This window comes from Danio rerio, chromosome 19 (genome assembly GCF_052040795.2).
Source record: "Danio rerio strain M-AB ecotype USA chromosome 19, GRCz13ab, whole genome shotgun sequence".
Lineage (NCBI taxonomy): Eukaryota > Metazoa > Chordata > Actinopteri > Cypriniformes > Danionidae > Danio > Danio rerio.
Window position 1 is genome coordinate 7,935,706 of NC_141039.2, and position 144,179 is coordinate 8,079,884.

The following is a 144,179-nucleotide window of genomic DNA, read 5'->3' on the forward strand; positions in this document are numbered from 1 at the left end:
AAAACAGTCAAATTAAGAAAATTATCAAAACTCCTTAATCTTTTTTGAGCAAGATGCTAATGGTTTAATCCGAATGATCTATGCTAAGCTAAGCTAACAGTGCTCCTGCCAGATGCAGAGATCATCTGACTGGATTCAAAAATGGTAAAATTAAATTTTAATTAAACTCTTGGGGAGTTTTTAAATCAGCCTATTTTCCAAAAAAAAAAAAAAAAAAAAAAGAATGAAGCGTTTCTTTAATTTCTATGTACAACCATCTTACACTGACTATTTGAGAATTTTTTTCGACCAAGTTAGAAATTAAATGACATCCATTTCCTTTGATTCACCGGTTTTAATTTTGTTGTGCTCAGACGTGCCTGAGGATTAAAACTGTTGTTTTTGTTGTTATTTATGACTGTAAATTGCATAATATCAACTTTGACATCAATGTTTATTTGCTTCATATCAGCTAAAATAACACCGACATTAAGAATACTTCTCATCAGAGACAAAGCAATGCAATGAAATCTCATTTCTAGCAGGCAACTTCTAGTTGAGCATGCTTCTGTTATGCGTTAATCCTGTATACAGCAGATTTATGACATCAGCGCATATATAGAGAGAATAGAGAGAATCATTCATAAAGAGCAAGAATAATAATAATATATATTCTCAGTGAAATAGTTCTTACGTATTGCATTTTAAAAAACATTCCCGAGTGCGAAGATAAAAAGCAGTCAAAGCATTTTTACTCGGATTCTGTTTTTTTTGTTTTGTTTTGTTAGTCGTTTCTTTAGATGAGTTTTATTTTAAGTAAAAAGAGTATTGATCGTAGACTTGACATGCAATATAATTATGTACAAAAGTGCACTGTAAAAAGCGTTGACTCAACTTAAAATTGTAAGGCTGCACAGCTTTTTGACTTGATTTAAGTTGAGTTGACTCAAAAAGCTCTGCGGCTTTACAATAAGTTGTTTACAATTTGAAGTTGTCAACTTTTATTTTAACAGTGTGTGTGTTTGTTCACACTGCCGCACCGACCCTGTTTGTGTTTATGTATGTGTGTAATATGAAACACAAGCAAACAATGAAGTTTCATTTGTTAACATTACTTAAATGAGTTGACCTGAACTAACAATAATAAAAACAAACCTTCTAAAGCATTTATCTTGGATCAACAATGAAAGTTATCTGCTCTGTCAAAAATATTGAGACAAAAATTCATGAAACAAATGTTTTATGCTACTTTAACTAATATTAATGAGTTAATCAGGTTTCAACTAATTTTGTTTAGTTATACAAAGTTTAACTCACAAATTTAAGTCAGTTTGACTGATGTAAGTCGGGATAACTAGAACATTTCTTTTGATTAAAAAAAAAATATTTAGATGGAATTTTTTAGTGTGTTAATATTATTTAAAAGGATTATGTGTAAGAATTTGTATTAAAGGGGTGGTCCACTACGATATCATGTTTTAAACTTTAGTTGATGTGTAATGTAGATGTGTAAATATAAACAACATCTCTAAATGTAATACGCGCAAAAGTTTTTTTTTAGAGTTAGCTTAGCAAAGCCTACAGCGAACGAAGTTTGGGGACTACAAAAAAATACATCTGGGTTAATAATGTCAAACCCTTCAGGTTAAGTGCATACACTCTGTGCAGTGAAGGGGTGTGGCCAGAAGCGCTGTAATGTTATAGCAGAGATGCTTCTTAGTAACATGGAGCTGATCCCCAAATCACAGCACGTTATGTTAGCTGACCAATCAGAGCCTCTTGAGGGTGGGCTTTCAAAGGAACTAGGAAATATGACAGTTGTTTTCATGTTAGCTGAGTAGCTGTATATAATCAAAGTAGGATATATGACATAATAACATGATTTTTTACAAATGAAGCATGAACACACATAGCTGTGCACTCCATAAACACAACTCCATAAATTTTTAAAGTCTTAAAAATACACTCTGGACCACCCCTTTAATAACTTTCTTATTGTATTTTTTCAACTAACTTGTGACAAAAAAGGATTGACATTTATATTTTTAACAAATATTTATGATGATTAACAAATACTGCATCAGCTGTATTATTTATCGTTAGTTAAAGCATGAACTAATGTCAACTAATGAAACCTTATTGTAAAATATTTATGTAAATCTTACATAAAATGTTGAGTTTAACATAAATATTCATCTAGGAATGATTTTATTCACAGTTATATCTGTTTTGCTTGTGTTTCATGAATAAGGTCTAATGCTTTTACACTAATATTGCTTCATAAGGCCCACTAACTGTGATTTTAGTCAACAAACCTTAATAATATAATCTCTGGATGCTACAAGAATCATTTCAAAGTCAAAAATCTGGGGCTTTATCGTGAAATATGCCTAATACGTATCAATGCGATATAAAACCTTCATACAATGCATTAAAATTACAATTCATCAATCATTCATTTAATCATCTGAATGCAGTTGTTTAATCAAAGCAAAAAGACTGAAATTATTTCGTAATTTCACAATTTTCTATTTTTTTTTTTTTTTTAGCAAACAGCTGTATTTACATTAGCTGCGATTTCACATTTGCAGAAATTCTGTCTTAATTGTGCTTTTTTTAGACACCCTGTCTTTTTTAACCATCTTCCCTCTTCAAAACATGAGGTAGCAATTTTTTCCGGCAGACCAAGCCACGCCCTATTATATAAAACTCCTCCCACCAGCTACAGCTCATTTTGATATTGCATTTTAAAATCCGTTTCATGCGTCATAAACCTACATTAACACATTTATCCATTATAAATGAATGCTATGAGAATGTTAGTGATAAAAATCTACATATGCTTATAATTAGGCTACAAAAGGTGTTGAATTTAAAAAGTGTTCAATTAAATATCACATGCATCCTTTGTTCTGTTTCCCGCCATATAATAGTTACCTTTTATCCCACACATCTGTTCTATTATTGTCTAATTTGTATTTAAGCCATGCGTTTCCACCGATTCCAGGTGGATTATTGTTTGTGTTCATGAATTGTTTTATCTTTACTCTGTGATATTACTATTATGTACCAAAATGCCATTTCTGATGTACCTTTCTGTTTTTAAAAGAGCTTTTCTTGGCCATTTTGTCCACCAAAGCATTTTTAGCCAGCTGAAAATGCCAAGTGCTCTTTCGAACAAGGCCAGCTGTTGGCACTTTGGTGCTTAAGCATTTAGCCAAATCCATGTTGATCGAAATTCAGCTCCAAGCATTATTATTCATATTAATATTGCTGTAGTCCAGAGGTGCCATCTGGTACAGAATTGGATACTCTAAAACCAGCAATATTTACTTCTACTCCATTGTTGTTCAATTATGTAATGTGTGATGTAATGTCCCGGCCCTCCTCCAATATGATTGGACAGCTGGGTAAAAACATTGACATGACATTGTTGAAAACGGCACTTAAATAGGGTAATGCCAGATGCAAATACGGTCTTATTTCTCTAAATACATGGTGCTCTATTTAAAAACAATTGAAAATGTAAGCTACATAATGGTGTGTTCACACCAGACACGGATAAATCATCAAGCGTAAGTGTTAAGTCTGTTAAGTCAATGCAAAAATGCGAAAAGACAACCTACGGCGCAATTTGTGCGAATGAGGCAGCACAAATGACGCTAGAGTTGTAAAATCTGAACTTCAGTAGATATTTGTGACACGTTAACCAATCAGGAGCTTGCTTTTGTAGGGGCGTGATTATGACTTAGAGCCTGTTGTTGATGTTCTGAGGAGAAATCCTCCTGCTGACACCTGACAACAATCAAACTGGGCTCGGCTCAGTCTGAAGCACCGCTGAAGCACATCTAGTGGACTCAGACACGGTGCCGAATGAATATATGCTGTTTATCAGCCTTCTCAAAGCACATAAAGCATAGCTACTATCTCAATAAAAACCATGTTAGCCATTTAGCAAGAAAGTTAATGTAGCCCTGCCCATGATGCAAATCTGTGTCTATTGTGAACTGAATTTGACACGCAAATAAAGCGAATGAACTCAAAATGTTTACGTGTGAATAGCTTGAGTCACTCGCGCATGCCGTTTCTGGGCACACAGCACAGGGCTTTTTCATTATTGGGCCCAACGACTCCCTGTTCATTATGTTCATTTGCCTTGGTAATGCAGATGTATTGTAAAACAGCAATATGAACGATGAATTGATAATTCTGTTTTTGGGACATTTGATATTCACCTTCCTAAATGAGCGAAAATAGAACTAGCATGCTTTGGCTTAGCCAGCAAAAAAAAAAAGTGTTAGCCAGGAAACGTTTTGTGATGTCACACTCTACCAGTACAGCACAGAACAGTCATCTAAGGGGGGGTCATACATCGGATGTGCCGGATGTACGCACACTGGCGGCGCAAGTCGGCATCTGTCCGCAGAGCCCAACCACAACCTAGGACACTGTTCATATTTCTGTCGCGCCAGAGAGCCATCTGAATAGTTTCATCTTAAATAACATTCGAATGAGCAGTGCATCCGATGTGTGACCCCCTTGACTGTGCCTAGATGCTCGGCAACTAACTGTTTGTAATCATGCCCTGCTGTATACCAGGATCATGTGGATATACAACTGGAACCATACCTGACTGTTCTTAGAACCATTCGACACAAAACTAGAAAAGCAGCTATACTCTACTCTCTAAATGCTTTGGTGGATACATGGCATCAGTGCAAATAACACTTTACTAATCTGAAGATTTGTTATGCTGCCATTTGGGCAAAGAAACAGTTCTACAAACTGAAAAGGCTCTTCATGGATCAATGGATAAATAAAGCTCTTATACAGGGTAGTAATAGGAACTCTGTTATAGATACTACCCACCAGCCCAGTCCACATTATCTACTACATTTCCCCTGAATGCATTTTCCTGCATTAAGAATAAGCCAGGGGACAACAACGTCATTTAAGTGCGACATTCAAAAACATCAACAGAATGGAGGTGTTACCCAAACTGTGTATTCACTGTGTGTAGTGTGTTCAAAGGACATGAAACGTAGATATATAGGTTTGCAACTGAAACACTAAAAGTGAGGACTAAATCACCTACTCTATTAAAGCTTGTAGTGCTACATATAATAAAGAACTTAAAAAAAGGCTAATACTGCTAGCGTTAGCTTTCTGAATGTGTATGTCTAGTAACACTTTATCTCATATGGCATGCGTTCAATCAATCAATCAATCAATCAATCAATATACACTACATCACTATTGAGCTAGATTAGATCCTGCTCTGTAGTATGAGCTAATTTAGTTCCCCAAATGGCGTTCCTAGAACTAAATTGTTCCCACTTCCAATACACACCAAAGAGCGGGTATTTCTGCCTATAGTTTGTAAATAGGTTCCTTGGTTGGGAAAGTCCTATAAAACTAAAATTATTTTCTTAACTGCTGAAGCACAAACACATCTGACAGTAGTTATAGGAACTATGAAAATATTCCTTCATTAGGTTTAATAGAATCCAATTTAAAACCTATAAACACAATGGAGAATATTCGTCTGGAGTTTACGGTACCAGGAAATAAATAAGTAGTTTTTTTTTTTACATTGTCGCAATTTTGAAATCAAAGGAATGTTTTGAGTGTAAAAATAATAATTATGTTTAATTAAACTAAAAATGTTGAAGCAATACAGTCATGTTTGGAAAGCAGTTTAGCTGGGTTAGCACTACACAATATTTATGCCAGTTTGTCACTGTCAGATGATCTGATTTTTAGCGCCTAATTTGTAATTATGAACAAGAAGCTTGCAAGCTGCCTCATTGTTTGTCTTATAATGATGTGCCTGATGTTATCGAAATAGGCAGAGCTATCTTAAATTTAATCAAAACAAGAGATTGCAATTGCAAATCTAATTGAATAAGGAGATCTGCAGTGATAATTGTGCACATCCCAGACAGTCCAGATGAGATAGAACAATAATTTCTTGCATCATGACAACCACTGTCATTTTCAATTTCCTTTAACACCCGACATGAAACGGATTGTTCCAAACTATTATTGTGTAATCTGAACCAGGATGTGTTCAATGCAGATTTAGGTTTACTGCCAGAAATGATTCAAACCTTACAAAATATAGATTTGTTTTTTTGTCTTCCTATCCTCAGTTCCCTCCTCTCATTTCACTAATCTGCTTCTTATTGCAAATCATTCATCGGGATTCTCAATATGCAAAATTCAGCAAGTCTCACAAAGCTCCAAGCTCCTAAAATAGGTTCAAAAGAGTAAGAATAAAAGATGAGAAGGAAAAGAGATCACCGGAAAGGCCCGAGTTGTGAGGAAACCCGAGCGGAGTCAGCATCTGAAACTGCTGAGACAAGCCGTTTCCTTCAGCCGGAGTTCCTCAGAGCCAAAAAACCCTCAGCCACAGCTGATCCTATTTACAGTGTAAAGCCAGCGTATCAGATACCTGTCATCCATGCGGACCTGATTCATCAAGGTGTTTAGTTAACCATTGGCAGGGATTATCATGACAGCCCTTCAAAAGCTGCCGGTGGCTGCAAACGGTCAAAAAGGAAAGAGGGATGCATTCAGAATGATCTTGAAATGAATCCAGCTTGATGATAAGTGACGGAGATGTTCTCGAAATGTTCATTTGGCATTTGGTAGATCAACTGTTTGAAAAAATATGCAAGGTATACCCCCATTTATGGTACAATCCACTTCAGATTCACTTGGATAGAGTTTGTAAAAGTTTTTAAAAAGTAAGTAAGTCTTCAAGTCTGTGTGTGTGTGTGTCTTAACATGCACTTTATGGTCACACTAATCTAGCTTTAAAACTAATCAAGAACTCATCGGTAATTCAAAGACATGCATAGTGCAGGACCGATCTTGTTCTTCATTTTTTTTCCTTTTTTTTGCGAGTGTTGTTTTCTTCTTTTGCATATCTTCTGGATCAGTGTTTTATCCTAATCAACAACCCATTAGTTTAGCATCAGATGAATTCAAGCAAGTGATGAAGTGTCAGTTTTGCAAATGCAAACGGTGAGATGTTGCAAATGAACAGTGGCTGCATTGGTATAAATGATGTGCGATTTCATTTTTCACTTCTCAGGTTGCGGTTCCGTTACTTGGATCCACGACTTTCTCGGAATGTGGCGAAGCATCTTTGCTCGTGTTTGCATCCAGATCCTTCACTCCCTCAGGTGTGGTTGCGCCAATCAAGTCGACCTCCGTTTTAGCCCCGGATTTGGGCTGGGTGGCAGGGCTGGCGCTCAGGATGGAATCAGGGGTGCGAGTGGAGCTGTGGTCGCCCTCAGAAATGGCCGGCGGGACGCCAGCGAGAGTGTCAGACTCGATGAGGAGCTTGTGAGAGGCGAAATTGTCGGGTACATCGGTGTCGCTGTCCAGAGGGAGCGCAGACGAGTTGAACTCCACACCTGAGTCGTTCATATCCAGGAAGTTTTTGTCAGATTGGAGGGCATGGTACTGACCTGGTTTCGACACCTCGAGGCCCTAAAAGCAAAGTTACTGTAAGTTTTATCCACAAAGTAGTATCATATATCCATACTAGTCATACACTGCTAAAAATGAGTAAACTAAATGAGAATTCTTTATTTATTTATTCAGTTTGACATATGTTGAATTGAATTTAATAACTCACACAACAATTCTTTAGACTTTTTAAAAATATTGTGTTCATGAAAACGTAAAAGCAAACCCATTTGGATTGGATTTATTGTTGTATTATTTATATACTTGTTATGGCTTGGCAGGCAAAAAGAGGAGGAAAGAAAGAGATGGATCTAATTTAAGCCGTTTACTATATTAAACCACAAATCAAAGAAGGTAATGGAACAAAAACAAACTCTGATGTGAGAGAGAACATTACAGCTTTCTGTTTGTGCCATTATTATGCTATTTTAGAGATCTCTGATTTTGTTTTGGTCTCCTACAAAAGGCTTACGTGCATTTATATATGCAAAAAATAATTTTCATTTCTCATAACATACATTTCACGTCACCTAATTTCTCAGTCTCAAACTGTTCTGGTCTGGTTCTCTCCAAACTCCTTCTTTCTACTACCTTATTTAGTGCATAATGGAAACCGTATCTGAATTTTCTAATTTCTTCTAACCCTTAGATCTTTAAAACTCAAACAAACAATTAACATTTCCGAACATCTCCACAACACACTACATGAAAGGTAATATTCGATAATAAGTAATAGTCATGCTTTTAACCCTGAACCAACAGAAGGCTTAAAAACAGGGCAAACAGAAACCAAACAAGACACAGGTGATCATAATAAGTAGCCATCTAATAAACAAAACAGAAACTAGAAATCCAACAAAAGTCCTTGATGTAAATGTAAACAGAAAACAACATTTTACAATACAGCTGGCACAATATTAAACAGTTTTATAAATGATCTTCTACAATTATTTTTACTTTCAATTTCAGTTTGTATTACATTATTTTTTGCTATTGGTTTTATTTTAATAATACTATATTTGGGTTTATTTACATTTAAGTTTTAGTTGATTTTAATTTTAGTGCTACTACTTCAGATGAAAAACACAAATGTTGCTTACTAACTGACTAAGTCTAACTGACTGAAATAAGTCGTCATCTAATATGTATGTTATATTTAAAAAAAAAAATTTATAACAACCTATTTTCGATAGTTTTCATTCAACCTATACACACAAGTTATAATTTGGAAAGAAATTATCATTAAGATGGGAATCAGCAGGTTCAATGTGTTGCTGTATTAAGACAAATTAAATATAAACAGACAACATGAGAAAACTGATGTTGGTGATAAAAGTTTGGTAAACAGGCTTTCTGCCATTTATTGGGAATGCAGGATAAAATCCTGGTGGTGAGAAGAACAATAATTCATTCTGTGTTATTCAGTGTTTTCATATATATATTTTTTTTACTGTAAGTTTATTTTATTGATTTTTTTTAATTTTAGGATGATCTGAATCTAATATTGATAGCACATACATTACATAGTACCTGAAGATAATGTTAGCAGCATACAGCATAGTAGCAAGAGCATGTTAGTAGCATATAAATTAATGTCAGTATACATGTTGCAGCCAAAAGCTGATAATGTTAATGTAGATAAATATAATGTTAGTAGAATGTAGCAAAGTAGCTAAAGATAGTGTTAGCAGCATATATAATAGTTGTAATGTTAGTAGCTAATAGCATAGAAGATAAAGGTGTTATTATCATAGCATAGTAACTTAAGATAATGTTAGTAGTTAATAGCAAAGTAGATAAAGATAATGTTATTATCATAGCATAGTAGATAGATAAAGATAATGTAAGTAGTAGTTTTGGCCATTTACATGCTGGTTTCCAGCCATTTTCAGCCTGGTTTTAGCTGGTCAAGCTGGAAAATGACCAGCTAAAACCAGCTTGAGCAGCTTAACCAGGCTGGGAGCCCAGTCAAAACCAGCTATGTCCAGCTTAAACCAGGAGGGTCAAGCTGGTTTTAGCTGGTCATTTCCCAGCCTGATCAGCTAAGACCAGACTGGAAATGGCTGGAAACCAGTATGGAAATGGCTGAAACCCCTCTGAAACCAGGCTGAACAACCAGCTAAAACTACCAGTCTAGGATAGTTTAGGCCAGACAAGTCCAAACTTGGTTATGGAGGGCCGGTGTCCTGCAAAGTTTAGTTCCAACCCCGATCAGACACACCTGGACAGCTAATCAAACTCTTACTAGGTTTTCTAGAAACATCCTTGTAGGTGTGTCGAGGCAAGTTCGAGGTGCCTCCAGGACAGAGTTTGGACATCCCTGGTTTAGGCTGTTTGTTTTTTTTCAGCAGGGATAGCATACTGGCTAAAGATAAAGATAGTAGCATATTGCATAGTAGACATAGACATGAATACAGAAATAGACATATACAAGAATGTAGACATAACATAGTAGATAAATATAATGTTAGTAGCATATAACACCCAAAGATAATGTTAGTAGATATAACATAGTAGCTAAAGATGATGTTAGCATATAACAAAGTAGCTATAGATAATGTTGTTAGTAGCATATGACATAGTAGACAATGTTAGCATATAGCATGATAAAGTCTAAAGATTATGTTAGTGGCAAACAAGTAAAGAAAAACCTTTCCTACTTTGATTTCAACTTCAGTGCTCTCTGTGTTGTTCTCCCATGTGGATTGCACAGTAGACTCCTCCGCAAATCTAGTATAAGCTTCATGAACCACCTGGAAAACACAAATACACAAGTCAGAAACAAACAGACCACTCATGTGGCTCCACGACAGTACAATAATCAGCAAAATGGCTTTTTCGCACAACAGTTTGCAGTTTAAACCAAAGTCCATTTAACACCAATCTGAATTTTTTTGGCATTAAAGCTATTCTTGAACCAGGAAACCTTTCGTCGTACGTCAGATAAAGTCAGATGTACGTTAAATGTGGAGAATGGTCTGTTATTTCCAGAAGTAAACTGCTACTGATGCTGAAGTGAACTCAAATAAATTGGTGCCTATTTTGACAATCCTCTCAATATGAGGAAAAAAGTGTCCCAGTTTACCTGCATTCCTTTAATAATGCATCTGTCACTCCTGTTTGCCTGCAGAAATTGCCTGTAGCAAGTAACATTCAGCGCTTTTGTTGTTATGACAGACGCAAAAAAAAAACCTGCTAGAAAAATAAATCAAAGGCACTAAAATATGAATGCAACAAATGAGGTGAATATTGCGTTTCCATTATGGCTTGTTGTCCCTCTCCTGAGCTGTTATCTGGCTACAGTGGCAGACATCTGCTGTTGGTGCTCACATCGCGCCGCTGATGCAAACGGATCGCATTTTACAGCCAAAATACTGCGATGTTGAAATGTTGTGCGAAGGCAGGGACAGGAGGTGGAAATGAACTTCAGACTAACCAGTCAAACCGAGTGTGAAAACAGCCAGAGAAATCAGCAGATCCAGAATAAATATTCTGCGCACACATGGCTTATACTGTATACTGTAACATTGTGAAAACAGATGATGCAAATGTATCTGAATCTGATTTCAATTAGATGGCATGTTGTTGCTTGTTTAAAGCACAACAACACTCTCTGGCCGTTCACAGTGTCAAACCATATATACAGTATGGGAATATATTAGTAAAAACCCTGAGACACACACTTACCCATAAGGCTTTGAGGGTAAACACGATGACAAACACATGGACAAGGTGAATTTCAATGGCTGGCAGATGATTAATAGCTGGAGTCTAAGTGGCTGTGTTCAGATTAGCATGCTAGCATAATAAACTTGACATTGCTGCTGTGTGCAGCATTTTGACATGGAGTGTAAAGCAGAAAGATTTTGAAATCGTACATTGAGAAAACGTTATGACTAAAGAATTTAATAACTATACAGTTTTAATAATAATAGCCTTAAAGGGATAGTTCACCCCAAAACATTTAAATTCTGTGACAATTCTGAAAGCTTACATTGAGAAGGGTTAGAAGGAAGTTTATTTAATAACTACAGTTTCAATAATATTAGCAGCTGGCAGATGATTAATTGCTGGCTAGTATGTGACATATTAAACTTATAGCATATTGTGTACTAAATAGTAGCATATAGCAAATAAAGATAATTTTAGTAGCATATAGCATAGTAGCCAAAAATAATATAGCATAGTAGATAAGATAATGTTTGTAGCATATAGCATAGCAGCCAAAGATAATGTAAGTAGCATATAACATGTTAGCAACATTTAGCATAGTAGATAAAGATAATTTTAGTAGCATATAGCATATTAGTAGCATATAGCATAGTAGCCGAAGATAATATTAGTAGAATATAGCATAGATATGATGTTAGTAGCATAGCAGATAAGATAAGCTGTTAGTAGCATAGCATAGTATAATGTTAGTAGCACATAACATAGTTGCCAAAAAAATAATGTTAGTCTATAGCAGAGTAGATAAAGATAATTCTATTAGCATAAAGCATAGTAGATAAGATAATGTTAGTAGCATATAGCATAGTAGAAAAAGGTGTTTAGTAGCATAGCATAGAAGAGAAAGATGATTTTAGTAGCATATAGCATGTTTGTAGCATATAGCATAGTAGATAAAGATCGTTTTAGTAGCATATAGCATAGTAGCTAAATAGCATAAAGCATGTTAGTAGCATATAGCATAGTAGATAAAGATAATGTTAGTAGTATATAGCAGCATACAGTAGCATGGTAGATAAGAACAATGTTAGTAACATATAAGATATTGTTAGTACAATATAGCATAGTAGTTAGTAGAATACAGCAAATGTTATGAATAATAGTTCACCAAAAAATGAAAATTCTGTCACTATTTACTCATCCTTTGTTTGTTTAAAACCTATTTGAGTTTCCTTCCTCTGGTAAACATAAAATCAGATATTTTGAAGAATGCTGTTAGCTGTCGGGTACTGACTTCCACAGGTTCATACTATAAAGACAGAAAAAAATATCATCAAAATATCTTCTTTTGTGTTCAAGAGAATAAAGAAACCCATAAAGGGTTAAAACCACATGAGAAAGAATAAATAACGAGGTCATTTTCATGTTTTGGTGAACTATCCCTTTAATTATAGTCATCTAATGAGGACTTTTCTGTCTTCAATCAAATGCATTTACACTGACAGATTAGCTTCACAGTACCAAAGTGTGTGAGGGGCCGCACAGGAGTCAGAGGACCATGATCAGGTTACACAACATACATCTCGAGTGTGTAAATTATTAATATGGTAAACCAACACCACAAAGGAACCCGTTTAGCTGCATTTAGAGGACAAGACCATTAATGATGAAACCCTTGAAAAAGTCTGGTGAGCAAGTTTATTTTACTTTATTTGTTTTTAAAGTTTAAATACTGTAAGAGAATAAAAAAGGATAGAAAATCAGCTTCCTTCCACAACAAAAATGATCCCACAGCGCCACCTAGAAGCCACACAGAGGAAAGCATTACAGAAAGACTTTTTTTTTAATGCTGTAGGGTTTATTAAAAGTGACTAACCTGTGCACATCATACATATCCTCCTGACACCCAAAGAAAAAAAATCTTTTTCTTTTTTAACCTTTGGGTTAAAAAAAATTCTACAATTTAGAGTTTTTATATTTTGTTTTTATTTTAAATTTTACAGCATGTCCACTGTAGTGGACCACAGGACCATTTTAGTTTGAAACGACCACCAATCAGACAACAAAACTGTATAGGATATGGCTGGAAAGGGATATTAATCCAATATTAATGTAACAAAAACAAAACAAAAACCTTTTTTTCCTTTTGTATTGAAATTCCTGAAAAAGTTTAGTCTGAAAGAACTAAAGAAGTGATGTTAATCCCGAACAAATTTAACATAAAAGCGATTTAAAACTGATTTTCATTCTCTAATTGAAAATCTTGTGGGAATTTTGAAAAATGTCTATGTATTTTTTAAATTGATTTTAAGAGATGCTTCCCTCAAAAATGAAATGTTACGAAGCGTTTACTCACTCTCAAGTGATTTCAAATCTCTGAGATTCTTTTTCTGTTGTTGTTTAAAGAATTTGTTTAGAGAATAATTGGTGGTTCATTCCACTGTGGTGACCACTGATAAAGCAGGGAATAAAACCAAAGGAATGTAAGTAAATAGAGAATGTGTGTCAAATATATTTATGTTCTAGATTTGTTTGCTGGTAATTATCTTGTAAATTATCGGTTATCTCATTAAATAATTCAATTTCGAGTAAACTATACACTCCAAAAAAAGGATTTACATATTTAAAATGTAAATAACATATTTAAAATGAGCTGAAACAACAAAATTCGTAAGGTATTCTGGGACATCTTAATTATTTGAAGTTCAACCCACTTAAATTTGTAAAAATGATTAGGTTACTTAATCGATTTGTGTCGGGACAACATGAAGGAATTATTATTAATTTTTTATTATTTACAGTGTACTTTTAACAAAGTTTTTGGATTGAAAACGTTAAACACGTTTTCATTTCTGACCTGACATCAGTTGTTTCAGATTAAGATGCAGCTAAAACGTGAATCAAAAGTATACACAGCTTAGCATGCTAGCATTCCATATTGAGCACAGCCTTGTATATACAGTATCACACACTTTATTTACAAAGCAAAACCGATTAAATGTTAAAGAAAATGTGACATAATTCAAACACTACACACTTTATGACTCCATTAATCGCTGCCAGCCATATGTACACATTCACACAGCGGCATATAAACAGAAGTCAGCACACATATACACACATACACATACAGTCATATTTACCTCACCATATACATACATTGCATATGTGCATGTGTGTGTTTAAGCACGGCAGAAGCTTTACCACACAGGTGTATATGTACCTTTATACCTATTCATATTAAGACTTCAAATCAGTGCAATACACCTGAAGTTACGCATCTCAGGAGATCTGAGAGGAAAACGGAAAGGAATAATGGACAGAAACACAGTCACTAAAAGAGTGACAGAAGGCCCCGAATCACAACACCGATACAGATTCATCAACTTAGCACTATATAGGAAAATACGACACCAGAACTCAAAGCTCTCTCACCCATAAGGGACTCCATCAGACGATCCTTTAGAGAGGAGAAATGCAACGCAGATGAAGTGTTAAGCTAACCACCACAAAAACCTCTTTCAGAAATAAATGTGAAAAACACACACATTCGGTCTCACTTTGCACTGCACAGACACACAGACAGATTATATTTGTATTGACTGATGGGTTATGAAAGGTAACTGGCAGGACTGGATTGCTTTGCTGCTGGAAATACATCTGAAAAGATTCTAAGAGCTGGAAGGTGTTCTTGAGGATGTGACAACACACATATTGTTAAAAAAAGAGGGAATGGGCAGACTACAAATGACCAAGAAGTAGTATAGGTAAACATAAAATTAACAGATAGCCTAAGGAACTTCATTATCAATGTACAGAAAATAGACAACAAACATTGACCACTCATATTTAATGAAACATTTAATGGTTTATTACCATTATATCCTGTTTCATCATGAGATTAACTACCATTCCAAAATATTAGGGTTGTTTTTATTTTATTAACACTTTTTATTATATTTTTTTCATTATTCTTATGGTGACCAAAACCTAGCAACCTAGCCTCATTCTGAAAACGTACCACAATATACATTTCTGGAGATCGCAAAATATATCCCAGGAGCAACGTTTTTTTGCTCTTTTTGTTTTAGCGAATGCACCAGAGGCCATGTGTATGCTTTTTCAGATCTCAAATTGCTCTTGTGAGTGCCGTTTGCGCCTGCACTTCTTGTGTAAATCCACCAGAGGCCACTGTCGACCGACTCATTGACTGACCGATCGACTGACCCACCCTCCTTCTTCCTTGAACCCAGGGCTTGTGCGTCTATAGAGGTGACCTAGGGTGGTGTCCACGAACTCCCCCCACCAAACCCCACCAGTCTTTACTTTCATGCGCAACACCCCAACCCCTAAAACATCCCCCCCAATCCCCATTCGGCATGATCATTGTTTATTAAGCTTAGAGTGTGGAGCGATAGAATGTCAGTCCACAAGATGATAAACATCCACTGAGGTAAATCAAGAGGTAGTGAAAACTAGCATATCTGTATCTAAGGTATTTGACAGATACGAGTGTATCTGACTCCGTTCATATATTGCTCCGGCGGCTGGCCGAGAGTATCAATACGCAACTATTGCTGTACCGGATGTGAGTTTGGCCGTTCATTAAAAAGGCCTATAGTGTATTCAAAAGCACAGATTGGCCCACCCACCCACTTCCCTACACTTAACCGACAGTGTTTTGAAAAACAATCCAGAAAAATAAGCGATTTTTAACATTGTTTTTTAGACCTTACCACATTCTCACCCTGTTATGTACTTATTTTATTTTATTTTAATTCATCTTACCCGCTTTCTGGAGACGTTCTCTACTAGACTCAAACCCCAAAAAAGTGGTCAACTACTCTCAGCGTCTCAAGTCCACCGATGTACATGGCAAGATAACTGGACAAAGTGGTAACAGCGGGAAAGCTGTCCACATGGAGGTAAGTGGTCAGCTGGTAGTGCGAAAAGGAACGGCGTGCAGGACCAGTGGGTTACACGTGGGGGCTCGTCCAGGATGAGAGTGAGGTTTGGGGGGTGAGTGTAACGGAAGCCAGCTAGTGAAGTGCAATGCAGGTAAACCTCACTCCTCTGACCTCAAAAGATGCTCTAGCGACAGACACACTTTAAAAATGAATTGCAGCCATACGTACTTCTGGATACATAATTTGTGATCTCCAGAAATGTTCAGAATGAGCCTATGTTGTTTACTTGACAGTAAATAAAGTAGAAATAGTATTATCATTATAGTCACAATTAAAAATAACCTGTTACAGAAAAATAAACAGAAAAGGCAAGTGTGTCTGTCGCTACACTCACCCCCCTAAACCTTACTCTCATCCTGGACGAGCCCCCACGTGTAACCCACCGGTCCTGCACCCAACCCGCTCTGAGCTGAGATAGAACCAGCGATTCTTTGCATAGGAGTTGGTTGCTCAAACAAAGAGTCTAAAGACCATGGACTCTAGCATCTTCAGGTCAGAGGAGTGATGTTTACCTGCATAGCACTTCGCTAGCTGGCCTCGATTACACAAGCACTGAGAATTTGTTTTTATTCCTGCTGTAGAGTAGCGTACAAATACTTTAATCTAGAGCATTTTTGTTAGAAATAGGTCAGAATAGAAATAGAATAGAAATAGGTCAGAATAACTAACAGAAAATAACAGCATTTATACAAATATGTTCCTATTTTATTTTATTTTTTTTAACTATTTACTGCAGCCTTTCTTAGTAATCTTTCTAATCCCGAACTTTTGAATGGTAGTCCATCTTACAGCCTTTAGTGCTCTTTTCAAATACAGTGCATCCTCATCTATGTGTGCTTTTATTGAATCTTAGCACTTTAAGTGAACACTAATTCACTTTTGCTTGTCTAGGGTGTCAGGGGTTGATTGGTTTACCTGTCTGAACGCGTCTCCGTCGCCTTTTCCGGCCTGCTGAGCGATTAGGGTGATCTTACGTGCTCTCTCTGCCCGGCGGTGAACCTTGATCAGGCAAGACAGCAAACACACCAGCAGCAGAAATGCCAGCAGAGCCAGCAAGGAGAGGATCGCCACATACAGCTGGGGAAGCTTATAGGCTGTAACAGAAGAAGGTCATAGACAGGGAACAATCTTTAATGTGGAGAGATTGCCCAAGAATGAAAATTCAGACATGATTTAGTTGTCTTAATGTCACTCAAAATCCATAGAAAAAGACTAATATTTGAAACACAAATGAATCTCTGTCACATCGTTCTTTGTAAGTTAATTCACCCAAAACAATTTAAAATGTTCAGAAAAAGATTAAAAATATATATGACTATATAATTCTGAAGAAACTATTCGTTTTGAATTTTTTTTCATATTTAATTTAGGTTTTTATCCTCATTTACTGGTCATATACTGAACACTGATCAGCAAACAATGTTTATAGATTTTATATTTGGTGACGGAGTGATGGAAAGAGAACTGAAAAATCATACTTATGATGTATATATTATTATGTATACTTATAAGTATAAATGTAGTATAAATAGTAAAAGTATCTGTTGTAAATACTACTTAAAGTATGAGTAAAAAGTAGCCCTTTTAAAAGTACTCAAGAGTATAGTGAGTATTATGCTGTAAAAACCTGATGTGTTTACATGTAATTTGTGGATGTGTTTAAACGCAACATTCTGTAGTGCATTTAGATATTGCCCAGCAGACACACAACATCATAAGACATTAATATTAGGTTAGATTTAGGTTTTGATGTCAGGTGACCAAAATTCAAGGTCTAGCCAGCGTCAGGAGCTGTAGCCCCCATATATTTCTACTCAGCCCCCCTAAAACTTTCACGATTAGCTTATAAACTGCACACTAAATTATTGCGCCAGTCCCATTTAATGTGATGTCAGAACTCAACGTTAAGCTGACGTCATTGTCCAACGTTCAACCTAAAATCAACAAAATATCAATGTCTAATATTAGGAAGTTACCAAACGTCGAGCCAACATCTTTAACCAACGTCATACTTATGTCAAATACTGACATAGTAGTATCGTCCACACAATGTCAAGCTAAAACATCATTAGACGTTGATATTAGGTTGATTTTAGGTTGTGTTGGGAAATAACCAAACTCCAACGTCGAGCTAACATCTTAAACCAACGTCATACTCATGTCAAATATTGACATTTATTCGTCAGGTATGGCCACCAAAATTCAATGTCTGATAAACATCATAGCGGTAACGTACCCACAACGTCAAGCTGTAACATCATTAGACGTTGATATCTGGTTGATTTTAGGTTGTGTTGGATAGTGACTAAGCTCTAACGTTGAGCCAACATCTTAATCCAACATCATATTGACGTCAAATACTGACATTTATTCGTCAGGTATGGCAACCAAAATCCAATGTCTGATAGACGTCATAGTGGTAACGTCCACACAACGTCAAGCTAAAACATAATTAGACGTTGTTATTAGGTTGATTTTAGGTTGTGTTGGAAAATTACCAAACTCCAATGTCGCGCCAACACCTTAAACCAACGTCATACTGATGTCAAATACTGACATTTATTCGTCAGGTATGGCAACCAAAATTCAACGTCTAATAGACGTCATATTGGTAACGTCCCCACAACGTCAAGCTGTAACATCATTAGACGTTGATATCTGGTTGATTATAGGTTGTGTTGGATAGTGACCAAACTCTAACGTCAAGCCAACATCTTAATCCAACATCATATTGACATCAAATACTGACATTTATTCGCCAGGTATGGCAACCAAAATCCAATGTCTGATAGACGTCATAGTGGTAACGTCCACACAACGTCAAGCTAAAACATAATTAGACGTTGATATTAGGTTGATTTTAGGTTGTGTTGAGAAATTACTAAACTCCAATGTCGCGCCAACACCTTAAACCAACGTCATACTGATGTCAAATACTGACATTTATTCTTCAGATATGGCAACCAAAATCCAACATCTGCTAGACTTCATAGTGGTAACGTCCACACAATGTTAAGCTAAAACATCATTAGACGTGGATTTCTGGTTGATTTTAGGTTGTGTTGGGAAGTGACCAAACTCCAACATCGAGCCAACATCTTAATCCAACATCATATTGATGTCAAATACTGACATTTATTCATCAGGTTTGGCAACTAAAATTCATTGTCTAATAGACGTCATAGTGGTAACGTCCCCACAACGTCAAGCTGTAACATCATTAGACGTTGATATTTGGTTAATTTTAGGTTGGACGTTGGACACTGCTGTCAGACCGATTTTCATTTCCAAACAAAATGCAACGTCCCCATGACATTAGGGTACAACATCAATCTGAAGTCATGTTGACGTTCTGTGCCTGCTGGGTTGACTTCTATAGTATGAAAAACAAATTCTATGTAAGTCAATTATTACAGGTTTCCAACAATTTTACAAACAAACAAAGTAAATCAAACAGGTTTGTGATGAGTGAAAAGAGAGTAAACAATGAGAGAATTTTCAGTTTTGGGTGAACTAACCCTTCTCTACTCTATAACTTCTCTACTCACGCTCCACATGAAGGTAGACGTCAGTTATGCGAAAGCCTGAAAAGTCCATCACTCGAAAGACACCATTGTCGCTGACTTTGACCTTCTTCAAGTAGAACATGGAGCCTTCCACAGACACCCGACCCTCCAGAGCGGAGTCCAGCGGCACCGTCAGCTCCCCTTGGTCCAGGATAAGACGCTCTTTGTGGCCAGAGTCTGGGATGTAGACCATTTTGACCTTGGTGTGGTCTAGATGAAGCTTGATATTTAGCGTTCCACCGTAATTCAAGTTCTGAAAGATCTGGTGGTCTGTCATACGAAAAAGAAGCAATAGTTAAAAATGCAAGCCATTATTGTTAAGTTTGCAGTGTAAGCTTTGCTAGTCTTTCAAATTTAGAGCAAGATTGTAATGCCATAAAAGCCCTAATGGGAGTGTAACATTCTCCAGCTGACAATGCAGAAATTGAGAATACAGATGCAGCAGATTGTTTCCATAATGTTGAAAGCAGTGCATAAAGCAGAGCAAACTAAGCTGCAAACAGGATAATAACAACACTACTACAATATGTGCCAAGACATGCTTTTTGTGTTTAAATAATGGCAGAAATACAAGTCTGGCTAACTGGCTATGCTGTAAGTTATGTTGCATGATTTATTTAAAAACTCTCCTCTCATCAATTTTGCATCAGAAAGGGAAACTCGTAGAAATGCAAGTGCAATATGATCAGCCCATCCATTTCTTTTCATTGCAAAAGTTTCACTGTAAGCAAACCTTTTAGCAAATAAATTAATTAATAAATAGGTATTTATTAGAGATGCCACGGTTCTCAATATAATATTGAACTGTACGGTACGACCTCCACGGTTCAATACGTGTCTGTGAATTGCGGTTTTCTCGGTTTTGTGTTTAAAAAATTTGTGTGCATTTTATATCTCCCCGAATTGACTGTGTGTGCCTCTCAATCCATGAGCTGAGATGAGGAAACTCCTCCCTGCGAGTAAATATCCAATCACTATGCTCTAAAGTTAGGGGGCGCTTGACCATCATTCCACACTTGAACATTGTGAGCGGCGATGAAGTGCGGCTGACAGGCAACAGTACAAGGAAAGACCAGTGAAGTGAGGCAACAGTACGAGAAAGCGCCAACGTCTTTCAAATCTGTGATGTGAGGACATTTCGATTTTGCCAGTAAGCATAATGACAATACAAGAAAAAACGGTGAACAAAAAATTAACGCAAGCATTGTTTTACACATATAACCATGACTGCACATCTGCAGCGCCGTCACCCAGCAATATCACTGTCTGAAGGCAGAATAACAGAGAAGGTAAAAGTCCTCAAAATAGCAACAATTCCTCGCTGAATCTACCCAACTGGTTCCGAGAGACACATCAAAATAACAAAGGCAGTGCGGGTGTTTATTGCTAAAGATTTGCAGCCGTTTTCGGTGATTGGAGATGCAGGCTTTTGTCATCTTATAAAAGCACTCGATCCGCGTTACAGACCACAGTCTCGCATTTTTTTCAGCACCGAGATAATTAGGATGGTTTATTTAAGTTTACTACACAAATAAATATGTTTATTTGAAATGGCCAATTTATCTTTATTAACTTCACATGTATGTTTATTTTCAAACTGTAGGATTTTATGTGTTCCCCAGTTTGTACATGGGCTACCAGAAGCTGTGAGATTTTAGTGTTAATTTTTTTATACAATACACTGGAAACTAGTGTACTTTTCTTGGCTTTTTAAGTAAAACAAAATGAGTATTGTAATCAGGCACGTGCACACATAGGGCTCAACCTGTGCAGTGCACATGCCCTTTTTAGTCTTGGATAGAAAGTGCCCTTCCAAAATTATCTGAAGTGCCCCCCAAACCGCCCCCACCCCCACCAGTTAGCGCGCGACTCCCCCCCACCACCACCAACCCCCCCACCGGTCGGAAATAAAAAAAAATTTGCATTTTTTCCTCCTTGCAGTTGGGATAGAATAACTCTCACATACATTATTATAAAAAATATATATTTTTTCCTGTGTTTGCTGACACCTGCTGGAAAGAAATAAAATTGTTTCCAGGGTGCTAGAACACTCGAGGCCTGAGTTACACATTTCCAAACTTCAGTTTATAAAAAAGCACCTTTTTTGTGTTTATTATAACACAGACAATATATACAACAATTGTTTTCAATTTCAACTGTAATGTATGAAATTTCAAAGGGTTTCCTTTCAAATGATACCAAACTTTTGTATTTACACCTCTGCATGTGGGGATGGGAAGCTTTATAAATCAGAAGGCCAAATTCAGGCGGAATTACCCCAAATAGCCCCAGAGCTTAACTGGTTAATAATAAAATGAGAACATGATATAAGAAACTGCCGTATTTTCATTTTGATATTAACAGACACCAGAAATGTTGAGGCAATATGTAGCTAAATATTTATAAGCCCGTCATCTTCACTGTATGCCTATTTCTTAACAAAATGGAGCCTATAAAATAACTGTCTCCTTTCATTTTCATTAAAGCTTGCTTCATGCTAAATCACCAACTTCCACCAACGTGAACCAAACAAGAGCTGACATGTTGAACAAACCAACCAAACTACCCTATAATGCTCATCGACAGACCTTCATGTCCTATTTTTAAACCTTTATTCTTTGTATTTCCTTCACTTTCTTTTGTACAGTCCTTGCCTTTTTATTCCTTCCATCATTTCAAACATTGAGACAAGCCTTTCTCTTTTATCAAAGGGTGTAAAACTAAACATAATACAATTTATAATTAAGATAAAAACCTAACGCGTTAAAAAATGACGTTTTTTTACCTTTCACGTTAAGGCAGGCCCTCATTCTGACTTTCCCGTCCATGTCCACGATGGTGTAGCTGCCCTCATCGGCTCCTGTGACTACATGCAGGCTGACCCTCTTCTCCCCCACAGTGAGCCGGTTCTCGTATTCCTCCGATTTGACACCGGTCTGGTTGATGAGAAGCACAGGGGGCTCTTCTGTGGTCTGCTCAAGTGTAACTCCAGGCCTGAACTGAAGGGTGTAGGGACCGATCGTAGGGCTGATCGGAATGTGATACGTCTCCCCGAATTTCACCACAGTCTCTAATGCGCAGTCTGGAAGAAAATACAGCGAAGATCAAAATTTTAAATCTATTTATTCATTTGATATGTAACGTAGCAAGTAATGTACTGGGAAACACACACACACACTCATACTCTATAGCCAATTTAGTTTTTTCAACTCAACTATAGCACATGTCTTTGGCCTGTGGGGAAACCAGAGCACCCGGAGGAAACCCACGCTAACCCGGGAACAACATGAAAACTCCACACAGACATGCCAACAGGCCCAGTCGGAACTTAAACCAGTGACCTTCTTGCTGTGAGGCAACAGTGCTAACCACTGAGCCACCATGCCACCCTTCTTTATATCTTATATTTTTAATATTGATGATATAACCTACCTCTGACAATAAGCGCGATTCGTTTGACATCGGCTGGCACTGCAGAGTTCTTCACCATGTAAGTGCCCTCGTCCTCCTCGCCCACATCCTCCAGGATCAGGTGGTTGAGGTGTTTGTTCAGTTTGACTCTTGTGTCCTGAATGACCCCGTTCTGCAGGTAAACCTTCTCTAGCACTGGCTGTGTTTTTGGCTTGAACACCACCACTGCTGTGTCTAAAGCCGACAAGGGAATATGCACGTCCTCTCCAAAGAAAGCAACGCGGTGTTCATCTTTAGCTACACAGTGATGAGGAAAAAAAAGATTTTAGATGCTGTGGACAAACAATTTAATTTACACTAGTAACACTTTACTATAAGTTTGTAATAGGTTATGTTAGTTAATTCATTTACTAACATGAACAAACAATGAACAATACATTTATTACAGTTAATGAAAATACAGTTGTTTATTGTTAGCTCATGTTAACTCACAGAGCATTAGTTATTATTAACAAGTATGGATGTGCATGTTAATAATGCATTAGTAAATGTTGAACTGATTAGGGAATGCTCTACAAGCATTGTACATAATTAGTTTATGTTAATAAATACATTAGCTAATAATAAATACTTTAACTAATAATGAACCTTGTGTGACCTTTGCATTTGACTACTGAAAATTGAGAAGATTTGAAACCTTACCTTTAATAGTTGATGACCAAACTGTAAAAAAAGGGGGGGGGAAAAAGAGTAAATACAAGTGAGACGGAAGCAATGTGCTGCAAAACAAATGCTTTCTCATTTGGAGTTTTTGTCTTGTTGCTTGTTCTAATATCTAAAAATTCTTAAATCAAGAAGCATCTTCTTGACAAGAAGAAATATTGTTTTGTTTTCAGAAATAATAAGTCAGAATTAAGTAGGTTTTTCATTAAAACTAACTAAATAATCCAATAGTATCTGGATGCGGCCTTTATGATGCAAGCTGAGACTGCATGACTCAGCGATGCAATGTCAAACACAATGCACTCAAATGGAGCTAGTGACGTCATCGTTTCGGGTAGGGTTAGGGGTGGGGTTAGGTGAGCCCATTAAAAAGCATTGGATGCAGCCCAGATTGCACTGCACCAGGTCTGCAGCCAGACCCCTTACAAATAATCTGCCATTGTGGTAAGCAAAATTATCTTGCTTTCACTTTGAAATAAGATTAATTTTACTGACCCCATTGACAGATTTTTTTGCTTGTTTTAAGGAAATCCTACTTAATTTTTTGACTTAGACAGTGAAGGAAAGTGCACTGAAAAAGCATACTTAAGTAAAAGTATAAATACTTGCCTAAAAATGTAGTGCAAGTGAAGAATGTGTAAAAAGTAGTCCTTTCAAAAGTACTCAAGAGTAGTGAGTAGCGAGTATTACACTGGGTAATGCTGATGCATTTACATGTAATTTGTGAATGTGTGTAAACGTAACATTCTGTAGTGCATTTAGTTAATGCCCAGCAGACACACAATGCCATAAGACGTTAATATTAGGTTAGGTTTAGGATGTAATGTCAGGTGATGAAAAAATTCAATGTCTAGCCAGCATCTAAGGACAAAGTTTTTTTGATGTCCAATAACAACATCAAATGACGTTAATATTTGGTTGATTTTAAGTTGTGTTAGAAAGTGACCAAAATCCAATGTCAAACCATCATCTTAAACCAACGTCATATTGATGTCAAATGCTGATATTTATTAGTCAGGTATGGCCAGATAAGTCCAACGTCTGATAGACGTCATAGTGGTAACGTCCACACAACGTCAAGCTGTAACATAATTAGACAGTGATATTTGGTTGCTTTTAGGTTGGGCAATGACGTCATCGGCCTAACGTTGAGTTCTAAAATCAACCCGATTTTCATTTCCAAACCAAATGCAATGTCCCCACGACATTGGAATACAATGTCAATCTGACGTCATGTTGACGTCTTGTGTCTGCTGGGTGTTTAAGGCCATTTCGGTCATCATACAGTAAACATCCGTCATCTTTTCATCAGTGACATGCTTCTAAACAGTCTCTGGGTCAATGTGTGTAAAGACTTTGGACATCTTCTTGTACACTTTTAATACTTTCAAACAGTTGCTGCAATTTTAAATCACCCATGTCTTGAGGTAGTTCATTATGAGGCGATTTACCTTCTATGTGCGATTTGATTGGACAGGAATCACAGGACTGATTTTTCTAATCCTCATAGACAGGAAATACTAAAGAAGTGACTGTAGGTTAAGGGAATTTAGTGGAGTAAAAGTACCGATACTGCACTAAAAATGTACTCAAGGGAAATCAAAAGTATACATTTGTAAAACTACTTAGTCAATTACAATTTCTGAGAAAAATTACTCGATTACAGTAATTAGAATATTTCTAATTTGTTATTTTACACCACTGGACTCAGACTTACTTTGCTTATAAAGCGCAATATAACAACAGTTGTTGACCATGGTGCTGTACACGACTTAAGTTAAAAATGATCAAATAAGATTAAAGGAATAAAAGAACATACAATACAACATGAAACAAAAAATAGCAAGCTTAGCTCCATCCAGTATTTAAAAGCCTTTTCTAAAAGGGGACGTTTCAATTTCCCCCTGAACACGGATTCAGTAGAAATTATTTTAATAGAGAGAGGTAGGCTGTTCCACAATTTGGGGCCCACAGTGGAAAAGACCAGCTCTACTTTTTTCTTTAACTTTGATCTGGGAACTTTTAATAATTTCTGACTTGATGACCTTAAACATCTAGCAGAAATGTTAACAGTCTTAAGAAAATGCCTGACTATTTACAACCTTAAAAACAAGGAGTACAATTTTTAACTCTATTCTTCAACATACCAGCAACCAGTGCAGTAAGAGTAAGATGGGGTAATGTGCTCAAACTTAAGAGTGCCAGTAAGAAGTCTACTGTAGCAGCTGTATTTTGGACCAATTGTTGGAGATTTATATAGAATTGACCAATATAAATATATATTATATTTTATATTCAATATAAATTTAATTTTACTGTTTTTGAAATCAAAACAATACTTTTTATTTATTTAGAAAATGCTTCTTGTTTTAGATATTAGGACTAGAAACAAGACAAACTCTAAGTAAGAAAAGTCCATTTTGGATTTCATTCATGCAGTCAACAATCAATATAAATCCATTAGGAAAACATTGAGTGTCTCTTGATCATTTTACTTTAATTGGGAGATTTATAATATCAGATAACATTAGGTTTTAGAAAACAAATGATAACAGAACACACTATTATGACACTCTAAACTGTTCAGAAAGACACAGGCCACATGAAAGCATCTTCTTGCTCAAGCGACAGATCAAATTTCTATTAGATCAAATTTAGCTTACCTATATGACGATGTATTTGCCCTTATAGCTTTAACTAACCGAATCACCTTTGAGTTGGAAATCAGCAGTTATGAAGGAGAATGACAAGGAGATGGGTCTCCTGCTCTCTCTCTCTCTCTCTCTCTCTCTCTCTCTCGAAATATATAAATAGTATTACATTTATGTAAACAAAATTTTAGATTAACAAATGAATGTAGAACTGATTCAGTCTTGAGGGGATGGTTCAAACAAATGTAAAAATGTACTCCGCCTTAAAGCAGTTTCTTTCTTCTGTTGAACAAAAAAATAAGATATTTTGAAGAATGTTGAAAATCAGCAGCATTTCACATCCATAGTAGGACGAAATTACTTTGGAGATCAATGGCTAAGCCTTCCTTAAGTATGGAAGCCCTGAACCGCAAGGTGTTAAAAAAAATAAAGCAATTTTGGTGGTGAGGAAAAAAAAGAAAGAAAGCTTAGGTCGTTTTAACGAGACATTATGACGTTATAACGAGATATTATATTGTTATAACGAGATATTTTGTTGTTATAATGACATTATAATGAGATATTATGTCGTTATAACGAGATATTATGTTGTTATAATGAGTTATTATGTCGTTATAACGAGATATGTCGTTATATCGAGGGATTATGTCATTATAACGAGATATTTGTTATAACGACATAATATCTCGTTATAACGAGATAATATCTCATTACAACGACATAATTTCTCGTTATAATCTCATTCAACCCAGATACTATGTCATTATAACGAGATAATATCTCGTTATAACGACATAATACCTCGTTATAATGACATAATTATGTCGAAATAACGACTTCATGAGGTCGTTAATTCGACATAATTAAGTCGTTATTTTGACATAATTATGTCTTTCTCATTAATCTCATAATATCTCGTTATAATGACATAATTTCTCCTTATAACAACATAATATCTCCTTATAACAACATAATATATCCTTATAACGACATAATATCTCCTTATAATGACATGAGTTTTCTTTTTCTTTTTTTCTCACCACCAAGATTGCTTTTTTTATTTACACCTTGTGGGTCAGGGCTTCCGTACTTAAGATATCTTCTTTTCTGATCAACAGAAAAAAGAAACTCAAACCAGTTTAGACCAATAAGGGGGTTAATAAATGCTGACAATGTTTGAATTTTGGGGTGAACAAAGCATAATTGACTAAAAAGACAAACACCGAAGAATATGTATGCTCTTAAAGCACCACAAACCTGAATATACAGGCTTTAAAAATACATGCCTTCTTTGCAGGCAACAAAAATACACCTTGAGTTAATAGTGAATGAGTTTTATCAGGGACGACAGCGTGCAGGTCTGCCTTCTCTGCAGCACTAACAATATGAAAGGACTAGGAATGCTGCCATGTCAAACTGCCAACTGTGCACTTTCAGCCCAACATCTTAAGATAAACGATGCTGCAAATGTTGCCCTCGTGAAAGAAAGCGATTAAGAAAACTATGCAAATAAAAAGCAAAGGCTTGTGTCTGCTGTCTCTACACTTATTTGTGTATGACTTCATCAGAAATGTTTTTCTAGCCAGATACCGTGAGAAAGTGTTTTTTTATTATTATTCTATATTATCACATAATAATATTCATACATTCATTTTTCTTCAGCTTAGTCCCATATTAATCAGGGGTCACCACAGCGGAATGAACCGTCATCTATTCAAGCATATGTTTTAAGCAGCGGATGCTGTTCCAGATGCAACCCAGTACTGGGAAATACCTATACACACTCATATTTCACATACACATGGTCAATTTAGTTTACCCAATTCACCTATAGCGCATGTCTTTAGACTGTTGGGGAGCAGCCGGAGCCCACGCGAACATGGGGAGAACATACAAACTCCACACAGAAATGCCAACTGGTCCAGCCGAGACTTGAACCAGCGACCTTCTTGCTGTGAGGCAACAGTGCTAACCACTGAGCCACTGTGCCACCCGCATAATATTAGAATTATGCAATTCTGAGTGTTCTTTGCACAGGTGAGTAGGCTTGACAAACCACCTGCAAAAAACACAATCTCACATCTTTCTGACACTTTCCCAGACACTTTCTTTCAATCACTGAGTGAGTGGGTTTGACAAACCAACCACAGAAACATTTTCTCTTTCTATATGCCCTGGACACTTGGCTTAAACTCCATCTTACAAGAGCTTGATAAGAAAAGCAATGTTTACATTGCTTTTAAATGTCCAACCTTAAAATACCTCTTTTGCACAAGATCTCGCACAATAAAATGATGTTATATGTAAAAGTACTTGTATAGTGCGTCGTAGGTTATGTGTATATTTAAGTACGTGTAGTATCCAACCCAGGCTAATTCTGAAAACTACATAAATTTCTGAAGAGCACCAAATACATCCCAGGAGGTATGTTTTTTGCAGTTTTTGTTTTCGCGAATCCACCAGAGCCCGCTGTGTATCTTAAATTTTCCTTATGAGTGCCATTAATGCCTGCTGTTCTCATATAAATCCACTGAAAGTCGACTGACCCACCCTCCTCCTTTCCTAAACCCAACCAATAGTGTTTTCAAAAACACAGATTGACCCGCCCAGCCACTTCCCTAAACCCAACCGACAGTTTTAAAAGCAATCCAGAAAAAGAAAAGCCCTCGCCTGATTTTTACCACGTTTTCAGATTTTACCACATCCTCACCCTGTTTCTACTTTTTAATTTCATTTTTTGGCTTCTGGTTTTGTTTTACGCGCTTTCTGGAACCATTCACCAGACTCGAACCCTGTCATCACAGTCAACTCCTCTCTGAGTCTCAAGTCCGCCAATGTACATGGCGAGCTACTGGACAAACCAGTAACAGCGGGGAAGCCATCCAAGGTTTTAAAGACGAAATGCAGCCATATGTACTTCTGGCTACATAATTTGCGATCTCCAGAAATGTATATAGGGCTACGTTTTCAGAATGAGCCTATGTTTGTAGTATGTACATTGTTAGTAGTTAGTATAGATTACTGCTCCAGTATATTAGTTGTGTATAAGTTAAAAATAGCTCTTATGTCTAGTGTTGTGTTCATATTTATGGTTATGTTTATTTATGTAGCACATAAACAAGAGACATGGCACTTTATTCCACTGTTTGTCCACACATGTAGTGGAATGACAATAAAGCTCAATTTGACATGAATATTTTACTTACTGTCATAAAAATTGCTCATTTGCACAAATCCATACAATTTCATTCTTATGAAAATGTATGATTTCTAATGGAGGTCAATTTTATTCATTCCCAACCCTACCTCTCATAGAGAGATTAGAAAATTGTACTAAAAAATTTACCAAAGAGGTCGTACAAATTAGCTACTATATCAAAAAGTTATGAATTGTTGCGAGATTGCATTGTTTTTTTCAGTGAATTACCTGAGCACATGAGGGTGCTAATGACTGCCAGATGTGTGATGCCCATTTTGGCTGGATATCTGCAAACAACAAAACAGTACAATCAAAATTCCAATATACAAAAATTAAAAAGATCACCTATAATATGGCACATCCTGTAAAACATTTGATTTACTAATATGCCAATTTATCATATATATTTATCTATAATGTTGGCCTCTGCATTATAGGAAACCAATTGGTTCAATTATATTCAGGAAAACTTTAATATAAATTAATGTTACAAGATGAATCTAAGACTTCATCAAATGGAGCTAATCCTGAAACATTAGTGCCAATTGAATCCACCCATGTACGTCAAAAGAGATCAGATATTGCTTTTAGGTCAAACATCCTGACAGTCTAATTTACAGAGCCGAAACTGTAGATCTGATTAAAGGAGGTGATTGCTTGTCTGCCTCTTTTACAGAAGCTATAGTGGCCGTGATATTCAGTTTCTGGCAGAGCTGCTTGGCCAGATTAAGGGCAGCTGACTCTGCCATTTCTGCCAAAAAACCAAGACTATTCAGAGCTCAAATCCATCTCTATACTGAAATCTGATATATAAGAATATATGCAAGCAACATATATGAGTTCATATTGGAATTTCACATAAAATAGATACCATAAATTTTGAAATGTTGCAAATATTTATACAGTATATATTATTTCAACCATTGAAATTAGAAATATGCACACAAATGTTCAAATATAGGCCTATTGGATTTAATTAGCCTATATACATCTATACACACTCATTCACACACATACACAACAGACAATTTAGCTTACCCAATTCACCTATACCATGTCTTTGGACTGGTGGGGGAAACTGGAGCACCCGGAGGAAATCCTCGCAAACATGGGGAGAACATGCAAACTCCACACAGAAATGCCAACTGACCCAGCCGAGGCTCGAACCAGTGACCTTCTTGCTGTGAGGTGATCGTGCTACCCACTGCGCCAAAGTGATGCCCATAATTAAAAATTTTTTAAAATTAGCTAATATAACTGAACATATAGCCTACATATGGCCTATTTGTTAATCAAACTGTCACATGTAAGAGGTAATTTGTGCAATATTCCAAGATGGTGTATATATGACATATTTTATAAATGTCAAATCAAAATATGAACTTGTAGGCTTCACTGTAAAAAATTGGTATGCATGTTATGCATATAGCATATGTTTTTTTGGTCATTGTAACTTGTTAATCATGCTCAAAATTAATTTTCTAAGTTATGAAAGCTATTTTAAGTCAGTTTAACATAATATAAGTTCAATGGACTCATAAGATTAATTTGATTCAACTTAAAAATTTAAGACAACCTGGATTTTTTACAGTGTATAAGTCAAATATGTATGTTGCATATATTGATTATATGGGTATCTGCATCTCCATGCCCTACTGTGGCTGCAATATTTCAACTGATTGACTTCATTGTTTAACAGTAAGCTAATAATGTTGACAAAACGATTAGCCAACACATTATCTGCAATAGTTCTCGTTTACCCGACATATCCCCATGCTCTACTTCCACTTAACAATCGATTCATAACACCGCATATTTAATAAGAAATCAGCTTGTTTTATAAAACCACTTCAAATGAAGCCACAGCCATTTCTCATGCTGAAATGGAGTGAAACTGGCATCAGCTCGCAAAAAAATGCTGAATGAATTACAAGCGGGGTAATGTGACGGTAATGAGTGGTCTTGTTTCAGTCTTTTAAATCGCTGACTCAGTCAGATGATTCAGAATAGCACTGAACCAATTTAACGACCAATTAAATCATCTTTCATAAAAAATTCCGTCAGTATAAAGGCGAAAGTCACCGTGGCGTTCAGAATATCCGTGTTTTTGTGTCGTGAGGGCGCGATTGTTTAGCCGCCTTTTCCTTCGCTATTAACCATATAGAGGCCCGCTGATGCGACAAGGGTGTGCCGCACTCCTCTGCTGGACCTGTCCCGTTAAAACGACCCATTTAGCAAAGTGAGGATTCCTATTCACACATATCACCATTCATTCGTGTTCTCTTACGCAACACATTAGCGTCAACAAGCACAAAAATGAGAACACGCCAGATAAAAACGTGCTGTCTCATTTAGTAAGACAATGAACAGACATCCTAATACCGTAATGAAAAACGACTGTCGGTTCTGTTACGTAAATCAAGCGGTGCGTCGTGAAACATTGCGTTTTTATTCCGCTTCAGCAGCGCTCGGCACACTGGCGTTAATAAAGTCAGCCCCTGAGAGCTGTATGTCATGGCCAGAGACAGTATTTGATGTCCCATTCAGGAGGAAGCTGCATCATTCGACAATGAACTATGAATCAATATTTTCTCGTGTTACCACTTCGATTTCCCTGACAGGGTATAGCCTACAACCAAGGTGCAGGATTCATTAACAATTTGATTTAAAACAAGCAAGTATTTCGAGCATTGGATATTTCGTGCCCATATAGCCTAATTTGTCAAATCTGCACGTGAATGTGAGATTGTAGGCTAATTGTTTGACATCTCTTTGCAGTAGCCTATTTAATAAATAAGACAATGCTGTTAAAATTTTTAAGATGTCCCGACGCGAACTGTTTCTTGCCTTGGAACGCCCCAAATCCTTTGTTAATAATCCTGTATTAGAATATAAAGTTAAAAGGAGCGCTCCTTCATCATTTAACCCTATTGATCCTCTTCACATAAGTGAAAGCATTCAGAAATCTTATAAAGAAGTGCTGAGATTAGCCTACCTTTGCATGTAAATCCAAAAAGAAGTAAAAAAGATGCTTTACAATAAAAGATGGTTTTAAAGGACGATCTTGCTCTTCCTTGCTATTTTCCAACCCTTCTTCATCGCCCCCAATCTGCCAAAGAAAGACACTTCTGTTTTACAAATCGGCGTTATCTGGAGGCTTCGGCTGATTCCGTTTTAAAGGCAATTTATGATCGGCTTTGTTCGGATGCTGTCGTCAATTCCCGGAAAATCTCACTCATCTGGGCTTCCAGCAAAACCCACACACGAAGTAACAGTAACGTATTGGTAATATTTGGTAATTTCGTGACTAACTAACAGACAATCAACGTAAAATAATTAAGAATCCAGACATGTACTCTATTTGTAGGCCTAATAACTAGGTTATTCCACGATTTACTGCCATAATTTATCAATTTAAAAATGTATTTACAGTTGAAGTTAGAATTATTAGCCCACCTTTGATTTTGATTTTCTTTTTAAATATTTTCCAAATGATGTTTAACAGAGCAGGGGAATTTTCACAGTATGTCTGATAATATTTTTTCTTCTGGAGAAAGTCTTATTTGTTTAATTTCAGCTAGAATAAAATAAGGTCAAAATTATTAGCCCCTTAAAGCTATATTTTTCCGATAGTCTACAACAAACCATTATTATACAATAACTTGCCTAATTACCCTAACCTGCCTAGTTAACCTAATTAACCTGGTTAAGCCATTATATGTCACTTTAAGCTGTATAGAAGTGTCTTGAAAAAAGTAAAATATTCTGTACTGTCATTATGACAAAGATAAAATAAATCAGTTATTAGAAATGAATTGTTAAAACTATTATGTTTAAAAATGTGTTGAAAAAATCTCTCTGAGTGACAGAAATTGGGGAAAAAATGAACAAGGGCCGAATAATTTAGAATGACTTCAACTGTATGTATATATATATATATATATATATATATATATATATGAGTTTTTAGTTAACGATGATCAGCTGAAGTGCACTGAAACAATGGTCAAACTGGCCATAAGCTTTTATTTGTAGGGATTTAGTCTCTGATTTGGTTAAGTTACACCAGTAATCATCAATATTCAGCTTTTCGTAATAGTGATTTACTCAGGAATTACTTAGAACAGTACAACATTTTCATTAAAATGGGAAATAAAAGGATTGACAAACTTGAAAAACTAGCTTGAAAAAAAAATTATAGAGTAATTCCATGCAAATGTCAACCTTGCCATGAAAAAAATTAAGTTTTCATCAAAATGTTAAAACTGTTTCTGTTTTTTTTGTGTTTAAGTTTATTCTTTATATCAGCATTATTTATTTTGTGTTGTGCAGTTTAATTCACTGAGTTTTTACAAGGTATGAGGTAAACTCGCTAACTTTTTGGGTCACATCCATAACGCATGATTATTTTCCTTATTTAAAACCTAAAAGTTGTTTACAGATTGATAGTTTTCTAATTGTATAACTCTGTGGTTAGCTGTTTTGGAAAATATTAACAGATGCTTTAATATTATGTTAACATAGACTTTCTCTGTGAATTTATATATTGAATTTTTACTGCAAATGTCACATCCACAACGCCAGAACTGCTCTATAATAGATACAAACATCAGACATTCAAAGCCAGAATAGGCATTTAGTTTGGCAGAGTCAGTGATCAATAATCAAAAGGAAGACACATGGGGCCTTTTTGGTTATAGTAAATGCTGTAGAAACAAAGACTGAGAGAAAAGGAGGGAGAAAATATCTATGTACAGATTAAGAATGGGCAAATTTATTATAACGTAGCATCAAACTTGATTCTGATCAACGTCAAACACTGAAAACAGAACAGACACTTTCAGAAAAAATTTAACTAAAAAACAGTACACAATTTAAAAAAATGGAAAATATAAGACCAGCTGAAGGCGGAGTAAAGAACAAACTGGAATGTATATAGAGGAAATGTGTGTAGCTTCCTAAGAAATAGAAGAGATTACAGCTGTAGTTGCATAACTCCAGGAGATGGCAGCAATGCAACGTCTAGGGTGTCCACACTGCATTCCATTCAAAAGAGCTCATTGCTATGTCCTCCTAATTCCCTTTAAAGAGTTGGGTTTACCATGTGGAGTAACAGATTTATAATGCAACACATTTTTATCTTCAACAAATGTAAGGATAAATCTTAAATCATTTTTTCTCCCAAAGTAAATAATGAGAAATTCTGCAAATAACCCTTACAAAAATTACATGCAGTGTTTCAGGTAAACCATCAAAAGTACAGCACAAAAAATATGTGGTAATTGTGAAGTACTTTGTTAGTTTTTGGGACATTCTACCACAGGATTCTGTGGTACAGTATGTAATACTTCTGTAGTATTCTTGTGGTATTACTTTCATACTGCTGAAGTATTTACCACAGGATTCAGTTGTACAGTTTGCAATATTCCTGTAGTATTCTTGTGGTAGTGTGTGTGTAACCCCGCCGGTCTTACACCACAGCGACCTTCCGCATGGGAGTCAGTTGCTCTAACAAGGAGCCTATAGACCATGGCCTCTATCTGTCGCTAGAGCATCTTTAGAGGTCAGAGGAGTAAGGTTTACCTGCACAGCAGTCACTAGCTGGCCTGTTACACTACACCCCACCTCCCCCCAAACCTCACTCCCATCCGGGTCACGGCACCAACATAACCCCGCCGGTCCTACACCATCCAACCCGCTCTGAGCTGTGATTGATTATTATTATTTTTATTTTTAAATAACATCGTATTAAAAAACACAAATAAAATTATTTTACATGTGCTCCAGTTATTGTTTTTTATTAATTTACTTGGTTAAAGGGCTTACTAAGGACTGCAGTAACCTGGGTTACATGTTGTATTACTTTTACATTTCTATAGTATTTACCAAAGGATTTTGTTGCAATACTCCAGTAGTATTCTTTTAGTAATGTGTGATATTACTTTCAAACTTCTGAAGTTTTTACCACAGGATTTTGTTGTAGAGTATGCAATACTCTTGTAGTATTCTTGTAGTAGTGTATAGTATTATTTTCATATTTCTGTAGTATTTGCCACAGGATTCTGTGCTGTACAGATTGTAATATTGCCCTGATGTTCTTATGGTGCTATTGTCATTTTTGTGCAAACAAGCTTGGTGAATGAAAGCTGTATTGCACTGCTGATTATAAGTAAGTAGGATAACTCACAACATGTTTAATGCTGTCAAAAATTAATTAATTTGCCTGATTTCAACCACCAAAATGCTTTTGCCGTTGCTATAACAGTTAAAATTACTTATTAACTTAAATAATTTGATTATTTACAGATAACCAACTTACTCTGACTGTTATTCTTTCTTGCTTGCTAAGATGAGGACTGGCAGGTTTTCATCTTCACATTTGTTGCCTGTATTTTCCCGCTGTTTTCAAGCAGTTCCAACTTTGTTCCAGAAATTGTTTTTTAGAAAAAGTTTAATATGTCCAGATGTTCCGGATGTAGTCAGAAATGTAGCCTATTTCACATTCCTACCATATGTTTACACTCCAGTCCAGCAGGTGGCAGGAATGTATTTTAAAGTTTGTCTGCTACCCTCCAGGAATAAACAAACACCAGAAGAAAACGACACAGCACAACAAATGAAGACGCCAAACTCCAGCTCAATGTAAAGTGTAAGTAAAGTGTAAGCCTTTCATATGCTCTCTCTGTGGGAAGAGATTTAGGATGAACAGCAACCTTCGCCATCACATGAGGACACACACCGGAGAAAAGCCGTACCCATGCATAAAGTGCGAGAAGAGTTTCAACAGCAAATATAAGCTTGTGTGTCACATCAGGACTCACACCGGAGAGACGCCGTTCGCCTGCCCGCAGTGTGAAAAGAGTTTCAGGCTGAAGCAAGGCCTCGCAAGACACATGAAGATTCACAGCCGAGGGAGGAGTTTCACCTGCCAACTGTGCGGAAAGGCTTTCACCGCCAGAAGCATTTATAAACATGTTGTGAGTGTGAACAGTGGAGAGAGCTCCTTCATGTGCTTTCAGTGTGGAAAGAGTTTAGCAAAACCTTTAGAATCACATCAGGATTGAAACTGAAGAGAAGCTTGTGTGTGGTTAACAGGGCTGAGCGATAAACGGAAGATTCTACAATATTCATTTGCTTGACAAAAAAAATGTATTTTCACATACCATTCATCCAGGGGTGCCCAAACTTGGTCCTGGAGGGCCGGTGTCCTCCAAATTTTAGCTTCAACTTTCCCTAACACAGCTGCATTGATGTTTCTAGAAAACCTAGTAGAAGCTTGATTAGCTAGCCCAGGTGTGTCTGATTGGGGTTATAAGTTACAACTAAACTTTGCAGGACACCGGCCCTCCAGGATTGAGTTTGGGCAGGGGTGCATTAACCAGTAAACAGGCCAAAGGCAGAACAAAACAGACCTACCTGTTTGATCCACGAACTGCATGAAACATTTATCAGCATGGCCGAAAAGAAAAGAGACTAGCTTAGAGGGCCGTTGTCCCTGCAGAGTTATGCTCCAACACCAATGGCCTGCTTCCACTGAGTGGTACGGTACGGGTCACCTTTATCAGGCTTGCGTTTCCACTGCCATTTGGTTGGGCGTGGGGTTCAGTCGACGTCATTTTTGCTCGAGGAAATGTCAAAGTAAAGCTGTACACGTTGTTCACATATCATATGAGAAGCCTTACTCACAAAACAGATGCTTTACACACATAAATACTTGTGTATATATGGTCATTACTTCTATGAACAGGATTTGATCATAACTGCACATCAATCATGACGGGTGTGAAATTGCCGCTTGTGTGACTTTTGTAAATCATATATAGTTGTTTGAAAACATTGACCGATACGTTTTTGAGTATTTTTAAAGAACTGTAAAATACAAGCCTACACCAAAAACGCAGAAACGGTTTAGCTTTTTTGGCGAATGCGTAATGTTTTTCATGCCAAGGTTGACATTTGCATGGAATTGCTCATATATTATTGCGGTGTAATGTCTCGGCTGTGTTTTTAAAAATGGTAGGTCCTTTGTTTTCATTCTTCTGGCTTGTTGGATGAGTGAGTGACGTATGTCTATAAACCAATAGCGTTCAGCTGCGTGTCTTGGAATGCCTTTTGGTACCCCTTTGTTGTGCTAAGTACCTTTCCGAAAAGGTACCCAAAAAGTGGTTTGGACCGGTTCGTTTTTAGCTACCTTTTGACTGTGAAAACGGCCATAAAAGCGTACCGTACTGTACCATAGCTGCATAGTGTCAGTACAGCTATAAACGAGAATGCTCCAATTACCATACCTGCCAACACTTTTGTTTTTCCCGTATTTCACAATCAGCTCCTGCCACCCTCCCGTTTTGTCATTTCTTTTGGGATACTACCATAATTTGAATGGCCAAACTGTCCATGTTTTGTCAAGTTGCCAGCACATCCCCTCGCCCTATTGACAAAATATTTAAACCTCGAAGCATTTTTTTAACTCAATTTGGCAACATGCATTAAAACCCAGTTGCACTGTTGAATTCCCCAGTTCTCCCAGAGTTTCAAAGACAACAACAAGAGTCTCAGTTTCTGGATTTTAAATTGTTTTTTGTGTCAGTTATGTTAGCCACAATGGATTACCATACAGCAACATATATTTACTTGCACTTTAGGCATCGTGTCACATTTGCCCCAAATAGATCTACAAAACAACATGTTAACTTCGAAATGGCATTTATGTGTGGCACTTTGATCTTTGCAGAACGGCTGAATAAACTCCACATCAAATAACCATTAAACATCTTAACTTTGGTATTTGTGACTGTGGGTATCCGTTTCATCAGTGTTTGAATTGTTGTGCTGTGTTTATCTGAGGACATCTTGAAGCTGTCGGAGAGAATCAGCTAATTTGGATTTAAAGGCACAGGCGCACAAAAGCTAAAACTTGACCAAAAAATGTACATATTTAACAGGGTATAATAAATGATGTGATGAGTATTTTGAGCTGAAACTTCACCGCCATTTAGGAGACACCAAATATTTTTTTTATCTTGTAAAAGGGTCATAATAGGAACCCATAAGCAAATGCAGGGCTCTAAATTGTGACCATTTTGGCAAAACATTGTTTTATTTTTCATAATGTAACAGTTGGACTCTTTGTAATAGAAACTTGTGTTATGTGGCAACAAGATCGTTAGAAATGTCATTTTATTGGACATTCATTTTGGAATGTGTGTGTTTATATAAATTAGTAACTGCAGCATGAGTTAGTTTGTTAGTCCTATTAGTGTTGTTGCTCATTCCTTTTTGGTGTGTTGTCCTACAATATTTTAAAGTTGGGATAAGGTTAGCCAGTGTAAAAAAGTTTTTAAAAAGTTAATTTCGAGCCCTGAAATAGTGGTTAATACAGCTGCAGCTAAAAGTTAACTAGCGTTATTTATTAAATTACTCATAAATTTTATTTTATTAATGTCTCTAACGCTAAATCCAACCCTCACGGTAATGTAAAAACAGTTATTTTATTAAGTATTATTCGTATTGTGGTGGTTCATTCTGCTGTGCCGACCCCAGATTAATAAAGCGACAAAGCCGAAAAGAAAAGGAATCAATGAATGTATTCATATTGGTTATCAAATAACCCTTTAAACTATATTTTATTAACACCTACCCCAACCCTAAAACACCCTCAGTCATGTAAAACATATCATTTATTGTTGTAGAGCGTCACAAAAAGTATGCTATTTGATGTGAGTATCTGCAGCTGTATTCCATCGAGACTTGACAGCAGATTCTGCCCGGCCTTGCTGATGAGGATGTGAAGTATTGTGAAGGAACTCCAGGAGATGGCAGTAATGTAACATCTAGTAAGCGAGCTCCTGTTAAATCCCAATGAGGATGATGAGGAAAAAAAACTGAGTCCTCTCATCATATTATACTCATCTAGGAGTGAAACATCTGGCTGAGAGCTGTCTATTGTCTGTCACACAGGCAGGAGCGCGCAGTATCGTTGCTTTCTGACACGCGCGATTCATTTGCGCGTCACATCCAATCTCAGTAGCAAATCTTCGCGGTGACGTGCATCGACGTTTATCGCCGATATTTAAAAAAAAAATAAAGATTTAAGAGACCCAACTGTCTTCAGCTGTTGTGAAGGTGAGTTCTGCACTTTAATTATCTGTGACTTAAGTGAATGCAGAGTAGTTGTGTAATGTTATTTATTAATATATGACAGCCCATTTTAAATGTTCTTGATTCAATGCAAAATGAAAAACGAAGCTCAAATTAAAAGCAAACAATACAAAACTAAGTAAAAATAGCGGGTGTAAAGCTATAATAACTTATGTGTTTACCGCCTTTCAAAAACATTAAAATAGTTTCAAATGTCTTAACAGGACTGGTGTGAAAAAGTATTTGCCCCTTACTTAAACACATTTTTACTCCTACAATTCTATGACTTTTCCAGAACTTTTAAGTACATTTTCATGGCATAATGTTTCATGTAATGTCTACATATACATGGTAAATAATAAGAAAACGATGACGTCCATATTTATTACAGCATATCACAGAACACTCAACAATCTCTTAAATTTGTTATTATATCTATGTAAAACAGATTTAGATAATGCTTACACAGCACAAACAATGTGAGAGGACAGAAAAGAAGTAAAGACAACTACCTATATTCAAGTTAGGGCTGCACAATATATAATTTCAGCATCAATATTGCAATGTGTGCATCCGCAATACTCACATTGCAGGATATGCAATGTTGGGATTATAGATTCATACATAGTTTAATCATTAATGGAGTAAATGTTTATCATCTGCATGCATTTTAAAGAGATAGTTCACCCAAAAATTACTTACCATTTTCATTACACCCGTTACACTTGTTTTAAACATTTCAGTTTTCTTTTTTTTAAATGAACACAAAAATAATATAATTTAATAACTCCTATAGTATTGAAACAAGTGAAGTGTGAGTAAATAATCCGTACATTTTAATCTTTGAGTGAACTGTCACTTTAAGGCCTGTGACTGTGTAAACATTTCAATATTTCAAATTTTAAAACATCAAGAAATTTATTGTAACTTTAATAAAGATTAAATAAAATACAATGTAGACTATGCAGTGTTGGTTATTCAATACCTCAATAGTGAATACCTGAAAACAATAATTCACTTTTATCTTTACTATATTTTATATGATCTATGTTATATATTATTCGAGATTCACTTCTCTACAAAATCCTACAATTTTTTTCTGCTTTTCCAAAACTTTTCCAGGCCTGGACAATGCCATGTCAAAATTTCATGACTTTTCCAGGTTTTTCATGACCATGCAGTTTTAAAATGAAGGATTTTATTATTATGGGAAAACAAAATACAAACAACATACCCCTTTGTAAAAAAAAAAAAAAAAAAGTGTTTGCCCCCTAAACCTAATAAGGTTAGGCCAGACTTAGCAGCTGCTACGCTGTGGAGGAATTTTGGCCTACTCATCTTTGCAGATTTCTTGTAACCATCTCTCAGGTGGAATTTCCTCCAACCTGGTGATGGCAAGCCACCTATTTTTGGTGGGGCACCATGGCCTTGGACTTGTAGGTGCTTATTCTCATGCTGGCCATGTCACACTCAGCAGCAAACTGTCCTAGTGCATGCTGAAGGTCTATACTGGTGGGCATTTTCAAGTATCTTGGGGTTTTGTTCACAAGAGAGGGAAGAAACGTGAGATTGACTGGCAGATCGGTGCAGCAGTAATACGATCACTATGCTGGTGCGTTGTGGTAAAGAAGCTGAGAGTCGAAAGGCAAAGCTCCTGATGTACCAGTCAATCTACAATCCTACTCTCACCTATGGTCATGAACTTTGGGTCATGACCGAAATGGCAAGATCTCATATACAAGCGGCCGAAATGATTTTCCGTCACAGAGTGGCAGGGCACACCGTAATAGATAGGGCGAGGAGCTCTGTCACCCAGGAGGAGCTTGGAGTAGAGCTGCTGCTACTCCACATTGAGAGAAGCCAGCTGAGGTGGCTTGAGTATCCATTTCAGGTGCCTTCTGAACACATACCTAGGGAGGTGTTCCAGGCTTGTCTCACCAGGAGGAGGCTTCAGGGAAGACCCAGGACATGCTAGAGGGACTACGTCTCTTGGTTGGCCTGGGAACACCTTGGAATCCCCCTGGAGGGGAGGCTGGGTTTCCCACATGAGACTGCTGCCCCCACGAACTGGCCCCGGATAAGCAGAATGAATTAAATGAATGAACCACATGTGTCAGATTGTTGTGGTGTTGTGTTAAAGCATTGACCTTGAAAGTTAGGAAATTGTAGGTTGTTCTCTACTATATATGCTTGCATATATCTCTGCGAGTAAACTTGTTGCATTTTTGCATGCCTTTTACTTTCTCACCACATGTTAAACACAAACATATCAGATTTAGTTGTTTAAGAATAGGGTGAAATACATTTCAAAAACAAGGTTGTGTTGGTGCCCAGTAAAAGTCTGTTCTGTCTGCTATTAAATGATTATCTAACCATTACTTTAGTTATCTAACCTTAATCATGCTTGCTCTTATCTGTTAAAGTTTACTTTAGATCAAATGGATATAAAAGAAGAAGACTGTGCACCCAGTCATCAGTCTGGGATGTATTTTACAGAACAACCGAGCCTAAAGATTGGAGAGTTGCCTTTCATCTGCAAACAGCGTGGAGAGATTTTCACAACTAACCAAAGCCTCGAATGTCACACAGTGATTCACACCGGAGAACAAACTTATATTTGTGCAGAGTGTGGAAAGAGTTTCACACTAAAGCGGTATCTTAAAAATCACATGAAGATTCACATTGGAGCTCATCCTTTCACTTGTCCAGAGTGTGATAAGTGTTTTACGGTGAAACAAAGCCTTGAAACTCACTTGAAAATTCACACTGGAGAAAAGCCATTCATCTGCCCTTACTGTGGTAAGAATTTCAGAATGAAGCATAGCCTGGACGGTCATGTGAGGATTCACACTGGAGAGAAACCTTACACATGCCAAGAATGTGGGAAGAGTTTCACAGAGAAACAAAACCTTGAAAAGCACTTGACGATACACATTGAAACAAAGCCTGGACATTCACATGAGAATTCACACTGGAGAAAAGCCTTACTCCTGCCCTGAGTGTGGAAAGAGTTTCAGAGTGAAAAAATGCCTTGAAAACCACATCAAAATTCACACCGGAGAGAAACCTTACATGTGCCAGGAGTGTGGAAAGAGTTTCACAGAGAAACAAAACCTAGAAAGGCACATGAGAATTCACACTGGAGAAAAGCCTTTCGCCTGCCCTGAGTGTGGAAGAAGTTTCAGAGTGAAACAAGATCTTAAAATTCATGTGAGAATTCACACTGGAGAAAAGCCTTTCTCCTGCCAACAGTGTGGAAAAAGTTTCTCAGAGAACAAGAAACTTGAAAGTCACATGAGAATTCACACTGGAGAAAAGCCTTTCGTCTGCTCTCATTGCGGAAAGAATTTCAGAGGGAAACAAAACCTTGAAAGCCACATAAGGCTTCATACCGGAAACAAGCCTTACACCTGCCCTCAGTGTGGAAAGAGTTATAACCAACAAAAAAGCCTTGAGATTCACATTAGGACTCACACCGGAGAGAAACCTTTCCCTTGTCATCAGTGTGGAAAGAGTTTCACACAACAAAGTACCCTTAAGGGTCACATTAGGATTCACACTGGAGAGAAACCCTTCACTTGCTCTCAGTGTGGAAAGAGTTTTATAGAGAAAACAAAACTGGAGAGGCACAAGAAAATTCACTCTGGAGAAAAGCCGTACATTTGCCAGCACTGTAAAAAGAGTTTTACATTGAAGCAAAGCCTGGACATTCACATGAGGATTCACACTGGAGAAAAGCTTTACACCTGCCAACAGTGTGGAAAGAGTTTTACAGAGAAACACAAACTTGAAAGGCACATGAAAATTCATACGGGAGAGAAGCCTTACAGATGCCAACAGTGTGGAAAGTGTTTCAGAGAAAAACAGTGTCTTGACGTTCACACTAGAATTCACACTGGACAAAACCCTTTCACTTGCTCTCAGTGTGGAAAGAGTTTCAGATTGAAACAGAAGCTCATATCCCACATGACAGTTCACACTGAAGTGAAGCCTGCACTTGGCATAGAAATAGTTTTAGAATGAAACAAGGCCTTTCAAAAGTTACACGAGAACACACTGGGGACATGAAAGAAAAGCTGAAACTTCACATTCCCTGTACTCGATGTGGAATATTTAAACAAATACCATGAAACACAGTTAAATTCAGAGTTGTTATGCTGTGTTTACATCAGACGCGGTATGCACGAATAAATTTCGATATTCGGGTGTAAATAGACGCGTGAACATTTTGAGTTTACTTGATTCATTCCCGCATCAAATTCGCTTCATTCGCACGTCAAATTCACTTCATAACCGATGCAGATTCGCTTCATGGGCTGGGCTTCTGTCTGCCTTGTGACTCTACATTTGTTGCTAAATGGCTAACATGGATTTCATTGAGAGAGTTGCTGTGTTTATGTGCTTTAGGAAGAATGAAAAACAGCGTTGATTTGTTTGGAGCTGTGCCTGAGTCCACTATATGCATTCTGAGGTGCACCCAGCTCTGTGAACTCATCAAAAAAACTATACCTTTCAGCAGTGCTTCTGAATGAGCCGATCCCATTTTGATGAACAGGTGTCGGCAGGAGGATTTTATCCCTGGACACCAACAACAGGCACTACATCATAATCATACCCCCACAAGAGCAAGCTCCTGATTGGTTAACGCGGTACGAATGTCTGCTGAAGTTCACATTTTTGAACTCGCCATTTGCACAAAACACGCGTTAACCGTGTCAATCGCGCAAGATGCTCAACTCACGCCATTCACGCTGCCTCAGTTGTGCGTATCACGCTGCCGTATATCTATTCACGACTTTGCATTGACTTAACATGTAAACCACTCACCCTTAATGCTTCTTCTGCGTCTGGTGTGAGCACAGCATTAGTGTATGTGCACAGAAAACACTTTCAGAATATTCTTCATTTAACATCACTTCATAGTTTCATCCTTATCCAGTGTATACTTTGTTACTCTTTAGATATTATAAGCCATTGCAATAAACAGTTAACATGACTGATTCAATTCAATTATTTGATTATTTATAAGTGACAGATAACTAACTAGCTCTGCCTTTCATTCTTCCTTTGTTGCTAAGATGCCTTGCAGGTTTTCATCTTCGCATTTGTTGCCTGTATTTTCTTGCTGTTTTCAAGCTGTTCCATATTTAGCTCCAGGAACTGTTTCTTAGAAAAAGATTCTTATGTTCAGGAGTTTCAGATGTAGTCAGCAATGTAGCCTATTTCACATCTCTACAATAATGCGCTCAACACTCCAGTCCAGTAGGTGGCAGGAATGTATTTTAAAGTTGAAGACGCTAAGCTCCAGCTTAATATAAGGTGCAAGATAAAAGCTATTAGTCTAATAAATATTATTTAATATAACGATGTAATATAAACAACCCCAAAGCAGAAAATGTTATGACAATGTGGAAAACGCAAAAAAAAGAAAGTAGTGATTTATAAGTTTACTTTGACTTCTATTTCATTGCAGACAATATGAACAGAAAATATTTCATGTTTCGTTTGGTCAACTTCATTTCATTTGTAAATATATCTTTCCTGTCATTCATACCTTCAATTCAACAAGAATCTTCATTTATCTATAAGCGATATGACCACATGGGCTCAGGACTACTTTGTCAAATCTTTGTCAAGTACCACAATATGTAGTTACATTCACAAATGCCAGTGAAAACTGTACTGTGCCAAAAGGAAGCCCTATGTTAACAGTGTCCAGAAGTGCTGTCAACTTCTCTGGGCTTGGAGGCATCTGGGATGGATCATCACACAGTGGAAACGTAAACTGTGGTCAGATGACTTGGTATTTCAGGTTTTTTTTTTTTTTGAGGAGAAATGGACACTGTGTACTCCGAACCAAAAAAGAAAAGGAGCATCCAAACCGTTACCAGTCCAAAAGCCAGGGTCTGCTATGATCAAGTGCTCTTGGCAAAGGTAACTTGCACTTCTTTGATGGCACCATGAATGCTGAAAATAGAAATATTGGAGCACAATATGCTGTCTTCTTTTGCAGGGACGCCCAGGCATAATTCAACAAGACAAGAATGCAAAACCACATTCTGCACATATTACAATGTCCTGGCTGAAGAGGATACAGGTACTTGACTGGCCTGCCTGCAGTGCCGACCTGTTTCTAATAGAAAATGTGTGGTGCGTTTTAAATTGCAAAATACGACAACGCAGACCCTGTACTTTTGGCCACCTTTAGACTTGTTTGCAGTCATCAAACATCATCATCTTGTGTCTTAAAACATCTTTTAAGTGTTGTGAAAAGGAATGGCAACATTACAAAGTGGTAAATGCTTTACTCCTCCAATTTTTTTTAAATGTGTTGCAAGAACCAAAATTGGAATGAGTTTAATTTGGAAAAAACGCAATAAAATCATGAGGAACAAATTAAATAATGTTTGTTGTATTGTCTGCAATAGAATACAAGTCAACGTGAATTTAGAAATCACTCATTTCTTTTTTAATTTTCACTTTTCATACTGTCCTAACTTTTCTGATCTGGGGTTAGAGTTTAAACACTTTTGTGGCAACAGTCTGCAAATTTAACCAGCTTCTGGTGGCCTTTGTATCTCCGCCCTCTTTTAAAAAGTGGACTGGGAGCACAATCTCATTTGAATTTAAAGCGAGAGTCACCAAAATGGTACAATTAGGATCAAAGACTAAAAGGAGTCGCTTCAAAGAGTTATAAAACATTGTTTGTGGTGTATTTTGAACTGAAACGTCACACACACACTCTAGGGACATCAGCGACTCATTTTTTTACATCTTGTAGAAATGAGCATAGTAGGCACCTTTTTAAAGCCTGATAAAACAGCATGGACATTCTCAACACTGACACAATTAGAATGTATTTAAATCTACTAATTACACACATTTACCACACATGTACTGTTACACCTACTGTAACTGTGGTATTGTATTTGAAATTTTTACATTTTATGATACACTGTATTCCATATTTTTAATAAACAATTATATAAAATAAGTATTTTTTATTTAGTTAATAAAAAGGACTGGACTTTAAGGGAGAATATAACATTGAAGTGAAAACAACAGATGGCAGTAATGCAACTTATGGATGTGCTACAGTTAACTCTAGAAGAAGAAGAAAACAGTCCAGTCCACTCGTCGATTAAAATATCTGGCTGAGGGTTGTCTATTGTCAGTCACACAGACGGGAGCGCGCAGTATCGTTGCTTTCTGACATGATTCATTTGCGCGTCACATCCAATCTCAGTAGCAAATCTTCGCGGTGACGTGCAGCAATGTTTATCACCGATATTTCAGAAAAATAAAGCTTTCGTCTTCAGCTATTGTGAAGGTGAGTTCTGCACTTTAATATTTCTTTAATAACCTGTTACTTATGTTAAGAAAATGTAGATTAGTTGCTTAATGTTATGTATTTATATGTGACAGAGCCCATTTTAACTTCATTTTTTTGTTCTTGATTTAAATGCAAAACGAAAAGTAACGCTTAGATTAAAAGCAAACAATACAAAACTATGGAAAGATAGAAGGTATAAACCTATAATAACTGATGTGTTTACCGCCTATCAAAAATGTAAGTGTCAAAGTAGTTTCCAAGTGTTAGCAGTGTACTGCACAATGCAAGAGGACACTACATACGCTCCCCGGCCACTTTATTAGGTACAGTTTACTGTTAGCCTACCGGGTTGGACCCACTTTTGCTTTCAGAACTGCCTTAATCCTTTGTGGCATAGATTTACTGAAAATATTCCTCAGAGATTTTGGTCCATATTAAACATCTAAAGTTACATTAAACATAAATTTTAGGGAAAATGATTACCGTTCTGTCCGTTGCCTTGTGTCCGTTATTTAAAGGGCACCTATGGTGAAGTATCTACTTTGGACAGCTGTTTGGACAGACATACAGTTGAAACCAGAATTTTACATACACTGTATAAAAAGGCACAATCATTAAAAAAAAGTCAAATGTTAATGTTTTCAGATGTAAGTTTTTCTCTTTTAGGTAAAGTTAGGATTATCACATTTGTTTCTGTTATGCTTAATAGCAGAATAATGAGAGAAATATTTTTTTTTAGAAATTGTTATCTTTTCTTGAAAGTCAAGTTTACATACAATAAGACTATTATGCCTCTGAAAATGCTGAGATAATGGTTTCAAGGTTTTGGAAGTTTTTGATTGGCTAATTGCCAACATTTGAGTTATTTGAAGGCACAACTGTAGAATAGTATTTAAGGAAAACCTCAAACACACTGCTTCCTTGTGTGACAACATGGGAAAATCAACAAGCCACAATCAACAAAAAAGCCAGATTACAATTTGCTAAATTACACTGGGAAAAGAATAATGTTTAGGGACATGTCCTGTGGGCTGATGAAAATATTATTGAACCTTTTTGGCCATAATGACCAGTTTTACATTTGGAGGACAAAGTGGAAAGCTTACAAGCCTAGGAACACCATCCCAACTGTGAAGTATGGGGGCGGCAGCATCATGTTGTGGGGCTGTTTTGCTGCAGGAGGGACTGGTCCACTTCACAGCACAGATTGCATCATGAAGAAAGAACATTATGTAGAAATACTGAAGCAACATCTCAAGACGCCAGCCAGGAAATTAAAACTTGGCCACAAATGGGTTTTCAAACAGACCATGACCCTAAGCAAACTGCCAAATTAGTTAAAATGTGCTTATTGACATATAATAACATGTATTCTGTCACATTTGCATGCAAAAACAGTGCAATGCTAAACGTGCGTGCTGTCTGTGTGTGTTTGCGCTGTGTGTGTGTGTGTGTGTGTGTGTGTGTATATCTGTGTGTGTGCTTGAACTTTGTAACAACATTGTGTGTGACTCATCAGTGTAACTCCACAACAAATGCATCAAATATTCATTAGGAAAGTTCTTACTGTAGTATTTTTCACAACATTACGTGAGATCTTCTTCCTTCATGTCTGTCTGTTGTCTGAAGAAGCCGAGGGAGGCACGCTGACAGGCACGTGGAAACGGTGGGCATGGAGGACTAGCCTTAAAGGCCCATGAAACCCCCTTGTTTCAGCGGGGTGTTTTCACACCTCTACTTTGGAAAAAGTCTGGAAAAAAAGTGTCCTAAAGTTTGGTGGTGGTGCTCACACGTTTACACTCGGTTTTAGTCCATAATATTGTAGTGATGTTAACGTAAGGTAAACTTTATTAACTTAGAAATCATTTGAGTAAGGTCCGTCTTTAAACACTGAAAGAGTACTGCTGACAATACGAACTAACTTTGCCTTTGAATAAACAAACAAAGACCACTGATCGCTCACTTACCAAATTTGTAGCGACAGGACAATCAACACAAACTGGATCCGCAACTTTATTAAAAGGAGACGAGCGGCAATTCCGGATTTCACCATTTCCATATGAGAAAAGCTCTCGGGTAAACAATGTTCCTTAGACACGTATTGCTATGGCGCGTCGCGTGCACTGTAATCCACACGTGAGTCCAGCTGCAATCTCATAGAGGAAAAATTAAAACAAAACCTTCACTGCAGCAAATTATAAAAGCAACACTGACAACCCATAACTCCAAACAATTCATGTTCTTCTGCTTGGCAACACAACACAGCGTCTCTCTGCCGTCTGAACACTGTAACTGTTAAAAACAGTCTTGCATATTAATGAAGTTGCACCGCATACATAATAGAGCACGCTAATTGGTTTGAACCAAGTCTTTCATAAGAATGAATGCAGCACACTCAGAGACGTAATAAGGAACTCCCAGGTACAGACGTCCAGTCTACACACCTGAATACACGCTAAGATCTCATGGCCGTGACGCAGCTTCAAAAATTAGTTTCAAACCGGAAGTATGAGTCTGCTCGAAATAACGCAAAAACAACTAATTTTCACGTTTTTAGTGTCCTAATAGTGTTTTTAGCAGTGTGGGACACAAATACGACTGTCAACAGCTCAAAAAATGTTTTGGTGTTTCGTGACCCTTTAAAGGCCCAGTTCACAAAAAACGCTACCTGATGCTAAGAGCTGTAAAATAGAAACTTTGGAAAGCTATAATAAATAATCTGATGGGTGTTTTGAGCTGAAACTTTACAAACACATTCTGGAGACACAAAACACTTGTATTAAATCTGGAAAAAGGGGTAACCTAGGCGGCCTTTAATTCAAATGATGAGCACGCACACACGACACGCAGACTTGTAAAGAAGAACATAGTTTGAGTTCTATTAAGTTCAACATCAAACCAATGTTATATTTCGACCAAATGCGTCGTGTAGCCTATATGTTTAAGACTTAACTTTATTTTTACATTAAATCAACATTTTATCCTGGATGTAATAACCTTCCGACCAAAATATGAATGTTGATTCAATGTCAGAATTTTATTGAGGACTGTTACTGACGCTTATAACTAATAACCAAATGATTTACTGAAATCATCTGAAAGTTCTTTACTGTTCCATGTTTTTGTCATTTGTAGATAATGACTCTCTATTTACAGTCATGCTAGTGTGAGCCAGTGCTTTCAACAGGCCGGGCCAAGTCAGTAGTCTAGGAGCTTGAGCAGTGAGGCCGAAATCATGTCCTGTTTCCACTGTCGGAGCAATAGCTTTCTGTGCTTTTCTTTTTCTGTTAAAAACAAACTTAACAGATTATATTTTTCAATGGTAGGGTGAAATACATTTAAAAAACAATGTTGTGTTGTTGCTCAGTAAAAGTCTGTTCTGTCTGCTATTAAGTCATTGTTAAACCATCACTTTAGTTATCTAACCTTAATCATGCTTTCTCTTATCTGTTAAAGTTTACTTTAGATCAAATGGATATAAAAGAAGAAGACTGCGTCTCTCAGTCTGGGACGCATATCACAGAACAATCGAGCCTAAAGATTAAAACGGGAGAGACGGCCTTCACCTGCAAACAGTGTGGAGAGATTTTCACAACAAACCAAAGTCTTGAAAGTCACAAAGTGATTCACACCGGAGAACAACATTATTTTTGTTCAGAGTGTGGAAAGAGTTTCACTCAAATGCGGTATCTTAAAAATCACATGAAGATTCACGCTGGAGATCACCCCTTCACTTGTCCGGAGTGTGATAAGTGTTTCACAATGAAACACAGCCTTGAAAGTCACTTAAAAATTCACACTGGGGAAAAGCCATTCACCTGCCCTGACTGCGGAAAAAAATTCAGATTAAAGCAAAGCCTGGAGGGCCACATGAGGATTCACACCGGAGAGAAACCTTACACATGTCAAAATTGTGGGAAGAGTTTCAGAGAGAAACAAATCCTCGACACGCACTTGACGATTCACACTGGAGAAAAGCCTTACTCCTGCCCTGAGTGTGGAAAGAGTTTCAGAGTAAAAAAGTGCCTTGAAAACCACATCAAAACTCATACTGGAGAGAAACCTTACACATGCCAAGAGTGTGGAAAGAGTTTTGCAATAAAACAAAACCTAGAAAGGCACATGAGAATTCACACTGGAGAAAAGCCTTACTCCTGCCCTGAGTGTGGAAGGAGTTTCAGAGTGAAACAAGATCTTAAAATTCATGTGAGAATTCACACTGGAGAAAAACCTTTCTCCTGCCAACAGTGTGGAAAAAGCTTCACCGAGAACAAGAAGCTTGAAAGTCACATGAGAATTCACACTGGAGAAAAGCCTTTCGTCTGCTCTCATTGCGGAAAGAATTTCAGAGGGAAACAAAACCTTGAGAGCCACATGAGACTTCACACCGGAAGCAAGCCTTACACCTGCCCTCAGTGTGGAAAGAGTTATAACCAACAAAAAAGCCTTGACATTCACATTAGGACTCACACCGGAGAGAAACCTTTTGCTTGCGATCAGTGTGGAAAGAGTTTTACTCATCAAAGTAACCTTAAGGGTCACATTAGGATTCACACCGGAGAGAAACCTTTTACTTGCCCTCAGTGCGGGAAGAGTTTTATAGAGAAAACAAAACTGGAGAGGCACAAGAAAATTCACTCTGGAGAAAAGCCTTACGATTGCCAGCACTGTAAAAAGAGTTTTACGTTAAAGCAAAGCCTGGACATTCACATGAAACTTCATACCAGAGAGAAACCGTACTCCTGCCAACAGTGTGGAAAGAGTTTCAGAGTGAAACAGAAGCTCGTATCCCACATGACAGTTCACACTGAAGAGAAGCCTGCACTTGGCGTGGAAGTAGTTTTAGAATGAAACAAGGCCTCAAAAGTTACACAAGAACATTCTGGGGAAGCTGAAACTTCACATTCCCTGTGCTCAATGTGGGATATGAATATAATTTGCATGTATTAAAACAATTCTATGGAACACGCTTCAATTCAGAGTTGTTAGTGTACAGTATGAGCACAGATAACACTTTCAGAATATTCTCCATTTAACATCACTTCAGTTTCATCCTTATACAGTGTATACGTTGTTTGTCTCTAGAAATTATAAGCCCTTGCAATAAACAGTTAGAATGACTGATATAATTAAATTATTTGATTATTTATAAGTGACAGATAACTAACTAACTCTGCTTTTTATTCTTCCTCTATTGCTAAGATAAGGACTTGCAGGTTTTCATCTTCGCATTTGTTGCCTGTATTTTCTTGCTGTTTTCAAGCTGTTCCATCTTAAGCTCCAGCAACTGTTCCTTAGAAATAAATTCTTATGTTCAGAAGTTCCAGATGTGGTCAGCAATGTAGCCTATTTTACATTCCTACAATAATGCGCTCCACACTCCAGTCCAGTAGGTGGCAGGAATGTATTTTAAAGTTCAATACGCTATGCTCCAGCTTTATATACGGAGCAAAATAAAAGCTGCTGGTTTAATAAATATTATTTAAGATAACGATGTAATATAAACAACCCCAAATCAGGGGTTCCCAGGAGGATAAAGGTACTTGAATGGCCTGTCTGCAGTCCCGACCTGTCTCCAATAGAAAATGTGTGGTGCATTTTTGAACCGCAAAATACGACAACGCAGACCCTGTACTGTTGGCCACCTCAAGACTTGTTTACAGTCATCTCACATCATCACAGACACCTAGTGTTTTTTTTTAGTCCCTAATTGTATTTTTAAGTGTTGTGAAAAGGAAGGACAACATTAAAAAGTGGTAAATGCTTTACTGTTCTAACTTTATAAAATGTGTTGCAAGAACCAAAATTGGAATAAGTGTTTACTTAGGAAAAAAACACAATAAAATCTTGAGGAACACATTAAATTATGTTTGTTGTATTTTCTGCAATAGAATACAAGTCAACGTGAATTTAGAAATCACTCATTTCTTTTTTTATTTTCACTTTCCATTCCGTTCTAACGTTTCTGATTTGGGGTTGTAGTTTAAAGGAGACCTATTATTGAAAAATCACAGTTTAAACACTGTTGTGGCATCAGTCTAGCTCCGCCCTCTTATGAAAAGTGGACAGGGAGCACAATCTCAATTGAATTTAAAGCGACAGTCACCAAAATGGCACCATCAGGATCAAAGACTAAAAGTGGTCGCTTTAAAGATTTATAAAACATTTTTTTGTGAGGTATTTTGAACTGAAACATCACACACACACTGTAGGGACATCAGAGACTCATTTTACATCTTGTAGAAATGGGCATAATTGGTTCCCTTTAAACCCTGATGAAGAAGCATGGACATTCTCAACACTGACACAGTTAGAAGGCATTTCAATCCACTAAGCACCAACATTTACTACACATTTACTGTTACGCCTACTGTAACTGTGGTATTGTTTTTAAAATGTAGACAATTTATGACCAATTGTATTCAATCATTTCTTTTATATATATATATATATATATATATATATATATATATATATATATATATATATATATATGTTTTATTTATATATTTTTTATTTTTTAGTTATTTAAAAAGGACTAGACTTGGAAGGGAGAATATAGAGTGGAGGAACTATGACGTCACTTTGTAGGCTAATCGGCTGCTAGCATAAAACTGGTTCCCTCGTGAAAATCCCTATAGGATTTTCCCATAGGGTTTTCGAAGATTGCGAATAATACGCTCTGTGTTCAAACACTGTTCATTACACTTACACGTTTTGTTCAGCCGGATAATTGTCACACGAAAATATAACATTGAGCACTTTTGGATCTTAAATGCAAACGCAAGACTTGAAAAGCTAACATTAGGCTATAAACGGACTACAGCGCCCTCGGGGCGCTCGTCAGTGACGTCAGCGCCACCCTACTACAGACGACTTATCAAGCTTATTTTTAGAAATAACGTCCATGACAAAGAGTTAATCTCTCAGTATATTATATTGTAATCCACGCTATATATTATAAACTAATAAATACGCAAACACACATAGACCTTTGTGCCTTTTGGATCGTTTTTACGTGGGAAATACATGCTTTGCTTTGCTTTGCGGTTGTTCTAAAAGTTTAAAAAATGTGTATAAATGTGCCTATATAGTATTATTATGAGACATATTTAAATAAGTGTATCGCTCGCGTGCACACAGCCCGCTTACCTTAACAGACGACGGCGTGAGGAGGAACAAGTCTATCAAATGCCTGCAGGTTTCATCATTATGGACACAGAACAACATTTAATATTCCTTTTGTGTCACGAAGTACAGCGAAAAACAGCCCAATACAGTCACATCTGCTATACGTTTTATGGAGTGTAAATATTGCAGTTATGGCAGAGTTAAATGTGTTGATGAAGAAAAAAAGACGAGAAATCACTTGATCACGTTAAAATGACAGTTAACATGCATGTATTTTTACACATTTATTCACACGTTTGCATTACTGAGAGCAGGAAAGAAACTGAGCAGTATCTTCATATTATCGTTTAATTAAAATGAATGATCAACAAATGAATCTTTTTTGACAGCCTTTACATGTGAAGGAATTATCTACACACAATCTGAATTCTCAATTAGAATAATACAACAAACTATAAAATACTATTCTGAAAATACTTAAATCACAGACAAATCCAAACGCCCAAGCGAGCTGCGCTCCAGACCAGATCAGCTCGATGACGTATAATGCCCCCGACGCCGCCTGTAGTCTCATTTAGCAACTTGATAGCAACCGTCTTTTTAAAGAAGCATAATCGATTTAAAAGTTGATGAGTGTGCTGTAACTGATGTGTTTTATGTCGTAGAACAAAACGTGAAAGTATATTGAGTTGGTGTTGGCCACGGACCTTATTTGAGCGATTTTACTGAAACCCCATTCAAAAAACCCATTGACTTTGGGACGAGGGAACCGGAAGTGCTAAAATGCTAACTCGCTTCCGGGTTTTTGCATACAAATTGACGTCATAGTTCCTCCACTCTATAATATAGAAAACGAAGACTAAGTGAAAACAGCAGATGGCAGTAATGCAACTTATGGATGCCAGCCACAGTTAACTCCAGAAGAAGAAAACAGTCCACCCGAGTCGTCGTAAGGAGTGAAATATCTGGCTGAGAGCTGTCTATTGTCAGTCACACAGACAGAAAGCTCGCAGTATTATTGCTTTTCTGACATGATTCATTTGCGCGTCACATCCAATCTTAGTAGCAAATCGCGGCGACGTGCAACGACGTTTATCGCCGACATTTTAGAAAAATAAAGCTTTAAGAGACCCAACCGTCTTCAGCTGTTGTGAAGGTGAGCTCTGCACTTTAATATGCTTTCAATATTGTGTGACTTTAATATGTTGGGTGAATGTAGATTAGTTGTGTATTTATATATGACAGAACCCATTTTACAATTTTCCTTGATTTAATGCAAAACGAAAAACAATGCTTAAATTAAAAGCAAATAATTCAAACTAAGGAAAAATAGATGGTTATAAAAAAGCAATAACTGATGTGTTTACGGCCTATCAAAATGTTAGTGTTGAAATAGTTTCAAAGTGTTTGCAGTGTACTGCACAATGCAAGAGGACACTGATACGCTCACCGGCCACTTTATTAGGTACACTTTACTAGTACTGGGTTGGAGACACTTTTGCCTTCAGAACTGCCTTAATCATTTGTGGCATAGATTCAACAAGGCATTGGAAATATTCATCAGAGATTTTGATCCATATTAAACAACTAAAGTTACATTTAGCATAAATTCTGGGGAAAACGACACATAATCGTTAAATATAACGTACTTACCTTAATTTACCGTTCCGTCCTGTTTAGTTTAAATGATGAGCATGCGTACAACGTACTCGTGCAGAAGAACCAAGTTCAAGTTTCAACATCGAACCAATGTTATGATTTCGACCAGATGCGTTGTGTAGCCTAGATGTTGAAGACTCAACTTCATTTCAACATTAAATAAATGTTTTATCCTCGATGTAATAACCTTCACACCGAAATAATGAATGTTTATTAAATTTCGAAATTTGATTGACGACTGTTACTGATGCTTATAGCAAATATTCAACAGTTTTCGTCTTGCCCAGTCTTTTTCTTATGGTGGAGTCATGAACACCTACATTAATCGAGGCAAGAGAGGGCTCTAGTTCTTTGAATGTTGTTGTGGGGTTGTTTGTGAACTTAGATAAGTTTTCGACTTTGCTCTTGGGATAATTTTGGTTGGCCAGCCATTTTTGAGAAGGTTATTTAGGCCCAATTCCAATTCTATTTTTGTACCCCTACCTTTTACCCTTGGCCCTTACAATCGACGGTTAAGGGAAAGGGTTTTAAAATTTACCCCTAAGAATTGGGACAGCACCTGCACACATCATCATTTGCCCTCGCGATCTCATGCTTCATGTGAGATCAGACGATCACAACTGCTGTAGTTATTCCAGTTGTTTTTATTTATATATATATTTTTTTATTTTTTTATTTTTTTGATATTTATTTTCAGAAAATCACTGAAGGCATATATTATGTTATCATAACGGTCTAATGTGGCAATAAGATCGTAACTATACTGTCTATTTACACAGAGGCCATATTCATTTATGTAAACACACCAAAAACAACATTAACATTACAGCAGACACTGAAAAAAGCTCATTCTCAGCCTCTAGACATTACTGACAGGGTATTCGAGTGTCTGAATGTTGTGTAACTGCTGTACAGAAGTTATTATTAGGGATTATAGATTGCGGAATTTAACATTTTTTTTTAAGGATTTTTTTTTTAAGTGTGACGTCAGCAAAGTTATGAACATTTTAAAACGTTTGTCGTAAAAATGTGTAATAATGACAAAAAATACTAATTTGTAAATCTCTTTACTTCCGGGTTCAGCAACGCTGTCGCTGTGGCTAGTGTATTCTGGAAAATTGTCTTACCCCTTGGTTTAGAGTGTGGTCCTGGAAAATTTTCGTTCAAAGGGCTATTCGCCCATTCCCCTTAAACCCACGACTTCAATGTAAAGAGAATTGGGACACCACTACTCCTTGGCGTGCACATGCAAAACGAGGGGTAAGGGGAAGGGGAAGGGCTAAGGGGTAGAATTGGGATTGGGCTTTACTGTTGCATGTTTTTGCCATTTGTAGATAATGACTCTCATTGGCCGCATTTTCCACTGTCAGGCCAGTGTGAGCCAGGGCAATAGCCTGGGAGCTTGAGCAGTGAGGCTAAAATCATGTCGCTTTTCCACTGACGGAGCCATAGCCCGCTGTGCCTTTTTTTTTTTCTCACCACATGTTAAACACAAACATAACAGATTTTATTTTTCAAAGATAGGGTAAAATACATTTTTTAAAAAAAAACAAGGCTGTGTTGTTGCAAAGTCAAAATCTGTTCTGTCTGCTATTAAATCATTGTTAAACCATTACTTTAGTTATCTAACCTTAATCATGCTTTCTTTTATCTGTTAAAGTTTACTTTAGATCAAATGGATATAAAAGAAGAAGAAGAAGACTGTGTCTCTCATGACTCTCAGTCTGGGCCATATTTCACCGAACAACCGAGCCTAAAGATTCAAACTGGAGATATTTTCACACCGATCCAAAGCCTTGAAAGTCACAAAGTGAATCACTCAGAAAAACAAACTTTTATTTGTGCAGAGTGTGGAAAGAGTTTTACACTCAAGCGGTATCTTAAAAATCACATGAAGATTCACACCGGAGCTCATCCTTTCACTTGTCCGGAGTGTGATAAGTGTTTCACAATGAAACACAGCCTTGAAACTCACTTGAAAATTCACACTGGGGAAAAGCCATTCACCTGCCCTGACTGCGGAAAAAAGTTCAGATTAAAGCAAAGCCTGGACGGTCACTTAAGGATTCACACTGGAGAGAAACCTTACACATGTCAAGTGTGTGGGAGGAGTTTCAGAGAGAAACAAATCCTCGATAAGCACTTGACGATTCACACTGGAGAAAAGCCTTACTCCTGCCCTGAGTGTGGAAAGAGTTTCAGGGTGAAAAATTGCCTTGAAAACCACATCAAAATTCACACCGGAGAGAAACCTTACACATGCCAAGAGTGTGGAAAGAGTTTCACAGAGAAACAAAACCTAGAAAGGCACATAAGAATTCACACTGGAGAAAAGCCTTTCGCCTGCCCTGAGTGTGGAAGAAGTTTCAGAGTGAAACAAGATCTTAAAATTCATTTAAGAATTCACACTGGAGAAAAGCCTTTCTCCTGCCAACAGTGTGGAAAAAGTTTCTCAGAGAACAAGAAACTTGAAAATCACATGAGAATTCACACTGGAGAAAAGCCTTTCGTCTGCTCTCATTGCGGAAAGAATTTCAGAGGGAAACAAAACCTTGAAAGTCACATGAGACTTCACACCGGAAACCAGCCTTACACCTGCCCTCAGTGTGGAAAGAGTTACAACCAACAAAAAAGCCTTCAGATTCACATTAGGACTCACACCGGAGAGAAACCTTTCGCTTGCGATCAGTGTGGAAAGAGTTTCACACAACAAAGTACTCTAAAGGGTCACATTAAGATTCACACCGGAGAGAAACCTTTCACTTGCCCTCAGTGCGGGAAGAGTTTTATAGAGAAAACAAAACTGGAGAGGCACAAGAAAATTCACTCTGGAGAAAAGGCTTACACTTGCCAGCACTGTAAAAAGAGTTTTACGTTGAAGCAAAGCCTGGACATTCACATGAGGATTCACACCGGAGAAAAGCTTTACACCTGCCAACAGTGTGGAAAGAGTTTTACAGAGAAACAGAAGCTCTTATCCCACATGACAGTTCACACTGAAGAGAAGCCTGCACTTGGCGTGGAAGTAGTTTTAGAATGAAACAAGGCCTCAAAAGTTACACAAGAACACACTGGATATCTGAAATAAAAACTGAAATGTCACGTTGCCTTTGCTTAATGTGGAATATGAATATAATTTGAATGTTGTTTAAAAAAAACACCATAAAACACTTTCAGAATATTCTCCATTTAACGTCACTTTTTAGTTTCCTTCTTGTCCAGTCCAGTGTTTCACTCTAATAATTATAAGCCATTGCAATAAACAGTTAGAATGACTGATTCAATTAAATTATTTGATTATTTATAAGTGACATATAACTAACTCTGCCTTTCATTCTTTCTCTATTGCTAAGATGAGGACTTGCAGGTTTTCATCTTCGCATTTATTGCCTGTATTTTCTTGCTGTTTTCAAGCTGTTCCATCTTTAGCTCCAGGAATTGACCCTTCGCTATAAGCCACACCCAAAAATTGGCACCCACCAATCGTGGCTTAGCAACCGTAGTTACGTGCAGGGGCTCTGGCAAGCTTTCGAGTGAGGGAAACAGGCCATAGTGTTTTGCATATGGATTGTGCAAATCTGACACCCGGTTTCCTAAAAGTTTGGACTGGGTGGTGGAATTTTTGCCCTTTTCAAAACCCAAAAAAATAAGGAAGGAAATGCCAGCGTGGATCATGCTCTGTGAGGGGCGCTGAAGGAGTGGAGTTAAGTTGGTTTTGTTTTCGATATTCCTGACACATTCAGTGAAAGACGATGATTGTATATTAAATTCACTTTAATGCGTGATAGGACTAAAAAGTGGCCATAAACAAATATTTTCTCAATTCAAATGAGTAGCGGCTTGGATCCAGAAAGAGTATTCTATTTGTTACCGATATGTCACGACTTAACAAGCGGATAAGCGATATCACCACATGGGCCAGGACTACTTTGTCAAGTACCACAATATGTAATAACATCCACACTGAAAACTGTACTGTGCTAACTTTTAAAAAAATGTGTTGCAAGAACCAAATTTGGAATATGTGTTTAATTTAGGAAATAAAACACAAATCTTGAGGAAAACATCAAATAATGTTCGTTGTATTGTCTGCAATAGAATACAAGTCAGCTTGAATTTAGAAATCACTACTTTCTTTTTAATTTGTGTTTTTCATACTGTCCTAACTTTTTCTGATTTGGAGTTTAAAGGAGACCTGTTATGTGAAAATCACAGTTTAAACACTTTTGTGGCAACAGTCTGCGAATTTAACCAGCTTCTGGTGGCCTTTTTAGCTCCGCCCTCTTTTGAAAAGTGGACAGGGAGCACAACCTCATTTGAATTCAAAGCGAGAGTCACCAAAATGGCACCATCAGGATCAAAGACTAAAAGGGGTCGCTTCAAAGAGTTATAAACATTGTTTGTGAGGTATTTTGACATCACACACACACTAGGGACATCAGAGACACATTTTACATCTTAAAGATATGATGGAAAATTGTTGGGCACGATGAATATTTTAATCCTCAAGTTTTATATGAGAATTGTGTCCTCAAACAGATGGAAAGGATTTTGAATGATCCAACTAATTTTTTGTTTTCATATTACAAACTGCTTCCCTCTGGTAGGAGATAGAGTCCCAAAGTGTAGGTTAAACCCTTATAAGAAATCCTTTGTACCTGTTTCAGTGGGTTTATTTAACAAGAGTCTATCTAAATAAGCATTATAAATTTTGCAACTGCTGTATTTTGTATTGTTTTTACTGCTTGTTTTTAGTGAATGTCTGCAGCAATATGGCAATGGCCATAACAAATTTCCTGTCAAGGACAATAAACTTTACTACTACTACTACTAGAAATGGGCATAATATTTTCCCTTTAAAGCCCGATGAAGCAGCATGGACATTCTCAACACTGACACAGAAGGTATTTCAATCCACTAAACACCAACATTTACTACATATTTACTGTTACACCTACTGTAACTGTGGTTTTGTATTTAAAATGTGGACAATCTATGTTGAATTGTATTCAATAATTTATTTATTAGATATTTAAGGAGGACTGCTGGACTTGAAGGGAGAATAAAATAACAGAGCACGAAGACTAAGTGAAAACAGCAGATGGCAGTAATGCAACTAATGGATGTCAGCTACAGTTAACTCCAGAAGAAGAAGAAAACAGTCCACTCGTCATAAGGACTGAAATATCTGGCTGAGAGCTTTCTATTGTGTGTCACACGGACAGAAAACTCGCAGTATTATTGCTTTTTCTGACATGATTCATTTGCGCATAACATCTAATCTCAGTAACGAATCTTTGCGGCGACGTGCAACGACGTTTATCGCCGATATTTCAGAAAAATAAAGCTTTAAGGGACCCAACCGTCTTCAGCTGTTGTGAGGGTGAGTTCTTCCTTTAATATCTCTTTAATAACCTGTGACTTATGTTAAGTGAGTGTAGATTAGTTGTTTAACGTTGTGTTTATATATGGAAAAAGCCCATTTTACAATTTTTGTTTTTGATTAAATTCTAAACCAAAAACGACGCTTAAATTAAACGCAAACAATATAAAACTAAGAAAGATAGAAGGTATAAAGTTACAATAACTGATGTGTTTACGGTCTATCAAAATGTTAGTGTTAAAATAGTTTAAAAGTGTTTGCAGTGTACTGCACAATGCGACACTGACATACCGTTCCCGGCCACTTTATTAGGTACACCTTACTACCGGGTTGGACCCACTTTTGCTTTCAGAACTCCCTTAATCCATCGTGGCATAGATTCAACAAGGTACCGGATATTTTCCTCAGAGATTGTGGTCCATATTAAACATCTAAAGTTACATTTAGCATAAAATCTAGGGAAAACGACAAATAAGACGTCGAATATAATGTACTTACCTCAGATTACAATTCTGTCCGTTGCCTTGTGTCCGTTATTTAATTCAAATGATGAGCACGCGCATGACACGCTGACTCGCGCAGTCCTCTTATCAAGTTTCAACATTAAACCAATGTTATGATTTCGACCGTATGTGTTGTGTAGCCTAGATGTTGAGTCTTCAATTTCTTTTCAGCATTAAATCAATGTTTTATCCTCAATGTAATAGTCTTTCGACGTACCGATCAAATAATGAATGCTGATTTACCGTTGAAATTTGATTGATGACTGATAATGACGCTTATAACCAATAATCGATAATGATTCAACGTCAGCTTGCTATCTGGGATGATAGCATCACGCTGCAGCTGCTACCGATTTGTCGGCTGCACATTCATGATGCAAATCTCCTGTTCCACCGCATCCCAAAGGTGCTTTATTGGATTGAGATCTGGTGACTGGCGGCTATTTGAGTACAGTGAACTCATTGTCCTGTTCAAGAAACCAGTCTGAGATGATTTACGCTTTATGGCACGGCATGCTATCCTGCTGGAAGTAGCCATTAGAAGATGGGTACACTGTGGTCATAAAGAGATGGACATGGTCAGCAACAATACTCAGGAAGGCTGTGGCGTTGACACAATGCTTAATTGGTCCTAATGGGCACAAAGTGTGCCAAGAAAATATCCCCCACACCATTACACCACCAGCCTAAGCCGTGGATAAAAGGCAGGATGGATCCATCTCCAAGCTTTCATGTTGTTGACGCCAGATTATGTCCCTACCATGTGAATGTTGCAGCAGAAATTGAGACTTATCAGACCAGACAACATTTTTCCAATCTTCTATTGTCCTATTGGTGAGCCTGTGCGAATTGTAGCCTCAGTTTCCTGTTCTTAGCTGACAGGAGAGGCACCTTTTTTGCTTGGTTGTCACACTTTTTAATGTTTCAGATCATCAAACAAATTCAAATTCAAAGATAACACTAGGAAACACATAATGCAGTTTTAAAATGTTGAAAAGGTTATTATTAAGGGGAAAACGAAAAACAAAATTTCATAGGCCTGTGTGAAAAACAATGTATAAACCTAAATAACTAGTTATTATTACTAGCCTTAGCAGCAGTTACTAGGGTTGTTGCGATACCAATAATTCCAATGACGATACTATACCAGCTGAAGTATTATAATACCAATACTGTATACCGATTTTAATACCGATACTGTAATTCATAGTTTAAGTCTATAAAAAAAATAAAGAAATATTGTATTTCATGTTATAATGGGCCTACCTGAATTGAATTCATAATTCCCTTATTGTTGAAAAAAGTATTTGCACATAACTTCACCTAAAATGCATTAGTTGTTTATTTTGTAGATAACTGACCAACAAAAAAATACATTAAAATAAAGATACAAATTATAGCGAACTAAATTTGTTACAAAAAGGGCAAATTAGGCTATATGAAGTGATCAAAAGAGTTTTGTTTCTTGTTGCTCTTTTGGGATTTTCCTCTTTTGTTTTTTTTTTTTTTTTTTCTTATCAGGTAAGAATTCATTGTAATTCAAAATTTTACTTTGTGAGTCGCTCTTTTTAAGAGATTGTTGCGGTTGTTATAGCTACTAAATCATATTGACAGGAACACATTTTAACTGATTCTGATTAGAACTGAAGCGTCAGAAAACATGCAATAGGCTCATGGTTTCTGCTACATTGATTCTTCCATGGCTGGATGCCACGCCAAAATTGATCCTGCCACGACTACATTACAGCTCTCTTTCCAAACATTCAGTTGTGTTTTTTTTTTTTAATAGAGGGTGGTAATCGCACCAACACGTATTAAAACATTTTATAACAGTGCAAACTTTTCTGTAACCGTACTAGTGCTGTGCGTTGTTTGTTGAACCCTTTAAGTTACGTGCTGACTGATTGACTCGCTGGCTGACTGACAGGTGCGTGATGCGTGAGGCCAGCAAACACGTTGTATAGCTGTTTCACTTTACATTAGGACGCATTAATACCGCTCTGTAGGTCTATAAGAGACATTCATAAATATTCCTAGCAAATCTAATAAATGTTGGAGACATACTTGTTACATAAACGCACTAAATCGCACTTTAGCAGTGTTTATTTGAGAGCGCACAAGAAGATCTGCACTATAGCAGCGTATATTTGAGGGGGCATGCAAGAAGTTTTGTGCACAAGCAGAGGAAATCGGCGCGCAAGCAAAGCGATCTGGACTTGTAATACTGCGCTCATGACATTTGTCATTGAAATAACGCCACAGGTAGTTGATAAATCTTATCACAGCTGGAAAAAATCCTAGAGGAAACACTGATGCTACAATAAAAGGTGTGAATTCTACAGTTTTCTACTCAAATAATATTGTATATTGTGCTTATGAGCATTTAAGTGACTTTTCCACATGCAACATTATGTATTGTAGATAGACCGTTAATGACTATACTACCGTTTACAAACTACCATGGCACCACCAGTATTTTGGAGTTATAATATTACTGTAATACTATAGTACCGGTAAACTGTGCAACCCTAGGAGTTACAGCGCTAAATATTGCCTACTTATTTTTGCATAATTGTCATAATTCAGCCACATTTTTTGGTTTGCGAGCATGAGCCACCTTTTTCATGTCAATACATTTCAATAGGGTTCTGTTCCGGTGATTCATAAGTATACTTTCTGGTGTGCTTTGATTCATTGTCCTATTCATTGTCCATATGGATATGATGGAGTCATGAACACTCACATTAACTGAGGCAAGTGAGCCCTGCAGTTCTTTGGATGTTGTTGTGTGGTCGTTTGTGACCTCTTGGATGAGTTTTTGACTTGTCCAATGTCGGAGCAATAGCTGGCTGTGCATAACAGATTTTACTAATCAAGGTTAGGGTGAAATGCAATTTAAAAACATAAATTTGTTCTTACCCAGTAAAAATCTCTTCTGTCTACTATTTAATTATTATTAAACCATTACCTTAGTTATCTAACCTTAATCGTGCTTTCTCTATTTTTTTAAAGTTTTACTTTAGATCAAATGGATATAAAAGAAGAAGAAGAAGACTGTGCCACCGATTATCAGTCTGGGATGCATTCCACCGAACAATCGAGCCTAAAGATTCACACTGGAGAGTCTGGAGAGTCTTTCACCTGCAAACAGTGTGGAGAGATTTTTACAACAAACCAAAGCCTTGAAAGTCACAAAGTGATTCACACCGGAGAACACATTTTTATTTGTTCAGAGTGTGGAAAGAGTTTCACTCAAATGCGGTATCTTAAAAATCACAGGAAGATCCACACCGGAGATCACCCATTCACTTGTCCCGAGTGTGATAAGTGTTTCACAATGAAACACAGTCTTGAAAGTCACTTGAAAATTCACACTGGAGAAAAGCCATTCACCTGCCCTGACTGCGGGAAAAAATTCAGAATAAAACATAGCCTGGAGGGCCACATGAGGATTCACACAGGAGAGAAACCTTACAAATGCCGAGAGTGTGGAAAGAATTTCAGAGAGAAACAAATCCTCGATAAGCACTTGACGATTCACACTGGAGAAAAGCCTTACTCCTGCCCTGAGTGTGGAAGGAATTTCAGGGTGAAAAAGTGCCTTGAAAATCACATCAAAACTCACACTGGAGAGAAACCTTACACATGCCAAGATTGTGGAATCAGTTTCGCAGTAAAACAAAACCTCAAAAGGCACATGAGAATTCACACTGGAGAAAAGCCGTACTCCTGCCCCGAGTGTGGAAGGAGTTTCAGAGTGAAACAAGATCTAAAAAGTCATGTGAGAATTCACACTGGAGAAAAGCCTTTCTCCTGCCAACAGTGTGGAAAAAGTTTCTCAGAGAACAAGACACTTGAAAGTCACATGAGAATTCACACTGGAGAAAAGCCTTTCACCTGCTCTCAATGCGGAAAGAATTTCAGAAGGAAACAAAACCTTAAGAGCCACATGAGACTTCACACTGGAGACAAGCCTTACAGCTGCCCTCAGTGTGGAAAGAGTTATAATGAACAAAAAAGCCTTGAGAATCACATTAGGACTCACACCGGAGAGAAACCTTTCGCTTGCGATCAGTGTGGAAAGACCTTCACACAACAAAGTACCCTTAGAGGTCACATTAAGATTCACACCGGAGAGAAACCTTTCACTTGCCCTCAGTGCGGGAAGAGTTTTATAGAGAGAACAAAACTGGAGAGGCACAAGAAAATCCACTCTGGAGAAAAGCCGTTCGATTGCCATCACTGTAAAAAGAGTTTCACGATGAAGCAAAGCCTGGACATTCACATGAGAATTCACACCGGAGAAAAGCTTTACACCTGCCAACAGTGTAAGAAGAGTTTTGCAGTAAAACAGAAATTTGACAGCCACATGACAATTCATACCGGGGAGAAGCCGTACACATGCCAACAGTGTGGAAAGTGTTTCAGAGAGAAACGAAAGCTCGTATCCCACATGAAAGTTCACACTGAAGAGAAGCCTGCTGCTGGCGTGGAAGTAGTTTTAGAATGAAAAAAGGTATCAAAAGTTGCACGAGAACAAGCTGGGCACATGGAATAAAAACTGAAACTTCACATTGTTGTGCTCAATGTGGGATACAAGTATAATTTGCATGCTGTTCATTTCAGAGTTGCAAACCCAAACTATACTTTTTTGCGCCCTGATGTTAGTGTATGCGTGCAGTTGAACAGTTCCTAATATTCTCCATTTATCGACACTTCATAGTTTTATCCGTATCCAGTGTCTACTTTGTTTCTCTCTAGAAGTTATAAGCCATTAAACGGTTAACATGACTGATTCAGTTAAAATTTTATATTTATGAGTGGCAGATAACAACTTACTTAGGTTTTCATCTTCGCATTTGTTGCCTGTATTTTCTTGCAATTTTCAACTTTAGTTCCAGGAATTTTTTTATTAGAAATAGTTTATAGTGTCCATAAGTTCTGTATGTAGTTAGCAGTGTAGCCTGTTTCACATTCCTACCATATTGAAAGGGGTTTGACCTGGTGCAGTGCAATCTGAGCTGTATGGACTGGCCATAGGGAGCACTGGGACATTTCTTGGTGGCCTGATGGTCTATCTGGCCTGCCACCCTGTTTCCGACCCCCTCCAACTTCCTTTTCTGACGGTGTGATAACGTTGGATAATGTCATGGTTTCGTGGTATTGTGATCACTGCTCTAATATATATATTTTTTTAAATGTCTGGGTTAAAAACAAAACATTTATTCCCTTTTGAACACAATATATTTTATTTTGAGAAACATTTCAAATGTTTTGGAATAGTAAAAGTGTCAGGTTAAATGATTTATTGACTTCTGTCTTCATTTGTTTTAAAAAACTGATTTTTGTACAAGTTAAAACGACATCTTTTCTGCTGGAGCCACTGTTTTTACTGTAGCTAAAGATGTAAATAAAATATTGTACACATCTTAAAAAAGAGTATTGCAGAAAATTTTGACTTTTAAAACCCTGACTCATCCAAACAGCGGTACACCTTGAAAACGGTTATCATCCCATGCCTAGTTATGTGTATATTTATTACTTCATTCGTTTTCCTTCGGCTCTTACTGAGTATGTATATATATATTATATGAAATTATGAATAGCCTATCATATATGTAGCAAGGCATTAAATCGCTTACTGTTTATTTCTTTGCATTTTCACTTTATAAACTATAAAATCATGCGTCTCACATGTTGTGTCTGATTGTTTTAGTCTGATTTTGTGAGCCAACTGACAGCTGTTCGCTCTCCTCCTTTCCCCTGCTCTGCCGACCACACCCACTCCCCCCTCTGCTCACAGCGCTTCACGCCCATCATGAAGCGTTTTGGAAAAAATTCTGAAGACTTGAATTGAAAGAGGGGCGTTACATGACCCTTTTGAAGCAACAGTCACCACAATGGCAGTATCAGGATTAAAGCTAAAAAGGGTGCTTGAAAGAGTTATAAAACATTACTTGTGTGGTATTTTGAGCTGAAACCTCACACAGACTCTAGGGACATCTGAGACTTATTATACATCTGGTAGAAACGGACATAATTGGTACAGCCTGATGAAACCGCATGGACATCCTCAACATTGACAGAGTCAGAAGGCTTTCCAATCACCAACATTTACCACACATTTACTGTGACTGATATTGTTACTAAAATGTGGTATTGTATCTTCATTTATACCACGTCATACCACGTCATTGTCATCCCCTTTTTAATACAGTCCAAGCCTGTGCAAGCTCTTTTAGCTCAAGATTAATTCAGCACAGGGAACAATACAGGAAGTCCTTTTTACCAACAATGCTCAGATTGTATAACCAAAGTCATACTAGATGAATTATGCTGAATTGTAATAGCATTAATACTGTAGATATGGACTAGTGTCTACTCGTTCTTTGAAACTAAGGTGTGCAGTTTGAATATAACTTTATTAATATTATTGCCTTTTTATATATGTAATTTATCTTATAATATGGAAAGCTTTGATGTGATGTGAATTCCCCTTTGAGATTAATAAAGTCTAAACAAACAATAATGAATTGTATTCCACCTTTCCTTTAATAGATAATAATAAATAAATGAAAAAAAGGAGTTTGTTATTAAGATATAGCAATTTTCATTTTTACTAAGATACTACATTTAGACTAACAATTTCTTTTCTAACAAGTACTATAGAAAGAATATGACTTTTTTATTATGCTACCAAGGTTGATCATAGTTTTATTAAACATGATCCAAGTACTCTGGAGGGGGGAAAGGCTTATTTTTCATCCAAACAACAACAAAACATTAACTTTTAAAAGATAAGCGGTTAAAGGTTTTACTGTTTTGGGTGGCAAACATGAATTTACATCTTTATCCTACTCGGTTATTATTTTGTGTTTTTATAAGCTTGTAAGTGAAGGCCAAGAAAGATCATTTGTATTTAGTTAGTTCAGACTGGACTGAAAGGGCGAATATTAGACTAAGTGAAAACAGCAGATGGCAGTAAAGCAGCTTTTTATAGATGCCAGTTGCCTATAAACGCCAAAGAAGAAGAACAACTGAGTCCACTCATAATAATAAACTCATCTAAAGAGAAGTGAAACATCTGGCTGAGAGCTGTCCATTGTCAGTCACACAGACAGGAGCGCGCAGTACTGTTGTTTTGACGCGCGATTCATTTGCGCGTCACATCCAATCTCAGCAGCAAATCTTCGCGGTGACGTGCAACGACGTTTATCGCCGATATTTCAGAAAAATTAAGCTTTAAGAGACCCAGCCGTCTTCAGCTGTTGTAAAGGTGAGTTCTGCACTTTAATATGGCCTCAATATTCTGTGACTTATGTTAAATAAATGTAGATTAAATGTGTATGTTAATTCATTCATGACAGAGCCCAGTTTGGAATATTTGTTCTTGATTCAATGCAAAACTAAAAAAATGACGCTTAAATTAAAAGCAAACAATACAAAACTAGGGAAGATTAAATGTATAAAGCGATAACATATGTGTTTACCACCTATCAAAAATATTAGTTAATATACAACCCCATGGTTTTGCATAACTTTGTTTAATTTTTGAACAAACATTTTTTATAATATTTCCCTCCAAGCGGACACAAGACCTTGCTATGTTTGGTGTTTCAGAACACTCCCTCGCCCTTCCAAAACATCTATAACAAAGCCTTACTGTAGCCATGACTGTGGCCAAGTAATACTAAAAAACTGGAAATCTTTACCTGCTTCTTTTCGAATCTGGTTAATGGATATGGCCTCCGTTATCCACTTGGAAAGGCTCAGATTTATCAGGTCTAATTCCAAAGAAAAATGGTTTGCAACCTGTGAACTCTTTCTTGGATACTTAGACCTAAAGCATGCTCTATCCAAATCCAGCACCCTTCATGAAAACTGACTGGCACGCTACCTTATAGGAATTTTTGATGTCTATATACTGTGTAATACTACAATTTGTATTCCCAACAGCTGAACCCACATGTATGGCAATTCATATATATACCTGCAAAGTGTGTGTGTATATATATATATATATATATATATATATATATATATATATATATATATATATATATATATATATATATATAAATAAACCCAAATCTGAAAAGATTGGGATACTATGTAAAATGCAAATCAAACAGAAAGTAGTGATTTTCAAATTTACTTAGACTTGTATTTCATTGCAGACAATATTAACAAATTATTTCATGTCTTGTCTGTTCAACTTCATTTCATTTGTAAATATACATCATTTCCTGTCATTCAGACATGCAACACTCTCCAAAGAAAGTTGAGACAAGCAGTATAGGGCTAGTAATCAAATAAATTGGTTAAATAATGATGTGATTGAAGGTGATGTCAACAGGTGATTGTAATTATGATTTAGTACAAAAGCAGCATCCAAAGTCTAGTCTTTTAGGAGCAAAGATGGGCAGAGAATCCCCAGTTTGCCAACAAATACATGTGAAAATTAATAAAACGTTTCACCATCAACAATACATAACATAATTAAAAGATTCAAGGAATCTGGAGGAAGTTCAATGCGTAAAGGAGAAGGGCACAAGCCTAAGCTAAACAACTGTAATTGCCAATCCCTAAAGCGGCACAGCATTAACAATCATCTATTCATCTATAAGCAATATCACCACATGGACTCAGGGCTACTTATCCACAAATGCTAGTTAAAACAGTTCTGTGTCAAAAGGAAGCTCTGTTATGTCTACTGCCCAGAAGTGCCGTCGACTTTTCTGGACTCTGAGACATTTGGGATGGCCACTAACACAGTGGAAACTGTAGTCAGATGAATAAGTGTGTTTAGATATTTTTTGGAATAAAAGGATGCTGTGTGCTTCATTTTCAAAGAACAAAAGGATCATCCAGACCGTAGTGGTGGGCAAAGCGAGGCTTTATGAAACCCTGAAACAGTCGAAGCAAATGTGTCGAAGCTTCGAAATGTTTCGAAACCCCACTCTACGATAACACCTAGTGGTCATCTTTTAATGTATTGCACTGAAACAGCTTCATTTGAAACAGCTTGAAATGCTTTTATACCAGTTGGTAATGCTTTATTCTTGTATCAACATCCGAATAAATAAATTTGTCTTGTTTTGGTCATGAAACAGGGTTGTTGCTAGATCAGACACAGTTGGCAAGAAGTTAACAAGAATCATTTATTTTATTCATTAAATTTCCTATTTATTGTATTTTAGTAACGTTTACCCAAACCCTAAACCCAACCATCACAGTACTGTAAAAATATGAATTATTGTTGTACAGTGTTACAAAAATTATGCCAAATTAATGGCGTATCCGCAGCTGTATCCTATTTAGACTACACCATGAAACAGAAACATGATTAACATACATAAAACCATGATTTCAGAGTATTTGTACAAGTCGGCATTTGAACCCAAAAGTCATTTGAAGAACAGTATCAGCGTGCACACGCACAGTCCACTAGGCCATATCAGACAGAAGATGCTCCTGACCCTGGTAGTCAAATGCAGATTCGCCAGGTCTCGTAATGCTTCTAAATTGATCGATGCTTTAAATCACTTTAGTCACGTGACCAGGTGTTTCGAAACACTTTAGTCACGTGACTTGAGTGTTTCGGATCATGCTTGGGTGCAGTGTTTCGAAACACTTGCACTTCGAGATCTCGACACCGTCGAAATGTCAGTTTCACGTCAGCCATCCCTACCAGACCATTACCAGCAACAAGTCCAAAAGCCAGGATCTGTCATGGTCAAGTGCCCTTGGCAAAGAACTTGCCCTTCTGTGATTGCACCATTAATGCTGAACACAATATGCTGCCTTTTGCAGGAACGCCCATGCATATTTCAACAAGACAATGAAAAACCACATTCTGCACACATTACAAAGTTCTGGCTGCGAAGGAAGAGGATACAGGTACTTGACTTGCCTGTCTGCAGTCACGACCTTTCTCCAATAGAGAATGTGTGGCACATTTTGAAGCACAAAATGTGACAATGAAGACTGTGTACTGTTGCACACCTCAAGACATGTTTGCAGGAAGTATAGGACAAAATTAAACTCAAAACACTTCATCACGTGGTGTCCTAAAACCCTAAATGCCTTTAAAGTGTTGTGAAAAGGAATTGCAACATTACAAAGTGGTAAATGCTTTACTGGTCCAACTTTTTCAATGTGTTGCAAGAACCAAAATTGGGATACGTGTTAATAAAAAAAGTCTTGAGAAACACATTAAATAATGTTTATTGTATTATCTACAACAAAATACAAGTTAAAGTAATTTTAGTAATCACTACTAATCGAAATCCCAATAGTGGAAGTTTTTCACATAGCATTTCTATTTCTTCCCTCGCGGAACAAGAGTTGTTTTCTAACCTTAATCATGCTTGCTCTTATCTGTTAATGTTTCCTTTAGATCAAATGGATATAAAAGAAGACTGTGCACCCAATCATCAGTCTAGGATGCATTTCACAGACCAACCGAGCCTAAAGATTCACACTGGAGAGTCTGGAGAGCCTTTCACCTGCAAACAGTGTGGAGAGATTTTTACAACAAACCAAAGCCATGAATGTCACACAATGATTCACAACGGAGAACAAACTTTTATTTGTTCAGAGTGTGGAAAGAGTTTTACACAAATGCGGTATCTTAAAAATCACATGAAGATTCACTCCGGAGATCACCCCTTCACTTGTCCCGAGTGTGATAAGTGTTTCACAGTGAAACAAAGCCTTGAAACTCACTTGAAAATTCACACTGGGGAAAAGCCATTCATCTGCCCTTACTGTGGAAAGAATTTCAGAATAAAGCATAGCCTGGAGGGCCACATGAGGATTCACACAGGAGAGAAACCTTACCCGTGCCAAGTGTGTGGAAAGAGTTTTAGAGAGAAACAAAGTCTTGAAAAGCACTTGACGATTCACACTGGAGAAAAGCCTTACTCCTGCCCTGAGTGTGGAAAGAGTTTCAGAGTGAAAAATTGCCTTGAAAATCACATCAAAATTCATACTGGAGAGAAACCTTACACATGCCAAGAGTGTGGAAAGAGTTTCACAGAGAAACAAAACCTTAAAAGGCACATGAGAATTCACACTGGAGAAAAGCCTTTCACTTGCTCTCACTGTGGAAAAAGTTTCCGAGTTAGTAAAGATCTTAAAATTCATGTAAGAATTCACACTGGAGAAAAGCCTTTCTCCTGCCAACAGTGTGGAAAAAGTTTTTCAGAGAACAAGAAACTTACAAGTCACATGAGAATTCACACTGGAGAAAAGCCTTTCGTCTGCTCTCATTGCGGAAAGAGATTCAGGGGCAAACAAAACCTTGAAAGCCACATAAGACTTCATACTGGAGAAAAGCGTTACACCTGCCCTCAGTGTGGAAAGAGTTATAATGAACAAAAAAGCCTTGAGAATCACATTAGGTCTCACACCGGAGAGAAACCTTTCGCTTGCGATCAGTGTGGAAAGAGTTTCAGGCAACAAAGAATCCTTAAGGGTCACATTAGGATTCACACTGGAGAGAAACCTTTCACTTGCCCTCAGTGCGGGAAGAGTTTTATAGAGAAAACGAAACTGGAGAGGCACAAGAAAATTCACTCTGGAGAAAAGCCTTACACTTGCCATCACTGTAAAAAGAGTTTCACGATGAAGCAAAGCCTGGACATTCACATGAGAATTCACACCGGAGAAAAGCTTTACACCTGCCAACAGTGTGGAAAGAGTTTTGCATTGAAACAGAGGCTCATATCCCACATGAAAGTTCATACCGGAGAGAAGCCTTACACGTGCCTACAGTGTGGAAAGGGTTTCAGAGAGAAACAGTCCCTCGACATTCACAACAGAATTCACACTGGACAAAACCCTTTCACTTGTTCTCAGTGTGGGAAGAGTTTCAGAGTGAAACAGAAGCTTGTTTCCCACATGAGAGTTCACACTGAAGAGAAGCCTGCTCCTGGCGTGGAAGTAGTTTTAGAATGAAACAAGGCTTTGAAAAGGTTTCATATGAACACACTGGGCGCAGTAAATAAAAAATAAAAACTTCACATTGCCTGTGCTCAATGAGGGATATGTATATATTTGCATGTTGTTAAAAAAAAACACTATGAGTTGCAAGCTCAAACTATACTTTTTTGTGCCCGGATGTTAGTGTATTTGCACAGTTGAACAGTTCCTAATATTCTCCATTTAACGACACTTCATAGTTTCATCCTTATCCAGTGTCTACCTTGTTTCTCTCTAGAAGTTATAAGCCCTTGCAATAAACACTTAAAATGACAGATTCAATTAAAATATTTGATTATTTATAAGTGACAGATAACCAACTCTGCGTTTTTATTCTTCCTCTATTGCTAAGATGAGGAATTGCAGGTTTTCATCTATGCATTTGTTGAGGGCATTTTCTAGCTATTTTCAAGCTGTTTCATATTTAGCTCCAAGAGTTGTTTTTTAGAAACAGTTTGTCATGTCCAGAAGTTCCAGATGTAGCCAGCAATGTAGTCTATTTCACATTCCTACCATATTGTGCTCCACACTCCAGTCCAGTGGCAGGAATGTATTTTAAAGTTAGTCTGCCAACCTCCAAAATTACACAAACACCTGAAGAAGATGACGCAATATAACAAATGAAGACGCTAAGCTCCAGCTCAATAAAATGTAAGATAAAAGCTATTGGTGTAATAAACATTATTTAAAATAACAATGTAATATATACAACCCCAAATCAAAAAAAGTTGGGACAGTATGAAAAACGCAAATAAAACAAAGTAATAATCTCAAAATTTACTTTGACTTCTATTTCATTGCAGACAATATGAACAAATTATTTCATGTTTTGTCTGGTCAACTTCATTTCATTTGTAAATATTCTTTTCTGTCATTCAGACCAACAAAACATTCGAAAGAAAGTTGAGTCAGGGGCAGTTTAGGGCTAGTAATCAGGTAAATTGGTTAATTAATGTTGTGATTTGTAACTGGTGATGTCAACAGGTGATTGTAATTATGATTTTGTACAAAAGCATCATCCAAATCTTTCATTATCCCAAGGATCGCTAGTTTGTCAACAAATATGTGAGGAAATTATTGAAGAAAGAAACAAGAAAGACTAAGAAAGGCTGGAAGACATTTGGTTATTTTCCCTTCAATAGTGCATGACATGAATAAAAAATTCGAGAAATCCTGAAGAATTTCAATGCATAAAGGACAAGGGCGCAAACCTAAGCTGAACAACTTTGATCTCCGATACCTCAGGTGGCACTGCATCAAGAATCTTCATTCATCTATAAACGATATCACCACATGAGCTCAGGACTACTTTGTCAAGTACCACAATACATAGTTACATTCACAAATGCTAGATAAAACCATACTGGTGCCAAAAGGAAGCCCTATGTTAACAGTATCCAATGTTGACTTCTCTGGGCTTGGAGGCATCTGGTAGCCCATCACACAGTGGAAACATGTACTGTGGTCAGATTAATTCATATTTCAGGTATTATTTTTAGTAATGGACACTGTGTGCTCCAGACCAAAGAAGAAAAGGATCATCCAGACTAGCCGCGTTTCCACTATCGCGCCTAAAGCGAGCGAGCCAGGGCGAGCCAAGGCCAGTGGGGTTTCCACTGTCACTTCCGGGGCCTAATCGGGCCAAAGCGGGGCTTTCTTGGGGCCAGCGGCCGGCCTTTTTCGGCCCGCCGAATACCTTGGGCCAAGGAGGGCCAGCTGGGGCTTCGGGGCGGAGTGAAAGAAGAGGCGGGCAGTTTTCTGATCGCACATGAGTACATGCGCCAAACAAATAAAGAAATAAGGGAAAGAAAACATCTAGCCTTATAGTCTGGGGTCTTTTTGCGTATGATCACCCTTATGTTTCGCTTTTAAATGTAAGGCTGCTGCATAAAATAATAAAGTAGTTTTAATTTATAGTGACGTTTTTTGCTGCGTCCTGCTTTGTTTCAATAACGCATAATAATCAATACACCATATTAAAGACACAGCAGACAGTAAAGGTTTTCGAGAGTTTTTGTCAAGTTTAAAATGTTTGTTTGTGCGCGTTTAATGCCTGTATGTGTGTGTGAGACTAGGCAAGAGCGCTCCTTCACAGCTCTGTTATGCCGCGAGCGGCTTTTTTCTTTCTTTATTTTGGAGATAATACACAATATAATTACAACAGAAGGACATAAAACTTAACAAAATACGTGCCCACTTTCGTAGACTTTAAACAATATAGTGTCATATCTTGATAAAATAGCCTAAGCTATAATGAAATATAATTTAAAGAATTACAAATATCGGATAAATATAAAATCACATTAAATAAATAAACCAATATAAAATAAACAAAAGCTAGCTATATGTAGGTAGCCTATATACAATACATAAATCGAGCCGTTTTAAAGCATATAGCCTATAACTTTCATTTTACAAAGACCTGTCTGAAAAAAAAAAAAAGATTTTCGATATTTTATAAAAACAATTAACACCGGAGAAGGTTTGAAATATTATTTATAAGTTTTATAAGTTATTTTATAAAATAATTTTATAAAATTATTTTATAAGTATTTGGATACGATGATATAAATCAAATCGCGCAAACGGAGCATTATTTGGGTGAGTGAAAGCAGAATCTCCTATACCTTTTTTTCTGTCACCCAGTCATGCGCAGCGCTCGCTGCTTTAAACGCATATGGGGGAAAGCCCACACACAAAATGTGTTCTATATACTCAAACAACTGTTTATGTTTTTATATGACGTGGTTAAATTTATAAATGAAACTTTAAATAAAGAGCTTTAGTGAATAGCTGCCGAGCGCAACAAATATGGCTATATTATATAAGGCTACTCGCTCTTATGCTGAAACACTTAACACGACTTCTATCAAAACGAGGATGTTATAAAATACATGCCATATCGAGTTATAAAGGAGAATTTCTGTGGCTTTATATTATGGATGTGTGCGCTCTCTGTGATGGGTCCCTGCGTTCGGCGAGAGCAGTCGAAGCACAATGCCAGTTGGTCGGCGAGTAAACAAATGTAATGAATGGAAATACACAGGTCTGTGCGTATAGACATTTCATGTACTGCTGAACAGTAACGTGTCATTTGTTTGTTTCGGATGTCTTCATTTTAATGGTTTCGTTTCGTGATGATTCTATGGTGTGCTTTATCTGCCTCATTCCCGCTGGAGTGGGCGGGTTGTGTGACGTTTGATTCGGGGACGTTCTGGGGGCGGTGTTTGCGTGACGCGCTGTGAGCTACTAGCCCGTCAGTGGAAACGCGACATGATTTCGGCCTCATTTCTCAACCTCCCGGGCTATTGGCCCGGCCCGGCCCGATTAAAGCCCTGGCTCGCACTGGCCCGATAGTGGAAATGCGGCTACTGTTACCAGCAACAAGTCCAAAAGCCATGGTTTGTAATGGTCAAGTGCCCTTGGCAAAACTAACTTCCACGTTTCTGATGGCACCATTAATGCTGAAAAGTACATAGAGATTTTGGAGCACAATATGCTGCCTTCTTTTCCAGGGACGCCCATGCATATTTCAACAAGACAATTCAAAACCACATTCTGCACACATTAGTCCTGGCTAAAGAGAATACTTTACTGGCCTGCCTGCATTCCTAACCTGTCCCCAATAGAGAATGTAGGGTGTATTTTGAAGCACAAAATGTGACAATGAAGACTCTGTTGGCCATCCTTATCTTGTTTGCAGGTCTCTCAATGTATTTTAAATGTTGTGAAAAGGAATGGCAACATTACAAAGTGGTAAATTCTCTACTGTTCTAAATTTTTACAATGTTGCAAGAACCAAAATTGGAACATGGAATGTGTTTATTTTGGAAAAAAACTATAAAATTCATGAGCAACACATTAAATAATGTTTGTTGTATTGTCTGCAGTGAAATAGAAGTCGATGTAAATTTAGAAATCACAATTTTTTTCTGTTTTCCATACTGTCCCAACTTTTTTCGAGTTTGGGTTTGTAAATTAAGGAGACCCTTTATTATGCAAACATTTTTATTTAAACCCAGTTGTATTGCAGCAGTCAGTGAATACAACCAGCTTCTCATGTAAACATTTATTCATTTTTTTTTTATAATCACACTTCATAAAACAGGCTCTAAAACAACCTAATTGACATTCTCCCTTTGTAGTGTCATGAGAGGGTGTAAGCCCCGCCGATTAGTGAGGATCTTTACCTCATTAGCATATGATATTAGTCTTGTTTTTGAATCTGCTGCTTTGGTGACCCATAGTTCTTTGTAGCTCCACCCCGGTATGCTGGCAGCACAATTCCATTTAAGTTTAAAGCGACAGTCACCAAAATGGCAGTATTAGGATCAAAGACTGAAAGGGGCTGCTTCAAAGAGTTATAAAACATAACTTGTGGGGTACTGAAACGTCACACACACACTGTACATCAGAGACTCATTTTACATCTTGCAGAAACGGGCATGATAGGTTCTCTTTAAAGCCTGAAGCAGCATGGACATTCTCAACACTGACACGGAAGGCTTTTCAATCCACTAATCACCTACATTTACCACACTTTTACTGTTAAACTTACTGTAACTGTGGTATTGTATCTGAAATGTAAATCATTTATAGTTGTATTCCATCCTTTCTTTAATAAAAAATAATAAATAAAAAGTGCAGTCATTTTTGTTAATAATATATAGCAGTTTTCTTTTGTACATTAGGCTACTATTTTTTTCTAACAAATACCAGTTTTACTGAACATGATCTAAAGTATTATGGGGTGTTTTTTTTAATGAAATTTAAAAATAAATCAATTTTACCTTTTAGAAAAACAGGCTAAATGTTTAACTGTTTTTAATAATGAATATAAACATCTTTATCCCTTTTAGTTATGTAGTTTTTAGTTACTGTAGCCTACTCCAAAAATCATTAAGATAAATCAAAGGAATGCATTTAAATATGATCCAAAATAAAACTGGTATAGAAAGCAAATAAAAGGAGAGAAGAAGTCATCACCGGTAGATTGAGGATTGGTCATAGACTAAATAAGATTTTATCGGAAAGTGTCCTACTGAATTATGTAATAAATGGCAGGTGGAAGGATACATGAGTTTAAAGATCAGCTTTGTGAAATTGACATAGGAGAATATCATTTTAAAAATATAATGGAAAGTATAAGGTCAAGGAAGATATATATAAGAACGAAGACTAAGTGAAAACGGCAGATGGCAGTAAAGCAGCTTATGGATGCTAGCTGCCAAACTCCAAAGAAGAGGAAGAAAAACTGAGTCTACTCATAATAATATACTCATCTGAAGAGAATTGAAACATCTGGCGGAGAGCTGTCCATTGTCTGTCACACAGAAAGGAGCGCGCAGCATCGTTGCTGTCTGACACGCGCGACTCATTTGCGCGTCACATCCAATTTCAGTTACAAATCTTCGCGGTGACGTGCAACGACGTTTTTCGCAGATATTTTAGAAAAATAAAGCTTTAAGAGACCCAACTGTCTTCAGCTGTTGTGAAGGTGAGTTCTGCACTTTAATTGCCTTTTAAAATATGTGACTTATGTTATGACTGTAGATTAGTTGCGTTCTACCTGCCAACACTCCCGTTTTTCTCATATTTTACACCCATCTCCCGTCACTCTCCCGTTAATTCTCGGCGAAAACTCCGGTAATTCCCCCCTCCCTCTCCCAGTTCTCATCTTTTTGGTACATTCGCCAATAATAGTCTCCCGGTCGTCAACTCGTATCCGATCGCTGCTGCCCGAAACCCACAACCCCCTCGGGTCCTAACTTTTCTTACACAGAAGAACCCCCACCCCGCAGGCAAATGATGGCAGGTATGATTTAATTGTGTATGCTAATTTGGCCAGCTTGGAATTTTTGTTCTTGATTTAAACGAAAAACAAGGAAACAATTAAAAACTAAGAATAAAAATAGAAGGTATAAAAGTGTAATAACTGATGTGTTTACCACTTATTAAAAATATCAAGCTCATGTTATTCTACTGTTTTTTTTTTTTGTTAGGAATAATAATTTATGCAGTCATGCACATGTTTTGACATAATATGCCGGTGGTTTAATGCTTCGTAAAAGTTGCAAACACCTTTACTTATATCAAAACGCAATTTTTGATGCTAAATTTAATTAAACAGCCAGTTATTCCTTACGCCAATTAAGAAACATGAATAGGCATAGGCTACTATAATAAAGAAAATTGGCTCTAAATCTGAAACTAAATAAATTGCTAACTCGACACAGCGAAAGTGTAAAACCTGCAGAACGCAACAAATGTGGAAAATTGTTGTGTATCATATTTAACAAATTACTACGAATTTGATGTAATTTTGCTCACATGGATAATTGAATATTAATCAGATGATGTCATTACGCTGCTGTGCCATCAGCCAATCGTTGCATTACTGATCATGATTTTGCGGATCAATATATCTGTCCTTTACAACACATGCAGTGATCTCAGATCGGTTCATCCAGACATTTTAATCTGATTCACAAACCTGTTTGAAGAACCAAATTAAGACCTTAAGAGATCATTTATGAAGATTAAAAGATCCCGGATATCTGCCAAATCATCTTAGATAATTTAAGCAAGGTATGAAGAAAGGACCCCAGGTCCTGAAGCAGCAAAACAGCCCCAGACCATCACACCACCACCACATTTTACTGTTGGTATGTTGTTGTTTTTTTTCTGAAATGCTGTTACTTTTACCAAGGGTGACAATTAGCAAGGCCGAGTAGACGTGTCCTCACCAATATCCACTGATTATTGAAAGTTCGCCACCAATAATTGAATCATCTCCTAAATAATATAATGCTCCGTCAACTGTCATTAACGCGTATGTACTGAAACATCTATAATCTTTACTCAAGTGCTACCTCCCCCAAACACATATTGACAGTGTGATTGACAAATCATAAAATCATCTACATTTGCAGCATGAGACATGCTTGATTCAATGTTATTTCTAATTCTTAATTAGATTAATTCTAATTCTCTTAATAATTTCTTAATTATTTAATTCATTTAATAATGTTTTAATACCATGAAATAGAACGTGCTGTTTTATTTATGCTCTCAGAAAACGAACAAAAAAATTACGTCATTTTTTAGCTTAAGGTACATGCATATAATGGTGTATATTTGCAAACATGTGTTCAGATGCGGAGCTAAGTGATTCTGCACAAGTAAACCCTCAGTAAACGTAAGTCTTTATTAGAAGACTTTTTGGTCAGAAATGCCTTTAAATTAGATCCCCACCAATATCAAAATTAAATCGATGCCCTTGACTTGCCATCTTCCTGCCTAAACCACGGCGAATGAAGCTCTGCACAAGACTTTTGGCCAGCGGAGAAATTAAAATGGTCGTGCCCAACTGAGTCTGGTTCCCTCAAGGTTTTTTTTCTTCACTCCCATCAGGTGAAGTTTTTTTTCCCTCTCCGCTGTCGCCACTGCCTCGCATGGTTCAGGATTGGTAGAGCTACGCATCGATGAATTGGCTCTTCAGTGTTTGAACTCTCAGTAATGATTAAATCACAATGAACTGAGCTAAACTGAACTGAACTGAACTTAAACACTAAAACCTGAACCACACTGTTCCAGTTACTATGACCATTTATGTGAAGCTGCTTTGACACAATCTACATTGTAAAAGCGCTATACAAATAAAGCTGAATTGAATTGAATTGAATTGACTTTTACGCCACACATCATGTGACACATACCATCTTAAAAGTTCAACTTTTCTCTCATCAGTTCACAAAGTATTTTCCCAAAAGTCTTGATCATCAAGATGTTTTCTGGCAAAAATGAGACCAGGCATTATGTTATTTTTGCTCAGCAATGGTTTTCGTTTTTCCCAGTCTTTTTCTTATGGTGGAGTCATGAACACTCACCTTAACTGGGGCAAGTAAGGCCTGCAGCTCTTTGAATGTTGTTGTGGGGTCTTTTGTGACCTATTGGAAAAGTTTTTGACTTTGCTCTTGGGTTAATTTTGGTTGGCCAGCCACATCTGGGAAGATTCTCTACTGTTCCATGTTTTTGCCATTGGTAGATAATGGCTCTCATTAGCCACATTTCCACTGTCAGTGCAAACCAGGGCTTTTATCTGGCTGGGCCAGGCCAATAGTCCAGGAGCTTGAGCAGTGAGGCTGGAATTATGTCGTGTTTCCACTGTTTGTCCAATAGCTCGCTATCTAGATGAGCACCTTCATGCTCAAAAACACCTTTTAAACCTGAGAAATACTCTCGACAACTGATAGTTACTGGCTGCTGTGTCTTTGGGCACATGTACTCACATGAGATCGAAAAACTAGTAAAATGATGGCTGACCATCTTTACCAGACTCAAGCAAACTTCGCCTTTGCTTTCACTCTGCCCCAGCGGGCCCTCTTTAGTTCAAGGTATTTGGCAGGCCAAAAAAGGCTGGCTGCTTGCCCAGAGGAAGCCCTGCTTTGGCCTGATGAGTCCCTGAAAGTGACTGTGGACATACGACTGGCCCTGGCTTGCACTGGCATGCTCTCTTTAAGTGTGAGAGAAGAAATGTGGCTTTTGTGGACCGGCAAGGTGGCTCAGTGGCCTCTGGGCTTTCAGTTTCCCCCTAATCTAAAGACACACGTTATAGTCGCCTTCAGCCGCTCTTCAATACCGGTCACCCCCACCCCCGCTTCTCAGTATGCCAAAAATGATAGAATTGATAAAAGACAAAATTTTAGGACAATGCCATATATAAAGCAATCGCTTGAATTTCCACAGCAAAACCTTATGAAGTGAATTATAACCTGGTCTGCTGTAAATTATCATCTCTGACAAATCTGTCATGGTTGACATGATACCACACTCGCTGTTCAGCTAGTTTTTACTTCTGATTGGTCACCTTCAGATAGGTAGGCTCGTTTCACACCTCAGGAATTTTAGCCGACAGCTCCCAAATTTTTTTTACACGTTTGTAACTTTCACACGGTACAAGCCACGACCATACAAGCATACAAGATTTTCACACAACTTCTCCCAATAAGAAAAATGCTTACAAGCTCATACCACAGCAAAAATGCACCATGTACGCCTTTAGATGGTGCAGTATTTTGAGATATTATTTTAAGATACTTAAATTTCCCACTCTGTGTCAAACATATCAGATGTTGTTTTTCAAGGATAGGGTGAAATACATTTTTAAAACAAGGCTGTGTTGTCGCCCAGTAAAAATCTGCCTTTGAATTATTATTAAACAATTACCTCAGTTATCTAACCTTAATTGTAATTGCTCTTATATGTTAACGCTTAGATCAAATGGATATAAAAGAAGAAGACTGTGCACCCAATCATGAGTCTGGGATGCATTTCACTGAACAACCGAGCCTAAAGATTCACACTGGAGAGTCTGGAGAGCCTTTCACCTGCAAACAGCGTGGAGAGATTTTAACAACAAACCAAAGCCTTGAAAGTCACACAGTGATTCACACTGGGGATCAAAATTTTAATTGTGTAGTGTGTGGAAAGAGTTTCACACAAAGGCGGTATCTTAAAAATCACATGAAGATTCATACTGGAGATCACCCCTTCACTTGTCCGGAGTGTGATAAGTGTTTCACAGTGAAACAAAGCCTTGAAACTCATTTGAAAATTCACACCGGAGAAAAGCCATTTATCTGCCCTGACTGTGGAAAAAAATTCAGAATAAAGCATAGCCTGGAGGGCCACATGAGGATTCACACCGGGGAGAAACCTTACACATGCCAAGAATGTGGGAAGCGTTTCACAGAGAAACAAACCCTCGACAAGCACTTGACGATTCACACTGGAGAAAAGCCTTACTCCTGCCCTGAGTGTGGAAAGAGTTTCAGGGTAAAATTTTGCCTTGAAAACCACATCAAAATTCACACCGGAGAGAAACCTTACACATGCCAAGAGTGTGGAAAGAGTTTCACAGAGAAACAAAACCTAGAAAGGCACATGAGAATTCACACTGGAGAAAAGCCTTTCGCCTGCCCCGAGTGTGGAAGAAGTTTCAGAGTGAAACAAGATCTTAAAAGTCACGTGAGAATTCACACTGGAGAAAAGCCTTTCTCCTGCCAACAGTGTGGAAAAAGTTTCTCAGAGAACAAGACACTTGAAAGTCACATGAGAATTCACACCGGAGAAAAGCCTTTCGTCTGCTCTCATTGCGGAAGGAGATTTAGAGGGAAACAAAACCTTGAAAGCCACATGAGACTTCACACCGGAGAAAAGCGTTACACCTGCCCTCAGTGTGGAAAGAGTTATAATGAACAAAAAAGCCTTCAGATTCACATTAGGACTCACACCGGAGAGAAACCTTTTGCTTGCGATGAGTGTGGAAAGAGTTTCAGGCAACAAAGTACACTTAGGGGTCACATTAAGATTCACACCGGAGAAAAACCTTTCACTTGCCCTCAGTGTGGAAAGAGTTTTATAGAGAAAACAAAACTGGAGAGGCACAAGAAAATCCACTCTGGAGAAAAGCCGTTCGATTGCCATCACTGTAAAAAGAGTTTCACGATGAAGCAAAGCCTGGACATTCACATGAGAATTCACACCGGAGAAAAGCTTTACACCTGCCAACAGTGTGGAAAGAGTTTTACAGTGAAACACAAACTTGAAAGGCACATGACAGTTCATACCGGAGAGAAGCCGTACACATGCCAACAGAGTTTCAGAGAGAAACCGGGGCTCGTATCCCACATTAAAGTTCACACTGAAGAGAAGCCTGAACCTGAAGTGGAAGTAGTTTTAGAATGAAATAAGGCCTCGAAGAAGTTACATAAGAACACACTAGGTGCATGAAACTTCACATTACCTGTGCTCAATGGAGGATATTTATATAATTTGCATGCTGTTTAAAAAAAAATGCTGTTAAATTCGGAGTTGCAAGCCCAAACTCTACTTTTTTCCCGGATGTTAGTGTATGCGCACAGTTGAACACAGCTCTGTTCATATTCTTCATTCAACGACACTTCGTAGTTTCATAAAAATGTATTTGAACTCGTTCCAAGTTGCAATATAGTTTTTACCCACTTACATAAGTGTTAAACTAAGTTTACGCAACAAGGATCGTTACGTATTGAGTGTAATATTTGTAACAAAGCTAGCGTTTTGGAAGTGCTCTTGCAAAGCAACACAAACAGCACGCAGAAGTATATATGCATGACTATGCGCAAGGCAGGTGCCATTGGTCATGCCGATCACTCGACGCAGAAGTATAAATCAAGAGTACAAATTTATTGGGACCCATACAGTCCCATACGGAAAAATTATGTACGCAATATATATATATATATATATATATATATATATATATATATATATATATATATAGCTATAACTGTAGCTAATGTATTTTAAGCCTACAGTCAAGTACATGAATATTAAGACATTGACACAACTATAACATTTTTAGCTCTGTACGCCAACAAAATAGATTAAAATAAAATAGATTTAAAGTAAAACAAAGATGTGCTTTAACTGCAGACTGTCAGCTTTAATTCGAGGGAATTTACGTCCAAATCAGGTGAACGCTGTAGAAAATACAACAGTTTGCATAGGTGCCTCCCATTTGTCAAGGGACCAAAAGTAATGGGACAGAATAATAATCATGAATCAAACTTTCACTATTTAGCACTTATTCATTGTTGCTCTTAAAGTTGTATAAATTGCTTCCTTGTCCTCATTTGTAAGTCGCTTTGGATAAAAGCGTCTGCTAAATGACTAAATGTAAAATGTAATATTTGGTTGCAAATCCTTTGCAGTCAATTACAGCCTGAAGTCTAGAACGCATGGACATCACCAGATGCTGGGTTTTATCACTGGTGATGCTCTGGTCTTCAGCAAGTGAAATTCATGCTCAATCGGATTCAGATCAGGTGATTGACTTGGCCATTGCCAATTATAATTTTACAAGCGATGTCAATATATTGATTTCTGTGCATTATTTTTCTATCCATGACCTTGTTACTTCAGGCGGGAATTTGATCCCATACGTTATAAATACAGCAAATGGACAATATTAGAGCTGTGTTGATAAAGGAGAAGGACACCGTTTTTGACTCTACTGAAGGCTAGCATGCAAGTGTTGTGGATTTTACAGTATGTGGATAATGTATTTATGGTATAAACTTTATGCATATTTATGAACACTAAGAAAAATGGATTTGATTAACTGTTTATTCATTAGAACCAAATAAAGGTCATGTTTGTATTTACAGTTGTTTGCACATTTTAAATGCGGTCATCATCCATCAATGGCTTAATATCTGTAGGACAGTAAATGTGATGTGGTTTACGTTGTTGGTCCTGATCTTAAATTGTACAGATGCTAAATAAAAAATTGTTATTAAATTTCAAAATCTTGCCTTTTTTTGTCAGTAAATGTGGTGTGCATGTTAATGTTGACCCCTGTCTTGCATTCTATATGCAAAAATATATGCCGTTTTCACAAAGTGTGCTTCTAAAGGTGTACTAGGTTGTATGTTATATTATTTTATTATTATTATTATATTTTTTGTACATTTAATATTATTATATTTGTATTATTATTTATTATGTTTAAATTTGATTTTATAGGACAGAGAGATGAGATGCAAGGGATGCAAAGAACTTTGAGTTGGGACTCAAACTCGGGTCACTGTGAACATGGATAGCGCTATGTGTTGACGCAATAACCACCAGGCTATTGGGGTAAACAAAAAAATAAACTGCATTGCTGTAATGTTACAGCTACTGATATACTGCAATACACTATCTAATCTAGTCATATTGGTGTAAATTAACAGCAAACATAATACATCGTATTACATCATATAGATGCCTTAATATCTGTGATTCTGTCACTCCGCACACGCCAAGTCACCCTCAGTGAATGGATGATTACATTTACATTTCTACAGTTACACACAATCGATTTGTGTTGGGACAACATAAAGCGATCATGTTAACATACTAGTTTTTACAAATTAAAATGAGTTTTAAAGTTGCTCAAGATTTGTGTTGTTTCAACTCACTTTTAGTAAATACTTTTGAACTATCAACAAAACAATTTTCTGAGTGTATGTATATGTCATATGCTGCTATCCAAAACACGACTGTTATGTTACTGTTTAAATCTGATACTGTGGTTTCTTTTACAGAGAAAAAGTGCAAGAGAGAGATACGGCTATTAAATAATCAGCTTTACTTTGGTGATTTGCATTGATTTACATTGTGCGCTTTGTTTATATTGTGTCAGAAAACATAGTGGAATGCAACTCGCCATGATGTAGCTTCCCATTCATTCTCTGTATGTATGTATAATGTATAAGGAAAAGACGAAAGGTTTCATTCAGTGGATGACCCGTGTTACCACCTAGCTTTTGCTCATTCTGTGATTATTTAAGGGAAAAATATGAATAAAAATTTGTGAAATATTATTTTGATTTAGGTCGCTGGTTCAAGTCCTGCTGGGTCAGTTGGCGTTTCTGTGTGGAGTTTGCATGTTCTCCCCGTGTTTACGTGAGTTTCTTCTGGGTGCTCCGGTTTCCCCCACAGTCCAAAGACATGCGCTATAGGTGAATTGGGTAAGCTAAGTTGTCCGTAGTGTATGAGTGTGAATGAGAGTGTATGGGTGTTTCCCAGTGATGGGTTGCAATGGGAAGGGCATTCGCTGTGTAAAACGTGCTGGATAAGTTGGCGGTTCATTCCGCTGTGACCCCTGATAAATATAGAGACTAAGCCGAAAAGAAAAGTAATGAATGAACAAACATAGATAGGTTAGCAACAATTTAGCAAACATTTATAAATGTTTAATGGTTGAATTGGTTCAACAATGGTTGCTGGTATGTCAAATAATACAACTAATCTACTTTGAATAACATGTTAAAATTTATTTTAGAAAATTATTAGCTGCTGTTGTTTATATTTATATAAAATATATGTTTTATTTTGTCCAATGAGTATGTTCTCATGTCACACTCAGTGTGTCCAAGTGTGTAGTGAACCGAGCCCATCAGTGCCCTTACTAGTGGTCGAATTTGTGCACATGTCCTACTGATGAACGACCTCGGGAGCTTGGAAGCTGATTGAAACACACCTCATGTTAACAGTGTTTATTTCCCCATTTGTCTTTCCTATAGATGAATTACCAGCCTACATCACGCATGACGTCACAAGGGTTCAACTGCGCATACCGGTTGCAAAAGACAAACAGAAAACATGTCGTGTTGTGCAGTAGAATGCCAAAATCGAAAATCAAAAAATAGAAAATTTTATCGATTTTATCACATATCACCTACCTACACTGCTTTTAATGCCAACCGCAGACGTCTTCAGCTAACAGCCATTAAAAGAGCTGAATGGAGTGAGGACCTAATTGAAAATGCTCGACTATGCAGTTCTCATTTTATATCAGGTAAGTTCACGTTATGCTGACTCATACACATTACTTGATTTTGACTTTAAACGACAAACATTTATGTAAATAATGAGTCATATGCTTCTCTGATGAAAGAACACTGTACAGTTATAAAAGCTTAAGATGAGCTAACGTTAACTACCTAGCTTGTTGTTTTGCTAGTTAGTCTGGTGCCAACGGCTAGCTATTGTTTTCAAGTAAATAAAACAACAATAAAATGTTTTTGGCAAACTGCAATTTGTAAGTTTAAACCACTCAGCACCACAGTTCACATAATACAGAAAAACACTGGAATGTTTTCCCATTAAAGAACGAAATCACATCTTGGATGGCAAAGGCATGAATAAATAATGTATTTTCTTATTCTAGATATAAACTGATCTTTAAAAGGAAAAGATTACAAAAAAGTGAAAATTTATTCTCACTATTTACTCTCCTCAAGTGGTTTCAAATACTGTGGAGGTCAATGGTTACAGGTTTCCAATATTTTTCCAAATATCTTCTTTTGTGTCCAACTGAAGAACGGCACTCATAAAGGTTTGACACAAGTAAAGGGCTGAGTAAATGATGACAGAATTTAGATTTTTGGGTGAAGTCATCCTTTAAGACAGGGGGCATCAAAAGTTTTCTCAGACATGTCCCAGCTCCAATCCTACCCCTAATCAAGTTTTTACTAGCCATACATAAAAACTTCCAGGCACGTGTGTTGAGGCAAGTTCTTTAAGATAAGGCAAGTGCTTTAAGATATATTATCACTATTTTGCAGCCCACAATAAGAAAGGTTTATCTCTGACCGTGAGATGGCGCCAGTGTGTGATCCGGGCGGGGCGCCTCCACCATCATCATCATACGCTGCTAATGGTTACAGGCTGCTGGATTACTGCGTCTCTTGTCTTGCACCGTTAAGAAAAAAACAGCAATCGTGTTATAAATAACCCTACTGATATTTACTAATCATTCAGCCAACGGTAAGATTTTTTCCTCACAGATATTTTTCTTTTTCAACTGATTATTCTTCAAGAGCTTTTACGCTGTCGTGACGCGCTGGATGTAAACACTGGATGAATTCCATTGACTGCTATTCAATATAGCGAATTTATAGGCGAAATACTGTTTATTTGTTCGTTGTTTTTCAAGTTTTGGCTTTTATTCGACAAAGAAAATACATTTTGCTTTTGTTCTTTCAGTAGGGTACGATATTAGGCAACGTTTAAAAAATATGAATATTATAGCTCTAATATAATTATGGAGGCACCTCCCAATGCGCCCAGCCCGTGAGACTAGAGAGACGATATAATACGTAAAAATGCATTTTTTTTTCATTCAAAGAATCTACGAAATAAATTATAATTAACGGTTGTGTATTTGATATCAAATTAGTAGAAATGCACTTAATTTTTCATCTGTCACATTTAGTGCTCTGGCAGGTATTTCTTGTATGTTTCTTGTATTTGTATTCCTCTTCCGTTTATGCTTAACTTAATTATCAAGGCAAGCCCACCATTTCCGAGAAGCAGCGATCGATAAAGCTACTTAAGCTTTGCTAAATGTATGACAGGGATTGAGGAGGAATGCGAATTTTAAAAGGATATTGATTGATATAAATTGCTTTTTTTGTTCTTTGCATTTGGAAACTGTGGTTATGTTAAACTTTGGTATGATGCTTCTGTCTTTATAAAAAAATTATTATTTAATTTTAATTTGCGTTTTGAAAACGTAATGTTTGCATATTTTAATTATGATAATCTAAATAATGTTTTTGTTATTAATCTATGAATTTTGTTTTTTGTAATCATAAGCGAAAATTTTCAAAGAAAAAACCCTGCTTCACTTTGTTTTATAAAGAACTGATAAATGGCTTTTGTAGTATTCAACATATTGCTCATAGAAAAGCCATTAAAACTGTCCATTTGTGCTCTGTTTACTTCATTTTTTTGATTAATGTAAAGGTCCTGCTTGTTTGTTATTGTAAGAATTTTATTTCATTATTTATACTCTTGTTTTTTGTGTTTGTTTTATTTCTTTTATTTTTTGTACTGTTATTTTTTGTTAGTATTATTTACCTTCTATCACTGTGGCATTGTTTTGTTTGTTCTATTGTCATGTATTTGTTGTTTAATAATATTAATACATTTGTTTTTATAATTTGTTTTATTTCGGCTAGAATAAAAGCAGTTTTAAATTTTTTAAAAGCCATTTTAAGGACAAAATTATTAGCCCATTTAAGCTATTTTTTTCCTGATAGTCTACAGAACAAACCATCGGTATACAATAACTTGCCTAATTATCCTAACCTGCCTAGTTAACCTGATTAACCTAGTTAAGCCTTTAAATGTCACTTTAAGCGGTATAGAAGTGTCTTGAAAAATATCTAGTCATATTATTTACTGTCATCATGACAAAGATAAAATAAATCAGTTATTAATAATGTGTTGAAGAAATCTTCTCTCTGTTGAACAGAAATTGGGGGAAAAAATAAACAAGGGGGCTAATAATTCTGACTTCAACTGTATAGTTCCCTAGTGATTGTAACTGTATTCTGCTGTTTTCATCTTTCTGTTTTCTCAACAGTCTAAAAATGTTTTATACCTGCGGTCCCAATGAGGCAATGGTGGTGTCAGGTAAGACTAAATATCACCATGTGTCTATATATCCAGTAGAGAACATAAAAACATCTTAACCTGCATGACGTGACTTCAATTTCAGGTTTCTGCCGTTCTCCACCAGTCATGATCTCTGGTGGGAGAGTGTTTGTTTTTCCATGCGTCCAGCAGATTCAAAGGTATGATCCTCTCTGTGTGTCTGTTTGTATATTATTGCATGCATGGTTTTCATAACGAGTATGATCTTTTTCTATCTTTCTTTTCGATCTCAGGATCTCTCTGAATACTCTGACGCTGAATGTAAAAAGCGACAAAGTGTACACACGTCATGGAGTGCCCATCTCCGTCACTGGAATCGCACAGGTTAATAATTAACATGCACACACTCTCAAATAGGCTGCAAACATAATCTAAAGTTTAGGAAATTCGAAATGTTCTTTTGTTTATTTAAAATGTCCCAGATTGTCTTTTATTATATATATATATATATATATATATATATATATATATATATATATATATATATATATATATATATATATATATATATTTGAAATAGGCTCATTTACAGGTCACCTAGAGTTAAACAGTTGAGTTTTAGCATTTTTTTATCTATTTAGTCTTACTTTTGATCTGGTGGTAGCACTTTTAGCTTAGAGTAACGGAGGCTAGTGTGTGCTGTGCAGGTAAACCTCACTCCTCTGACCTCTAAAGGTGCTCTAGCGACAGACGCTAGAGGCCATGGTCTTTAGTCTCCTTGTTAGAGCAACCGACTCCCATGCGGAAGGTCACCGGTTCGATACCAGCTCGGAGCGGGTTGGGCGGTGTAGGACCGGTGGGGTTACATTGGTGCCGTGACCCGGATGGGAGTGAGGTTTAAGCCTGGTTTATACTTCTGCGTCAAGTGACCGGCGTAACCCACGGCGCATGCAACGCGCGTGGCTGTGCATTTATACTTCTGCGCGCTGTCTCTGTTGGTCTGCATTAACACTTCCGAAACGCTAGTTGGCAGTGAGGTGTAAATGTTCCTGTGTCGAGTTTCTTCGCTGCTTTTTTGCTTTTCCTGAACACTTCCGGGATGTACAAGTGGCTCAAACTCGCTCATTTTGAGGCAGGAACTGGCGGACGAGCAACAACTTTAACTATGAGGTAAACACAAAACAAAACTTTCCATCCCGAGCTCCTTCACGGGACTTCACACTTGTAAACAATCGCTACATTGGGTTCGCGGCATTTGTGCAGCTCCCGGTCCCGCCCCGACTCGTCAGCGCTACCAAGCCGACCAATCACAGAGCTTGCGCTACGCATCGTTGCGACGTGTAGTTACATTTTTTGAGAGGTGCACGTCAGTGACGGCCACGGCGAAGGGCTATGCGTCAGCACTGTAGCATACGCCGGTGTTTGACGCAGAAGTATAAATCAGCCTTAACGGGGGTGAGTGTAACGGAGGCCAGCTAGTGTGTACTGTGCAGGTAAACCTCACTCCTCTGACCTGTAAAGGTGCTCTAGCGACTGACACTAGAGGCCATGGTCTCTAGCCTCCTTGTTAGAGCACGCGACTCCCATGCGGAAGGTCGCCGGTTCGATACCAGCTCGGAGTGGGTTGGGTAGCGTAGGACTGGCGGGGTTACATTGTCTTAGCTAATAAATCATTGATTCGGATTAGAACATTAGCATCTGGCTCACAAAAAAAAAAAGTTTGGATAATTCTCCTATTTGAAGCTTCTGTACTATCTTCAGTAGTTCTATCATGTACCAAGACCAACGAAAATCGAAAAGTAAAGGGTCAAGCTGGAAAATTAACTTTTTCTTTTTGAGCGAGATGCTAATGGACTAATCTGATTCAATGAGCTAAGCTAAAAGTGCTCTGGAAATTGGCTGAATGGATTCAAAAATGGTAAAACTGAAATGTTTAACTCTAGGGGAGATGTAAAATGAGTCTATTTATGAAAAAAGTGGAGTGTTTCTTTAATCTTTCTGTAGATAGTCAGATGTTCTTGATTTTTATATGGACAAACAGAATTGTTTCTCTCCCTCAGATGAAGATTCAAGGACAGAATAAGCAGATGTTGGCTGCAGCGTGTCAGATGTTTTTGGGCAAGTCAGACAGTGAAATTGCCCACATCGCCTTGGAAACGCTGGAGGGCCACCAGAGAGCCATCATTGCTCACCTCACTGTGGAGGTAAATGCATACAGTGTGCAAACAGTGCTCATCATGCAAAAATATGGCACTCTGCGTATTTGGAATGGGTAATACAGCCAAATAAAACATCACTATAAAATATTTTGTTTCAAAAAGAAAGTACTGATATGTTTTATCGTACTTGGCAAGCTATTTTAGATCACATTAAAAAATAAACCCTTCGTTATTTTTGGAGTAGAACTTTCCCTGATCTCTCTCTTTCCTTCTCCTAATTCCTTTTGTATATTATTATTTATTTGTATTTTATTTTAATATTATAAATATATTTTAATAGAACCTAAATGTATATGCGTGCAACAAGTTTTATTTGTTTGTATATAATAAAGAAAAAGTTCAAAATCTGTATTGCATGTTTCATATACTTTTGAACACAAAATATATATATATATAAATTTTGTAGCAGTCAATATCAATGATTATCATGATCAATGTAAAATCTTTATTCATATCAAGTTTAAAGGCAGATTGTTTTATTTGAGTTTAGTTGAGTTTTGCCATTTTTGTATCCATTCAGCTGATCTCCAGGTCTGACTAGAGCACTTTTAGCTTCGCTTAGCATAAATGATTGAATTGGATTAGACCATTAGCATTTCGTTAAAAAAAAAAAAGTTTCAATATTTTTCCTGTGTAAAGGTGATAAAAATATCACAATAAAATATTCTGTATCAGTCGATATTGATGGTCATCATGATAAATGTAATTGGGATGGGAGAATAGACGTGATGGTAGTATCCAAGTAATAAAGGTGTAGGCGGGGGCTGTTGCGGGTTTGTGGTGTTACTAAATGAACCATTGACCATGCTCTAGCAGCGGGATTATACCAAAGTTGAGGAGTACCAAAAGGTTGAAATGTAATTATGGGAGTTTTCTGGAAGAAATAACAAAACGGCAGAGTGGCAGAAGATGAGTGTGAAATACAGGAGACTCGCGGAAAAAAACTGAAGTGTTGACAGGTATGGTTTAAAGGTCTTAACATTTTGAGTGAAAAGTAAACAAAAACAGTAAGCTTACTTTTGTGGCGCTTTGTCAGAACATCACAAACATGTCAACCAGATCAACATTTCACAAATCTGAGATATAATATTCACATTATTCATATTTAGAAAACTCGTATTGAAAGAAGTTTTTGTATATAAATCTTTAGGTGATCATAATCATAGGTTAAAATGTGCATATATCATCCCATTACCATGTTGTTACAACCTAACCAGTAACTAAGTGGTTTCTATGATAAACACTAGCCTGAATGCATTAATTATGAATACAAATCCATATGTAATGTAATGTGTATTTATATAGCGCATTTATTGTGTATGGCCATACACCCGAAGCGCTTCACAATCATGATGGGGGTCTCTCCACACCACCACCAGTGTGCAGCATCCACTTGGATGGTGCGACGGCAGCCACAGGACAACGGCGCCAGTGCGCTCACCACACCAGCTGTTGGAGGAGTGGAGAGACAGTGATAGAGCCAATTCGGTTGAAGGGGATGATTGGGAGGCCATGATCGGATAGAGGGACTTTGGCCAGGACACCGGGGTTACACCCCTGCTCTTTCACGATATGTTATAGCTTTATAATAATTATAACAATAATTAACTGTAATTATATTCCATGAATACATGTCTACATTAGTCATTTAATGCAGTGTAAATGTATATCTTCCAGTTCTGCCACAACTATGGTGCAGTTACTGGTTCTCCAATAAATTCACTGAATTATTATAAACATTATTCAGTGTAGTGACTTTAAAGTTCGCATGAACCGGACGCTGCGATTGTTATTTTTTTTCTGTATTGTGATGCAGTTACTAGGGAAACAGAATATTAAAAAAGAAAACAGTGGGCGTGGCTTGGACTGAATGGATGTAGTAAAGTAAACGTTTCATTCAGAAAGATCAGCAACTCACAGAATGGTAACTTCCACGTTGCTGGAGACGATGTAACAATTTTATGGCTGATTATTATCATATATTCTGGAATTGTCCAGCAATCCAATCTTATTGGTTAATGGTGGTCACTGAAATTGAATCAATACTGGGTTTTAAGATTGATCATAGCTTTGGTACTATATATTTACGAAACATACAAACCGATTTTAATGCACAAGACAAATACCTTCTCATAATACTATTAGTTGCTAGTAAAAAAGTAATAACCAAGAAATGGTTGGAAGAGATTCCACCAACAAAGGATGAGTGGATAACAATTGTAGATAATATGTTTGAAATGGAGAAACTCACCTTTTCTTTAAAACTAAACATGGATAAATGTTATAAAAATTGGTCAAAATTGTTTATATATAAGAATACAGAAAATATATAATTTGCTAGAAAATGCTTTGCAATGAGTTCGAACCCCCCTCCCCTTATTTATATTTTTATTTTTATTATTACTTTATTTTTTTCAATATATGTACATGTATATGTATATTATATATGTGTAATATTTAGTTTGGACCGCACATTACAGATTGTAAAAGGCTGAATCATATGGACTTGAAGGAAACTATGTTGGTGTTTATGCTTATAATACAGTACCTTTTACAGGTGGGTTGGGGTGGGGGCAAATGGGAGAGTAACCTGTACTATAAAACGACTGTATAAGAAGAATGAAAAAGTTGTATGTGATGCCTCTGCTGATCTGTTTGTTCCGTTTTGTTAAAACGAATAAAAAACAAAAGGAAAAAAAAAAAGGAAAGATCAGCAACAGGGTTTTGAAAGAATTATTACAACCTAACAGACGCCACCTTGTCACCATTTTTTTATTGTCAAAACTGACAGTTGAAGGGGCGTGGTTAAGTGTGTAAGCCATGCCCATTACCTCAAAATCACTTAATCTAAAAAATTAAACTGAAAACAAACAGGAAGTGCATTTTCAGATTTTAATTAAAGATTAGAAGGGCAAACTGTTTTTTTTCTTAATGACATGAAGAGATTAATTGTTCAACAAAAATCTGGCAATGTGAGCTAACAAAATCATGTTTAGTTTGATTTCTTGAGTACTTTAACACTTCTTTGACATCTTTAGGAGATCTACAAAGACCGCAAGAAGTTCTCCGAGCAGGTGTTCAAGGTGGCTTCATCTGACCTGGTGAACATGGGCATCAGTGTGGTCAGCTACACACTCAAAGACGTTCACGATGACCAGGTCTGTTAGCCCTATTTGTGTCACCGTGTTTATCAATTTCAGTATTTGAAGGGTTAGTTCACCTAAAAATGAACAATTACAAATTACCCTTATGTCGTTTCAATACCACAACTTTCATTCATCATTGTAACAAAATTTAAGATATTTTAGATCAAATCTTAGAGCTCCCTCATTCCTGTAGTAAACTTACACCCTGACCAAATGCGACAGATAGAGGCGAACAGGCCCGGATTGGCTAATCGGGAGGATCGGGAGAATTCCCGGTGGGCCGGTCCATTTTTTGGCCGCGAGGGCCGGTGTCCCTAGCTCCAGAATCTGTTGCTTACAGCAGTCACACTTTTAAATGAATGTATTTATTTACTTGACCACAGTCTTCTTATTCAATATTTTACCGCAGCTCTGCTCTTTTTATCTATTTTCTCGCAGCCTCGTGATCAACATGCAGCCTGCAGGTTGATTGTCATGTAACTGTTGTGGTCGAGTGGTTAGCACGTTAGGTTTCAACACCACCAACCCGGGTTTGATCCTCGTCTGAGTAATTTGTTTTTGCATTTTTATTGTTAAGACATAAAATACTGTCAGGGTTGTTGAACATTTGAAGTTCTAAAGCAGCTGTTTTCTCAAAAAAGACGTGATAGTTTAATTAGCAACTGAATTGGAAATGACCTTATTTCAATATAGTCAGTCGTGAACTGAGGTGGGCCGGTCTGAAGCTTGAAACTCCAGGGCTGAAAAGGAGTCCCACTCCGGCCCTGGAGGAGAACAAAGTCATATTTGCAGTTTTTGAGCACACAAAAGTGTTCTTGGAGCTTCATATGATTACAGCTGGATCACCGAAGTCACATGAAATGTTTCGACAAGGTTTTTAGTTTCTTTCTGCACTCTAGCCTAGTATTACTGCTGTCTGTGTAGGGTCAGAGAGCTCCAGGATTCATCTAAAGTATATTAATTTGTGTTCTGAAGAGGAACGAAGGTAATAGGAGTCGGAATGGAAGTAGTAGTGATCTGCACTCATATAAATATTTCATATTAATGGGTTTTTATTTTACTTGTTTTTTTCAGGAAAGAAAACCACAAAGGTTTCAGATCTTTAATTTACAATGTAGAAAACAATGACTGTATATTTTGATGATTTTAGTTGTTGGATTTTTCATTGTTATACAGTTTGGGTGATGGTGAAATAGAATAACTGATGATTACATGATTTTGTATGTGAGTTTTCTGAACAATCTATCCTTTTTCTTTAATGACGGTGATGTCTTTTTGAGGATGTGATACATCTCATGATCAATATTGTCCAATATGTATATGGAAGTAATATGACTCTTTAATGGTTGAAAATTGAATAATTAATGACTTAAAGGTGATTGAAGACTTTAAAGAGGGTGGAGGTAGTAAATGGTTTTTACACAGTGGGGAATGCCTTGAGTTTTGCTTAATGAAGAATGTAAAATAAAACCAAACTATTTAATATACTTGAAATAAGCTGCCAACAACCTAAACAAAGCAAGAGCGTGGTGCAGACCATATTATTAAACAACATGAAAGAAGATGAATATAATGAAACAATCCTTTATCATTGAATCAGATTAGACCATTAGCTTCTAGCTAAAAAAAAAAGTTTTAATAATTCTCCCATTTAAAGCTTGACCTGTCTGTAGATTCATCATACACTAAGACAGACAGAAAATAAAAAGTACAGGGTCAAGCTTTAAACAGGAAAATGATCGAAACTCTTTTTATTATTGAGTGAGATGCTAATGGTCTAATTCGATTCAATTGTTTATGCTTAGCTAACCATACTATTAAACAACAGGAGAGAAGACATTGTCATTTCTGGGTGAAATAATCCTTTAAATGGCTTAAAACCACGAGATGTGTTGAATCAAGTCTTTTTTTGTTGTTGTTCAGGATTACCTGCACTCTTTGGGAAAGGCCCGTACTGCACAAGTGCAGAAGGATGCTCGTATCGGTGAAGCTAAGAACAAAAGAGATGCAGTAATCAGGGTGAGACTTTCCTCTAAATACAGGCTACTTTCTAAATATCACCTCATAAGTATTTGATTATACCTCTTCATTTCTCACTTTCTCTTATAGGAGGCTCATGCTATGCAGGAGAAGGTGTCTGCTCAGTACATGAATGAGATCGAGATGGCTAAAGCGCAGAGAGACTACGAGCTGAAGAAGGCCATCTACGACATTGAGGTCTTCACCAAAAAAGCGGAATCTGAAATGGCCTATCAGCTCCAGGTAAAAACACAGAAAAGACTTTTGGTAGCCCTTTATGATCTAATAGACCTTCTAGTCCTTAAAACACATATTAGTAGGGCTCTATGGAATTCATTTGATTATTATTATTTGATTTCTTTTGGATACCGTTGCTCCATTTTCACTTTGTACTAAAATATATTTAGTAATCAAAAGTCATGTCCAGCGGCGACCCGGGTTCGATTCCGCCTCGCGGTCCTATGCTTCCCCTTTCTCTGCTCCCCATGCTTCCTGTCAATTCTCTCTACTGTACTATCAAAAATAAAGATGAAAATCCCGAAAAAATAATTATAAAAAAAAAAAAGTCATGTCCACTTTATTGTAAACAACAAATGATATAAAAGTCAACAAAATTGAAATTTTAGGAACCCTATAAAATGTTTTAAGTTTTTTTTTTACTCAAAGAGTTAGTTCACAAAAAACGAAAAAATACTCTATTTACATTCCCTTAAGTGGTTCCAGATCTTTATGAGTTTTTTCTGAGGAACACAAAAGAAGATAACCTGAAGTAAACTGAAAATACTCATACTAACACTCCAAATACTATGGAAGTCAATGGTTACAGGTTTCCAACATTTTTCAAAATATCTTCAACATAAGAAAAAGACATTTTTGCACGAACTAACCCTTTAAAAAGTAAAATTAAACTAGACTTTTATTTTAACGGATTGTCGTGATTCGTGAACATGCTGTGAGTTTTCATGTGTACGTTATGATGATAGCTCCGGAAATTAAGTTCACATATATGGACATACAGCCTGTTCTACAAAACAAAAAATCACAAAGACACAAAGAATATGCAGATATCATATTTATAAAATAGAGAAAATAGGACAAATATGTCACTTCACCTATGCTTGTTGCATATATTTGTGTCCAACATGGTCTCACACACAACCACAGCGCATCTAAGAGACTAAAATGAAATCAATATTTTACTCTAAAACAGGGGTCACCAATCCTGGTCCTGGAGGGCCGGTGTCCCTGCAGGGTTTAGCTCCAACCTTGCCTCAACACACCTGCCTGGATGTTTCAAGTATACCTAGCAGGACCTTGATTAGCTTGTTCAGGTGTGTTTAATTAGGGTTGGAGCTAAAATCTGTAGGACACCGGCCCTCCAGGAACAAGTTTGGTGACCACTGCTCTAAAAAATAAATACTGATGATGCTCCGTCTGATAATAGCGTGTTTTGTTCCTTCAAATCTTCCACATGTTTCTCTCAACTACCTTTTATGTCATTTATTCACGACTTCACTACTTTTTCGCATGGTCGAGATCTAAGCCCTTTGCTTAACCTTCTGGTGATCAGAAAACTCGCACAACCGCTAACAATAAAACAACAGTATTTAAAGAACATGTATAATTTAGGATTAGATCCTCATGTCTGATGAACTACTTATTCATAAAGTCTGGAAATAACCTACAAAATTAGTGAAATTTACATCTACTTGAAATTTACGTGTTCACAATCCACTGCAAAAACACTGTGCTGTACTTTTGTCTAGGTGGCGAAGACAAAGCAGCGGATCGAGGAGGAGAAGATGCAGGTGCTGGTGGTGGAGCGATCGCAACAAATCACGCTGCAGGAGCAGGAGATCTCACGCAAAGAGAAGGAGCTGGAGGCCAAAGTCAAGAAGCCCGCCGAGGCCGAGCGATACCGCCTGGAGAAACTGGCTGAAGCCGAGCGGTGAGATACGCACCAGTTCAACTTCTTACGTTTACTTAAAATAGAAAATGAAAGTGAATTTAAACAAACGCCAACATTTCCTCAAATCGTCATAGATAGATATGACACTAACAATTTTGCACCAGTGTCATCATGCTAATTGTGATTATTTTATATAACAAACGCACAACTAAACTGCATTACAGTTACATCACCACTACACCTAACAATTTCTATTATTTTAGGTTACGGTACCGCCTACAAAAGTCACAGATCTAATCAAAACACAAGGATTTGCATGAGAAGTGTAAGGCCCTGTCCACACGAACATGGGTATTTTCAAAAACGCATCTTTTTCCACAGTTTTGCTGTTTCTCTGCACGAAAACGTGTGACTAAAACAAAAATTTTATGAAAACTCCAGCTAAGGGTGAAGACATTCTGAAACTCCAGGTACAGTGTGGTCATGTGGACACTATAACTGGAGTTTTTACCTCATCACATCAGCGTGTACGCTCTTTTTTCCTTTCTAAAAGGGCAACTCGGCTAGGTTCATAGCAAATGCAGAAAATTAAAATGTTGCAAATACGTGGCAAATGCACCAAGGCACAAATGAAAATCCACTTCTGTTCTCAAGTTTGCGTTGTCTTGTATATAGAATCTACTAGCGACAAAAACTTAACCAGACTAAAAGTGTCATTATCTCTGCCTTTTGGTTTCGGTGTGCCCTTAACATGCATCACAGAGCATTTTTGTGTTCTCATGTGGATTCTTTTTTAAACTAAAGCGGGGAAAACTTAAAAAAAAAAAAAAGTACCCATGTACGTGAGGGCATGGCCTAAGAAACTTTCCTACACACAGTTGTTTCGTAGACAAAAACCAGACAAATGTCTTAAAATACAGAATTAGATCAATGCCTGTGATTGCCGTAACATTAACGCAGTATGAGGGAAACAGTTGATTCCAATGTGCATTATTTTCTAATAATTCAACAGCCCATTACACTACCCTGACACTAACTTGACCATTTAATGCTCTTCAACAGCCTTCAGCTCATCATGGAGGCAGAAGCAGAGGCTGAATCCATCAGAGTAAGCGATTTATCATATTTGTCATTCAGAACAGCATGCTTTTCTTACATTTTTTGTCTTGTTTCTAGTCCAAATTTCTAAAAAAGTATTTGATCAAGAAGAATTTTCTACGCAAGCAAAAAGCATCTTCTTGTTTTCAGAAATAATATGCCAAAATTAAGTAGGGTTTTTTTTTTGCATAAAACAAGCTAAATAATCTCATATCAAAAGGAAAAACACAATTACTTTGCTTGTTTTAACGTCTTAAGGCCAAAGGTGTTTTTTTTACATGCATTTTTATTTTTCTTTGCTATATGGGCTTATTGGAACCTACTCAGAATAAAACCTAAGTATCATCTTTTGATGTGATGTACTTTAAGAGAAAAATGATGTCCAAATATGTGGATTTGTGGTCCGGATTTACATAAAACACTTTTTCCTGCCTGTTTTGTAATGCATGTTTAACATGGAACATTTTTGAACATATTTTGACTTTCAGAGAGTAAAAAAAAAATTTTTTCCCCATTTTGGACAGTTAAAAATAGTGTTTGGGACATTTCATATGCTGCAAAATGAAGGATGACACTGTATGTCTGTAACAAAATATAAAACATTCTAAATATTTTAAATAGTCACTTAAGAACTCACATGTGCTGTCCACATATGTGGTCACCAAGGCCTAGGAATTAAAGGAAAAACCTACTTAATTTTGGCATATTATTTCTGAAAACAAGACAATAAGGCCGCATTTTCACTGCACTGTTCGAGTGAATAAACTCCGATTTGTTTTCTCCCATGTGGCACAGATCTGATATGGCCCATGTACATGTAAGCAGGAACAAATCACATGGACTCCAATTTACTCAAATCAGATTCAAGCCTTGTTCATATGTGGAAATTTATCCAATATGAATCAGATCTGTGTTCTCGTGTCTGCAGTGTAAGCAGGTAGAACGGATTTTCACCTGTCAATGAGAGTCGCACGTCATTAAAAACCGTAGCGAGTGACGTCAAGTCTGACACTTTCATTTCAGAACAGACCTCAGCAGAGACGCAAACCTTAAATCTCATACACGAGGACTAAAACAGCTTTTATATTGTTGTATAGCACAGGTATAAGCATGTTAACGAGAGCGAGAGAGAGCAGTGTCCGCCACGTAACCAATATAAACTAGTGCATACATCACATGCATAAATCATGCCATAGACATTATATTATATTTATTATAGACTCTTTAATTATCAGCTGTTAGTCAGCGCCTGCTTTTTTTTTTCCTGATCATTGCGTCTCTGCCGTGTGTTGAAAGATGATGTAAGCAGGTCAGCAAACAAATCGGATACAGTCACAAAATCGGAATTGACCATCAAGATCTGCAGTGTAAATGCAGCCTAACTTGTGCTGGTCTAGAAAATGCTTCTAGATTGAAGACTATTTAGATATTTGGACTAAAAACAAGACAAAAAAAATTGAAGAAAAGGATTTTTGCAGTGTATGTATGACAAATAATTATGAACAAGACGAAAAACTTAAGTAAATAAATATGTTTTTAACTTTAAGGGTTAGTTTACCCCAAAATAAAAGTTTACTCACTATTTACTCAAGTGTTCAGAGTTTTGAGTTTCTTCTTTTGAACACAAAGATATCTTGATGATTGTTGGAACAAGTTAGCCACTGGAAGTACAATGGAAGTCAATGGATACTAGTTTCCAGCATTCTTCAAAATAATCTGGTGTTCAACAAAAGAAGGAACTCAAACAAGTGGAAAGTGAGAAAATAAAGGCAGATGATGATATTCTGGGGTAAATTCAGATATGAACTCAATTTACTGTGGTCAGGTGAGAGGAGAGGCAGAAGCGTACGCTGTGGAGGCTAAAGGTCGTGCTGAAGCAGAGCAGATGGCAAAGAAAGCTGAAGCCTTCCAGCACTACAAAGAAGGTGCAATGGTGGACATGCTGCTGGAGAAACTTCCAATGGTAAGACGCAATATTTGAGTTGACTTCTCTGCATGTGTGGAGGCAATATAGAAACGTTTTGCAAGTCAACATAAGCAGAAAGCAGTTGATTGAGTTGATGTCCTGTATTAATGGTAAATTGTATGTTTTCTCTTCATTAGATGGCTGATGAGATCAGTAAGCCTCTGTCAGCTACAAATAAGGTGACTATGGTCTCCAGCGGAGGTTCAGAGATTGGTGCTGCTAAACTGACAGGCGAAGTCCTCGACATCATGACCAAACTGCCTGAAACCATCGAGAAACTGACCGGCGTTAACATCTCCCAGGTCAAAATCATTATTATTATTTCAAATTATACACTAAAGTAGTTTTAATACAAGTGACTGTACTGGAGTGTGAATATGTTGATACTATATTGTTTACACTATTGACCTTATTCTTCATTGTGGAAGTGCGCTTGTTTTTGCGATTGTTTTAGAACTTAGAACTTTTGATTCAGTTGCCTAAGGTAGAAATGGACTAGGCATAATAAATGGCAGAAAACGGTCAAACTACTTGTTCTACAAACAAGTGTGTTCAAGGCTAGATAAAAAGTAGAATAATATAATGTTGAAAGATCAGTTTGCACCATCAAGCACAAGCAGCATAACAAGCTGTTTTTAATGTTAAAAAAATCAATGGAGTTGAACTAGAAGTCTTGAGTCAAAAATATTTCAATGGCTGCTCCTACTCGCATGTGAAGAACAAGGTTAATATAGTTGGCTAAAAAACATTATGGGTCAAGCAGTACATAAAAAAACAAAAACAAAGTAATCATAAAACAGTATAAAAACAGTACCAAGATGGCTGCTTAACCTTTGGTTTATGTAACATCATACAGTGCTTGTAAATAAATGTGGATAGAAACATAAAATGTAAATAAGTGGGCGTGGCTAATGCACGTGTGCCATGCGTGAGGCTTAGAAAGACACTCCATGTTTTCAACAAGAAGTGCTCGCTTAGTTTCTATATATTTATACACGATTTTATTTTTTTTTAAGGAAAAGATATTTCCTTAGTGTTTACATATTTATATTTTCATGTATACCTTTTTTTTCCAGTTACATATATTTGATATTGTAAGAAGATGTTACTTAAGGAATGTTTATAAAAACTGAAATGTTACACACAGTGGCATTTGTTGTTTCATGTAAAGTCATATTTTGTTTACTATATTTATAAGGTCCAAAACAAAATACAAAATTAGCAAAGGAGATCAACTCCACTTCTTTTCTTTAATATTCAAGCTGATGTGTTAGATACAGGGTTCATACACAATTTTGTTACTAAAATTCGGTGACTTATCTAGGACTTTCAAGTAAATTGCTAGGATCTAATGTGTCATGTAATTTCTACGTATACATTGTAAATAATAAGAAAAACAATGAATGTTCAAATTTTTTACGTCAATATAATAAAACATGCAACTATTTAGTTAAAATTTCTATTTATATCTATGTAAAACTAATTTAGATTATGCTTACACAGCACTAATAATGTGAGAGCACGTTTTTGACCAAGGATAGAATAGATTTGTATTCAATTATATATTTGTAAACTAATTTCCACAACTTTCTGGGTTTGGTTTATCTGTTTTTCTAAGACTTTTCCGGGGGTCCATTCTTAATACATTGATTACTCAGTTAGCTGGATTTGGTTATTGATGATTTGAAACAATCCAGGATCGTTTCGTTCTTCAAAACTCAGAATTTTAGTCATAGCAACAGGTCTGGTAGCTCAAACCTGTTTTTTTTTTTTTTAGGAAAATAATTTATGCAGTCATGCACATGTTTTAACAGATAATATGATGGTGATTTAATGGTTCTTAAATGTTGCAGACACCTTTACCAATATTAAAATGCTATTTTTGATGCTCAATTAAATTAAACAGCCAGTTATTCCTTATGCCAATTAAGAAACTTGAATAGGCTTAGGCTACTTTAATAAAGAAAATTAGCTCTAAATGTAAAGCTAAATAAATTGCTTAAATCACTCCACACATGAAAGTGCAAAACCTGCAGCTCACCACAAATGTGGAAAATTCATTCAAATCATTTACTATGAATTTGATGTAATTTTACTCACATGGATAATTCAATAATAATTAGATGATGTCATAACGCTGCCGTGCCGTCAGCCAATTGTTGCATTCCTGATCATAATTTTGTGGATCAATATATCTGTCCTTCACAACACATGCAGTGATCTCAGATCAGTTTATCCAGATATTTTAATCTGATTCACAAACTTATTTGAAGAACCAAATTAGCCAGAGATCACTTATCAAGATTAAAAGATCCAGGATCTGCCAAATCATCTTAGATCATTTAAGCGCGGTACGAAGAAAAGACCCCAGGTTTTCCATGACCGTTTAAACCCTGTACATAAAGCCTTTCTTTCCATTTTCTGGAATAACTACCTTTATTTTAAAAAAAAAAAACTTCATCGTGAACAATATTGTTACCATGATACAAACTTTCACATCCCATTAATTAAAATGTTGGTCATACTGCCCGTCCCTAATTTAATTAATATGTAGTTTGTGCATAAATATATATATTTACTGACTCCGCATTTCTCTTTCTCTTTAGGTGGCCCGAACCGGCTGAAGCAGTTCTCCGACATGAATACTGTATGCATGCTTCAGAAATCTTTTACATTTTTCTCTGACTTCTCACATTTTCCTTCATGTTCGTTTTCTCCAACTTCCTCCTCTTTCAATAAGTCCATTTCTACCTTCATCATTCCTATCTTCCACTATATCTCTATTGTTTCCCATGTTTCTCTCTCTCTCCACTTCCTGTCTGTCTTTGCCTTGCTGCCAAAACCCAAAGTGCATTGAAATCAAAACCTCCAGGGAAGAAAGCTGTTCTTTATATTTTGTAATGCAATCATAATAAGACAGTGAAGTCCAAGTATCCACTGAAAGCCATTAGTCGACGCAGCTTTTATCACATTCACCAGTCGTTTTTCCCTATAGAGTGCTTTTACATGTGGCCAGTGCATTCAGAGCTGTTATCATAGCTGAGCTTTCCATGGGAAAAGCCAAAGCAACTTGAAGGGAAACACGTTTCTGTTTCTGTGAGTGTAATACTTTCACTTTACCTCAGCGGTGTGTGTTTTAGCTATATTTGTTAGACACGACTACATTATTATAGGTTCAAATAGTACTCTGAAGATACTGCCAGTGTTTGAAGTGTTTATTCATATTATATCGAACAATCGAGTGTCTTTATATGTCTAGAAGAACTGTAGGTCGGTAATTATTCTATTTATTTGACAGATCTGTCATTTTAATGCTCTGTGCTGTCGTTTGAAGTGTTTTCACGCTTGACTGAAGAGTCTGAATATAGAAATCTGTACTGTTTCGTCCTAAAGAAGGCCATGTTGATGATATTGTGGCCATGTAGCAAATTTTTTAGGACTAGATTTACCAGGGAAACATGTTTGTTCTATTTATCTGTGTTCATCGGAGGATTTAGATAAAGACTATTTAAAGGGATAGTTCACCCAACAGTTCAAATTTGCTCATTATTTACGAGTGGTTATATAGAGCAGTGTTTCTCAACCACGTTCCTGGATGACCACCAGATCTGCACATTTCCCCATGTGTCCTTAACCAAACACACCTGATTCAGATCTTCAGCTCATTAGTAGAGATTGAAAGACCTGTAATGGGTGTGACAGACAAAGGAGACATCAAAGCATGCAGTGCTGGTGGTCCTCCAGGAACGTGGTTGAGAAACACTGATATGAAGGGCTTTGAGTTTAACAACAGCGCATTCCTAAATAAAATGTTTTATTATTATTATTATTATTATAAACATGATGACGTATTTTGATAAAAGCGGAAAACCGGTAACCATTGACTTCAATTGTAGGAAAAATAAATACTATAGAAGTCAATGGTTACAGGTTTTTAACATTCTTCAAAGTATCTTTTTTTGTGTTTAACAGATGAAAGAAGGTTTATAACAAGTAAAGAGTTAAAAAATAATGACAATTTTGAATTTTTGTGTGAACTACCCATGTAAAATGGCTTGAATATTACATAAAAAGAGATATTACGTTCAATACTTTTTATTAAATATGATTCTAGTTGATGATTTGTTTTTAATTATACAGTATTCAATATTGGTTATACTATGTAAATCTTTGATTACATCATGATTGTTGTGAATGTTGTTTTTTAAGTGTTTAAATGTCAGTACAATATATTGTTTTTTTAATGCACATTTCATAAAACACGTCATAATATGTTCATTACATTTAATATTTACTAACATTATTACGATGTATACACAGTTACGGTGTTTACTAGATGTTGTTACGTAACGCAAACTGAACTAACCCCACATTTACGACACACATTTTTACACTCTTCATGATTAATGGATTATTATGGCTGATATTTCTGATGCATCTTATGAACGCTAAATATGAAGGCCTGTTTATTTACTATTTGTGGTAAGATGTTTGTTAAAGGGATAGTTCACTTCATTCCCCTTTTACTCAAATTCTTCCAAAGGTGCTTTTTTCCATTTGACTTAAAAGAAGATATTTTGAAAAATGTTGGAAATCTGTAACCTTTATTACTATTGAAGTTAATGGTCACAGACTTCTAACATTCTTCAAATTATCTTCTTTTGTGTTCAACAGAAGAAAGAACTCCATAAAGGGATAACAGATGTTTCATTTTTGTGTGAACTATCCCTTTAAGCATATACCGTAATGTTTGGATAGATTATTAGTATTCTAGCTTGGGCATTAGACACTATGTAGGATAAGGTTGCGGGTAAGAAAACCTATATTTGTCAATAGATGCTTTTTTCTATTTTATACAGTATCTATATACTAATATCAATCACTCATGTGAAATGTTGCAGTTTCAACATGCATGCAAAGACTAACAAACCAAAACTGCTTTACTGTCTATTTGTGCTTCTATAAATGCCTTAAAGTAAACTCTCTCTCTACTAAAATAAACATTTAACTAAAGTCATATCTGTTCGGTCTCACTCTGTCAACCTAAAAAACTAAACGCAAGCATCATTTTCGTAGAGTTTGGAGCTATGAAGGTTAATGTTAAAGTCATTATTAATTTTCTTTCTTTTGTCAAATATTTCCCAAATGATGTATAACAGAGTAAGGATTTTTTACAGTATTTCTTATTTTCCTTCTAAAGAAAGTTTTTTTTAGCTAGAATGAAAGCAGATTAAAAAAAATTTAAACACCATTTTAAGATCAATACTATTAGCCCCCTTACAGGTGCTGTATGTAAGTTTTTGAATCTTCTAAGGCATAAAAATACCATAATATGTTGGCAGATATTTAAAAAACATGCCAAGTGAGCATTCTTGTTTATCTGAAAAGTAATGCTGAAGTCAGATATTCTGCTTTAATAATGTGTGTGCCAGAATGTCTCTTTGTTTTGTTTTCTTTAACCCACCCAATGCCAGTTTAGCCAATATTATCTCAGCACCCCGGGTTGCCTCGGTGGAAAACAGCATATTTCATTCATTCAGTCATGATGGCTCTCTAAGCATGAGTTTGTGACTGAAATGCGACCTCCGGTGGACAGTAGCAACCTCTGAAATGAGACGCAGGTTAAATAAACGTAGTCTATAGGCCTTTGTCTTTTAAATAAGACATTTCTTATTCCAAATGATCAACTAGAAGTTTAGTTATAATTTGTTGTTCCAAAAACTTGCATAGGCGACAAGACTTGCATCAGGTGGTGTAAAACATCGTCAGAGATTTCTTTTTTTTAATCCTAAAGCGTTGTCATTTTTATTTTCTTGATCCTGCCTGAAACAAGGGGAAGGTATACAAAAATAGAATTAGGATTGGGCCACTGTAACCTCCGTGTTCTAAAAACATACTGCATCAGGGACTCTCAACCGGTGAGCTTCAGCGATCCTGCAGGTGGGCTGTGAGATAGCTTAATATTATCTTAAATTTCCAACCGCTGCGCGTCAACTGGGACTGTATGTTCTGAGTTGTATAAAGCAAACTCACGCAAAAGGTTATGATGATTCGAGTTATAATCACCAGCTCGCACGTGCCTCACGTCTGCGACTCATACTGTATGAAAGTCGCACAATTCTTTTGCTTCATAAACTGTGCATGCTCTCTCTTTGTAAACACTTTAAAATATCCGCATAGTTGTCCAAATTAACGTCTTGCGAGAGTTTTATAACTGACACGTGTCCATACAGGCCAATAATGTCCAGCTACAAGCCAGGCCACCTTCAGATCGATGTGTTTCAACAGATTTTTTACTGTATTTTACATTTATGGTTAGGTTGTTTATTTTAATGGATATAGATCAATAGATGAATAGAAGTCAGTCTAATTCAAAGCATCAGCAGTTTTTTTTTTGCCATCTCCTGTAGTCCTGTCAGGTTCCTTTGCTGAAGTAAAGAATTCAGGAGCTTTGAACCTCTGTTCTTTTTTTTTTTTAACTATTAAGATTTATATTTTATATTATATATATTTATACACATGCACAATGTTTCAATTTTTTATACAATGATGTAGAAATATAAGAGAACAATAGAAGGCAAAATAAATGTTTTATTAATAAATAAAGATTTAAAATAAACATTTTCTCTAGACAATCAGTTTGGGCCTTTAAAAAATAATTCAGAGAAAAAGGTGGGCCTTGAAGTGAAAAAGGTTGAGAACCCCTGTGCTACATGATGAGATTTGCAAAGATATGCAATTAAGCTGTTTGCATCAGACGAAACACGATGGAAATTTAAATGCAGCAATTCAGAAGCACAGAATAATGCACTCACTGCACTCCAACGAATATATAAAGTTTGTAATCTAACTAATACAAATGAAACCTTTTTAACATTATTAAATGTAGATACTGACGCGCTGATTTGTGTTGGCTTGCACTGAGTCACAGTTCTAAAGTTCAATTTCAAATGGTTTATTTTATTTTTCAAGATCTGTGAACTATCTGCTGCTGCTTTCAGTAGTACGGCAATAAATATCATAGAAAATCACATTATTATTGATTAACGCTGAATAAGCACATGATGTGTACCTGAGGTGATCATTGTTCGCCTATGAGAAATAAAAGCTGTTTCTAAAATAGAAATTTCAGGTGTTGGTTTGGACAAAAAAATCTTTTTAATATGGAAAATATTCCAAAATATTGCTTTTAGTTAGAAAATGGTTCAAATCAGCCTTTAGGCTCAATAGTCAGACATACTTAAATCTGGCAACCTGCGCTTGTGTGGACTCGTTGAGGAACCGCTGAGTGAAAATGGGTTTGATCCAGGAGTGCAATACCTAGTTCAACCACTGGGTGTCAGACTTACATACTGCACTTTTAAGCTTTTTTTTCCCGATTGCCTACAAAACAAACCATTGTTATACAATGACTTGCCTAATTACACTGACTTGCCTAATTAACCCAGTTAAGACTTTAAATGTCACCTAAAGCTGAATATTATTATGTTGAAAGATGTCTAGTAAAAATATGGCAAAGATAAAATGAACCAGCTATTAGAAATGAGTTAATAAAACTATTGTTTAGAAATGTGTTGAAAAAAAATTGATAAATATATATATATATAGAAATTGATAAATATATATATATATATATATAATGACAGAAATTGATAAATATATATATATATATATATATATATATATATATATATATATATATATATATATATATATATATACAAAAGGGCTAATAATTCTGACTTCAACTGTAAATAAACATTTGAAAGCATAATTATAATCACTTGTTAACTTACCCTTTTCGATGTACACGATCCCGATGTCTTCTTCCTTGACTAACTAGTTCTCCACATAAGCAAAAGCTCCTCACAATCTGCTTAAATTCCTCACAATCTGCCTGATAACAACAAAAACAAACACCAAATCAACAAGGCATGCATTAACTAACTGATACAACATCTTTTTAAACTCCAAACACATTACATATCCCAGAGAAAAAGCATGTTTATCTGTTTTTTATTGTTGTTATTGTTCATATTAGGAGAAACAGTTACGTCAGATGAATGAGTGTTGATCTATACAGCAAAGAGTCTTCTTAAAGAGTAGTTAATAAGTATTAGGAGTGACAGAAGTAACATTAATAATAATAAGAATAATAATATCTGAGAACCGTGTTATTTTTTTCTCTCCAAAAGACATATATGGATACAACAAGGATTATACATGAAGGACCGGCCAATCATCTGGCTGCTTCCTGGACACCCGGAGGTCAGCGATTGGATGGTTTAGCAATATGTTAACATCCCGTACTCTGAGCTCTAACGTTGCCTTTTTAATACATTTTGTAAAAATCATATCTCGGCTGGACCAGAAAGACAATCCTTCCCTTTTATGAATGAACACGTCGTCTCTATATACACACACGCGCACACACGTATAGAATAACTCCCAATTGATAATGATGATGAGAATATTTGCATATAAAAGAACAGTTAATATAATAATTGGTATTAAAGTTTCTTTTTTTTTTTAAAAAACACTACTAAATAGTACCTGGTAACCAATTTTTTCCCGCCCTTTCTTTCTTAACAAAACGAAAGACTCATTTTAGGGAGGATCATGAAAATATAAAATGACTTGACGACTTAGGATTAAAAAAAGACATTTCTGATGATGTTAAACACCACCTGATAAAAGTCTTGTCGCCTATCTAAGTTTTAGGAACAGTATATAATAACTTGACTTCTAGTTGATCATTTGGTATCAGAAGTGGCTTATATGAAAGTCGAAGGCCTCTAGATTACGCTTATTTTACCAAAATAAAATATGATCATGCCTTGATTTTTTATTATTTAATTAGGACAGTAAGGTCTGACTTTGCTTAGACAAAAGTCTTGTCACTTAACAGAAATAATGTCCAGTATAAAATATAAAGTCATGCTGCTGTGGAGAAATAATTAATATTGTGTCCGACTCCCATGAGCTTGGAGGACTGCATCCATACATCTCTGCAATGACTCAAATAACTTATTATTAGTCATCTGGAATGGCAAAGAAAGCATCTTGCAGGACTCCCAGAGTTCATCAAGTTCCTTTGGATTCATCTTCAATGCCTCCTCCATCATCTTACCTCAGACATACTCAACAATGTTCATGTCTGGTGATTGGGCTGGCCAATCCAGAAACACCTTCTTTGCTTTCAGGAATTTTGATGTTGAGGCTGAGGTATGAGAAGTGGCGCTATCCTGCTGAGGAATTCACCCTCTCCTGTGGTTTGTAATGTAATGGGCAGCACAAATTTCTTGATACCTTACGGCAGATTTATACTTCAGTGTCAAGCGTATGCTAAAGCTCAGCCTACGTGTGGTTGCAAAGCCCTCGCTGACGCGCACCTCTTCAAAAATGTAACTACGCATAGCGCAAGCTCTGTGATTGGTCAGCATGAAAGCGCAGACAAGTGTGGGCGGGACCAAGAGACGAGCAAATCCGCTGGAGCGAGTGTTTACAAGGAGCTCCGGATGGAGGCTGTTGCTTTGCGTTTACCTTATGGCAGTGGTTCTCAAACTGTGGTACGTGTACCACTATTGGTACGCAGGCTTCCTTCTAGTAGTACGCGGAGGAATTAAATATGTGATGTACATGCTACACACATTTAAAAATGTATCAAAAATTATGTACATAATAAGCCATATATGACATATAGCCTATATTTCTAAGGTAATCTGCCACATTTTTTTTTAACTGTGCAGAGTTGTAGCTGCTTTACTGGGCCTACTACGCTACTATATTTCAATACTGCTCATTATGGTGGTACTTGAAGAGGCAATTTTTTTCTGAGGTGGTACTTGATGAAAAAAATTTGAGAACCACTGCCTTATGGTTAAAGTTGTTGCACATCCGCTGGTTCCTGCCTCAAAATGAGCGAGTTTGAACCACTTGTACATTAAAAAAACATTCAGAAAAAACCAAACCCCAGCGAAGAAACTCGACACAAAGGAACATAAACACCTACTGCCAACTAGCATTTCGGAAGCAAATTGCAGTGCAACAGAAACAGCGCACACAAGTATGAATGCACAGCTACACGCGTTGCATGCACCATGGGTCACGCCGATCACTTGACGCAGAAGTAAAAACCAGGCTTGAGGCTGTTGACGTTGCCATCCACTCTGCAGATCTCTCGCACGCCCTAATACAGAATATAATCCCAAACCATGATATTTACTTCGCCAAACTTGATTGGTTTCTATGAGAATCTTGGGTCCATGCTGGTTCCAGTAAGTCTTCTGCAGTATTCATGTTGATTTGGAGTTCAACAGATGATTCATCAAAAATATCGACCTTCTGCCACTTTCCCAAATGACCAACTAAAAGTCAAGTCATTATGTGTTGCTCTTACAACTGCGACAAGACTTTTGTCAGGTACTGCAGATGTTTTCACACATTCATCTCTCTCCTCTAACATGCGCACTCGCTCAAAAACACACAATCATACACAAGGACGATAGAAAAATACATATGATAAATGACTAAAATGTAATGACGAAAACAGAAATAAAAAAAAAGTTGTTTTAAGTGCCATCTCCCATAATCCACTAGCTTCGGTTTATCCTTCTCTTAGTGCAGTCTCAGCTTCCTCTTTCCAAAGGTAGTGACAAACGAACCCAACGCACGTTTACTTGAGATGTCGATCGGCAGACGAGCAAAGCAGTGTCAATAGAGGCAGAAGTGCTTTTAAAGTCTTTTATGTTTGGGTAAACATAAGGGTCATGTTTTGGTGTGTTATGACTAGGCCCACACAGAATCTGCGCACGCAGAAATCCGCATTTCCACAGATTTTTAGCTTATAATTAAATGTATGTATAAACTTGTGTAATTGTGTTTAAATTTATATTTATTCAGTTTTTAAATTAATTTCACTAATAATATTGATATATAATAATAGTAATATGAAAATGTTTCTATCATTTATGTACAAAACAGGTTGTAAAGTAATATGTTCTGGGTTTTAGTAGAGATTATATGAGAGACTTGCTTTGTTTACCAAATAAGTGGATCTAATTGGATTTGCATTGTGAACACTAAATAAAAGTTAAAAAACGTATTATTTGTTGATTTCATAAACAATTTTTTTTGTTATGATACAAAAAATCTAAGTTTTTTGTTATTTTACTTCATAAAATTATTCTGCACAAATCTGCAGATTTTTTACTAAACTCTCATCAGAAATATCAAAACACGTCCGCAGATTCTGTCTGGCCCTAGTTTTGACTATTACGATTTTTTTTGTGTGCAACATTAAATGTAAACTAATTGCGTGAATATTCTGCGTAACTCATCATGTGTGAGATGCAATAGTGATATTCTTGTTCGCCAGCATTCGTAACATTTCGAAAATAGAAACAAAGTAAACTTGCTGGCTTTCGCAGAATAAAAGTGCTTGTTTTTGTTAACTGGAACACAAGTAAACTTCAATCATCCTCACACAATCGCTACAACAAAATAAATGTTTGTTTTCAATTCGTTTCTTCAGATTGATTAAAACATTTGGTAACTTTACTTGAGGGGGGTGTTCGTAAGACTGTCACCTTTATAATCATGAAATGAATATGACTGATATTTCAAGAGTTCCCACTAAGATATGCTTAGCAATAATAGCAGGTTTGTTATGCTGTCCTGGGAGAGAACCCTGAGCTCGGAGATACTTAAACTTAAGGCTCCCACTGGGTCAATAAGCATATAAGGGGATCCGAGATCAAATAGGTCTCGAGAGCTCCCCTTGGAAAAGGGAGAAAAAGGAGGAGCTGGGGTGGAAGGGGGGAATCTTCCAAAACGAAGATAGAGCTGTAGGGAAAAACCATCCATTTATTGTAAGCTTGGATCACTCTGATGGGTTTATTACTGATTACAGAGGAGCGGCCAGTATTGCTCAATCATATCACATGCTCCTCTCGAAATTAGTTTATGAAACTTCACTTTAAGATTGGTGTTATTTCACGAAGTGTCATTCACTCAGCAAAGACGACATTGTTTGTATCATGTTGTCATGACAAAGAATTCTCAAAAAAATACATCATAACCTGTCTTTGTCAAGTCAACCTGACATTATCAAGACAACACGGTTTGTCATAATTAAACACGAGTGTCATGAGGCTATTATAATTGTGTCGTGAATATTTTTCTGATTACTTTCTTCAGGGGAACAAAATGCATTTGTCATTGAAATGACTCACTGAAAGTGTCCTCACTCTGTCAAAGAAGTTTACAACAACTCATTAATGTTCTATACCATTCGACTTGCGTACCCCTGTATTTGAAATCAGGAAAAATATTAATGATGCTGTTATAAAATTCATAATAATTAAAATGGTCTTATGACAGTCATGTTTGTGACAGATTTATGACACGTTATGAATATATATATATATATAAATCACTGACAGGTTATAACATGTATGTCAAGTTGTCATAACAACTAAATCTCAAACAATCTCACCTTTGCATTTAAAATGGCCTAACAGAGTAAATAAATGCGTAGAGCGCGTAAAATCTTATTCAAATTCATGACGCTATGTCATAATTATAAAGGTTTCATGACAGTTTTATGAACATACCTTTAAATTAAAGTGGTAACCAATTTCAATATGGTTCTATTAGTTCATTTAGTTAGTCCATTAACTAACAATGAGCAATACATCTGAAAAACTTGATTAAATTAGTAAAGGCTGCAGGCAACATTAAGATCGATGAATGCTTGAAACATATTTGTCATCGTTAGTTTATGTTAACCAATGCAGCCAACAAATATTAACGAGTAAAATATTTGTAAAGATTTATAAGCTAAACTTTCCAGCTACGAGGCGAATCGTAAATTTGTGTAAAAGTATTTGGAAGCCTGTGTGTTTCATTTGGCACAATTTTCTTGTCTATGTTTACTAACTGGTGAAGATTTTTTTCTAAAGGATTCTGGGTAATGTAGTTTTTCTAGTAGAAACACAAACAACAATGCATTAAACTATAGGTCTGTCTATAAATGGATAAATCACCCAAAAATGGAAATAGTCTTTATTTACTCGCCCTTCGTTTGTTTCAAACCTTTGAGTTTCTTTTTTTCTGTTAAACACAAATTAAAATATTTTAAAAAGGCTGAAAACCTGTAAGCACTGACCTCCGTAGTATTTGTTTTTTTCTTTTTTGAAAGTCAATGATTACAGGTTTTCCGCATTCTTAAAAATATCTTAATTTGTGTTCAACAGAAAAAAAAATACTCACAGATCTGGAACCACTTGAGGGGAGTAAATAGTGAGTAAATATCCATTTCTGAGTAAACTATCCCTTAATGCTTTGTGACTTAAAAGTTAAAAATAAATTCCCCTGTGGAGAAGAGTGAATTACTTTCGGTGTTGCATGCTTTTCTGGCAAAGCAATAAAACTAAGGCTTAAATGTTAGCTAAATCAAATTAGCATAAGGCCTTTTTTTGTGACACTGCAATGCAAGTCTACCGACAGACAGCTCATTCCAGTTCATGTGCTCCTCCTCCGTTTCTCCTCGTCCTCCAGGTCTGTATTTGGAAATCCTCCTCTGTCCTCAAGGCAGTGTTTTTATCTATTTCCTTCCAAACTCATGGTCCATTCCTCCTCGCTCCACCTCTCTACGAGTTCATGTGCTCCACCTGGATGGCAGAGGTGGAGACGGTGAGGCAGAGGTCTTTGTGGGCTGTTAAATCGGCAACTGTGACCGGCTTGTACTGGATTTCTCCTGCCGACACGGTCTTGTACTGATGCAGGTCGAACGGGCAGGGGATTCCGTCAGAAACGGAGTAGCTGGTTGGCGGTGTGGGGTTGTTCTGGTTCTGGGCCTGCGCTGCTGCTGCGGCGGCTGCTGCTGCTGCGGCTGCTGCTCCTCTGCCCCGCCCACGGCCTCGCCCACTCCCTCCACCTGAACCCTGACCGGGGTTCTGAGCCTGCTGCGCTGCCACTGCAGCCGCTACTGTGAGAGGATCTGGGTTGTGTTTTTGCATGTGTTTCATCAGGTAGGTTTCCTAGACAAGTGAGAAAAATCAGGGATAATGCTGAAATTCTGCATAAATTCATGAAAAGTCGACAGAGCAGAAATCAACATCACATAATCCAATTTACAGCCATAAATAAACCAAAAACACTTCTGAATCACCAAATAAAGAAGCTGTTCATTAACAGATTTCTTTTACAGTGTAACTAATATCTAATCTTGATGTTTACATTTTGGAAATTACCACTTAGAAATCTCAAACTGAAGAATGTCAAGAATACAGAGGAAGGATTGAAAATGCTGTGCAGGATCTTACAGATGTGTACGAGCGGTTGCAGAGGCCACAGGAATAGAGTTTGGCGTGTTTGACCGTATGTGTAGTCAAGTGAACCTCCAAGCTGGTGGCGTCCGTGTAGCCGCGGTTGCAGTTGTGACACTTGTATGGCTTGTCCTTGTTGTGTTGTCTTCGATGAGACTGAAAACAAACAATTTCATTACTGATGATAACAAGATATTGAAAAGCAGATTTTCAGCAGTTTTTGTGGACACTTATAGCTAAAGTTAAAGTCAAAAATGATCATCCCTCAAGTGTTTTTCTTTTTCAATTATTTCCTATATGATGTCTAACAGAGCAAGGATTTTTTTCACAATGTCTGATAATATTTGTTCTTCTGGAGAAAGTCTTATTTGTTTTATTTTGGCTAGAATAAAATCAGTTGTTAAAACCATTCAAAGGTCAAGATTATTAGCTAAAATATTTACAATCGTCTGACTAAAGAAATGTCCAAAAGTGTATTTAGAAACCAAGCGCATATTATAAACCAGGGGTGGCCAACCCTGTTCCTGGAGAGCCACCTTCCTGCAGATTTCAGTTGCTATCAAACACACCTGAACCAATTAATTAGGACCTGAACACCACGTGATAATTACAGGCAGGTGTGTTTGATATGGGTTGCAACTGAAATCTGCAGGAAGGTGGCTCTTCAGGAACAGGGTTGGCCACTCCTGTTATAAACAGTTTGTGATAATGTATGTCAATGCATTATTACTTTTTTTTGTAACCCTTGACATTTTCTATTTTTTTTCACTTTCTTTTCTCTAAATAATTATTATGTATATTATGTATAATTATTAAATAAATCTGTTACCGAATTCTGATTTCACTCCTCCGGGTGCTCCGGTTTCCCCCACCAGCCCCAAAACATGTGGTATAGGTGATTTTGGTAGGCTGTGTATGTGAATGAGTGTGTATGGATGTTTCCCAGTGATGGATTGCAGCTGGAAGGACATCCGCTGCGTAAAACATATGCTGGATAAGTTGGCGGTTCATTCCACTGTGGCAACCCCAGATTAATAAAGGGACTAAGCCGAGAAGAAAATGAATGAATGAATATAAACATACAAATACCCATTCAAAGAACTTTTAAGGACATAAACCCAGTCTGTTTTGGACTAATTATACTTGCATAATTTTGGGGTCCATTTATTTATCTTTAAAAATACAATTTAACTTTTCTTTTATAATATTATCAAAAAATAAACAGTTTGAATAGTTTAAAATGTGATAATATTTTCCTTACACATCCTTGGTGAGCATAAGATCCTTACCAAGACCAAACTTTTGAATCATAGCATATATATTATATAAAATAAATATCAAATGCAAATTCTAAATCTAAAAATTCATAAAGATTTTTCAAATTTAAACCTAAATAATTATAACAATAGTAATAATAATAAGAGTTTTTAAGCAATCATTTATACACCATCACATAAAAAAACACTACATTGATGTATATGTCATAAAATAAATGAATTTAGTATTCTCATAAATGCATAAAGCCATGAGATCCTTCATCAGTGTGCAGTCTGGACTTCTTAAATAATTTAAGAAAGCATTTTAGTAAAGTCTTCAGCTTGTAATGGAACCAAAGTTCATAAAAGTCATTTAAATACAGTATTAAAGTATTAATTAAAAACTGTGCTGTCAATTTCTGTCGTTTTCCTCTTCGAGGCCGGAAGGGTTTCACTCTCCCTTACAGAAAGCTGAAACGAGTGAAAGCCCCTATATAAAGACGTTTACCTGGAGGTTGGACAGTTGAGTGAAAGCTTTCTCACAGCCGGGATGAACACACTTGTACGGCCGATCACCAGTATGAATCCTTGAAAACAAAACAGAAGAGATTCATTAGAAACGCATGATCTGAACATCAAGATCACATTGATATTATAATATATAGTACTATAATTCTGATGGGTCTAAAGTTACACAAATGTTCCAGAAATCCTACACAACTCACAGCTTCAGTTTGACAGGTAACAGGCAACAGAGAAAGGAAAGAGGACACGAGGGAAACTGTAGGGCTGTATATGGTTTATGAAAACTAGGAATTCCCAATATAGTATTTCTGCAGAATAAGTTAAGCCGATATATATTAACATTGTGTCTTTACACGCAACACAACAAGATTAAAGTGGCGATCATGTAGACTATCTGCACTAAACAGCCATTAAGGAGCACAGAATAGTGCACTTAACTCCCGACGACAGGTTTATTCACTAATGAATGAATATTAATCCTCATTAGCATTATTAATAGTACTTGCTAGGAGACTAATGTTCTTGGCTTGAAATGAGTCAGTTTTAACGTTCATATTTAACCAATATTTGCTGTTATTGCTGTGTTATTTTATTTTCAGGATCTGCGGTAAACTATCTGCTGCTGACTTCAGTATAGCAATAAACGTCACAACAAATAGTATTCAAATTCATACTGGTAGCATTTAACACTGAATAAAGAACATAACTAGCACCCGAGGTGATCATTGTCATAGTAGTTTATGCTGTTGTTCAGCCATGAGGTCCCAGAGATAGAAATTATTTCTTAAATAGAAACTTTGCACACTGCGGTCACAAATGGTTAGGACAAAAAATCCTTTTAATTTGGAAAAGATGCCTATTACCATGTGTCCCAGCATTGCATTGTGTGTGGTTAGGACATGATGTAACACTTTTTATCCGATAGGCAATGTCACTACAAATATATTTTTGTTGTCATCAATTACTGCTTAATTCCTAAACAGAACTAAATTAATATTTTTTGTATTTTACTTTCATTTTTCATTAGTGTAACGCAGCAGCTATTGAATAAATAAATAAATTGGTTGGGACCTGTAGAAAAGCTTCTTAGAGTGACATTATATATAAAAAGGATTAATAAATCAAGATACTGAAATGTTACCAAAATTAATTACTCATTTTGCCTGATTCCAATATCTCTTTGTTTTTGAGGAAGTGTTAATTTACATGTATCAGGCTTGTGATGTTTACCCCACATTAGCTGTAGCTTATAGCCATTAAAGGAGTTGTGAACAACAAAACCAAACTCACCTGATCTTTTAGCATATAATAGGTCAAAGTACTCTAAAGACATCCTGTAAGTTTCAGAACTCAGTAATTTGTCATTTTTCTAAAATCACATTTTAATGAAGCCAATTTTTTTATTTATTTTTTTTATTTATGACTTTAATGGCAAATTACAGCAAAAGAGAAGACAAAACAGAATTACGTTTCAAAACGTATAGACACTACTGGGACACTATTTTTAAAACTATATCTGTTTTTTTTTGGGTATATCAATCTCCCCTTTCCCACTAATAGCCATTTTTGGAATTTTGCTTTTATTGTGCTCCTGGCCAAACGACTAATATTGCTTAAGTGGAAGGATCAGAAGCCTTCAACCCCAACACAGTGGATCCATGATGTCCTCTTTTTGTTAAGTTGGAAAAAATTAGACTGTCTAGAGGTTCATCTAATCAGCTTAAGAAAATTTGGGACCCATTTAAGAAATATATCCAAGAACATGTTTTATTGTCAACTACAGACCAAGTCCTTGTTCCAGCAAATAGATTTTTTTTCTTTTCTTTCCTAAATGCAAAAGTAGAGTGCATTGTGTGCTTCAGATTGCACAATTGTAGTTTTTGTTAAGCCACGTTATTATTTATTTGTATTTTTTTTTCCTTTTTTTTTTTTTTTCTCTTATCGTACGTGCCAAAGTTGATACTGTCTATATTTAATGAAGGCAATTTGACAACAAAAAAAAAAACAGGCTATAAAATGTTATACGCTATGATGATGTAATAGAGTGGATAAGCTCTGCCTACACAGAAGATCGATGCCTGCTTTTGCTTCCCTGCATGTTTAGCCCTGTAAATATACAGAACTCTTAGCCAATCCGAGCATTGAGCATTTACTTTGAAGTCTACAATTGGCCACGCCCATTCATATCAATGTGTTTCAATGAGGAGAGCACAGAAAATAGCACATTTCCACTAAACTATGATGTTTTTGGATGTAAAAATCTCAGTAACATTACACACGGACCTCAGAAAACAGAACGAAGTAAAATACTGAGGTGCTTCATGACCCCTTTAATTCAAATCAAACTTAATTCAAATGCTCCAATCTGATCTGGTTGTAGGCTGCTCACAAGTCCTATTGTGTATAAAAATATGATTAATAGAGCAGATACTGAATTAAACTGTGTATAATTGGGGGTAACTTGATACTCTGTATTTTACTTTCGTTTTCATCTTGGATCTGGTCAATCCAGCCTCGCCCTGATCCCAGTGACTCTGTGCTGGTTGTGGAAATTCAAAATAGACCCAAAACAAACCATTATGATTGGCTAAGATTGGCAATGAAAATTCGTAAAAGTGGTTCGACTGGTGAACTAAAAGCACAAACATTTAAAAAAAAAAAAATAATTATACTGTCTTGCACTCTAAGACCTACAGTACTCATATTAATAAATCATCTTACTGGGCAGCCATTATTAAATTGCGAAGTATGCTGTAATAAATAATGCGCTGACGGATATTGTACATAATAATGTATAATTTTATACTCACTTTATAGTCAACAATCCAAAACAGTAAATCTAAATCACCACAAAAATATAAATCCACCTGGAGAATGATTAGATTGATGACCTGATCTTACCGCTAACACTCTTGGTGGACAATGAACTTTCTGTATAATCATATCTGTAAGGCACATTGTCATAATTTCCCACATCGGCTGGCTTCTGTCTCTGCCTGTCTGTTACCTGTTATGCTGCTGTAAGTGACTGAGCTGCCTGAAGGTTTTCTGGCAGTAGGAGCAGGTGTAGGGTTTGGCGCCGCTGTGGATGCGGATGTGCTGCGCCAGGTAGCTGGAGTTGGCGAACGATTTGGAGCAGTGAGGACACTTGTGCGGTTTGCCCTCTGTGTGGTTTCTAACAAGGGATGAAGGGAAGGGGATGAAAAAGAGAGAAGAAAACAGAGAGAGATTTGTCATTAAACCAATACCTGACCCCCAAGAGTGGATCAAATCATGATCATTTCATAAAGTATGCTGCAGGATTCATGCTTTAACAATGTGGTCGTGCACTTGGTGGTGTTTTGAGTTATAAAGCTCTCTCTCTCTCTCTTATTCTCTCTCTCTCACCAGCTTCCTTTTCCCTTCCCTAACTATCAGTATATGAGATCAACCCAAAGCAGAGCCTTTAAACCAGAGCAGAATGAAGATGCGATGAAGATGAACAGAGTGAGGCAGAATTACATTGTGAGCTCATTTGTGTCCAGGATAACAGAATAACATGACAGGGAAATGGGAAGAAGAGGACAGGACAGAATGAATGAGGTAAAGAGGAAATACAGAAGCAAATGGAGACAGAATTATGTGCGCCAGGCTTCAGCAGAATGCTATTACTGTAAATAAGGTTCAAATCAGTTCTTCATTATAACCAGTGAGTCAAAACTGAAGCAAAGTGTACATTTTGGGTGTTCTTGTTTGTGCACATTCAAATATAGTTTATTGCTGATCCTATCATATATGTTTGATATTGTTTACAAAAGACGATCACTAAAAGGTTATTGCATTGTAACAAAAAAATCTTGCCAGGCATATTTAGAACAAGAATAATTTGATGGCATATTAAAAGACTTTAAGAATCACAGTACAGATACAAAATACTAATATATTGTCATTTTAAAGGGGACCTATTATGCAAAAATCAGTTTATTAAGAGATTTAAACACAGTTGTGTGGTAACAGTGTGTGAATTTAGCCAACCTATAATGGTAAACATTTATTAATTCATTTTTTTAATCACACTTCATGCAGAAACCCTTTGATTAGACATTCTTCTGTTGTTCGTGTGAGGGAGAAAGCTCCGCCCATTATTGACAATCTCTCCCTCATTAGCATAGACAGCCCTGAGTCAGAAGCACTCACTTTCGTTTTTACGATATATCTGCCGAAGATAATATCAGCAGCTGGCATTACAGGAAGTTTTAGAAGTCGATCACACCGAACGCACTATTTGCATTGAGAGGTGCATCTTTTAAATGGTTTACTAACGGCTGCGAGTGTTTTGCGCACTGTTTATGCGCCCTGCATGCTTCATGTTTTAACCGTCTGCTTCGACTTGCTTTTTGCCGTTGTGCTCTGTGCGCTCGCAACTGACAACTCTGCTGCGCAACTAGCATCTTTTTTCATTGTCCAATTAAATGAAAGCATAGGCGGGGTTTCCATTGAGGTTACAATAATGCTTGTGTTGTCAAGACAACTAAGAACACTTTAAAAAAATGGAGAAGAGACCAGTGGTCACACTATCCACAATGCTTGCGCACAATACACAGCCGATTCAGTTGTTGCCTAGCGACATAAAAAGCACACCACACTTCTCTTTATTCCTGTCAAAAGGCTGTGTGGTGCACCTCACGCTTTTACAATGGAAAAGCACGTTTGCGTTCATTCCTGAGGATGTACAAATTAGCCCACTAGTCTCCATATACTGCCTTCTTCTGAGACACTTTTTTGGACATTTTCCGTTTTTCACAGAGATAAGGTTAGTCCTGTTTGAATCTGCCACTATGCTGATTCACTGGCATTTGTAGCTCCACCTTCTTGTGAAAAGAGCACAATCTCATTTAAATTTAAAGACTAAACAGGGCAGTTTTAAAGAGTTATAAAACATTATATGTGTGTGTGTGTGTGTTTTAAAGATTTATTTTTGGCCTTTTTTGCCTTTATGAAGTAGATAGGACAGTATTATAGACAGGTAGTGAAGTGGGAGAGAAACAGGGGGTAGGGACAGGAAATGTCCTCGAGCTGGGATTTGAACTCGTGAAACTACTATAGGTCCATAAGTCAGCGTGCTAATCACTAGGCTATTGTACCGACATTTTGTGGTATTTTGAGCTGAAGCGTCATACACACACTCTAGGGCAGGGATGCCCAAACTCATATTTTAGTTTATCAAGCTCCTTCTAGGTACAGTTGAAGTCAGAATTATTAGCCCCCCTGAATTATTAGCGCCCTTGTTTATTTTTTTCCCAAATTTCTGTTTAATAGAGGGAAGATTGTTTCAGCACATTTCGAATCATAATAGTTTTAAAAACTAATTTCTAATAACTGATTTATTTTATCTTTGCCATGATGACAGTAAATAATATTTTATTTGATATTTTTCAAGACACTTCTGTACAGCTTAAAGTGACATTTAAAGGCTTAACTAGGTTAATAAGGTGAACTAGGCAGGTTAGGGTAATTAGGCAAGTTATTCTATAACGATGGTTTGTTCTGTAGACTTAGATCGAAAAAAAAAATTGCTTAAAGGGGCAAATAATTTTGTCCCAAAAATAGTTTTTAAAAAATTCAAAACTGCTTTTATTCTAGCCGAAATAAAACAAATAAGACTTTTTCTAGAAGAAGAAATATTATCAGACATACTGTGAAAATTTCCTTGCTCTGTCAAACATCATTTATGAAATATTTAAAAAAAAGAAAAAAAAAATCAAAAGGGGGCTAATAATTCTGACTTCAACTGTATACAAAAACTTCCAGGCAGGTGTGTTGAAGGACATCGGAGCTTCTATGAAGGACACCAGCCCTCCAGGATCAAGTTTGGGCACCCCTGCTCTAGCAAGATTTTTAAAAATAGAACATAATAGCCCCTTTTAAATCCCTATACTTTACTATTGTTCTTTAAACCACTAGACATTAACCATTTGTTGGCATGAAATGTTAATCATTTAAAATATACTAACATATTAGTATGATAATCAATTATTTTATGATATTGCAATGCATAAAGGTCAGAATAAGTATGATGTTTCATATGTACATATGGATCAAAACCTTGCAACAAAGTAGCCCTAAAACTATTGAACAACACCCATTCTTGTGTTAGGACATTAAAAAATGTATTTAGCTCTACTTAAAACTGACCATATATAGTAAAAGGCTGATCTTGGAAAAATAGGAATTGATTTAAATGGAGACTGTCATTAATTCAAATAAAGTTCTCAGTTTTTCTCAATCCAAGCATCAAACAATGTTTAAAATATCTATTTTCAAAAGCTTATTAGATAAAGCTGTCAAACCAAAAGGATACCAACAGAATTGAATAAAATTAAAATGTAATCATTGTGGTGTGAAATAACACAAGCAGATGATGTGATGACATTAGCGTGACACAAACAAGACCTGCTTCTGTCTCCAGAGTAATTACTACTATTAGAATTGCCTCTCCAAGCTCAAATGTCAAAGCATCAGAGCAGAAAACCACAGTGAGGAATCAAGAGAAAAAGAGAACAGAAACATGTAATAAAAACATGCTTATCCTAACCAAAAACACAACTGTGCCACTAAAGCGAGTCCTGCAGCAGGTGTGTGGTGTATTGCTCAGTTGTACCGTGTGTGCTGCTGTAGATGGCTGAGCTGTCTGAAGGTTTTCTGGCAGTAGGAGCAGGTGTAGGGTTTGGCGCCGCTGTGGATGCGGATGTGCTGCGCCAGGTAGCTGGAGTTGGCGAAAGATTTGGAGCAGTGAGGACACTTGTGTGGCTTCGCCTCCGTGTGGGACTTAGCGTGGATCTGCATGTCTGATTTGCTGAAAAACGTCACCGCACACATTCGGCACCTACAGTCAAAAATCAGCATGCGCATTTAAACTCAAATTAATTACAAAATTATAATTTTCCTGACAATCAAATCACTGACTGGTGTATTTATATCAATTAACACACAAAAGTAATAACTCTATAAACACCATCTGTCAGGGACTGAATATAACCTGACACAATTTATAATGCCTATGATTGTAACAGTATTTAGTAATTAATAGTAATTAAATGTATTGTTCTTGTTAGTGTTGTCACGATAATGGAATTCGATACCAATCGGTACTGAATTTTAAAAAACTACCCTTTTCCCGCTAACATTTGAGTGCATTCTTAAACACCGCTGATTTGCTTTAGTGTTCACATGCTCAACAGAAATGACTGTGATTGGCCGTGAAGGTCATCAGTTCAGGAATTCACAGCTGGACACTGGAGCTTTTCACATCAATCAGCTGGCTTGTCTATAAGCTGACATACAAGCAATCTGCAGTTGAATCGCAGCTTTAAAACACTCCAGTGTCCCTGTATCTGTGTAATTAGACTAAATTTACTAATACACATGCAAATCGTGGCAATGTGTTTCCTATAGAGAATTTTAAACACATATAAAGTGTAAATCAAAGACAAAATTACATCTGTTAATTTGCACTGAACACATCTTTTCCGGTCTCCTGGATTAAAAAGTGCGTTTTTTTCATACAGACCTTTTTTTGATGACCAAAAGTCATAACTTAAGGTTTAGGAAATATATTAGGGTGAGAAAATGATGACAGTTGTTTTGAGGGTAATCCTTTAAAACCACTAATATCCGACAACTTATTACATGATATTTAACCCTTGTGTATTGTTCAAATTTACTACCCTTTCGTTATGTTCAGGGGCTGTTTTTGCCCCATTGACTTCCATTAAAATTACAATCTTTGATTGCAAAGCCATGACACCATATAGCCATGCATTCTTGATTGTTAGAGGTTTTCCCTGTTGAGAAGAGGTCAAAATTGTCAACTATCATCAGTTGGCACCATTAACACTTTAGATATGCCTGTGCAAAAAAAAAAAAAAAACGTTCTGACTTTTATATGGAGTTTTATGGAGTAAAACAGAGAATTAGAGTGTGTGTGTGTAAATAAACGTACTCCGTTTACTATGTTCTGAGAGCTGAGCTGCTTATTTTTTTCGGATATATCAATAGTAATGTGTGCCAAGGTCTCTCTCACACACACTATACTTCATATAAAAGCCAGAAATGAAGCTTTTTTGCACTGCAACTGATGATCAACAGTAAAAAAAATAACAAATTTCCCCCCTCCAACATGAAAAACCAGTAACAAGCAAGAAAGCATGTTTATATGGTGTCATGGCTTTGCAATCCAAAAATGTCATTATGATGAAAGTCCATGGGGCAAAAACAGCCATCAACATAACTAAAGTGTAGTAAATTTGCCCAGAGTGTTTTGTTGAGTTTTTGAAAAATTTCAAAGCATTTTGATATGTGTCAAAATAAGATGTCACCAAAAATCATTTCATTTGCTGAAACACAGAGATAGCTGTGGCCTAATTAAAGCTCAAAATCACCCTGAGAGTGGATGAAAACATCCCCAACAGCACACAAGGGTTAAATGATTAACAAGACAGATAATCCTCAACCAATAGTATTATACCTGTAGGACTTGTTCCCATCTTTGCCTTGATGCTCATCCTCATCATTGGAGAGGTCATATGGGTCATTTGTGTTATGCTGTAACACATGAAAAACACAGTAAGCGGTTTAGCACAGGTTTACTTTAAGTCAAAAGTGTCCAATAACATGTTATCAATATTTAAACAAATAAATAACAAACAAAAAAAAACAACAGCATTATAACACCTCAGGAATGTCTCACCTGTCCACCAGCAGCCAGGTGTGCCAGAATCAGCGCATCACTCCCTGACGCGAGTGCATGGGCAGAAACAGGACCTGCCCTCGGCATCATGGACTTCTTCTTTCTGCCCCGCTTTGAGGGAATAGGCATGACTACAGCAGGCGGGATACTGCCGTCCTCTTTCTTGTCTGTTTACATCAGAATAGCAAAACATAGGAAAATAAAAAATAAAGTAATGTTAATTATCAAACATAATGTCTATAATTACTTCCTGCAACTGAACAGGTCTTTTTTTGTAAATTTGTTTAGATGAATGTCAAACTATAATTTCTAGCCCAGTTTAAAGACTAAATGACTGTTTAAATGATTCTGCTGACTAATATTCAACCAAATCATGTTTCAGAACTACAATTGGACAAAACTAGCCAGCTAAATCACCCTCATGTTGTTTCAAACATCATCTGAAAAAACGCAAATCAAGTTTTAGTGATTAACAGTTCCATTAATTTTTAAGTAAAATACAGAATAAAATACAGTATCTCTGTACCGTATGAAACATTTATCCTGTTAAAAAAAACCAAAGGAACTAAGACAAATTAAGTTTGGAAATGTATTTAATCAAATGAGAAATTCAAAGCGTACTAATAAAAAAAGATCAGAAAATAATTCCATTGGTTTAATCCAAACTTTCTGAACAGACACGATTCTTTAAATATTCAATAGATTTCATTTTTCCTTGCTGTCATGTAAAGAGTAAAAACGCTAATCAAATGTATACAGAAGTTCTGCCATACCTGCTTGAAGCATTAAAACCAACTGCATTGGGTCTTGTGGAATATTAAACATGCCATGTGATGCACAACAACAAACCTCATTGGTTATCAAGAATCAAGCAAGCATGTTTAACCTTCTAAGACCAAATGTGGAAACTATAAATAAACCAGGGTTTATATGTGAACATTAAAAGCCTAAATTGAATATACTCATCACATTAAGCAATGATATTTTTTCAGAAAACTTTCATTAAAGGAACTCCACTTGTTTTTAAAACAGGCTTATTTTAAAACTCTCCTTAAAGCAGATATGTTTACACCAGACGTGTTACAAGCACGAGTGATTTGCATGTTAAGTCGCAAATAGACATCCTGCAGCACAAAAAGTTGGGGGAAAAAAAAAAAAAACACTTTAGTGGCCATTTGTGCTGCGTTAACCAATCAGGTGCTTGCTCATGTAGGGGTGTGATTATGACATAGTGCCTCTTATTGGAGTACCGAGGGGAAATCTTCCTGCAGACCCCCTGCAGACAACAGCTCATTAAACTGGGCTGGACTCAGTCAGAAGGACAGCTGAAAGCTACCATGATCCAGCTTTAGTTTCTGGAAGAGTTGTTGTGCTCAAAAACCTGGGTGCACCTTTGAAAGGATCTAGTGAACTCAGACAGGGCGCCAAATGAATAAACACTGTTTTTCAGCCTTCCTAAACCACATAAACACAGCTACTAATAAAACCAATGTTAGCCATTTAACAACAAAGTTAGAGTCCACATCAATTGTGAAGTGAATTCGCTGCCCAAAATTATCGAGTTTAATGCAGGAATGAAGCAATTTTGACGTGTGAATGACGCGAGTAAACTCAAAATGTTCACACTTCTATTTACGTACTAATAGTGTGCTTTATATGCACAAACCGCGTCTGGTGTAAACAAAGCATTACAGTTAAACAGTTCAGTTTTACCATTTTAATCCATTCAGATCTGAAGGGAACACTTAGTTTAGCTTAGCATAGATTATTGAATCAGATTAGACCGTTAGCACCTCACTCAAAACATGAACAAAGAGTTTTGATAAATGTCCCATTTCAAGCTTGACTCTTCAAAAGTTACATCGTGTACCAAGAGCAACAGAAAATGAAATGTTGCTATCTTCCTGGCAGATATGTTTAGAAGAAACTATACTCTCTGGCATAATAATCAAGGAAATTTGCAGCTGTACCATGATTCAAACAATGGTAAAACTCAACTGTTTAACTCTAGGGGAGTTGTAAAATAATCCAATATTTCAAAAAACAGATCTCTCAAGTATATGGAACAACAAGAGGGTGAATAAAGTGAACCCACCCTTTAAAAACCACCTAATAAGTACACAGGGTAAATAAAAAGTCATTTCTGTGTGTATGTATGTATGTGTGTGTGTGTGAATGTGTATGTGATTGGCTACAGGTTTCTGGTGGGGACGTGCATGTGCTATCATACTTACAGTGGCTGTGGAGATAGAGGGAAGGGGGCCGGACAGCCTCTGACAGAAAAGAGCAGAACAACATATAATCGCTGTCCTTCCCTCCATCCATCCAATCAATCATCCATCCCTTCTCACTACCTCCCACAGTCACTCTCGCTTTCACTTCCTACAGCTTCTCTGACTCCGATAACGGCTGAGTAAGCAAGCATATGCGCGCGTGTCTGGTGTTTTAAACAGAGAAAGTGGAATTCAAAAATCTTGAGCATGATCATGACATGTAACGTGTGCTGCACACTATGTGTTGCTATTTTAAAAGTAAATCTACCACGCTCTAAACATTAATGTCCTGATGAATCATATGCTACTAAGAAATGCCTATTTACTATTTGCTGCAAAAATATGGAGGCTTATGAATTTAGTGTAATTAAAGTTTAATTAAATTATAAATGTTTAGCGATTGTGAACTTTCTGACGGTAGGAAATGCTATATATTTGTTCTGCAAGGACGCATTGATTAAAGTAAATCTTTTCATCGTATACCTGAGTGTGACATACTATTGGAAAAAATCTAAATGTAGAGTGGGGACTTGCATAACATTTACTTTATAAATGTATGTAAAACACGAGGCAAGGATTGATCAAAAGTGGTGGTTAAGACATTTAAAATATTACAAAACATCCAAATCAGTATTTTATGATGATTTCCAAAGATTTGTGTGGGATTGAGGACTACTGAAGAGTAATGATGCTGAAAATTAAGCTTTGAATCACAATAATCAGCAACAAAATCAGATGAAGCATGTCATGATTACACCATTAAACTAATATTCATACAAGTTCTTAGAAATTTAAATCCAGTGTGATTTACAGATGAACCGGTTGTATAATCTGGGCTCCTGGACCGTATATAGATGGATATAGTATAAACAGCAGCATTTTTTAAACATGATGGAAGGGTCAAAAAGGTCAGTAAATTTGTTTACCTGTGTTTGATGGGTGCAAAGCGGACACTATCATGGTTGTTGTTGGCGGTCCAGAAACAAAAGACTGAGAGGAGGCAGGAGGAGAGACCAGCGTGCCCTGAGGAGTGATCACTAACCCTGCTGAGAGACACACAGTCGAAATGCATCAATTTAGGCTATTTTAGACCTCATTGAATTAATACAATTTTTTTGTTGTGTCTGGTTAAAGGAATACTCCACTTCTTTTGGAAATAGGCTCATTTTACAACCCCCACAGTGGTTGTAAAATGAGCCTAAACAGTTGACTTTGACCATTTTTGAATCCATTCAGCCAATCTCCAAGTCTGGTGAGAGAACTTTTAGCTTAGCTTAGCATAAATTATTGAATGAGATTAGACCATTAGCATCACACTCAAAAAATGACCAAAGAGCTTTGATATTTCCCTATTTAAAGCTTAATATTTCGGAAATTAAATCATGAACTAAGACCAATAGAAAATGAAAAGTTTCAATCTTCTAGGCTTACAAGCATGAAAACTACATTCTCATTCTGACATAATATTCAAGGAAGTTTGCTGCCGTACCATGACTTCAAAATAATAAAACCAAAACCAATAATAAAACCAAATTACTATTTTGAAATCCATTAAGCTGATTTTTGGGTAAAACGTGGGCCCTTTTAGCTTAGCTTAGCTTAGCATAGATCATTGAATCAGATTAGACCATTAGAATCCGCAAAAAAATTAAAAGTTGCTATTTTCTAGGCCAGTGTTTCTCAACCACGTTCCTGGAGGACCACCAGCACTGCACATTTTCCATACCTCCTTCTCCAAAAACACCTGATTTAGATCATCAGTTCATTACCAGAGACTGAATAACTTGTAATGGGTGTGAAACATAAAGGAGACATGCAAAACATGCAGTGCTGGTGTTCCTCCGGGAATGTGATTGATAAATACTGTTCCAGATCAAAATGTCTAGGATCAGAAGATATAAGCTTTAAATAGGAATATTATCAAGCATATTTGTTGACGTTCTTGAGCAAGATGCTAATGGTCTAATCCACTTCAATAGTCTATGCTAAGCTAAGCTAAAAGTGCTCCCGCAAGACCCTGAGATCGACTGAATGGATTCAACGTGTGATAAAACTTCACAAAATTTTAAAACTCAACTTTTAAACTTTAGCAGAGTTGTCAACTGAGCTCGTTTTTAAAGAGGTGGTCCAGAGTGTATTTTTAAGACTTGGTTGTGTTTATGGGGTGCAAAACAATGTGTGCTCAAACTTCCATTGTGAAAAAAAAATCCCATTATTTTTTAATCTGTCTTACTTTATTATATACAGCTACTCAGCTAACAAGAAAATGACCGTCATATTCCCTATTTCCTACGAAAGCCCGCCCTCAAGAGGCTCTGATATGTCAGCTAAAATAATGTGCTGTGATTCACGGATCAGCTCCATGTTACCAGGAAGCATCTCTACTATGATATAACAGCGCATCTGGCCAAGCCCCATCAGTGCTTGGGGTGTATGCGCGTAACCTGAAGGGTTTATGACATCATTAACCCAGATGTATTTATTTGTAGTCCCCAAACTTCGTTCACTGTAGGCTTTGCTAAGCTAACTCTGTAAAAGCCAATGTCTCACTTTGCATTGAACTCTGACCGTCTTGCATTCAGAGATGATGTTTATGTTCACACAGCAACATTACACATCAACTAAAGAACAACATATGATATCGCAGTGGACCACCCCTTTAATATCTATCAAACTTTTAAGACTATTTAAAAAAATAATACTGAGTCTTCTAAACTTTGAATACTCACCTGCAGTCATGATGCCAGTAGACGGGACGGGCACCACCGTGATGTTCTGGGATGTGTGAGGTGGGTGAAGGTGCGCTCCTACACCAGTCATCTGCGCCCCTGCTGACCCGCCCCCTCCTCCTCCACCACCACCTCCACTCTCCTGCTTTGGCACCCTCCCGACGGCTCCCGTATCCATGGCGACCGAGCCTGGCACCGTCAGCACCGCTGTAGGGTAGTGCGCGGCGGACGAGTGTGGAAAGGACCCAGCCTTGTCCGGCCCGAGCTGCTCTTTCATCTTGCTCAGAAACATGGCGTTGTCGATCTAAACTCGCAGAGGGGAATGAATGGAGAAAAAAAAACAAGGGAAAGAAGGGAAGGAGGAAAGAGAAAAGGAGGATGGATTGAGAGATAAACGCAGATGAAGGATGAAGGGGAAGAAGGAGAGAGCAGCGAGGGAAGGGTTACTTTTTTGGGGATGTTTGGGCAAGGTTTCCAGAGAGTAACTTTCACATGGGTCAGTGCGAGGTTGGTATTATCCATCCCGGACTGGTATGCTTGTTTTGTTTGCTTTTTTTTTTTTAATAGATTGTGCTCTATAAGCATGGCGTGTCTGTTAAAGACACAACGATGTACAGTACAAGAGAGTCCAATAATAAGGTGTCTACCTGTCCTTGCACTGTTGGAACGGGAGACCAAAAGTATGATGAGTTGAAATGGGAATCTTCCATTATTTCTGCAATTAAAAAGCAACATAACTTGTAAAACACCCACTCGGCCTTTGGCAACAGTTGTGAAATGACACCTCGTCCTTACGTTCCACATGTTGCCTGAAGGTTTATTCACTCAGACACTTGGGCAATGTATTCATTTTGGCACCCAAGTACTCTGAATTACACAAAAAGCCTTTATTTTCTAAAGATTTGCTTGGAAACATCTGCAAAATGTCATGCATCTTTTTTTTCTTTTGGCATTTATGACTTAATTTATCCTTAAATAAAGAACATAGGGGCATCTTTGTGGTGTATGCTTAGCAAAGAGGTGTGTTGGGTTAGGAATCACAGGACATGCATGGCCAATTGTGTCAAATTAACATGCATAAAGACAAAATGCATTGATGTTAAGTCACCCTGCAAGAAAAACATACTGGAGTGATTTGCTGATCTCTAACCAAGTTGGTGCTTAACTGATTTAATGTGTTGGTAGACTAGTACACTAGGGGTGCGTTTCCAAAAACATTGTTAGCCAACTAAGGTCGCAAGTTCCGTCATTACAAACATAGTTTGTTGATTTGCCATATCCCAAATCTGTCGTTCCAACAAACATTAGCAAACTGCATCACAAACTTGTACACTTGCAACTACACCCGCAGAGCTATAGTTAGAAACAAATCCTGGCTGTGTTCTATTCCCAGTTATCACCCCTATGCCCTATTCATTTAGAACATTCTAACATTAAAACTTGTAATTGTAAAAAAAAAAATCCTTAAAGTCATCACTCTTAGTCTTAGGTGTAATTTGCTTTCAAAGTATTTTTACAGTTCATATTTAGAAATCTTCATGTTTACAATTGTGTTGCCTTCGCAGTGCACATTGAAAACATTGATGTCATTTTGAACACAGCTGTGGCTCATGACGAAAGCTATAGGTGACCTATTATAAAACTGGAATTTATGTTACGTCTCCAAAGCTTGAGAAAACAAACAACATAACATATGTTATTGCTTTTAATTTATAGTGGGTTATTTATTGAGTATCTGTACTGTATTTGACATGGGCCTGTTGGTTAGAACATCTCTGCAGTGGTTTACGTGTCAAATTGTAAAAATAGACTTTTCTAAAAAAAAATAAAAAAAAAATTAATAAATGAATAAACAATATCCTACTTAATAATACTAATAAAAAGAACAATCATCATTAATAATATTACTACACTAGGATTTTCTTTTCCATTAAGAGCATCATTAAGGGCGTCTTAAGTTATTCGCCTGTTAAGTGTGACATCACACTAAGAGGCTTTTTTTAGGTCCAAGTGCTATATCAAACGGTATGGGGAGACTCATCAAATGAGTGTATATATCCATGCCTAATATCCAACGGTCAGAAAGAGATTCATTTTTTATAAATTGTTAAAATTTTTGTATTTGTGATGCAGCAAGTCCACAGACTGATGTGTACACCATGATTTTATATAAAATTAATTTTTCTCAATTCAAATGAGTAGCGGCTTGGACCCGGAAACAGTATTACATACGTCACTTAACAAGCGGATAACGTGGTTCAAACAATGGATCTGTGACAGAGAAACTACGGGTTTTGGGTAACACTTGTTACTACAATGTTTTTTTCCCAAACGATGCATCGTACTATGATAGTTCAGCCGCGAGTTACATCAATGTTTGGGAAACGCACACCAGATCAACCAGCCAAAACCTCTAGTAAAAGTTAAATAAAACAGATGTAATGACAGACTGGTATTTTAAAAAAGGAACCAAATTAAAATGAGCTTATAAACAGGTTTATGCATACTAAAGGGGCTTTCACACTTGGTAGTAAAGCCTAGGTAGTAACTTAGACTGTATCCCCAGAGAACTAATCAAAAACCATCACCTACGATAACTTGTACTACATATCAATGATGAGAAAATAACACAAATCAGATACAAATACAACTGGTTACTGTTGTTAACATTAGCTTCCTCTATGTGTGTAAAGCTCTGGGCACTCTAGACTTTGAGCTTCTGTCGTACAGCCCTATGAAAAGGGGCGGGATCAAATATGATGATGTGGAACCGATAAAATAAATGACTTCTCCGTAATTTAAGTTTATGTAAAGAGGAGTCAGAATTATCAGAACTATCGGTCTCAGTCAATCACGTGATGTGAAACCACTGGATTCACTAAACTTAAACTTTGAAATGCAGCGACATTAAAAAAATTAAATAAATAAATTTGCATGTACATGAATTTAAGTCAATGGGGCGAAAGTGCAGTGTGACTGACTGTGGATTAATACTTTAAAGTTTTGTGCCAATTTTTGGTATGGTATGTATTCTACCAATCAGTGTACAAACAACTACATCACAGTAGTTCCTATTATGCTGGATTAGGTAAAAAGCTGATGTATGAGCTAATATAGCTACCTCAAAGTTCATAGAACAGGTTCCAAGTACTTTGATTCAAACGGAGCAGATAATTCTGACAATAATTCTAGGAACTATATATAGATATATATATATTAAAAAAAAAGTTCCTATGTGCCAAATCCCCTGAAGAATGTATGTTTACACAACAACAGCGCACTTAAAATGCTACAATTTTTCCTGTGTTTTTTAAAGGTTTCACATACAGTTGAAAATGTTGTCAAAACCATTCCTGTTTACACAGATCAGTGAAGACGACAACAATATTCACAATTTTCAGGTCCCCAAAAGACTGTTGTCATGTAAATGAATGACCAAAATGCATTAATATCTGTCAGTTTATGTTGAAAATGGTATGCTGATGATGAAACTCGCATTATATGCACTGCATATTGATGCGCATACACATAAAATGTGAGTAAACATGCTTAACACATTTCATCATCAGAAGACTATGAGCATACTGTACACACACAGCATGTGCAGCTTGCATTGTTGTCGCTGGTTGAACATGTCTTTTTGTTTTTAGACAAAATAATTCAACTGACTTAACAGTGAATTAAGAAGTTACACCGACAGAAAAAAAATAGAGATGGAACAAAAACTCCACAAATAGATGTCCATTTTGACGAGCTAGTGTGTAAGGGGATTATAAGATGTCCATAACTAAAAAAAGGTACACACATATAGACCAGTGTGTCTGCTCACTATGAAAATGTGTGTAGTCTGAAAGGCTGTGTTAGGCTGTGCATTCATGCTGAATTATATTTATTTATATATATATATATATATATATATATATATATATATATATATATATATATATATATATATATATATTTATATATTTATATATATATATATATATATATATATATATATACTTGGTCTTCATTTGTACTATTTGCATTATTTTGCATACACATGAATACTTTTTTACATGCATTTATAAAATAGATGTTGGGCAAGTCCCCACGCTACATTTAGATAGAACAATATGTCACACTCAGGTATAAGATGAAAAGATTTACTTTAATTTTAAGGTCTTGATTCTATGCACCAGCGATGTATTTATTTAATTGTAGTGGAAATGTGAACTAAAAAGTGGAAGCAGATTAACATAAACATGCAAAAGTCATTTTGACAAGATCTACCAGAGTTAAAAGAATTGATCACCCAAAAATGATAATTCAGTCGTCCTTTACTTTTTTATTCTATATCAGAAGAGTTTTTTGTTCTGTTGAGCAGAAAAGAAGATATTTTGAAGAATGTTGGAAATCCGCAACCACTGACATCCATTGGAAGAAAAACACACTGAAGTCAATAGTTTCAACATTCTTCAATAAATCTTTTTTGTGTTCAAGAGAGAAAAAAACTTTTTAAAAAATTGATTAAATGAAGACAGAATTTACATTTTTGGGTGAACTATCCCTTTAAGGCAATTTTAACAAAAATTAGAGGTCAAAACAAGAAAAAATTAAAGAGATCATACAGAGATCAACATTAAAAGTAAGATTACCATTTACAATAAAATCAGTTTCCAACAGTGGAGTTGATTTTCATTTAATGACAATTTTAAAAGTAATAATGAAAAGGAATTAGCAACAGATTTTCCACAAGTTCACCAAAAGAAGAAAAAATGTAGGGCGAGGACTTGGTTAAGTGATTGATGAATTGTTACTTGGATTTTGAGACGGCGGCACTAAAACCAGCAAAAACAATAAATAAATAAACTCGCAAATATATAAATTAAATACAAATACAAATAAATACATAAATACAAAATTTACTGCATAACTAAAATAATAAGTAAATATGCAAATAAATAAATAAAAGTATTTAAAAATCTATATATTCCTGCATAAATAATATGCTAAAGAGACGGTGTCTGTCAATCATCAGAAGGCGGTCTTTCACCATTATTGGTTGATCGGCAGAAAAATTTAGCAATCGATTTTTTTTTTACCGTCTCCTGACACTTGACAGACAGCCTCACATTAGCATGTTGAGCTGAGGAGAAGTAAATACAGAACTGCATTTACGAATGAATAAACATTTGAAAAATAAACTTTCAGTTTAGCATTTTATCATTTCCCCAACATTCATGTAATTCATTTAATTATTTACCTTCCTACATTATTAATTATTTATATATTTATATTTATAGAAGAATGTGTGGATTTTTATATACTTTTTGCATAATTACTCAATGCTTTATTTATGCAGGTATTTATGGATTTATTCACTCATTTATTTATATATTTGCGTATTTATTTATAGTTTCTGCTGGTTTCGTCCTCCATATGCACTCAAAGTTTAACTAAATCTGTCAAAAACATTTGAAAAAATGAAACATGCCCTGATAATTTGTTAGAAAAAAAATCTTTCAAGCATTAAGAAACTTATGTATTTTTTATTGTATTTCAAGCTGACTTTAAACCAGCCAATGGAACATTGTGAGCAAGCTGGAGGACCAACAAACCAGAACATTCTGACTCCAACTTAATTTCTTTCGCATCAGCCAAATTAGTAGGTGTTTTTAAGTTGTGAAATAAACAGGAAAAATTAAAGCATAGCTCGTTAGAGTTTTGATTTTCTCTCCAAACAAACATTCAGTGCTGCAAATGTACTTCAAATTGTTGAAATGCACGAGACATGCAGAAGTTGCATGGGGATTTTTTGTGCGCGCTATAAATAGGCATCAAAACAAAAGCAGCGATCCTGCGCCAAATCACTCTGAGACTCACAGAAACACCGAGCAAACAGCCCAGAGCCCTCAGTCAACTTCTCACATCTGCCATAAACATTCATTTCATACGCATGCCAAGATAAAAAAGAAAGGGAAGCGAACAGCGTCGCGATTTTATTGTTTTCATAAGGGTTGCATGCTTGTTTCGCTGCAATGACAGCTTATTTTGCATGTTGCAATCTAATGAGAATGTTAATAACAAATGCGTGGACAATCTTAAAAAAGGGGAGGCCGAAAAGGCACAAAAGCATCCATTAATTATATGAGGGCTTCCTCAAGCAGCCTCCATTAAAATGTCAGCTTTTGTTATGCACGCAAAGAAAGAAGCACTCTCCAAAAGAGCTATGCAACATGTAAACTTCCGCTTGCAAACAATAATGCCCCTATGCCTCCGTCCCTCTCTCGGTTAGTCTCGCTGAGAAAATAAAAAAGGAAAAAAAACTCGAGGATAAAAAAAACGAAGAGAGGAAAAAAAACGTCGACGCCAATGCGAGAGAGACGCAGCTTCATGCAGACTTCCGGCTGGCGAGACAGGGGGAGAAGCGCCCGCGTGAGTTGCTCAAATTTGGAGAAATAATTGACAATTGACTCATAACTCTGTGTTAATTACCGGTGCTGGCGATTCCCTTTCAACCCCCAGGGCTCCTCCGGGCCGGGACAGTTCGGAAACTTCGTCCAAATCCGCCCGAACCCCTTGGATTCACCGATTTTTTTCCCTCAATTTTTTTCTATTTTTTTCTCTCGCGAAGGGCTGTCCGACTCCGCTCGACTACACTTCCTGTGGATGAGGTCAAAATTTTAACTAGCTTGCCGCCAAAACCACTTCCGCTATGTGAGGTCAATTATGTTTCATGAACACAAATAAAGGTTCGTTTGATTGATTGTGGGATTGTTTCATACTTATAAAATGTATGGAAATATCACTCATCTTAATATATGAAATAGACATCAACATATTGTTACCTTCTTCAAAATGATAGTTTTTGGCGATAACATTATGGTGTCTGATGTCAAAAAATATGTATAATTTTATACATTGAAAATATTAAATGCAAGTGTTTACTGTTTCAAATAACTTTTATGAAAATAAAATCTCTATATAAGCTATAATATTCGATGCAACGGATATTTACGTAAATTTAAAAACAACTACTTGACTTTCAGACCTATACCAATTCAAAATAAAATAAAATAAAGTTCATTCATTCATTTTCTTTCAGCTTAGTCCCTTTATTAATCAGCGGTCGCCACAGCGGAATGAACCGCCATTTTATTCAGCAAATGTTTTACACAGCGGAACCCAGAACTGGGAAACATCCATATTACACACTCATTCACACACATACATTATGGCCAATTTAGTTTATTCAATTCACCTATAGCGCATGTCTTTGGACTGTGGGGGAAACTGGAGCACCTGGAGAGCACATGCAGACAACATAAATGCCAACTGACCCAGCTCGGACTCAAACCAGTGACCTTCTTGCTGCGAGGTGATTGTGCTAACCACTGAGCCACCATGTCGCATAAATTATCATTTTAAACCTTTTGCTGTCAAGTAGACAAAGCATAGTAGTTCAAAGGATATTGGCAAAGTATAAAGTTTTTAATATTATGGTACATTTATTGAAATGTGTTTAATTTAATAATATGTGATAAATTAATATTCTACAAATGTAAATGTGTAATTTTGTAAAGTACTATTTTAATACTAATATAGTCGTAGAATAGAATAAGATATATGGGGAAACATTAATTGCTCCAGTGATTGAAATTATGTAAACACTATGTATAAAATATATATATTTTTGAGCTTAATATTTGTATTACAGTAAACTGCTGTTTGTTCTCTATCATACTTAATATCCTGTAATCCACTCTATTAAAGACAGATATGCAAAGAACAAAAAGAATGTATGTCTGTGTTTCTGTTTTATATACATTTAATAAGCAGAATATTGAATCTGAAATGCTGAATTGTCAGAGTGGTAGGATTTATCATAGATCAATGTGAAGATACAAATAGATATTACAAATGTACAAACCCGAAGAATATTTTACAAAAAATAAAAATTGGCGATGGAAAATATGGAGACTGGCCATCCAGACATGGGATCAGAGGGTTGGGGCCAATAACTATAAAAAAAGTTATATATTTATAATTAAAAGTTACATCATTATTTTTTAATTATTAGATTATTTTACTATCAAATAGACAAAAATTTGTGGTTCAATTAATATTGACGGTTAATTTAAGGAAATGTCTTTGCATTCATTAAATTGATGGAAAAACTAATCTTGTACTAATTTTATTGTGTAATTTGATTATGTACTATTTTAATAATTTTAACACTATAATAATCAGATTCTACAGATTAAGACATATGGGGAAACTAATTAAAAGCTTATTACACATTAAGTGGTCAGATGCTTGAAAAACTCTTTTCAAAATTGATGTTTTTATTGAGCTTCATATTTATGTTGCAGTCTGTTATTTTTTCTTTATATAATGCATTTTACTTTTTCATTCTTAATTCCCAATAATTAACCGATTCAAGTCAGATATGCAAAAGAAAAATAAATAATATGCCAGTCCTGTCTGAGCTTCTGTGTTTAATAAGCAGCATATTATATAGAGCAGGCTGTTGTTAGAAGGATATGATTTTTAGTAGGTCAAAGTTAAAATTGATATTTAAAATGTACAAACCCGTCAAAGTATTTACATTTTACAAACAAATAAATAAAATTGGCGATGAAAAATGTGGAAACTGGATTTCTGGGTCTGGAGCTGAAGGACTGTTTCTCTGCCCACGTTGGGCGTGGTTACTGTTTACTTTGTATTGATTGGATACAATCCGACCAATGAGCGGCCAGACTGAGAAGCTACACACACATTTTCAATTTGAAATCTAAACGGCTACGAGAGATTTGTTTTGCGCTGGTTGTGTATTTTGTGTTTTCCATAACTGTATTTCTCAGATCTGCAAATAAGGTATGTTTAATTCATTTATTTATATACACTATCCGTAATCATGAGAATGAAGGAATTGATGTGGATAAAGCGTGTTGTGTAAATATGCGCGTTTTTTTAAAAGTTAAGTTGCATGAATGACGTCGGCTAACCTCCGATGTTTTCAGTAACGTTACGTTAATGTTCACTGTACGTTTATTTTGCTTCACGTTAAGCTTGTTTTTCGGTAATTTTGGGATTTGTTGTATGCACTATTATGGACTAATTTAGTTTTAAACCAACGTTAACTAACCATTTTAATATTTTATGCTTTTTACTTCTTAAGTCTAATTAACGTTTATCTTTGTAATATTTTCCAACTATTATTTTGGGTTTGACTTCAAGAAGAACTGAAAAAGCTCCATGAACAAAGAGGTGAGAAATATAAACATTTGGAAATACAGGCTAAACAAGTCATGATTGGTGTAAAGTTGGTTTTATATTTGCACATTCTGACTTTCTGCTTATATAATATAATTTCAGAAAAATATTCTTTGCAAATTTTAAAAAGGGGAATCATATTAACAGTCGATGACTATCAAACCACAACATTGTTCACAGTCAATTAAATAGTTCTACTGTTTTGAGATCATATTTGCACTATTTCATACTAACTATTCAAGTTACCATGGTAAACAATATAAAGGACAGTGTCACAAATCGTTACTTTGTTCAAAATTAAACAAATGTGCGAATATAAAATCAACTTTACCTGCTTGATGTTTATGGGCTAAGCTACTTGTCACTTCTGTCCAGTTTAGTAAATATTATGTAAATTAAAGTATTTTAAATGCTATAAATATGAAGAATATATAAATATTATCCTCCACATTATATATTACCTTATACAATTTAGGTCGGTTTTTATACAAAAAAAGTTCAAACCAAATCTTAAATGATATTGATTGTAACTTTATTTGATTTAAATAAGATTTGCTTTAAAATGAGATATGACACTTAATGCTGCCTGCTAAAATAAGAATAAGACTGCTAAAAATTACAGGCCATGTCTTTAAAAATCCAATTATTGTTTGTTTGTATAGAAACAGACAGAAAGTTCAATGGGGTAATTTGACCTTAAAATGTAAATGGAGTGTAATATTTAGAATGTTCTGTGAATATAATTTTTCACTACAACTCTTTTAGCCTTGTTACATGTTTCTAAAATGTCTTTGCTGTTGTGTGTGTATCTTTAAAACACTATTTATTCTTATTATCATGTTTTTTTTCTGCAGAACACATCTCGTCTCCCTGTTATGTCAGGGAAACGTGCTCACACCAACAGCACTGATGGGGAACAACAACAGCCTGCGCAGGTTTGTTTTAGTTAAATTTAGATTTCCTTATTTTGCACCTGCATTGTTCAATCTTTGCATGCATTAGCACACATCCTTTTTTAATATAGTGATTTTAAAAAACATATTTTTGTTTCTGCAGAAAAAGATGCGCAAGGTGGAGGTAGAGCCTTCTCAGAGGTTCAGGCCTGCCGCAAGTGTTGCACCCCCAAGACGTCCTGTAGCAGTCAAAGCTCCTGGTAATTACATAGAAGTTTTAACATCTTGTTTTTACATTTGATGGAGATTTGATTAAAATCATTAATGGGGATTGCATGTTGTCTCTCTTCTTATAGTCAAACCTCTACGTCCAACTGGAGCTGCAACAGTGGCTGCTGCTCCTGCAAGAGGTATTGCAAAACAAGGGCAAACTTTAACTGCTCAGAAACACAAGCAAACACACCTTGATTAATGTTTAAAAATGATCACTTTACATAATTATATCCTATTTTTTATGTCTTAATAATTTTAATTCATTTTTAATATTAATATTTGATTTTATAAATATCAGTTAAGTCATTTATAGCTGCATTTAAATATGCCAAATTAACACCAGCATTATCTTTGCATCAAGGTGACCAGAGAAGACCAGTTGCAGCAGTCGCTAAAGGTAAATAAAACATGGGTAAAGGACAATATGCTTAGTTTTTCTTGTCTGCATCAAATTATTATAACAGTTTTTTTATTTTTTACATAGAAAAGCACATTGAATGTAAGTAATATTTCAAAGAAAATTTGTAAAAGTGTCGAAACATTGGTAAAACAGTTTGATCATCACCATTCAGTATAACAAACAAAAAAAATGAAGTGATCATCCTAATATCTAAAAAATGATTGTTTTGAGGCTGCAGTGTGATTCGTAAGAGGCTTTAAAATGTCAAATGTGTTATTAAATCTCATTCTTGGTATACTCTTTATATATAAATATACTCTTTTGGTATAGTACAGTTTTGATTGATTTCCTAATAGGTGTACTCTGTAAATCATCCTTTTTTTGCTATATATTTTGTTACTTTTT

General features: G+C 36.5%; 8 protein-coding genes and 4 long non-coding RNA genes across 38 annotated transcripts in view; 10 read left to right on the plus strand and 2 right to left on the minus strand.

Annotated features, from left to right (window-relative positions):
- Positions 1 to 5,581: 5,581 nt before the first annotated feature.
- On the minus strand, positions 5,582 to 62,177 carry LOC100004582 (uncharacterized). Of its 4 annotated transcripts, none has more exons than XM_087295351.1 (9): positions 61,786 to 62,177; positions 29,873 to 29,931; positions 23,774 to 23,794; positions 23,093 to 23,368; positions 22,446 to 22,742; positions 19,643 to 19,930; positions 17,010 to 17,188; positions 10,119 to 10,211; positions 5,582 to 7,479 (listed from the first exon to the last, which is right to left on the minus strand). In XM_087295351.1, the coding sequence occupies exons 2-9, from the start codon at positions 29,916 to 29,918 to the stop codon at positions 7,075 to 7,077; spliced, it is 1,605 nt and encodes a 534-aa protein (XP_087151477.1). In that variant the 5' UTR covers positions 29,919 to 29,931; positions 61,786 to 62,177; the 3' UTR covers positions 5,582 to 7,074. The 4 variants fall into 4 exon arrangements, 2 of the variants coding, with proteins under 2 accessions (XP_087151477.1, XP_087151476.1); XM_087295350.1 differs by lacking the exon at positions 61,786 to 62,177 and adding an exon at positions 32,640 to 32,775; XR_015516451.1 differs by lacking the exons at positions 5,582 to 7,479; positions 61,786 to 62,177 and adding exons at positions 8,900 to 9,644; positions 32,640 to 32,775 and having other exon boundaries at positions 9,775 to 10,211.
- Positions 8,938 to 13,310, plus strand: LOC147832455 (uncharacterized). Its single transcript, XR_015516457.1, has 3 exons — positions 8,938 to 9,639; positions 9,766 to 11,827; positions 11,881 to 13,310. It is a non-coding gene; the product is annotated as an uncharacterized LOC147832455 (long non-coding RNA).
- On the plus strand, positions 13,925 to 22,269 carry LOC141379003 (uncharacterized). The gene is made up of 3 exons (XR_015516456.1): positions 13,925 to 16,098; positions 16,229 to 18,472; positions 18,857 to 22,269. It is a non-coding gene; the product is annotated as an uncharacterized LOC141379003 (long non-coding RNA).
- Positions 36,233 to 38,879, plus strand: LOC137488562 (uncharacterized). 2 transcript variants are annotated; one of them, XR_015516454.1, is made up of 2 exons: positions 36,233 to 36,820; positions 36,996 to 38,879. It is a non-coding gene; the product is annotated as an uncharacterized LOC137488562 (long non-coding RNA). The 2 variants fall into 2 exon arrangements; XR_015516453.1 differs by having other exon boundaries at positions 36,980 to 38,412.
- On the plus strand, positions 39,417 to 52,870 carry zgc:162972. The gene is made up of 3 exons (XM_087296159.1): positions 39,417 to 39,766; positions 42,205 to 43,801; positions 50,571 to 52,870. Exons 2-3 carry the CDS (start codon positions 42,740 to 42,742, stop codon positions 51,963 to 51,965), a joined length of 2,457 nt encoding a protein of 818 aa, XP_087152285.1. The 5' UTR covers positions 39,417 to 39,766; positions 42,205 to 42,739; the 3' UTR covers positions 51,966 to 52,870.
- Positions 55,195 to 59,975, plus strand: si:ch1073-127d16.1. Its single transcript, XM_087295352.1, has 2 exons — positions 55,195 to 55,401; positions 57,565 to 59,975. The coding sequence occupies exon 2, from the start codon at positions 57,580 to 57,582 to the stop codon at positions 58,942 to 58,944; it is 1,365 nt and encodes a 454-aa protein (XP_087151478.1). The 5' UTR covers positions 55,195 to 55,401; positions 57,565 to 57,579; the 3' UTR covers positions 58,945 to 59,975.
- On the plus strand, positions 61,148 to 73,816 carry si:ch73-367f21.4. Its single transcript, XM_087296160.1, has 4 exons — positions 61,148 to 61,287; positions 64,803 to 66,294; positions 66,783 to 66,813; positions 72,190 to 73,816. The coding sequence occupies exons 2-4, from the start codon at positions 64,819 to 64,821 to the stop codon at positions 73,749 to 73,751; spliced, it is 3,069 nt and encodes a 1,022-aa protein (XP_087152286.1). The 5' UTR covers positions 61,148 to 61,287; positions 64,803 to 64,818; the 3' UTR covers positions 73,752 to 73,816.
- Positions 73,817 to 79,011: 5,195 nt separating this feature from the next.
- si:ch73-367f21.6 lies at positions 79,012 to 86,128 on the plus strand. Of its 2 annotated transcripts, XR_015516452.1 has the most exons (3): positions 79,012 to 79,272; positions 85,532 to 85,645; positions 85,743 to 86,128. XR_015516452.1 is itself a non-coding variant. In XM_087295354.1 (2 exons), the coding sequence occupies exon 2, from the start codon at positions 83,058 to 83,060 to the stop codon at positions 84,522 to 84,524; it is 1,467 nt and encodes a 488-aa protein (XP_087151480.1). In that variant the 5' UTR covers positions 79,012 to 79,272; positions 83,053 to 83,057; the 3' UTR covers positions 84,525 to 84,978. The 2 variants fall into 2 exon arrangements, 1 of the variants encoding a protein (XP_087151480.1); XM_087295354.1 differs by lacking the exons at positions 85,532 to 85,645; positions 85,743 to 86,128 and adding an exon at positions 83,053 to 84,978.
- A 2,841-nt stretch (positions 86,129 to 88,969) lies between these two features.
- Positions 88,970 to 108,123, plus strand: flot1a (flotillin 1a). 3 transcript variants are annotated; one of them, XR_015516019.1, is made up of 14 exons: positions 88,970 to 89,135; positions 90,739 to 90,788; positions 90,874 to 90,949; positions 91,043 to 91,133; positions 92,810 to 92,953; positions 96,007 to 96,126; positions 98,038 to 98,133; positions 98,224 to 98,376; positions 99,900 to 100,081; positions 101,105 to 101,150; positions 102,966 to 103,103; positions 103,244 to 103,408; positions 105,713 to 106,662; positions 106,851 to 108,123. XR_015516019.1 is itself a non-coding variant. In XM_087294630.1 (13 exons), exons 2-13 carry the CDS (start codon positions 90,746 to 90,748, stop codon positions 105,728 to 105,730), a joined length of 1,272 nt encoding a protein of 423 aa, XP_087150756.1. In that variant the 5' UTR covers positions 88,970 to 89,135; positions 90,739 to 90,745; the 3' UTR covers positions 105,731 to 108,123. The 3 variants fall into 3 exon arrangements, 2 of the variants coding, with proteins under 2 accessions (XP_087150756.1, NP_570988.1); XM_087294630.1 differs by having other exon boundaries at positions 105,713 to 108,123; NM_130913.1 differs by lacking the exon at positions 106,851 to 108,123 and having other exon boundaries at positions 89,078 to 89,135; positions 105,956 to 106,018.
- A 6,940-nt stretch (positions 108,124 to 115,063) lies between these two features.
- Positions 115,064 to 139,580, minus strand: znf384a (zinc finger protein 384 a). Of its 16 annotated transcripts, none has more exons than XM_087294041.2 (12): positions 139,428 to 139,580; positions 133,595 to 133,662; positions 132,948 to 133,251; positions 131,145 to 131,261; positions 130,180 to 130,218; positions 127,946 to 128,112; positions 127,724 to 127,800; positions 125,858 to 126,082; positions 122,225 to 122,392; positions 119,201 to 119,279; positions 117,434 to 117,592; positions 115,064 to 117,148 (listed from the first exon to the last, which is right to left on the minus strand). In XM_087294041.2, the coding sequence occupies exons 2-12, from the start codon at positions 133,655 to 133,657 to the stop codon at positions 116,759 to 116,761; spliced, it is 1,788 nt and encodes a 595-aa protein (XP_087150167.1). In that variant the 5' UTR covers positions 133,658 to 133,662; positions 139,428 to 139,580; the 3' UTR covers positions 115,064 to 116,758.
- On the plus strand, positions 139,318 to 139,699 carry LOC147832456 (uncharacterized). The gene is made up of 2 exons (XR_015516455.1): positions 139,318 to 139,367; positions 139,458 to 139,699. It is a non-coding gene; the product is annotated as an uncharacterized LOC147832456 (long non-coding RNA).
- Positions 139,700 to 141,684: 1,985 nt separating this feature from the next.
- The window catches only part of kifc1 (kinesin family member C1), a 9,831-nt gene continuing 7,336 nt past the window's right edge, over positions 141,685 to 144,179 (plus strand). For 2 of the 5 annotated variants that reach the window (XR_015515705.1, XM_087293881.1), the window contains exons 1-6: positions 141,729 to 141,809; positions 142,173 to 142,202; positions 143,063 to 143,143; positions 143,265 to 143,361; positions 143,458 to 143,511; positions 143,736 to 143,771. Coding sequence is in view for 2 of the 5 variants with exons in the window: in NM_131206.2 (NP_571281.2) it covers positions 142,191 to 142,202; positions 143,063 to 143,143; positions 143,265 to 143,361; positions 143,458 to 143,511; positions 143,736 to 143,771 (280 nt within the window). In the remaining 3 variants the exon portion in view is untranslated. Of the gene's footprint in view, positions 141,810 to 142,172; positions 142,203 to 143,062; positions 143,144 to 143,264; positions 143,362 to 143,457; positions 143,512 to 143,735; positions 143,772 to 144,179 lie in introns of all 5 variants that reach the window. The other 3 variants (NM_131206.2, NM_001044954.2, XM_087293882.1) reach the window with 3 other exon arrangements.

What these genes read in the sequence shown, in the direction of transcription:
- LOC100004582 (XM_087295350.1), bottom strand. An exon ending in AATCGCGCTTATTGTCAGAG is followed by an intron (nt 22,743 to 23,092) that starts GTAGGTTATATC and finishes ATTTTCTTCCAG; the next exon opens with ACTGCGCATTAGAGACTGTG. An exon ending in ACGGAGACGCGTTCAGACAG is followed by an intron (nt 10,212 to 17,009) that starts GTAAACCAATCA and finishes TGTGTTTTCCAG; the next exon opens with GTGGTTCATGAAGCTTATAC.
- zgc:162972 (XM_087296159.1), top strand. Translation starts at nt 42,740, where the DNA reads ATGAGAATTCACACTGGAGAAAAGCCTTACTCCTGCCCTGAGTGTGGA. An exon ending in GCATAGAAATAGTTTTAGAA is followed by an intron (nt 43,802 to 50,570) that starts TGAAACAAGGCC and finishes TATCTGTTAAAG; the next exon opens with TTTACTTTAGATCAAATGGA.
- si:ch1073-127d16.1 (XM_087295352.1), top strand. Translation starts at nt 57,580, where the DNA reads ATGGATATAAAAGAAGAAGAAGAAGACTGTGTCTCTCATGACTCTCAG.
- si:ch73-367f21.4 (XM_087296160.1), top strand. Translation starts at nt 64,819, where the DNA reads ATGGATATAAAAGAAGAAGAAGAAGACTGTGCCACCGATTATCAGTCT. An exon ending in CTGGCGTGGAAGTAGTTTTA is followed by an intron (nt 66,295 to 66,782) that starts GAATGAAAAAAG and finishes CCATATTGAAAG; the next exon opens with GGGTTTGACCTGGTGCAGTG. An exon ending in GGTGCAGTGCAATCTGAGCT is followed by an intron (nt 66,814 to 72,189) that starts GTATGGACTGGC and finishes TGTTTCCTTTAG; the next exon opens with ATCAAATGGATATAAAAGAA.
- si:ch73-367f21.6 (XM_087295354.1), top strand. Translation starts at nt 83,058, where the DNA reads ATGGATATAAAAGAAGAAGACTGTGCACCCAATCATGAGTCTGGGATG.
- flot1a (NM_130913.1), top strand. Translation starts at nt 90,746, where the DNA reads ATGTTTTATACCTGCGGTCCCAATGAGGCAATGGTGGTGTCAG. An exon ending in AAATGGCCTATCAGCTCCAG is followed by an intron (nt 98,377 to 99,899) that starts GTAAAAACACAG and finishes ACTTTTGTCTAG; the next exon opens with GTGGCGAAGACAAAGCAGCG. An exon ending in TGCTGGAGAAACTTCCAATG is followed by an intron (nt 103,104 to 103,243) that starts GTAAGACGCAAT and finishes TCTCTTCATTAG; the next exon opens with ATGGCTGATGAGATCAGTAA.
- znf384a (XM_087294040.2), bottom strand. Translation starts at nt 133,657, where the DNA reads ATGGAAGATTCCCATTTCAACTCATCATACTTTTGGTCTCCCGTTCCA. An exon ending in TACTGGCATCATGACTGCAG is followed by an intron (nt 131,265 to 132,947) that starts GTGAGTATTCAA and finishes TGTGTCTCTCAG; the next exon opens with CAGGGTTAGTGATCACTCCT. An exon ending in GCAACCGCTCGTACACATCT is followed by an intron (nt 117,149 to 117,433) that starts GTAAGATCCTGC and finishes TCACTTGTCTAG; the next exon opens with GAAACCTACCTGATGAAACA.